Source organism: Necator americanus, chromosome III (genome assembly GCF_031761385.1).
Source record: "Necator americanus strain Aroian chromosome III, whole genome shotgun sequence".
In the NCBI taxonomy this organism is placed as follows: Eukaryota; Metazoa; Nematoda; class Chromadorea; order Rhabditida; family Ancylostomatidae; genus Necator; species Necator americanus.
The window spans coordinates 22,909,497-23,053,675 of record NC_087373.1 but is presented as its reverse complement, the minus strand read 5'-3'; the positions used below and the strand labels follow the sequence as shown (position 1 = coordinate 23,053,675).

The window sequence follows — 144,179 nt, the reverse complement described above, 5'->3', positions numbered from 1 at the left end:
ACTTACCATGATTACGGATATGATGACCATTTTATTTTATTTTTATAGAAGCTACTTCAGCGAATAGGATGGTCACCTTAATGAGTATTATCCAGCATTATCGGCTCTGTCTGGAGAACTTGCATGTAAACCACAACCTTCCTAGTCTTTTCATGTTTTTTGAAAGGGGTTGGCAGACTTTAATAGGGTAGTCTTCACATTGCAGTCTTGCTACAGTGTCTCGAAGACTGGATATTGACGCAGAACTACCATCCTATCCATAGTAGACTGTCTCCCTTAGGATTCACTTATGCAGAAAAAGAAAACTAGGTTCGAAATGTGTTTTCTGATCATTTGTGATATCAAAGGTTGTGGGGGGCATTACACGGCATTTTGTCATCAGTCAGTTTGAACGGCCTGATACCGGCCAACGAGTTTCGCACCGTTTCACCGTTATATAGAAGGGCTATCATTTCAAATTGAAATGCATTCAATGGACATCAGTTTTCTTATATCAGCAAAAGTCGTGGTCAATCTTCTGAACATGTCGTGCCTCTTTCAACGGCCTTATCTTTTCGAACTATAGTAGTTTTCGTTGGAGTAGATTTTTGTTTGAACAGAAGAACTAGAGAAACTTTGAAGTCAAATACGCATTTCTGACTTTGGCGTTGTCAAAGCAAAGCTGAACCGAAATAGATCATACTTCGATTCCTTATTCTGATGAAAGAACGCAAGACAATAAAACTACAACCGCCGAGAAATTTCTATTGCTATTGTAGTAGTTCAGACATGAAAATCTGAAGATAAGAAGGTTGCTATCTCCGCCCCACGACCTCAGTGGTTACCTTTACCACGGCGAACAGACGTCAGTTACTCCTCCATTTGTTTTTTTTTTCGTGTGGAAGAGTCGCCCAGTAGTTTCTTGTCTCGCAAGGGAATAAAAAGATGGATGGAATGGAAAAGTTCCACTTGGTTTACGGGCTAGAGTCACCTTTGTCTTGCGATTGGCAAAGTCTCGGCGGGCATTGACCATGCTCTTTCCTGTGTTTACAGCTTCAGAGATCACTGCTGCTCTGCTCCATTTAAGATGTTCTCTGCAAGTTCGGACGCGAGATCGCACTTGTCTGCGGCTCCTTCAGCTCCATGTTGGCCTACTAATTCAACAGTTGTTGAAGGTAGGCGTCTTGGTAATTTTGAAGTTGTCAGTCCTCGTCGATCGCGAAGAGGTCCCAGCTAATGATAGAACTCTGAGAACTCGCTCTTCAAACTTAGCAGCTTATTCTTCTTTTGTGTGAAGAATAACCTTCTCGGGGGAGATTGCGTTGATGTCGTGGTGCCCTCCACTGAGGAGTTCCCGTGTCCAGCGTAAGGAGAAGGGCTTCAGAAGTAGCGAGTTTCTATGTATAGTTTTTGTCGCCATGATAAACGTCCCATTATATGCCACAAGAGGTCCATAAAGAGACTTAAGAGAAAAAACTGCTTACAGTTGCAACTAAACAAGAGATGACGTCTCTGCTGATCTCTGATTGCTAGAACCGAGCTTTCAACGGCACTTTAACAAAAGAAATAGGTGTAAGGTATTTTGCTTAGTGATGAGTATATAAAAGGAGACTGTCATGATGTATCCCAAAATCTATAGGGCGACATCCCTATAAAATGCTACAGGAATCTTTTGGACAGGCGATGCTAGATACAATGATGGAGTTTTTAATGGTTGCAGCTTGGCATGGACCTTATAATTAAGTCCTCACTCCCTGATGTTCAAAATACCTGCACAATGAATGTTAGCTGGACGAAAATGATGCGGATACTGTATGAATCTTTGTGTCTTTTAGTACTAAAACTTTCTTTTTCATTTTCAGAGCTCTCCAAAGTCTTTTTTTGCTCAAGTGTGCTTGCTCTGATATATAAACGAAAAGTCGAATCAATGAAATCAAGTTAAAGAACGCTTCTGATATTCGACAATGAATCATCGAATTGGACGTCTTCGTGGTGGTTCTAATTTCGCATCGATCGAATTCAGATGTGGTGACGTTTTTTGTGCACAACAGATGAAGAACATTGAGGGGTGCAAAATGAAGACTATGGCAATACGGAGTACATTTCTTGAAAAGAATCATCAGTCATTTTAGTCTTCTTTTTGTTTTTTGGTCAGCTTAATGAGTTTCCCGCTGCATGCTAAACCGTAGAGAAGTTTTTTCCTTCATTTTCTACACGCTGTAATACAATGATTTTCAGTGAGTTTAGTTAACGAGGGAACCTGTGAAAAAACTGGATTCACCCAAAAGATCCGCGAAATGTGAGTGTGAAATTCGCTATGGACAGGAGTGGAAAGCACATATTGTGCACAAACGGCTTCATAGAATAGGATTTTAAAAGTAGGTTTGACCAAAACTGTAGCAAGATAAGGGGTCACATGCTCATCCCGCACTGTGAAAATCACTGAGAATGAGAAAAATGCAGGCTGCGAAGGCACTTGGTCGCTGGATGCGCTCGCGAATGCTTAACGACGAACGCTGCAATGTTGTTTTGGCTCGATTATTTGGCTTGTATATTTGATTCATTCGTTAACAGCGTTAACGTTAACACGGGATTGATCGTTGAACTCTTTTTTTTGAGTCTATTTTCCCAATACGCTGTGACTGGAAGCTTTGCTGTGTGAGGAAAAAAAAAACTACAACTTTAGGAAATAATTTCAGCTGAATAGCAGCCGAATACAAAATTATGCTCTCAAATATCTTGTTCAGTGATATACGCTGCCAAGAAGAAAACGGGATATTTCATAAATGGAGCGATGTGGCAGCAAGAATTTTAGTTGGAAGCACCAACGCTAAGGGTGTGCATACCCAGGACCAGCGGAGAGGCTCTTTTCCAACTCACCAGGGGAAAACAGTTGACAGATTTGAGAATATGTCTTGTTTTTCTGCTGAGGACTGTAATACAATCGGAACGTCTCCATGAACTATTTTCTCATACTCCAAAGTCTTTCCTACTCTTGGGAAACTCTGGAAATTTTGGTCCAGATTCTCTCAATAAACTTACTAGTCTAGCCTTTTGACACCGCATATAGAAATTGAATTGAGTGTCTTAAACGATCTTTGGGAGCTTTTTTTCTGAGGATCAACGTCTTGCCATTGAGCTCTAGCATACTCTGAATACAGTAGAGCTCGGTGGCAAGCTAGTCAGCATTGTCGGCTCTGTTAGGAGTACTTTTCTGCAAGAAAACGAGAAATTTCTCAGTCGCTTATGTCTTTTAAAAAGGGATTGGAAACGTTTACCAAGGTTCCTTACATTGTAGCATTGCTACAGTGCTTCTCGCAGCCTATATATTTGGCGGAGCTACTACTCCAAAAGGCAATCCGTAAGTCCAAATCATTCCTTTTAAATAATCTTTTAGAAGAATAATATGTCGCCTGTATCAGTAAAAATGATGATTGCACACATTTTAGGTGCTTTGGCTCAGCGGTCTCATTTTCTGGACAGAAAATTTCACCATGAACTCTCCGTGAGAAAGACAGCGCAATTTTGCGCAGGAATGATTTTGAGAACACTAAACGTAACAAAACTGATGCATATTTCATTCAAATTCTTCAATCTCTCTGGTTTTTAGCACGCCGCTCTATATGTGTTCAGTGGTCTGTTCAATTCACCTATCACCTTGACGCTTTAGCACCGCAAGCTGCACTCATTCAGATTCATCTCAGCGTAAGGTTATCTGCTAGTGTAAGGTGTCGAAATTTTTTTTTGTAGAGAAGATCTGGGATAGTACGTATGTTAAAGACGCTATGACATAAACAAATCTTGTCGTGGCTGGGGCTTTCCTGAGAGATGATTCGTTATGTTCACTGTAGTTTCGCAACTAGTGGACGGATAATGTAGCCGGTTGACCTCAGAAACGTATCGGTGGTATAAGATTTTTATTTTTGAATTAAAGAGAGCATAACACGAATATTATGTGGTGAAGGAATCCGCGGGAAAATCTAGATGATGGAGTTGTAAACTGTGCGTAGAGAGTTGTTCCGCTCATCCCTCTTTAATTTTCGCAAAAATGGAAGGTCCCGTTTTCCATGACGATTTCAGTCGCAATTGTGTCCACATTTGTGCACGCACCGCATCTGCGTGCGAACGGTCGAAGATTGATGAGGTCTCCTCACCAGCCTATTCAAGTAGAACCAACGAATGAGCTGTTGAAGGAACGTGTATGTGGAGGTGCGTTCTAGCGTACTTCGTAAGAATTGGAGCGGTTTCCACACGGTTTTTTAGAACGATTAGGGGAGATGGCCGGAACCACCATGGATTTTACAATCTACAACCCACTCTTGCTTTTCTTGCTGATTCCCTCACCAAGCAGATTCGTGGTATGCTGCCTTTAACAGGCATGTTTACGGAATAGTACTCTATCATGGAAAATAAAAGTGGGGAGCAGAGTGTAAGGGACAACACTCTCTGTGCCGTGCAGTTGATTTCCAAACATATGTGCTGTGATCAGTAACGTTTCCCCGACAGCGATGATCACGGTTTACTCATTATCGATTGCTTCCTATTAACATAAAACTTCTGTAGATTTTTGCTCAAAATTCGTTCCTGGACTGTCTTGAACAGGAGAGAAGAACTCTTCTAAAAGAACTCTTCTAAAGTTGTATCGCAGTTCGACGCCGAAAGTCGCTTTCACGACACTATGGAAGGAGAGAGAAAGCGGTAAACCGCTGTGGTTACGCAGTGAAGGTGGAACATGTAGATATAGATCAACCCCGTGCACTTTATCCACTTTAAGATGTTATCCACAGCGGAACTAAAGAAATATCGAGGAATATCACTTCTGCGTGTACCGAACGAGGTTTTGCTGACCCTGGGTCGGGTTCTCAAACAACGTGATGGACAAGCCGTCTTTCATCCAGGTCGATCTTTGACTGGTCGTTCAGTGCAATGATCGCAGCGCAGCAGTGGCACTTTAAGTCTAGGCAGAAGAGTCCTTCTGGACTTCAAAGCCCGTTCCTGCTCTCCTCTCCGCGGCCGTCTTTTCAACCCTCAACTCGTTTCGCACTGACGAAATTCCAAGAAAGTTCGCACACTCAGCTAACGACATGAATAGAAGAACTGCTCCTGCGGTTTGAACACCAGCCGAATCTACTCCACCGTTCAAAGTTGGAAGTGGGATCAAACAAGGAGCTGCAGCGGGACCCGTTATCGTCAACTTTGCTGTCGATGACATCATGCAAAAAAACAGTTGAGTAACGTCTCACGCACCCGGTCATCCCCTAATAAATGTACACAGATGTTTCTTTTGTTGTTGTTGTTTTTTTTGACGTTTTTTTTTTGTTGGGACTTTAAGTCTCAGTAAATTAATTCGAAGGAAGCTTACAAAACAGACATCACCTTTGTTGGAGGTGCAAACAAGTACCTCATAAAAGTTGCATCCTCGATGTTTTTAATCGAATTCGTACATAAAATGTACTGCAGAGACCGAAATTGATAATTTTGCGTTTGGATTGAGAATCTAACCATTTTGGTTTTTTCGCAATTGTCCAAAATTTCCATTTTCCGAGAAAAAAAATCGAAGAGCTACGCTAGGACACAGTTCCGCTTCCGTCCTATTCTCCTAAACTTGCCTCCTCTGATAGGCACTTATTCCATCCCCTTAATTCTTTTTTGGCTGAGAAAACTTTCAAGTTCGATGACATTAGTCAGGCGGCTTCGACTTCCAGCTTTCCCATTTCTTGAGGAGGGGATCGCTGACATGTCTATTAGGTAAAGAACTGTAGTGGCTAATAATGGCGATTATACTGTTGATTGATTTCTATTGTATCCTGAACAGAAAAGAAAAGAAAAACATTACGACACTGACAAGACTTTCAATAACAAGAAGACAGCAACACAACAAGACATTATCCAATACAATGAATGACAACCAATTATGAACCTAATACGTATATCCGATTAACGGCTAGGCCCCGTAGCGAAATACTGAGTTGGGAGAAGAATAAAATTTTAACCCTGAATAAAATTTTCTTTTTTTTTTGTAATTTCCTGGAAGTCCAACTAGTGCAGTTCTATGAAAGAATATGGTAAAAAGCTCTCAACGCTCTACATCGAGTAGAATGTAAGTCCACATCCATCAGTGCAAAGCATCCGTGATTTCAGTTGACCAAAGCAAACTGCTAGCTATCGTTTGCTATCAGCTCTTACAAAACCTTGTTGTCCGACAACATCTGCTCTATGCTCTAGGAGAACGTCGTCTCTCAAAAAGCCAGCCAATATTGGCAAACTGTTGAAGAGAGGAACATTATCAATCGATTCTGGCAGCCAAAAACTATCTTGACATGGGTACCACAGAGACAGTGGTGTTCGTACAAAGCGTCAAAGATCAGTGACTGTGAATCTTTTGTTTCTCATTCCAAACATGAAGGACTTTCCCAAGGTAATCGTCAGTGGAGAAGGGAGTTCTCTCCGGTATGTCAGCCACACTCGACACCTCGACACCACAAGAGGCTCCCTTCCGGCGATCCACCTCGAAAAGAGCTTGAAGTGACCTTCACTAGACTTGTTTTATTGTTGGTGGTCACTTCCAGAGAATGTTCCTCTCCGAACCCCTTGTTTGCTGGGTCAACAGTGGATGCAAATATGTGTACTAATTAACTCCAAAACTTGTCAGACATTATTTTTGTCAGAAACGCCCAAAGCTAGGCAATGTCCGCCTCATCCATGAAAACACATATTGCGAAGTTGATCCTCTAGAGGAGTGTCCTATCCGGATGGATGTGCTACCCTACGTGGGATTTGGGGCAACACCCTGCTGCTTCTCATACCTCTAGATTACGAGAATCGAAATGATTGTTGAGAATATGTAGTAGACCTTGATGGAAATTATATCATCAGTGTAGATCTAATTGTGGTAAAAATACCTTTGAAATAAACAAAAAGTCAAGATCTCTTTCTCAACTGCTCTATCATATGACTCGCGCAAGAAAACCAATCGGATTGTATGTGACGCAGATGAGAAAGTGAATTTGAGTGCTTTCATTCAAAATATGTTTATGCTCCACCGATGCATACTGTGCGGGCTCTGTACGTGAAAAGCGAGACTACGACATCATCAGCGAGAGGGAGATACATTGATCATGAGGGTCGACCATGTGTGGCACGATTGGATTTCAAGTTGCATCGTCCCTGTAAAAGCAAACGAGAAAGAGCAAAGTTCCTATATATATATATATATATATATATATAAATATATATAAATATATATATATATATATATATATATATAATGTGCGAATTCTTGTTTCGGAATTCATAAGTACAAGAGTGCTCACATCCTTAAAAGTAAATGTGGACTGAGGAATTATTATAGCATCAATATAAATGAGCTGAAGCTACTGATGTCGGTTCACAAATAGCGAGCCGAACAAGGTGGTATAGGTCCTTTGCAATTTCATCCATCCTTTAGCCCTATATATATCTCATCTTGTCTCACGTTCATTTCAGTAAGCGTTGGCTTCCGTTCTGCATTAGTTTCCGCGGAAAAAACTTACTTTACAAACGTAGAATGTGAGAATGTAATGGCCAACAAGCATGTGCAGCAAATGAAAAAAATTGGTCGATATATGACGTTGTGTGATGACAGCAAGAACAGGTTTCACTAGAATCAGTTTTCGCTTTTGAAAAGCGGTCAGCACATGGAGACAAAGACCTTCGCGGCAGCGGAAACTTTACCTCAGTTTCCATTATGATCTCTTGACCAATACTTTTTTGTTTTTTGCGATCGCATCATTCACGATACTTCTCTGGAGTAGTGATGATCTACTGCAGTATACACCTTGCACTCTTCTCCACTTTCGAATATATGGGAAACGGGTTCTGCACAACTTACAGTTTCTAATTCATTCTACTGTTTGTAGAACTTATGATTAAAAGAAGCCGAAAGATCACAACCGAAGTCATTTTCGAGAACCCTAAAATCGACCTCATTCACTGCTTGTTTGCAGTACTGCTCTCTTCGTTGCTTTGTTTAATTCTTTAAGCACATTCTCTGCTTCACAGCTGGCTTTCGGAGAGAGGACGTTGTTGTTAGCCAAACGGAGATTTTAGAGGAATCTTCCGTAGGCACGTCTTTTTCCAGACAAGTGATTTCATTATTCATTGTAGTGCAGCCGTGAACAGTTTGGGCTATTTTCCTCGCTTTGTCTCATTCCTTTCCAGTGGATGTAGTGAGGAGGCAGTGGAAGAGTTGTGTTGTAACTAGTCGTGCATCGATCGTAGCAGTTGGCTAACGCCGTACATGCAACACGTTCACACCTTCATCAGCCAATGGTGACAGTATCTGTCAAAGGCTTTCTCATCGTTGCAACAAAGGGCAGGCTCGCACGATTTGTCGCGTGGCGGAATCCAACTAGAATACGATGGATTGGATAGATCCACAAGATGTCAGATCGACATTAATAGCGATCTGATGGCACGAGGAGCATAATAATTTCTTTTTCTCTAAGAAGTAGCATGTCGAGGAAAACGGCAAGAATGTCGGGCTTTTGCTTTTTGTAGAACTGGACATTTCTTAACGTTTCTTGATGCGTGGGTATTATTGGTTGGAAACACTATGGAGTCGGTTTGGTACCAACTTAAAACTATCATTGGCACAAATCGTAGTTTCTGTTTGAATCAACTACGTGTGTAAGACGTCCATAAAGTTCTTTTCTAATGTAACTTACAGCAACCCAGTCGATATATTTTTTTAAACAAATGATTAATCATTGCGGGCTGAAAGTTCGACTTCCAATGAGGCTTGGTATAGGAAGATATCGTACTGAGCACTGGAATCAGAGAGTCTAAGGGGAGCAGACTTAGATAAAGATAGAGACAAAGTCATAATAGCACTAGGCTAATCCACTGATGCGCCAACGACCGTTTACAGCAAGTCGTAAGGTCGTTTGAATTTCATCCATCCTTTAGCCCTATATATATCTCATCTTGTCTCACGTTCATTTCAGTAAGCGTTGGCTTCCGTTCTGCATTAGTTTCCGCGGAAAAAACTTACTTTACAAACGTAGAATGTGAGAATGTAATGGCCAACAAGCATGTGCAGCAAATGAAAAAATTGGTCGATATATGACGTTGTGTGATGACAGCAAGAACAGGTTTCACTAGAATCAGTTTTCGCTTTTGAAAAGCGGTCAGCACATGGAGACAAAGACCTTCGCGGCAGCAGAAACTTTACCTCAGTTTCCATTATGATCTCTTGACCAATACTTTTTTGTTTTTTGCGATCGCATCATTCTCGATACTTCTCTGGAGTAGTGATGATCTACTGCAGTATACACCTTGCACTCTTCTCCACTTTCGAATATATGGGAAACGGGTTCTGCACAACTTACAGTTTCTAATTCATTCTACTGTTTGTAGAACTTATGATTAAAAGAAGCCGAAAGATCACAACCGAAGTCATTTTCGAGAACCCTAAAATCGACCTCATTCACTGCTTGTTTGCAGTACTGCTCTCTTCGTTGCTTTGTTTAATTCTTTAAGCACATTCTCTGCTTCACAGCTGGCTTTCGGAGAGAGGACGTTGTTGTTAGCCAAACGGAGATTTTAGAGGAATCTTCCGTAGGCACGTCTTTTTCCAGACAAGTGATTTCATTATTCATTGTAGTGCAGCCGTGAACAGTTTGGGCTTTTGTCCTCGCTTTGTCTCATTCCTTTCCAGTGGATATAGTGAGGAGGCAGTGGAAGAGTTGTGTTGTAACTAGTGGTGCATCGATCGTAGCAGTTGGCTAACGCCGTACATGCAACACGTTCACACCTTCATCAGCCAATGGTGACAGTATCTGTCGAAGGCTTTCTCATCGTTGCAACAAAAGGCAGGCTCGCACGATTTGTCGCGTGGCGGAATCCAACTAGAATACGATGGAATGGATAGATCCACAAGATGTCAGATCGACATTAATAGCGATCTGATGGCACGAGGAGCATAATAATTTCTTTTTCTCTAAGAAGTAGCATGTCGAGGAAAACGGCAAGAATGTCGGGCTTTTGCCTTGTCTAGAACTGGACATTTCTTAACGTTTCTTGATGCGTGGGTATTATTGGTTGGAAACACTATGGAGTCGGTTTGGTACCAACTTAAAACTATCATTGGCACAAATCGTAGTTTCTGTTTGAATCAACTACGTGTGTAAGACGTCCATAAAGTTCTTTTCTAATGTAACTTACAGCAACCCAGTCGATATATTTTTTAAACAAATGATTAATCATTGCGGGCTGAAAGTTCGACTTCCAATGAGGCTTGGTATAGGAAGATATCGTACTGAGCACTGGAATCAGAGAGTCTAAGGGGAGCAGACTTAGATAAAGATAGAGACAAAGTCATAAAGTCACTAGCGCATCAATCCACTTGGATGCGCCAACGCGTTTTACAGCAATTCGTAATCGTTGAGGTTTTGGAACGCGTGTTGGCCTATACAGTGACCCGCGGGGGCCAGCCAATGATCATGTCAGCACTTTTTATCCTCCCAGACAAATCTAGTACCAATTTATCGACCCTACAACGGACCTCTAACTGACTGCGCCACACCCACCTTGATAACGTAGCTGAAATACCAATCAACAATTTGAAACGTCAGTTAGTTCGGCATTGCTTGCCCAACACCGTCTGCACAACACCGAACTTGCCCCACTGGTAGAGCAGGAGATTGAGATCTTTATACCGGTCGAGCTTACATGATTTCTTGAGAGCTGTGGCGACGAGTATGTTGGTGAAACGGCGCAACCGCTGTATGTCCGAATCAAACAGTACGTGAATGGAAAGAATATATTACGGGAATGGGCACCTTTAGGCGTCCATAGAACACAAAAACAGGACGGAGCCAATTTCGAAATCAAGGATCAGATCTAGGCTTACGAATCTAAAACGTTACCTCGAAAATCGCTGGAGGCGATCTGGATCCAAGTCAAAAACCCTAGTATGAATCGGAAGGGTGAATGTGTGTCAATAACGTGGGAACTCCCGAATAACTCAAATTTCTCTTTTTATGTGAATGAGACATTCGAATCATTCGCTCTAATGATCGACCACCCACTAGGATTCTACAATCCAAGGCGAGCATTCAGTGTAGTCGCTTCGTTACTGGTTGCAGAATTAGGGTTAGAGTTTATCCGTTTTGTTGCGGAGAGATTTGGTTGTTCAGATATTGAATTGGATTGCCCATTTCAAGCTCTGAGGATGCGATTTCGTCAAAATGTTAGCCAGTGAAATTATCTAACATTAAACTAAGCACAGCATATTGAAAATTAATGCGACAATTACTGCAAGGTTTTCGGAATCCTTAAAGCATATCACAAGGCTTTTTTCCGTAATGATGCTTTTTGCTGGTAAACATTAGTTGAAGCTGTTTCTGGAAATACTAATGCAAATACGATAAATTTGTTCAAGTTACACAAGAAAATGTGGAAGAGCCGCGGTCTTTCTTATCTTTAGTAGGGAAGGGCATGAAAAAAATGATTGAAAAAGTCTTCTCATCGACTGTAGTGCTATTGTTCTTTATGGACTTCCTCTCAGTGTATTTCTACTTCCTCTTCAATTTTTTTCAAATGAAACAGTGGTTTTACCGTTTAACTAATACTAAAATGGCGCGACGCATGGGAAGAAAGTCCTTTTTAACGTCGTGTTTCGACCGTGCAGAAGGTTGTTAAACGAAGACAGTTCTGCAAAAAAAATTGTTTCCCATGCAGGAATAAATCGTTCAGAATGGGGCCGTCGAAATGCCTTCCGACTGATAAGAACCTTGTTTATGCCGTTGGCGATGCTCGTCGGATCATGATAAGCAGAAGGTCGAATTTTCACTTTTGAGAAGTCCCAGAAAGGTGCTAATGATTGGCAACAAATAATTTCACTAAAGAAGTAAGGCGAAAGTACAACAGAAACAAAACGACGTTGTGTCTGCGCCATTAAGGGCTTGTGAATGGAGCGAAGACGACGATCGCCCTCCTTGCTGTTCTTGAACTTGAGAGAATTCGGGTAGAGCCACACCATAACTACCTACTTTGCACCGATGGTTCAATAATTTTTTGAGGGGCGAAAGACAGACATTTTTGTTTGCAAATTTGGAATTTTGCTACAATAGAAATGGCATCATCAGTTCTCGATAAGATGCTGATTTTGGGCGCACGTATACCTGGGTAGTGGGCTGTCGAGGGAGGAGTATGACTGAGCACTGCTGTTTAATTTGCGTGTCCTCCACTGCTTGTGTGTAGTTCTCAAGTAAGAGGTCGATCACACTCCATCCTTCTTGATTATACAGAAAAACTGTGTGGGAAACACCGTTTTTCTGGACGGAATACATCTGCGAAAGAGGACACACTCACCTCGTCCACGAGCCAGCGGACAATCAGTGGACTGCTAACGCACTTTCACTCGATGGCATAAGCGGTAGCTCCTCTCGCAGACATGGGGCGGGGTTGTAAGGCTCGGTGCATCACGAGAGGGATGATTAGAGGGAATTGAGCGAGATCGCGCTCACACTCAAACTTGAATTCCACCATTAACTCTACTTGTGGATCGATCCCAACACCTTCAGTTTCATGGTATGTTGCCTTTAGGATATGTGTCACCACGTTGTTTTTCTTTTTTTTTTTTTTTTTTTTTTTTTTTTTTTTTTTTTTTTTTTTTTTTTTTTTTTTTTTTTTTTTTTTTTTTTTTTTTTTTTTTTTTTTTTTTTTTTTTTTTTTTCGTGTTTTGAGTTAAATTGATTGTTTTTTTTTTTTTTTTTTCTTTTTTTCCCTACTTTACCTTTTCTTTTGTTTTTGTTTTTTTTTTATTTAAAAGTTTATAAAAATTAATATTTTTTTTTTTTTTTTTTTTTTTTTTTTTGTTTTTTTTGGGTGTTGTTTTTTTGTCCTTTTTTTTTTTGTTTACTTGTTTTTTTTTTTTTTTGTTGTTGTTTATTACTGAGTTTATATTTTTTTTTTTTTATATATATATTATATGTTGTTTTTTGGTTTTATGGGGTAAAAAGTGGTAAAAATTTTTTTTTTTTTTTTAATTTTTTTTTTTTTTTTTTTTTTTTTTTTTTTTTTTTTTAAAAAAAAAAACCCCCCCCCTTTTCTTTTTTTTTTTTTTTTTTTTTTTGTGTATTTTTAAAATTTTTTTTTTTTTTTTTTTTTTTTTTTTTTATTTTTTTTTTTTTTTTTTTTTTTTATATATTTTTTTTTTTTTTAAGAAAGGTTTTTTTTTTTTTCCAAAAAAAAGGGGGTGGCCCAAAAAAGGGGGTATTTTATAATATTGGGTTTTTTTTATATAAAAAAATTTTTTTGGGGGGGGGAGAGGAGAATTTTGGGGGGGGGAAAAAAAAAAAAAGGGGGGGAAAACGACGAAAAAGTTTGATAACACCACTAGTGAAGGCACAGACATGTAGGCCCACCAACGGGAACGATTACGATGTGAAATGCGTTATATGCTCAAAACAGAAATATCGGCAAGGAAGACGTTGAAGCGTTTTTTTATTCTTAAAAAAACCCTTCAATAATAATAGGATGAATGCTTGTCCATACGAATGAGTTCTTGCTTTTTTTCCTTTTTTTTTTTTTTTTCCCTTTTTTTTTTTTTTTTTTAATTAAATTTTTTTTTTTTGTTGTTTTTTTTTTTACTTTTTTTTTTTTTTTTTTGTTTTTCTGGGGGACAAGTGCGTGCAACCAGCCGCGCCACATCCGGTGGAGCAAAACGTAAGACCATTTTCAATGTAGATATGTTTCTGTTTTCACTACCCTGAACGATTATCGAAACACTGACGCAGGGTAGTGTGGCACTTAACGGGATAAACGTAGCATTGTTCCAGTCATCCTTTATTTAGGCCTCTGAAGACGGCGAAAAAGCCGAAACGTCAGGCAAATAAAGGTTCCATCTAAAAACCTCGTAGGCACACTATAGCAAAACACAGACAGAATATGCCGAGGTTTCAAGACAAAAGAACATTCGAACTACTATTTATTAACGAATCCTAAACCTACATTCCCGGCTTCATCGATCAGCGCTTCTGCGTCGCAGCGACCAGCAGAACAGTGACCTTGGTTTGGGCTGTATTTGCGGGAATTTCAAACCAATATTCTATGTTTGTAAATAAGCATGAAAATGAAAAAAAAAGAGAAATGAAATTAAATTACCAAAGTTTCGTCTAAAATTATAATTATCACGAAACCTCCCCAAGTGTCAAACACTGTTGTTGTGTTCAGGTGTACTCGTAAATAACAAATACTGTATTCTGTATAATAACATATTATATAATATGTATAATAATTACTTTGTAGATGTTTAATAGGAGCCGAACCTTATGGAGACGATAACTTCACTGGAGGTGTTAAACAAATTTTTGTGTTTCCTTTCTGAACTGCTCTCCAACGGAGTTCGTTGACAAAGGAGGTCTTCTGACGGTGAAATTAGATGTGAGTAGTGGTGTTTTTCACAAAGACCGGTTTTCACCTCAGTTGTGTATTCACCGTGGCCCTATTGTGTGCGAGTGATTGCATTTTTTGCTGGGTTACATTTCTTTTGTGGTGCATGTAGGACATTTGAAATTGAGGAATAAGACCTTTCATTTAGTATTTGATGGTTTTTAGTTTAAGAAATGTAACCTCGGAGACCGTCTAAACAAAACAGTGTTTCGATCATGGTGGGTGAAACGGCTTATCATTTATCATTTTATTTCTTCGAAGTCTCTTTCGGACTGCTAGCGGTAACCACCTCTCTCTGGAAGATACCGAGAACTTCGTCTCGGCTTTTCCATTCTACAGAATTTTTGGAGGCGCAAAACGCATAGTCAACTTGATCATTAGTTGATTCGCTGTATTTTACTTCTTCACGTTAGCTGATATTTCCCCTACATATTGACACAGCGGCAGCGGCCGTTCTGTCGGGAACATTTCCACTTAAACGCTAGCTCTAATGTCACGTTACGTGTTTCGTGTTTAGCAGCATTCGCCACTCCTACTCTCTGTTGCTCTCTGTACTGTTATCATGTAGTGTAGTTGGGGCATGTAGGGTCGGGTGTTAAGGCGTTCTCACAGGAATTTTTCTGGATCTCTCTATCGGTGATACTGAAATTCCGCGGTTGCTTCAGAGTGAGTCGGAAGGGAAGTAGTGCTGTTTTCACAAATTTGACCTCTTATTAGTGACTCTACAATGCTTCTAGAAAAAGAGAAAGATGTGAAACAAGTTAAAAAAAAGTGGAGCTTTGATCTACTCATCTATTTATGAATGGTCTCACTCTCACCGACATTTTCTTTCAATTTCACTTCGTGATTGGTCGTATATTTATGCGCTGCATTAAAGGCATCACCCCACGAATCTGGAGTGGTACGGATTTCCGGTGGAGTATTCGTATACGGGATGGGAGACTACGGAGAGGGAGGTGATTCCGACCATTTCTTTCTAATTGCCGTAAAAAACGGCCCGGAAGATACGGTTTCATTCGTTTTGGCGCACCATTTTGTACAAGAGGTTCGATTGGAGCGCGCCAGTCTTGTGCGGCGCCGCATCTTCCGGGCCGTTTTTTACGGCAATTAGAAAGAAATGGTCGGAATCACCTCCCTCTCCGTAGTCTCCCATCCCGTATACGAATACTCCACCTGAAATCTGCACCACCTCAGATTCGTGGGGTGATGCCTTTAAGGATAATGAATAATCACACGAGACACATATTTATCAATTTATAACCTGCGATTGTATCTCCTTCATAATGGGTTCCCTGTCTTTTTCTCCATATTTGTCCGAAGAAAGCATAAAACAGATTACAGTTGAGGTTTCCAGCAATCTATTTCCTTGCTGCATTATTCATTTCTGTCCCACATTCTCCATTTAGATTTTCAACTGAGAATAGATTGACTTGAGGTGTCGGAAATGTACTGTCTTACCCAGTCGTATGGTTAGCATTTTTGGTGAACTTTTTCTCAACGAAGACATGCACGCGCACCAAACCCCAGACGGTCCTGACTTGAAGTCGAACGCGTTGGCGCATCCCAAGAGGATTGACTAACGCCAGAAACTGTATTCTCATCCTTTACTAGGTGGCCGTGTTGCATTCTGAGAAGAGTGAGTGAGTGGAACTGATTGAAGTCGGCAAGGAGTTGTTCTTGTTTGAGTGTGTGAATAGAAACTAAGCGGTATATTCGGCATGTGTCTTTTCGAAAGTGTCAGCTGTTTTCGGCCTGACAAGCTTGGATATTGCTGGCGGGAATTCGTTTACATATAAATGCATTTAGTATTAAAGCGTATCACGAAATTAATGGTTTTGGGGTCTCTGCGGGACAGAATAAAGTTTGTGTTCTAGATTACGAGTATGACCGTGGCCACTCTTAGTTTTACTTTATCCTCCAGGAAAACGGCGGCAATGTTTTGTGAAGTGGAAGTGATGTATGTGGTTTGTGTTGCACTGAGTTCCCAGGACCTACACGTGATCCATTGTGGAAAAATAAGACGAAATTTCAAGAATAGAGCTCCAAGTCTCGTTGTGGAAAAGGCAGAGTTTCTTGGAGAGAGCTTGGTATAGAACTTGGCTACATATTTACGGGTTTTAGAGACGCGCCTATGGCTGTAAATACAGAAAAGGTCACTTTTGTGGTTTGTTGCACCGTAGTGCAATATGCCGACCAGCTGTGGAGCTTGTCATAGTCAAAACAGCAACTTAGCCGTTAGAGTGCTTACATCTATCAAATTAATAAGAATCCATGGAATCATCTACTCTCCTGCGAATACAAGTCGATTTTAGGCGACCGTACATTGCTGTCTTTCAGGCCATCGCAATAGTTCTGATTCTTCTTCAAACAAAGCCTTGCATAAGTCAGAAGACAATTTAATGACATAAACATGATGTACATAAACATATTGGTACTTTTAGACCGACATGCTATCTGTTACGCAGTATCCACTTTATCCACGTCAAGAAAGAAATCAATTTTAAGAGCTCTCCGCCACAAAAATATAAGTATGTATGTGTATTTTGTGGGATCACAAATAAGGCAAGAATACAAACACCTCATACAAGTGGACAGCATGAAATGATGCATCGCTTAGATTCGAAAAACTTGAGAGCGAAAAAACTCTAATTGCAGAGGTCCTGTTTCTCTGCTGAGGCATGCACATTGATTCTCAAAATTTATTACCAACTCCTGGTAAGTTTCTATTTCTGATAAGGAAGGACTTCGGTAGTTGAAGCCGTGCATTCCTCTTTCCTGCTCATTTTTAACCTTTGAAATGAAACATACGTTTTACAAAGATTAAGCATTAGAAATGGGAAACCACACCATTTTTATTCTTGATCTTTATGTTCGTTAAAAACAGGCGAATGCCAGTACTGATTCCATGCTTTGGTTAACCGTTGGTTTTGTGACCTCTTTGCTTGCTCCTTGAGAACAACACAAACATGAAACAGTGCTCATCTGATGAGAATGGTTGCCATTTTTCGCCGCTCTTCCGTCCCGACTAAGGTATCAAGAAAGTGATTTTGTGCATAACCTGATGTTTTGTGTGGAGAGGATTAGAAATAATACGGCCACTGTTCAGTGAATTACCAGGGAATGGATTCAAACATCGGATGACACACACGTACATCTTTTGATATTACAATGTTTGAAGTGAGGGGCCGGTCATTAATTAGCTTTTTTCGTTCCGGTTTCTCCGTGCTGATCATTCAATCGGTGCGTCTGCGCAACCGATGGAGGCATCGCACATTTTCGCATTCCCTTTGCCATTTCACCTGGGGTCTACCTCAATGTCGTTGTGTCACCACCTACCTGACTTTCACCTCGTTCGCTTTTGTCACATACATACTTTTGTTTGTTAGTTATTTACTAATCAGCGTGAACTGGTCAATACATTGCAAATAATCGCTCCCTTTCAACGAAACTGTCGAGGACTGCCTTCTTTAGTCAAACGTTGTGCTACTGCTTATTCTTCGCTCTTGCTCCGTTCTGGGATTCGTGGACATATAATTAAACATTATCAGTTTTATCATTTTGCATCTCTTAACTTCAATTTTCTTGATGTTCACAACTTCGCATGCTTCAATGTAGTGAGGCCGCTGTTTTCTAAGTCCCATTTCCAAAGCAACCGTTGGATAGTGGAACTCCTCATAGAAAAAAAGACAGGTAAATCGAAGAGATGTATTCTCTATCTATTTGCTATCTGTTTCAAGTTTTTTCGTAATGAAACCAGATTCGAACGCAAAGAATATGAAGTGGATGCGGTCATTACGCAAACAACTTCATCCAGAACAAATTTGTTAGTAAAGTAAGTTTCTCGGGATGCGGTGGCATAGTTACGATAAAACATTATGTCTCATGTGTCCTCAGCTAGTTAAAAGTTCTTGGAAATTTCAGGAAAATTGCAAACATCTTTGAAACTGTCCTGTGCTAAATGGCAAAACTTCCATCTACATGTTCCACAAGCCACAGAAGTAATCCATTAGTAACTGAGGAAGAAATTAACCAAGTAACCAAGTAATAACTATTCTGCACCTATTCGAATTTCATTCGCAGGCCACCTCTTCTCTTAAAGGACAGAGGATAAAGTCACTGGCGTTAATCAATCCCCTTGGGATGCGCCCCCACGTTCACTTCAATTCAGAATCGTTTGAGGTTTACGAACGTGTATCTGGCCCATACAATGACTTGCGGTGGCTAGCCGATGTGTCAAGTCAGTGTTTTTATCCTCCCAGACAAGTCTGGTACCAATTTGTCAACCCCGGAGGGATGAAAGGCTTGGTGAGCACTACGGCGGATTCGAACCTCCGATCGATTGCGCAGTAAGCGGAACCTCTAACCGCTACACTACACCCACCCACCTCTTCTCTTACAGCAACGGAATTAGTTCTGATGAAATCTGGGATGAGATCATTCCTTGGTCTGGTGCGTGGCTCATCTAATGGCCTGTCTTGAACGCTCTTTCTAGGCTACATGCAAAACTCCGAGAAAAGAGAATTCTGAGAATAGAGCTCTGCAACGAGAGGGAGGAAGTTAGGGTCTCGATGAACGTTCCGCGTACTCTTCCAGAATGCTTGTTCTTCTCACGTAGTGCAAAAGATTTTCGAAATTTTACGCAGCGGTAAGTGGTCAAAGATTATCAGCATAATCTCTCAAAATCTTTAGCCGATTAGTAGCAACGGTAAAACGGTAATTTTGTATTCAGGATTGTAACGCACATCAGTTCTTTTAACTATGTCTGCCCTTTACAATGTGAGTCATATTTGCTGCTCTCTCGATCCATATAAACGCAACTGGTATGTACCTGATACTTTACAACCGTCTTGAAAAGACGACACTTCATCCCGAAAGAAAGGATGGAATTAAATTACGATATAGAATTTTTTGCCGTAGCGAAAACGATTAGTAGCAAGGATAGATAAGTTGTACTCAGAAATTTAACGCACATCAATTCTGTGTCTCGAGTCGCATTTTCTCGCAACACAATTTAATTTTAAAAAAATAAAAAAAACCTGTAAACTGAGTTTAAGCGAAGCAGTAGTTTTGCAGTGTGGTATGTGCTATTGGGTTATGTAGCAATGTAGCATAGCCAGCTACGTGTTATGTTTATCTGGAAATTAACAAAAATTAAATGAGAATAAAAACCAAAAACACCATCTTGTAGAGGAAAACACGCCCTTTCAACATTTTACATAATGTTAAACATTTTTTTCTGTGCGGAAGTTTAAATAAGGAAAACCCAATCACCTATCCAACGTAATACAATTCAACCACCTGCAAATGACAGAGAACGTGCCGTTGCAGCTGGCGGTAGTCGTTCGCTCCAGAGGAATTAGGACCAGAGTATATGTCCGACGCAAATTAGGACACAACACAGACGTCGCTAATTTTCGAGCAGAATTCGGAAACTTTCGAGATTAAAAATCAAAATTTTCGGATCGAATTTCTGTTTTTTTTTCCAATTTTAGTTGGAGCACAGAGATTTGAGCAGTGAAATTCTGCAGCAGCTTTCTGCATGTGCGAAATTTATGTTGCAAATTCACATCCGAGACCCCCGTGATACAAAAAGTTACATCAACATGTGAAGGATTGCAAAACGCTGCATAAACTCATCTAATAGGTTGTGGTTTTTTTGCAGCAATATTTCTTCTTCCTGATGTATTTGAAGAATTCATCAGGTAGAAGAAACATTGCTGCACGAAGGCGAAAGCGATAACGCCGAAACGTTAGCTGTTGTTTAATAAAGACGATCAATAACAATCTTGGCTACAGCTCAAGAAAAGAAATCAAAATTCATTCTTTTAGTCAAAAATCCCTCATCTTTTACGAAGTCGATTTTTCCTTCACATCTCTGTTTTAGTGCAAAAAATTTCATTAATTATTCTACCTATTATTCTCTACGAAAGAAAACGGCTCAAGTGGAAAGTAAGCAAAGTGATACCTAAGGTTCCTAATTCGCATCCCCAGTATCATCCTTAAAGAAAAAACGAAAAAAAGTAAAATTGACCATTCTTTCATTCTGTCAAGTCGATATATGAACACTTCTGATGTCTTGCGTTACTGGGATGCGAAAGTGTAGGTAATTCAGAATTGCACTGGGCAGCAGGGTCTGCTGATCAGCTGTTTTCAGTCGACGCTCGCATTCGCCTTGGAATCAATAAGGTGGTTTGTTCGTTCGTCGGTCAAGATCTGGCCGTGCCGCTTCTTCTCGGCTTCTGTGATCACAGTTATTGTGGCTAAGTTGGACGGAATCTCTTTCTGGACGAGCAGCCTGCAATTTCTGGAAAGAAGAAAAACTGAGGTCTCCATCTTCTAAGGTGACCAATTACGCCTACTCGGACGTGGCAATGGCGATTGTTGAAACACAAAAACATTTCAATGTCCGAATTCAAATAACTCGTGCAACCTCGCTGTTTGCCTTGCAGATGATAGAAGTATTCTTAAGAAAAGTGGATTTTGAAACTTTAAAACCACGATTTTCATTGCTTGATTTTCTTTGCTCACTTGCAAACGGGTTGGAACGACCTGATTTGTGATGTAATTGCGTGGTTGGATGCAGTCGAAGTGACGCAAACAACAATGCGACTGGATAACTTTATTCCTTATAAGTCTAAAGCGAATATGTGGTAGAGGCACTGCGCAAACATTAAAAAACTCCGCGGAATGGTGCGGAAGCATTGGAGGCAGAACTCGCTAACATTTAATCGACTCGCTTGACGATACAAAAGTTTGAAGCGACGGCTAGTTACCAATTTTTCAAGATTCCTAAGAAGCTTTAAACCATTTTCTTCTACCCGAAGACTTCGCTATTCTATTATTTGGAGCATATCGAAAATAAAAGAATGCCCTTTTCTTTTTTGAAGTTTTCCTGGAAAACGTGATATTAGGAAAAATAGATGTAACTTCCTTTCAGACTCTGATATCTAGAAGTAGGTGGTGATTTTGGGAAGCGGAAACGATGTTAACAAATCTGCTGACTGCCAGGAAAAAAAACTCGCTGAAGACTGACTGTTCAGAGAATTTACGAGCGTTTGTGAGACTACGACAAGATTTTTGAGCTTATGTACCACCGGAAATGATGTCGAAATTCCCCCGTGTGAGACAACGCCAACGTGAGTGAGGTAAACATCACCACTAAGTTGTCTACCGACCACTGGGTAAACACTTGAGGCAATCCTGCTATATCCAGCCATACAGCTTTCGTGAAGAATGAGTCAGCATATCCGAGTCATTTTCTCACTACGTCATCTCATCATGCACTTCATCGCAGCTTCACTTTCTCTTTTTCTCCTCCGCACTGCTCCTCCCTCTGTTTTCGTGAGTCATCGTCATTGCTGCTGTTGTATTTAACCACACCGCTCAGCTCCGAATCCATCCAATCGATCGTTCGTTCTCGTCTGCTGCTAAGATGTCGCTCAAGAAATTCGTTATGTCCGGAATCCAGGATGTGCTGGTGAGTCCGTGAACATTAGTTTGGTTTTTAAAGGCTTCGGTTCGACCTTTTTGCGGCAATGTTTTGTCAGCTTGTTGTTTATGGCCATGTGCCTGATTCATATCGCCCGTATTTGCACACGCACTATCCGAGCATCATGTGCGACGACAAATTCTCTCTGTCCTATCACTTCCAAACCTGCAGTTCGTTGGAGGAAGTGTCTTTTCGAGCTCCGTTGTTTTTCACAACCAGAATTATGTGATCACAGTATTAAAATTCGTTAGGCTTTTAAAACAAAAAGTTCTGACAAGTTTCTACCATTTCTACCATTTCTTTGCTTCACTTTCCGTATGTTTCGCATCGACAATCTTTTTGAAGTAATTACTTTTAGAAGATTTGCAATTTTTATTTGTGACCCCTTCAGAAGGCTTCAGTTTCGGAACTTATCTGGTATAGTATAGAGTAGTATAGACGAGGGCTAGGGTTACCACACAAACGTAAAATTTCTATTGATGAATTGTTATGGTAAATTTCTTCTTGTTTGAAAAAGGAGGCATACGATAAAGTGAAAGTAAAAGAAGTAGATAAAGGCTTCGATGTCCTCCTGTAGTGAAAAGGCACTTGAATGCTTCTTCTTGATTTTTTTTGCATCACTGTCAAGATTTTATGGAGTCATTCATTTTTGAAGATAGCTAGGTAGTCCTCTGAAGTTGTTTTATTGAAATGTTTTTATGAGGATTATGGTAAACTTGAAATAGTTCTACTCATTTTGGTATTGCTCTTATTGCTCACATAGATCGACATTGTCGATTTGCACAACTTGATCAAAACAAACCAGCGTAAAGTCAATATTTTTCCAGGAGAACAAACTCGGCCAGGTTACCGGTCGAGGTCAACAACAACAGCAACAACCACAGTACAACTCGCAACAGAACCAAGGAAGCAATATGAATCAGGGTTACCACAACCAAGGTGGATATCCACCTCAATCCGGGCCAGGAAATGCTGGCTATAACCCGTATGGCCAACAAAACAACTACCCTCCTAATGAAGGAGGTTATCCACCACAACAAGGTGGATATCCACCACCCGGAGGGTATCTACCACAAGGAGGATATCCGCCGCAGGGATCGTATCCGGGGATGCCACAGCCCGGTGGTTATCCCCCAAATCAAGGTGCGCCTCCGCCAATCGGCTTTAATCTTGGTTATCAACCGCAGGGGGCAAATACGTCTTTTCAAGGCGCTGGCGGATATCCTCCTCAAGGAGGCGCTGGTTATCCGCCCCAATCAGGATATCCTCAGCAGCAACCTGCATATCCTCCACAGGGACAGTACAACCAAGGAATGAACTATTCTGGACAACAGTATCCACAGCAAGGAGGATTTCATGGAGGTCCTGGTAAGTGCTTGTAATATGGCTGTTAAGTTCGCGAATATTTGCAGGTTGTACTGTATTCAGTGATGGCTTGCTCAGCAAGCATACTTCATTAGTACCTTGACCTAGCTGAGAAGTAATCAATAGAATGGTGTGCCTCTTTTATGCTAAGCGCTGTTTGCACAAGCGCACGTGCTTCTTCCGTAGCTCCTCGCGCTGCTTCATTGATGGCACGCTGCAGTCCATTTGCGAATCCTTCGCTCGTGCTGTGTCTCACCTCATAGATTTCTTTTCTTTCCGAGAGTCGCCGTCTTTTCGAAGGAAACAGAAACGAGTGGTCAGCCTTCTTCTCAGTTCAGCTCAACTTCTCACTTCTGACAAATTTCTGTTATCGTAGTTGGAACAGTGGTTTTACTCTGACAAAACTACAGAAGTGAGACATTTTAAGAGTGGTTCAATCCTCTTTCCCACTTGAAAGCTCTCCTTATCTCATGTTACACCTCTTCTCGGAGTATAATATGCAGCGATTCCTGTGGGAGCCTCCTGTCATTCTCACTGCCTCTATTCACTCTGTCAGTCGAATGAGATTCTGAACATATAGTGGATCAAAGAGATACTGGAAAGATGCACTGATTTTTTTCTGCTAAACGACTTAATTTCAACTGTTATTTTCAAAGCATTTCTTCCTCACACAATTTGTATTTAAAGCGTATATATTCACTTGAAAGACACACGTTTCTGGGTCGAGGTGGTTCCACCCCACACCTCTTTTTTCCGCAAAATTTGCTTTACTTCTGACTGCCGTCTCATCTGCATTCGCGTTGAATCGAAGTGCATAACAAGAATAGAACCGTTTTCTGCGGCGGCACCCATGTTCAAAACATCGCGAACTGACGAGCGCAATGCTTTCGAATCGCGTGCAATCAAAGGCGAGCTTTCTACAACTTCTCACCGTATCTTGGGAAAAATGCCGTGTTTCTACCGGTTTCTTCAAATTATGTCCATTTTCGCTTCCGAGCTAACGTCACGCCTTCTCTCCATTTTCCTGAATCTCTTTAAGAATGGATGGATTCGTTTCGCACGCATGGTTTTTCTTTCCTTCCAAACTCGAAGTAGATGGACACGTTTGCCTCTCTTCACAATCTCATTACTCAAAACACCGCGCGATGCTGCTACCTACCGTTAGTCATCGGCCATTACATCACATTCTTGGACCGGTTGTTCATGGATGAGCACCAAGCGAAGGGCATGCGCACGTAGCTGACGTCGACTGTGACTCACGGTGGACCTCCGGCGAAAGGCGTGGCTTAGTACGCATTTCCTGTTTGATCTGTGATTCACCGCGTTCTCGCGCGATAGGGTCAGCGCTCGTTTTTAGTAAACTTTGTACCGCACATGAAGGAAGCGACTCTACATTTACTCATTGTGTCCGCCTCCCATCAGATAACGACGTACAATAACCAAACCATCTCGCAGTATGCACACTTTTGATTGTGTCTGATATTGTTGTTGTTTGGAAGCGCATTGCTACAAAGTGGTTAGCGGACCTCATCCGAGTGATTTTCGTCTTCCTGGTGCCTCCGCGTAACGTATGTAACTAAGCGCTGTGGTCCTTGTGATGATTGCTGCCTCTCTCTTGCGTGACCTTCGTTCGTGCAAATTCTCATTGTTTGTTCTTTGCGCCAAGGACACATCTTTTGATAGATTTACTATACTGCTACCTGATGTGGTCCTCCTAGAGGAATACATGGAACGGTTTCTGAGAAAGACACTGTTTCCCTCTGTTTTTCTTCGCATTATTAGGATGGCAGTGAAGCGTTGTTCTCTTCAACTGTGTGAAATTGTTTCTTCTTTTTGCCCACGCCCAAGTCAGCAGCTGTTGCAGAAGGCTCTGCTCTTGTTCTCTCATTGGAAAAAGGTCGACCTAGGCTCTGAATGCTGTAATTTTTCAATTAGCAACCGCAACGAGTGAGCCTATGGTTAATTTGTGTTCATGGATTGCTGAAGTGGTCGGAGAAGTGGCTGCCCTTGAACCGAATCAGAAAAAAAACTCAAAGAGGATCGTCCAACACAATTTCTTATATTACTTCTCAGCTGTCCTAAGATGTTTCTCTCGCTGCCTCAGAAACTGCTGCCCTCAAGATTCATCTAGGCAGGCAAGAAAAACTCCGAGAACGCTAGTTTAGAACAATGGTTTTATTACCTCGTTTTGTTCTTACGAGAGCTCGAGATTTTCCATGTGCTTTTCAGTACTTGAACTATAAAGCGTGGGAATAATGCCAGTCTCCTCTAAATATTCTCTCCTCGAGTTCTTAATTTGAGCGCAACTGTTGTATGTTAGGAGTCAAAAATATGCAAATTTTGCAATTTCCCTCCTCTCTCGCTTCGCTAGCCTTTATGGGCCTTTCTCGGATCTTTAGATTATTTTTGTGCTTCGTTATTGGTTGTTCTCCATTCAGAGAAGAATTGAGAATGCCTTGGATCATTCTTCGTCCCGTTTCCCGCTTCTGATTCTATCTTAACTTTCTATAAAACTGAACTTCATTGCCCATTATATTTTTTGTGCATTTTCAAAACCTCGTGGGAGTGGAACTCGGCATTTTCTGAGAGAAGTTCCTTCTTCAGTTTGCTCCGTCTGTGTCTTATTGAATGTTTATTATTGATAGACAATAAGCTGCATATTTCTCGACAAGCTCATTGCATATTTATGTGTATTTTGCAAAATAGCCTGAAATTTCTGAATTGTTCTGTGTGAGAATGTTGAACGATCAAGTCATATCTTACAGAAATGCTTGGAACGCCGTCGATCCGAGCTGCCCCTAATTTCAACGCTAATCAGGATGCAGAGACATTACGAAAAGCCATGAAGGGTCTTGGTTGCAACAACTCTAAGGTTCATTTTCATATTTTCATCCGTGAATTAGTTAGGTTTCGCCTTCTACGTCATTTTATTGCAGGTCGTCAGTGTTTTGTGTGCACGTACCAACTGGCAGAGACAGGAGATAGCAAGGGCCTTTAAAGTGATGTACGGTAAAGATCTAATCAAGGTGAGTTCACGCCTGAGCATCCATTTCGATCACTGAACATCTATAGCAATGGTGTTTATTGCTGTTCGGGCAGAATTAGTGCGCGTAAACATCGACGGCCCTAATCGATGGGGATAATCGTTTCGAATGACTGATTGAATAGTGGAACTAGAGTGGGACGAGCCAAAATACGGGACTGCATGCGGATTCTCGACTTGCGCAACTAAAAAAATGACTTATTTAGATCCTTAGTTGAACATTACTCTGATAAATGCTTGGGTGTACGGGCAGAAAGTATTTGTTTGTTGACGGTTGTTGCCCGACAAAGCGTTTTTTCTGCGTCCTTTTACGTTCTACAACACATCTTTAAGGATAACGACAGCCCTGAAAGTAACAGCGACAAAATGACCAACACTACATCAATTAACCGATGAGAGAAATCTCAAAGAAATTTGGTGTAGTCCGGCTAAATTTGTCTTTTAGGACCTCAAATCCGAACTAACTGGTGATTTCGAGGACCTAATCCTTGCACTCATGGAGCCAACTGCTGTCTACGATGCGAAACAGTTACATAAAGCCATGGAGGTACGTATCCGAATGTCCAGCTTAACCGTTACTCCGTATCGCTGAACACTTTTAGGGTCTGGGCACGAAAGAATCGGTTCTTATAGAAATTATGACATCGCGGACAAATCAGCAAATTGCCGAAATTCGCCAAGTTTATAAACAGCTATACAGAAGAGATCTTGAAGCTGATTTAATCGGTGACACGAGCGGCTGCTTCCAGGTACGCGGTTTTCAAATTTCACTACGAAAATTCGTAAATGGTAGACATTTACGAATGTGAAATGGGAGGGTTAGTTTGATCAATTAGTTGCCAGTTCCTTTCTGGGCTTTCATTGAAATGGTGTTTCTAGCGTCTTCTCGTCTCCCTTTGTGCTGGCGGCAGAGACGAGTCCAACTATACCGATCACCTCAGAGCGAATCAGGTTATCACGTATTCCATTTTCTCTGAATCGTGCCAGGAAAATACCGAAAATGCTTGGTGTAGTAATGAATTACGAACGAGTTGTTCATATTTAGGATGCTCGTAAATTGTACAGCGCTGGCGAACGTCGACTTGGAACAGATGAGAGCTGCTTCAATCAAATTCTTGCTAGTCAGAACTTCAACCAGCTTCGTTTGGTATTCGATGAGTATGAGAAGGTGATACACTAAGCGCTTAAAGCTTTGTTTGATAAAAAGATAAAAGCACTTTGGTAGGTGACGAAGCACTCAATCGAAAAAGCGATTGAATCCGAGTTCTCCGGTGACATCCGAGATGGACTCCTCGCCGTTGTAGCTGTGGTTCGTAACCGACCAGCATACTTCGCCAAGCTTTTGCACGAGAGCATGAAGGTATGAGCAGTGTTTGCTGCTGACATATGAAAGACCTATTCTCACAAGCAGCTACAACTGTAGTTCCACGCAGTTACGGTACATACTTTGCGTTCAATCAAGATCACATGAGTGAATAAGAATATGAGTTCAGAGAGTGTGAAAATAATTAATTTTCTGCCTTGTAGTAGTGTTTAACAAAACAACACTGTCACAACCTGGAGGCAAATGTTTGTTCAGGGATTCGGCACCAGAGACAACGACCTCATCCGACTGGTCGTCAGCCGATGCGAATACGATATGGTTGACATTAGAGGACAGTTCCAGGTAAGCTTGGTTCAAATCTTTCGAACAACAACAGCTGAACTTCTCCACTTCTTTCTGATTTTCCACTTTTCCTGAGATTCCGATGCTTGAACTCATATTTTCATGCTTTGTGGAACTTTAGTCTTTCGGTAAATTCGCGCTATACAACGAAATATTAGAGACCGCCTTTAGAGTCAGTAGTATATGCAAAGTTATTTAAAATTGAAGCCTAGGAGCACAGACCTTTGAGGCCTCTTTATGACTGATTTTCGACTTGTGGGTCTCAGACTGTCCAAATGTTCCATAGAAAAGAGACCTACTTTACTGTTGCCCTCAGATCAGGATCCTAATTCGTTAAATTATTGGACGCTTCAAAAATACTAACGCTCGCACTCACCCTGCATGTGGAGTCTAAAAATATTGTTTTTCAAGGGAAACTGGAGAGAAATTAGGTGAATTTGGTAAAGGAGGTCCTATTTACAGGCCATGTACAAAACGTCCCTGGAAAACATGATCAAAGGCGATTGCTCCGGAGCCTACAAGGATGGTCTGATTGCTCTCGTCAACGGCAACTGAGTCGATAGTTTCAACCACTTCGGTTGCACTGTATATCATTTGTATATGCATTTTGTCATAATGAGAGGTATTTGAAGTCTGAGTCTCTTTCTAAGGTTAACACTGCAACTAACAGTACTTATTTGTTACTTGGTGTTGTACGGATTCGTTAATATTGTTTTAATATGTTACTAAGCTGGTAATTCTTTGTTATTCAAGAATTCATGTAATATTTGGACGCAAATCACTTCATTTCAGTTTGTGTACCCCTGAATTAAAGTTTTATTCGCTTCTTCCGCTTAGTGTCATCTTTGACAACATGAACAATAGTAATCTCTAAAATGGGGCGGATGTGGCACAGTCGGTTAGAGCTTTGCTGTGATCGCACGGTCGACATTGGTTCGAAACCGTCCTAGTGCCAACCAAGCATTTCATTCCTTCTGGTTTGGTACCAGACTTGTCCTGGGAGGATAGAAACGCTGGCATGATCATTGGCTGACCCTCACAAGTCAGTGTTCAGGAAAAACGCATTCCAAAACTCCAACGATTTTGAAGTGCAGTAAAACGCGTTGGCGCATCCCAAGTGGGTTGATACGCCAGTGACTTTGTTCCTTCATCCTTCTAATCTCTAAAATTTAATCTGTACCTAACCGGATAGATTGTGGACGCAATTTCAACTTCGCGCCTTAACACCTTGTGACCCAATAGGGGACACGCTTTGTTGGCACCAAGTGGAAAGGGGGAGTACAGTAGGACACACAATGGGTGCCCTTTAATATAAAGATACAACTTTCCAACACATGAAATAGTTTTCCGATATTTTCTAGAAAGTTCGTTAGAACAGTGCTCGTTAGTGTTACAACAAAGACACAAAAAGAAAATGGATTTATAATAACGAAATCAATCACGCTTTTTAAAAAAGCAAGTAAGCGAGCTGGGCAAAAAAAGAGAGGAACATGCATTGTGGCCGATTTGCTAATGATTCGAAATAACTTTCTTGAGAACAAAAACGCTTGGATGGGCTTATTGTGAAGAACATCGTATTGCATTTTGAAATTGAAAAAAAATACATGGGAAGTTCTCTCGACTGCTTAAAGGCACGAATCTGAGGTGGTACGGATTTCAGGTGGAGTATTTGTACACGGGATCGTAGATTATGGAGAGGGGGCGATCCCGTCCATTTCTTCATAATTGCCGTAAAAAAACAACCTGGAAGATACGACTTCGAGCGTTCCGGCTATTTTCTACAATGAGTGCGATTGGAGCGCGCCAGCCTTGTGCACGCGTAGCATCTTTCGGGCCGTTTTTTACGGCAATTAGGAAGAAATAGAAGGAATCACCCCCCCCCCCCCCCTCTCCCCTCTCCATAATCTACTATGCCATATATGAATACTCCACCTGAAATCCGTACCACCTCAGATTCGTGGGGTGATGCCTTTAAGAATTTCTTTGAAAAAAACCGTTGAAGAAAAGTTTGTTTACAAACTGAAGTGTTTGCTCTGAGGTATATTAAGAACATTCTTAATTTTTTTGGAATCTTTTCTTGAGTAACTCTAGAAAATTGAAAATGCTATGTTTTGCATTAGCGTGGACGAACTGCAGACACACATACGTCCGAGTTAATGGAAGATATCTTCAGCGTTTTTGAAATGTCTGGTAGGGATCAAAACCTTAACACAACTTCCTGTTCAGCATGCTGTTTTAGAGCCGCTTTTGTAAATTTCCGTGAAAAAACTAGGAATGGTAATGAGCAAATATCAGGATGAGCACGAGATTCCTGGATTTCTCGATTCGTCTCATCTATTTACACGAGTACAGCCCATATCTCTGCCAGAGATATCTTGAAGCCGATCAACACTAGAACAAACAGCGTACAGACGAAATCACTCGAAAAACCTGCAAACCTAGTACACACTCAGTATTATTTGCTTCTGCTGCAGCAGTAATGTTCTCCAGGATTCTAAAAAAATCTTCAGGAATTTGCAAAGTGAGCTGTAGCTAGCTTCGCAGTTGACTGCATGTAGCATGTAGCTTAGTTAAACATCGTGTGGTATCACCGACGAGAAGTTGTACATTAAGGGTCCCACAACGGCTACTTTTCTTACACCAGCAACCACAGCAGTTATCCGTCGATAGTGTTCATTGGCAATTAGACGGACGGACAAGGATCCCTCTGCACAAAGCGAGTTTGAAAAACGACCTCCATGAAGAGAGTCGAAAGCGGCTTCGAAGTCAATAGAACTGCCCTACGAAGGCCTCGTATGCACTTCTGTCAATCTCCTGACAATGAACAACTGGTCAATTATAGATGGAGCAGATGAAGAACTAAAGTCCGCTTCTTCTTCGTTCCTTCGTTTTTCGCGACTTCTGTGTTTGATAAACTGATCTAGATCTATCCACTTCAAAACCGTAGTCAGCAGAAATTTTCCTCGGAAATGAAATACCTCGATAGCTCTTAGGGTCCGTGATAGCGTCTTGTTGAGGGGCTTCCGTCAATCTATGATGAAGGGATGAATTCCGTCATCTCACGAATCCCAGAGAGAAGAGACGATTTCACAATGGCGGCCCTAACTACATCGGTCTTGATAAACTGCACTCTTCATTAGCTGAGCACAAAAGCAGACCTTCCAACTTCTTAGGTGGTCCCTCGCTGACTGCGGCATGCGTCGGTCGTTGGACGTGCCTTACTAGGACGATGAAATGTTCCTTCGGTATTCTCAGGGTTGCCTCATCGACACAGCCTCTATTAGTAGTACGAAGAACTGGCAGATACCTCTTTTTTTCGCTATTTTTTGCCGTTATACTGCCTTAGTAGATAGGCAGGTTTTATAGGTTTTATACGTGTTCCTGTTCTCATATGCTTTTTTAAGTTCTTCACTTCTTCGAACCTATTCGTTGTTGCGATCACGTTGCAGCTAACTCCCTTGAGTTGAGTTTTCTGTTTTCAGCACCTCAGAATAAGTTCGAGTAGTTGAATGTTTTGTTTGCAGCACATTTATTGGTCTATACAGGTATCCTTTCGCGGCTACCAAACTGTAAAAGGAAGCTTAGCACGAGGAGACGCTCTAAGAACATCAGGTGAACCTATCGTGGGAATAAGAAGTGATGAAGGTAACAAGACACTTCTCAATGAAAATTCGTCTTTGCAAACACTAGCGGCCAAATTCAACGATCATTTTTCTGTACTGATAAGAGAAAAGAACACACCTGTACCTGTGGGTTCCTGCGCACGCCGAAATAATATATCTTCAGAATTAGTTCTTGATGCCTGTCCTACTGAACACTTTAGTCCTGTGACCGAAGCGCAGTTCCAAGGTGAGCCGCGGTTACATGAGACAAAGGTGTGCACTTTTCGACGGTTACACTACATGATTTCCTCGAAGTCCCCAGCTTTTAGAGATTCTTGTGTTCTTGATGAGCTTATCATCTTCGAATAAAAACACAAATACAGCTCGATAGTCTTGTCCGCCAAATACTCAAAAAAGGGGCTGTCATCAGTGGGATAAATAGATTTACATGAATTGCATCGGTCGAATTACCACGATCAGGAGCAGAGATCCATTCAAAACTACTATCGACAAGATTTGCTGATGATACTCCAGTTTAATCCGTACTGCTCCAAGGGAATTCCACGAAACATCCATAGCAGGAAAACTCGCCTCAATATTTTTTCTGCTGCGTTCACAGGGATTGACAAAACGATGAACGGATAATGAGTCTGGCTTATTAATCCGCTCTGGATTCAACAATGCATTCGACTTCAATTCCCAATTGAGGTTCATGTGCGCGCATTTGGTTTACGTAACAACTTGCGCGGGACAGCCGATATATCAAGTGTGTCCATAAGCTACCAGTTCATCGACCCCGGAAGAGTGAATAGGCTTTTTTGTCCGGTGCGACAACGAACTGATAACATGAGAACTAGATTAGCTAGGTGGGATCCTGAAGTTTTGACCATAATTGTAACTAAACCTTCATGCCAAATTTCTTACACCTTTTTCAGTAGCAGAGGGATGTCATGGAGTTGATGTTGATCTTATGCTTAAATGGATTGGTAACGAAGATGTGCACTACTCTTTTCAACTTGGAGACTTCTAGCGAATGCTTGGTCTTGTTGTTTACGAAAACTTTAGGGGATGGAGAGATCTTCCAGAAATGAAAAATTCGTTGCTAGAGCTATGTCGAAGTGGACTAAAGCTGACGATCCAAAAAATTCGTCATTGAAGTTAAGCAAACAAAACAAGGTTGCAAGGTACGTATAGTAGGGTCGGAACGGCATGAAGCACGGCGCAGTTACGTCAGCGCCTGCCGAAGCGGTGCGGTGGTAGGATCGAATTAAGATTCTTGCTAGTACGATTCTTCACTGCATTTCGCGATGGCCCCACCTCGATTCCAACTCTTTTCTTCACCGCATCCCAAGCGGATTGATGTTATATTGAAGTACAACAAATTGTGATTGCTCCACAACAGCTCCATCCATTTCTTTGAAGGTATAGTCTATAGCAATGAACGGTAGCAGCACCGGTCCTCACTCGATCTTAACCGCTGCGCTCCAGCGCACCGCTTCAAGCGCAATCGCTTACGCAACTGCACCATGCTTCGGCTTCGATTTTCAACTTTACTATAGTTTACTATGGGTGATGTTCCCTAAAGAGAAGAGAATTCCTTTTGTGTTATCAGCTGTTTAGTGCTAGAGCTTGCTGTAGTTGCTGCAGAGGGTTTAAAAGTATTGGTTGAGGAAATCAGAAACCAGTAAATTTCGACTATCGTTGATTTTTGCGTAGAATCTTTTAAAAGCGTCAGAGTGCAAAGGGTATTCTTGAATGATGTGAAAAATTCATCCTTAGAAAGAAATGTGTAAAGAGTGATGAATAATTTGCTGGGAAAGTATTTGATGTAAGTATCAACGGAAGAGTAGACGCCTTTCGGACATTCGAGTACGCAAGGCAGCAGTATGGTCGATCGACGAAACGAAAATGGAAGATATTTTACAATGAAGAAAGATACGAATAAAATGTCAACGGTGCCGTGGGGATAAGATGCTCCTGTCCTTATCCATATTGACTAGAAGAAATTCTACACTAGGAGGCGGAATTCCTCATATCTTTCTAAGAACGGCCATCTCAGGTTTAGCAACTCCATTTGAGATCAGCTTAATTCCTGGTTCTTCCTTGATAGAAATCATCTGGAGATTGGGACCTATGCGTCCTGTTCATAGAAAAAGCCTAAGCCTTTTCAATGAGTGCAGACCTGCTTGCCTCAATGTATCAACGAGTCAAAAGAAAACCAAAATAATGTAGGTGTGTACGAGTAGTGAATTATCTAAGGTGGAATCATACACGGGACTTACCCCTGCTCGTTGTATTCTTTTTTTTTTGTCTTTTCACTACGTACTAATTGTTTTTGTACTTCTCCTTGACACTTTTTTGGGTTCTAACGTAATAAATAAATAAATAAATAAAAGAGTAAGAGAGCTAGGATTAAGAGAGAGAGAGAGAGAGAAAGAAAGAAAGAAATTTAGGAAAGACATTAAGCAAGGGATAGAGCAAAATGTGTGGAGAAGAAAAATATGTAAAGAGCTTACCTATTTTCTTCTCGAAAGAAGATGTTGAAATCTTACCACTGGTTTCCACACAAAAAATCGAGCATGACCTCTCTGCTATCAAAAACTCCAGAACTCCAGAATGGCACAGAGAAGTTGAATGAGGAGGGTACATTACGGTGGACCACAGAAAATCAGTAGACTCAACCTCAGTGAATCAATCAATCTCACCACTGCCGCAGATTCCTTCCGCAAGTGGCATTCGAGATTGGTTAAATCGATTTTTCTCTTCTCTTCAGTCAGAGTATGGTCAGTTGTAGCGGAAAATCGACGCTCTCGCACCTAAAAAGGGTGGTGTTTCCCAAGGTACCTTTCTCGGGCGTTTCCTCTTCTTCATATCAGAGAATTATCTTTACTATATCATTACTACTATCTTCAACTCCTCATTCACGAGCGTTTTGAAGCGACAAACACAAAGATCAGTGCAACCAACGACACCTCGAAACCTCAAGCGATAGATAACACGTCGAGTTGATCCATGACCTGGAGTATTGAAAGTCCATGAGTTGGCCATCGAAAGGACGTTTACAGTTCTGGGAAGAATTAGAGCGTCCCAAGTCAGACGAAGCCGAAAGCGTTAGGTTGACCTTGCCTTTCCTATGTAAGAGGTCGGAATTGGCCTCGCAAGTTACTGCATACGCCAGACACGTGTTCGTAAGTATTAGACGATTGTGAAGTGATGTTGAAAACGTTATACACTAGTGTAGACATTGTCATAAGTAGTAATATCATGCGCGATTCATCAAAACACACGGTCTCAGAAAAACCTGCAGCAATAACTTCTGCATTTCTGCGGTCATATCGCCGTTATCGTGACAAATTTTAGATGTAAATCCAATTTCACATCGAAAGATTTTAAGGATACCAAAATTCCTCTGGAAGTATCCACAGCTTATGTGAGGACATTGTTTGAATACTCGTTAGTGTTCGTTTACTGTTCGCGAATTTGGCCAATGTTGAAAATATTCAGGAATCGTTCACCTATAGATGTTTCGCAGCATGCTTCGACTTTCTGTTACACTTCTTGTCTCAATGTACCAGGTGTTTTTCGTTAAAATATTCGAGAAAAAAAAACTTTCGTTCTACTTTATATCCATCTACAGGCCCGACCATTTGGGATCCGTTCTGCTATGGCTGACACGTTCTCGTACGAAATTTTCAGAGTTCGTGACATACGGGGGTTTAGGTACGATGTTGTTCGGACGCAGTACGTCGTCTACTTCCCAACTGCATCTGGGTGATCACCTTCGTGTGAAGCAGTTGATATGTAGCTCATAGAAACCGTCATCCTCTTCTTGCAAATTCTCCCTCCTTAAGTTGCGTATTTCTTGCTATCCTTGTACTTTACGTTCCTCATTTCATTCGCTCATTCTCCATATCTCTATCTTCTCTCTCTATCTTCACATTATGATACATTCGACGTAATTTCGCAATTTATGCTTACTGTCTTCACCTTGCTTACATAACACTGCTACTGGTGTCCCTTTTCCCCTCTCAGCTTCCGAATATTTAGAATGGCTACTGGCTAAGTGGGGGAGCCTTAACTGCTGTTTCCACATTTTCCCATTCCCCTGGAAACGCCCAAGACGTGATGCTTCTCCTTGTATTTTGATTGCTCCTAATCATACACTCTTGATATCAAATAAACTCTATTCAATTCTTAGCAGTTTGTTTAACGTTGCTTATGGAGGTACATCAAATCAAATCAAAAGATCAGTCCACACCCCCTTAGAACAACCTAATAGTGAATATGGACAATTTCACGAGACCCTATGGGTGAAGCATTCGTGAAGGAGTCACTTGTGCGAAGCTCGATGTTTATTCGAAGCTCTTTTAAGTATTCAAAAACAGCTTCTGTGATCTTAGTACTACCTGCGCTGAATCCATACTTTTTAACCTCGAGGCGCGAAATTGGCCGGCAGTGTTCGTTCAAAATAACCCACCATCGTCCAGCAGCATAGATGTGGTCGGATCCCGGTAGCTCCCGTCACCTCTTCTATCTGAATGGAGCTAGGAATGATTCCAGCTCGATCGCAACCGCTTGCTTCACTGCGTCGCTTCGGGCGCAGCAGCAACAGTCCCATACTTCAAGTCTTTTCGACCTAGCTACAGTTCTCTTTCTCATCCATACCTCGCATGTTACCAATATCCTGATCACGTCTTTCATTTTCAACCAATGCCTCCCAGGTGTATGAGCGAATCCTCAAATAACGTGTTGGCGTTTTTTTTTTAACAGCGATGATTTAGTGCCGGCCACGAGAACACTTTCCTATTTAGACATACGCACAGAAATCCTTCTTGGAAGAAAATAGCTACCTAGTAGAGCTTCTTGAGCACCATCCGAGGAATTTTAACCTCGCCGGAAGTAAGAATTGCAGTCATTCCAAAATTCCATATTCAATCTAGAAGAATTATTGTCGGCCTACCAGCGGGGTTTATGCGATTCAAGGACGCTATCCAGGGCTTCTAGCGAGGATTGGAGGGGATTAGTTCTGGATTCCTTATCAACCCAGTGCTTCATCCAGGAAACATTGTCCCGCAGCCGTGCTATGTTTACAGTGCAAAAATTTCGCACCAAAAGCGTAACACTCGAATCCTAGTATCAGGGTATGTAGGCCGAAACAATCTATTCAAGAGAGCACTTCAAGTTTCCCTACCCTGCATCTCTCCCACGTTGGGAAAACTTTGAGTTTGAAACTTTTGAGTGGATCAAAATGTGCACCTTAGTAAGGAAGACTTCTGGTGGCACATAACAGCAATAGCGTAAGTGCCATAGGCGTGTGCTGCAACAATTAATAATTTCATAAATCTTTATTAAATACTCTTCGGTACATAAACAACGTCAACCTTGGCGCAGTGAAGAAAGGAAGTAATGGAGTGAGATCATCAAGGTGAAACTTGGAGAGTAAAATGTCATGAATGAGTGCTGAATCGTTCCCAAACTGATATATGAAAGAATGATTGGCACGGGATTATTTCTTCTGCAAAAAACTACTTCAGCAGCATTTTTAAGCAGACCATAAAGCACACCTCACCTTGGCGGACGAGTCAGCCTTTTTAACTGCCGTGCTCGTCTTCCGGACATTCGGAGCTGTCTTGCTGACGTCACTTGTCTTTTTCGCAAGCGGCTTGGTGGGAGCCGCTGCTGTAGACTTTTTCGAAGCTGGTTTCGCAGCCGCTGGTGCTACTGACGAGGTCTGCGACATCTGTAAAGCAGCGTCTGTGTTTGGAAGAGAACGCTCACTACAAAAGTGGTTTGAATGAACTTGTCGCGCCGGCATGCTCTTCTTCGCTGCGCCAGCTTGGGCATCCGAAAAGGCGACTCCTTTTCGCATCGGCTCCGTTGGCTGGGATGGGCCGAGAGAAGTGAGAGGTGAAGACTAAAAGGCAGTGAGTCGTTACCAATTGAAATGTAAACAGTGAGTTTACTGCCGAACTGACAGAAACTTGAAGAACTTCGAGAGGAACAAAAATATGGATAGTTTTAGTTGTTTTTCTTGCGTGATTTTCATAAGATAGCTAACAAATGTGATTATTTTTATAACTCACTACTATATCAACATCCCATTCCTAAAAAGAGGAAGGAAACTAATGATGCCATTCTTCTTAACAGCCCAAAATTTTGATTTTTTTTTTGCTCAGGATGTGATAAAAACCAAGCAGGGTAGGCTTTGATTGACTGAAAAATTTAACGTCGCATAGCACATGTTTTTTTGCGGGATTCCCAGAACAGAAAGAGAACTACTTGAGTCAGATGGAGTCCAAAGAGGGCTTAAGACTCCGACTTGGTTTCTTCTATGAAGAAGCTCCATGATTTATTGGAAGGAGAAACATGCGACAGCTGGAAACCCTCGAACACTTCTACAGAAGAGCGCATATGTTTCTACCGCCAGCCTTTTTTATTCCACTATGATCTCGCTTCGTTGTTTTATCAAACGTTTCAGAATGATGAGGGAAGTATGCGCAAGGGGAACACCAAGATTTTTGCCAGTCCTTGAATCTTGGCATGTTGAATACGTAGCTTTTTTACTGATTTGCTTTAGCACGTTAACTGTTAATAATATCAATACCAATCTTGGCCACAGCTCAAGCAAATCAATAAAAAACCAAGGTTTTTGTTGAGATGGTGTTTATCAACTGTTATTCAAGAAAAGCAATTTCGACTTCTTGTCTGTTGAAAAGTAGTTCTATTCAATCACCTGGTACTTCCGATAGACTCCGCGTAAATCTTATTACGAACGAAAAATCCTCGAAATTTTAGGTCATTCTAGGAGTAAGAGTCGATAACATCACATTTCTAAGCACAACCGAACTCAGCTTTCCCGGGAATCCCGCTAAAATCTGCTGAACATCGACTACTTTGTTCTTCATATTTGGAAGACGGAGGGACATAATCATGATATCCCCATGATAGTCTTGTCAGAAATCGATATTCGTAAAGAATGAAATCGATGTCACCAGTAATATCACCATCAAAATGTGGGGTGTGGTATGAGGCAAAAAAAAGGCATCGCCCGCGAATCCGAGGTGGTACGGATTACAGATGGAGTATTCGTCTACGATATCGTAGATTGTGGAGAAGGATGATCCCCTCCATCTCTTCCTAATTGCTGTAAAAAACGGCCCGGTAGATACGGCTTCGAGCGTTCCGGCGCGCTATTTTCCACAGCGAGTTAGATTGGAGCGCGCCAGCCCTGTGCACGCGCCGCATCTTCCGGGCCGTTTTTTTACGGCAATTAGGAAGAAATGGGCGGAATCACCCCTCTCTTCATAACCTACTATCCCGTATACGAATACTCCACATTAAATCCGTACCACCTCAGATTCGTGGGGTGATGCCTTTAAGAAATCCTTGCCACTATTTTTAGGATGATTCTTCTTTTTTCACCAACAGAAGATGGTAACGGTCATCACCCGCTTTTGTTTCTAGAAAAGAGTTCTACCTGCAAGAAATTAGAAGGCACGAGACCACGCAGACCATTCAGTTCTCCCATGTAAAAACCGTCGTCATCCATTTCTCCGAAGACCGTGATTATATCGCCTTGCCGGAAGGACAGTTCAACCTAAGATATTGTTGTGAAGCAGTTGCTTGAGTAAGAAAGTAGGGAAATAGTCCTGAGCCGGGAACAAACGCCAGCAAAATAGAACGCAGTTGTACCTGTTCAGCATCTACGTTTGGACTCAACTGTCGAGAATCGTAGTCGAATTTAGCCACCATTTTCCTTGTCGGCACGCCATTTACACTTCAATTACACGTTTTTTTTTGCTATGAAGCAAGAATGATAAGTAACATTCTGTTTCGAAATTATTGAATTACTTCGAAATTATTGAATTACTGGAAAATTGGCCTGTGCTAGCTATAGAAAAGCAATGTTTCTAATCCAAAAATTTGATTAAACAATGTAAAACCTCACCCCGTATCAGGCAACACGCCAGGCTGCATTCCTGCATGTAACGCAGACGTAGCTTGTTGGGAAGAAGTTGGCTGCATCGCTGACGCAACCATCTGCATTTGGCCTAGCTGATGGGCTAATTGAGCCATTTGAGGAGGTCCTTGAGGCACTGACTGTTGCTGCAGCTGAGCTGCAACCTGACTCGTTCCAGATGGTCCCGGCACGCCGGAGTCGTAACGTGACGCGTAAGGATCGTAATGACGGTCTTCCCGGTAGCCTTCTTCTCGCCTCTCCCTTCGGTAGCCATCCCTATCCTCTCGTGGGTAATCGTGCCGGCGTTCGTATTCTCTTCGTTCCTCCCGCCTTTCTGCTTCTCGTCGTTCTTCCCGGTCACGTCGATCCTCTCTTCGGTCGTCTCTGCGCTCGTAGTCTCGCTCTCGCTCCCTTTCTCGCTCGCGATCGTAACTTCGATCGCGGTACTTCTCGCCACGGTACTCTTCTTCATCTCTGTAGTCGCGGTGGTAATCGTCGCGGATGGCGCGCGAGTCGCGCATATCACGCATATCTCGGGGCTCGCGCAAATCTCGGGGTTCGCGCATTTCCCGATGATCCCGCATATCTCGTGGCTCTCGATACCGATCGTCGTAGTCTCTTCGATACTCGTAGTCTCGCCCGTTACTTCTGCGGTACCTGTCCACTCTAGTGGCAGACATCTCCCGTCGCTCCATTTCTCGCCGGTCAAGTGAGGCAAAGTGAGAAGAGGTGGGCGGTCTGTCGTGCGTTCTTCTGTCACCAGCGTGGTCATAACTTCTCGACTTCAATGAACCCCATCGCATTCTTCGTAGGGACGGTTCGGCTGCAACTGCCTCCGACCGCGTTCTCCTCGGTAGCAAGTCGTCCTTTGCGATTTCAATGACCATATTCGACGGAACCAAACCAACTCGGTTGCCTATTTGTCCATGATAGAAGCCGTCTGCGTCCACCTCGCCATATACCTGAAAACAATCCTGGCCATCTAGGAGTATCAGTATATCCATATTCTGAAAATATGGACACAGTTGATCCGTAGCACGTGAACTAAGAATAGAACTGCTTGCAAAACTCATGCTCATTTCCACTACACTACGAAATTTCCTAATTTGTTCTGAGACAAACTTCAAACTGTTTGGAGATTTGCAAATGGGAATTCTCAGGTACTATTTGATGAAGTTCTGCGCTTAGGTCGAGAAACGAAAGTACGATCAAGCTTTAAGAAGACACTCACACTAATATTTGATTTGATTTGCTCCTTTTGTTTAAAAAGCTACCAGTTGCTTGAGTTAAGTGTGATGTACTTTGTCGAACGCATTGGGTCAGACACATGCTATACGTCAACGGGCTCCAGTGCTACCTACAGTCGATCGATAGGGCGGTGATGACGATACTAACAAAGACGGATTTTGCTACCAGTACGATTCTAAAGTGCTCCTAATCGTGCACAAAAAACGGAAATATCAGAAAAAGAAGAAAAGTCGTCATTGCGCCCCTCTAATTGTCGTCTCATCGATCTCTGAAGGGTCAGTACCCGGTATCCGCCTCCGCTAACAACTTAAGACGATTGGTCGACACCAAAGTTCTCCTAATTTCCATCAAGACACTACGATTCGAACCTTGATTAGTTGGTGCTTCCTAAAAGAAAGCTCATCCGCTTCTGCGTTGGCATTGGGTGACATGTGGTGTGAATAATCGAACAGGGCGACGAACCTAGGAAAGTAGAGTCAGGAACGGATTTCCTAGCTCAAACGGCTCTCGCCACTTACCAGCGACAATCGTCTTCCAGTGTGGGCGGTCGCAAGTCGGGCTCACTTCTCGTGCCAAATCCACTTTCGCTTTTCACTCTTGCTAATCGTGGCGGAACCAGCCTATATAGCATGAACGTATAACTTTCATGTGGAAACTTTCAAGCAGAGATCTTCTAATTTTGAGGACAATTCGGGATTTTAGAGGTTTGAAAATTTTCGATATCCTCTCAGCATCACCTGAATCTTGAATTTCGAAAAAAACACTTGTGAGAAGAAACTTTGGGAATCCCGGACATCAACTTGACCACCGTCGATTCGTATCTATTTTCTTCAGTCTGTTTCTGTTGAATTTCGCCGGTCAACACGTCTAGTACTACCTGCGGGTAGTAGCTTGTTTTGTTTTTGCACGTGCTTATGATTACTGGATCCATCGACTGCTCCAGATTCGTAGCTGCAGCGACTCAGCCTTTATTGGTAGATTGTTTCTTTCTTGGAAATAGATTTCGTCGCTGTTTTCATCGTGCTAAAACTTGTACCATATTTTGCAGATGATTACAGCATCCGAGCACTGAATTTCCATTCTTTTATTGCACAGGAAAGAGGATACGGAGTTGTACTTTGAAAAATTATAAATTCTGAAAATTCTAGAGTGCATCAAAATTTTGAATGATAGATTTACCAGGTAATCCTGACTGTGGAATTTATCTATCTGTCACCATCAAAAATCATATAAGTGTGAGGACGAATCAGAAAAAATTCAGAGTCCAGTAAATAAAAAACTTGGACATCTTTGACTACAAAGTATTTCTCGTTCTGATCAGTGTTGTACTGGCGAGGATATGCCAAACTTCACGAAAATGTGGATTCTGAAAAAGAAAAACCTCTCTTAAAATCACAGCACGAATTGGATGTGAATTTCCTACGTGGCACTTCCTCAAGTAACTTCATGGATGTGCGCCGAGCAAAGAGATCTTGTAAAAAGAGAAACCACGCAAATAATTTTCACATCTGCTTGCCAAGAGCCTTTTTAAGTGGTTATTTGCTTAGTGTGCCGGGAAATATGGACTGTTGTCGTTACACTAGTTTTCGGATGACTTTTTTCATGCCCATAGTTCTGGACCATCCTGCAGACTTAAAAGCAGTGTATCACAACTTAGACGTGGTGCGGAAATTGCTCTTAACTCCTGTGCCATCGATAGCGGATCCAGCGACCTAAATCGCTGGTCCTTCGGCAAGCACCTCTGTTAGCTCAGTACAGTCGTAGATGTGATGTAGATGTGTACGACGGTTATCCGTTGGTAACCCTTCCCCCTCTTCCCCGTTCTCTATTTAACATGAGTTTACAATGAAATCTCCTTCAGCAGACACATGACGAAAAACACACTGCTACAACTCACCTGTGCCTCGCAGGAGGTCGATCGTCGGCGCTTCCGGCTCGAGCGCCCTGTCGTGCATATGCTTCCACTCTCATTCTAGCGTCTGTAGGTCCTGCCCACTCAGAATGCCCTCCCCATTCCGACTGACGGTGTCGCAGCAGATAACTGATACGTTGAGATAAACAAGCGCTTTGGTTTATGAAGAAAACAACACTTTGTTTATTTGAATATTCTGGCATTAAAAAAAATTGGCAGCAAGGGGACGACTGACCTGTTCTCCATATCAGGAACGGATGGCCGCGGTTCGTCTGTGGTTGTTCCATCTCCGCGGATCAATCGAGGGTGAAACGTGTAGTATTGCTTCATTTGTGACGTCTTCCACTGAAATGAGCAGATTTAACGATAATCCTGTAAGATCATAAGCAGACATGGCAGAAGTTTGTTTTTCTTGGCTCAAGATGACAAAACTGTGCGATCTCTACAATAAAGAGATTTCCGTTTCGTTTGCTTTTCAAAAAGAAGAATGACAACGAAGAAAGAGGATCAAATAAAGGTTTTGCCCCAATTTTGTAAAGAGGAACTGATTAGAATGGAAAGTAAGCTTTCCACGCACATATACATGAGGGAAACAAAATCGAAAAATTGGCGTGGCTCACTTCGGCTCACTCTTTTGCCTGAAACGCCAGCGACTCACCTTTGGAAGTGGTCCTGGCGTCGTCGACAGCACTCCAGCTATAGAACTGGTCCCTAGTGCGGTAGAAATCGGCAACGTCCCGCCAGAAGCGTTCATGCCACTGGGCATCGCCCCAGCCCCCACTGCACCCATTGGCAGGGTTGCAGAGGGTAACTGCGCGGCCCCTGGTATCGTGCCGCCCATGGCTTTACTGCCAAGAGTTGCTGCTGCTGTAGGTATACGGTCGGCGCCGACTAAACTATTGTATCCCTGAATGGCTGAGGCAGTATACGAAGAAAGTGGATTAGCTTGAAAGGGCATTGAAGTGAGCATTGGTGGGGCAGTGTAAGGTGCAGTCTGTGGCCCAGGAAGAGATGTAGCGTAATGACCGGTGGGGTAGGACTGCGCCATATCCAATAGAGGAGCGGTCTGAAGTAGGCCGTCAGAAATCGCTCCAAAAGACGGACCACGAGGAACGCGAGCCACGTTTGAGTCGCACGACACTGCACCCTCTCGCGTTCGAGTCCGAACTGTGATGAAAATTGGAGGATCGTCGGAGAGGTCTGCCAATCGCAACAGAACGTGGTCGGCTGCAATAGTGAGGATTACGTTGGATAGCAAAGCGTTTTGCACGCAGCACTTATAGAGACTGTAAATTGTGAACTGATTGCAGAATCTAAGAACAAGGTAAGGATATGGGATGTAGAAATGGATAAAAGAGATGTGAAAGACTGAAAATTCTTTTCACCAAGTATAGGGAATAACAAAAGCTTAGAAACATGAAGGATCAAGGATGGATTTTCCGATGTGTCTGCAAAATCTCTGTTTTCAAGGCACCGCAGCTTTTCAAGTCAAATTTTTTTTTACTAAACGGCTCTCATTTTACTACTCATTTACCTTGCCCAACTGCATTCTCGAAGATTCCGGTGCAAAGTTTTTTTTTTGTAATTTTCAAGCTAATTGAACGATTCCAGGAGGAAGCATACCTGTAGCTGAAGGCACCTGGGCGATATTCTTGCCGTCGGCGTATATTAGGTACGAATGGACTGCGGCTCGAGAAGGTGGTTTTGGCTGATTAGTGACAGCAGTCCACGAAACGAGAAGAGTACCCGCTTGAGGTCCGTTTTCTGCCTGAACGTTCGTAGGCGGGTCGGGAAGACCAACTGAAAGCGTTGCAGTCAATTCGAATAGCACTAGTGGTCATAGAGCCAGGAGATCTTCCATTTTGATACGTTTGAAAGGACATGCTTGTTGGAAAATATGGCAAGCTACTCACTTTATTTGAGTTGCTGATCACGCAGAAGCTATACCCTGAAACTTTGAGTCTGCAAAGAAAAAGCTGCACCCCGTACAAAGAGAATCTGCATGACGTTTTAAAAGATTCATTTTTGAAAGAAAGACCAACACAGAGCAGAAAGAAGAAGTTCTCAGAGATGAAACAGCCCACCCCTTAACATCTCGAAAAATCTCGAAGTGCCGGCTAAGAAGCTGGTTATTTCTGGGTCTGTGGTAGAATATGACAGGTGCGGATACAAAATATTGTGTGACGAAAATATCGCCGTTTTGGCTAGGTAGCACCCTTAGTCCAGGCTTACTTGCTGGTTTACCAGTTACTGGCTTACGATATGAAAACGATCTTCATCAAAATGGTGATGAGAATTAATTTTATACGTATTAGTACGCCCAAAGAGTGAAGCTGTACCTAGTAGGGCGCCAAAAACATTAGTTCAGTGATTAAGCAGAGACGATCGCGTGGAATTTCAGAAATTCGAGAAAAAAAGTGTTTGAACGGAAATGCGTGGTTGAGACCTCTGTGGACTAACAATGGTTTCGCCTTTTGCGGTTGCTAGGTTTCAAGCAGTTAAAAGAAATTCATCAATATTTCCAATGGTTTGCCCCCTCAGAAACGCATCAGGACGAACAAGTCGAGGCCGTAGGGCGAGGATCCACAGGCAACGCAAGATGGATCGAACATCTTTAACTGAACAAACAATTAATACTTGTCGTATTAATACAAGCGGATTGGTTAACGCCAGACACTCTACTCTTTGTCCTTTATGAACACTGATTCTGAGGATTAAAACAGTCGTTGACGAAATTAGTGTCTGGAAATCGGAGTACTCTTTTGGCTTTGCCTGTAACAATAGTTTTAAAAAAAGTTTAAGAGAAGCATTGAGGCGTAAAGATTTAATGAGCGGAGACAAAGTCTTTGCGGTACAATAATATTTGTGGAGCAATGGAATCGCGTCGTTACGTCAGTTGTTATGCAGAAAAGGTAGATTGGAAGTGTTGTCATTAAAAGTTAGTGGACAATGGCGTAATTCAAAAGAGTTCAGGTTTTCCATAGTTTTTGAATAACTGCTCTGATGTCGCTGTAGCTGTGCATTGGGTGAGCACCTCATGGAGAGCCGTAGAGAACGCTCCCTTGATATCTGCATATTATATCTGCGGGCTCGTTAGCCCTCAAAGTATCCGTTCTTAATGAGTTTGTTTTCTGTCCGCTTAGTTTTGCGTTCGCTGTTCAGGAAGGGATTCAGTGAATTGCTCAAAGCTGACTGCAATTTCCAATAACAAAGATATGCTGCTGCTATGAGAAACCCTTTGTGGACCCAGAACCCCCACTATCCATCCCCACTAATCGATGCCGCTCACGACATACGGTAATTACGGTAACTCGACAGGAAGTAATGAACTCAAATTCGTGGTTTTGAACTAGTCTGCAAAAGCATAGTTGGAGTCGAGCCATGGATGTAGCTTATTCAGGTGGAGTTTGATCTGCTGACTGCAACATAATCACGGTAAAGTCATTGTCCCACAAGAAATGGAAGAAAAGCGAATGCCGCAATTCTTCTTTCTCTTTTTTTTTCTCCTCATAAGTCGCTTCATTTTTGAAATCGTGAGTTGCTAGTCTAATTCATCGCAGACCTAAAAAAAGAACATCAGAAATCATTTGCTTCCTAATCTGCCGGCGGTTACTCGACCTGGACCACAGATACATGATTTCCTACAAAATCCTAAGGATACGTGGTACCTGACGCAAAGAAAGTCTTGGAAAGGTGACGAAATTATAACGAAAATTTTATTCAGTGGTTTGTATTGCTTTGAGTTCTATGTACTTTAGAACTTAATGGAATTATTATACTATTTTTCAAGTAAACATATAGAGGTGCATTCCCAGTTGAAAAGGAACTGCTCAATAATTTTCCCCGAAGACTATTTTTTGTTAAGAACATTTTAGGTTATAAGCTCCTCATTTCAAAAAAAAAACTTTTTCTTGAGATTAAATTTGCAACATTTCTGTTTCATTATTCATTTCAACCTTTGAGCAACCGTCAACTCATCCGCAATGAACGGTGCTCAATATCTACGAATGGATGCTTGTTTAGAACTCTGCCTTCTTTTTAAAATAAGGGTCGATGTTGGCGAAGCGTGAAAATACGTGACTTCCAGGCAGTCAACTCGGAGGAAATTTCCGGAGATTCCACAAATAATTTCCGGAGTGTAGTAGGCGGTTTTTCTAGCAACAAAATTATCCACCAGCTGATGTCTATGTAAATTCGCAGCTTTGGAAATAAAGCGCAATAGAAGAATGGTTGCTGCACCTATAACTGGCAGTGGACAAGATCCATATGAGGACCGAACTAAGGACTAACCAGGCGTACTACCGAGCATTTTTTCTCAAATTAATAAGATGAGTTAGCAAAAATCGAAAATATATTAACAAAAATCATCTATGGGAAACAATAGAGAGCTACTAAACGCTAAGATCGTTTGCGAAGGTGTTTCTAAGATGGTCTGTATGTCAGAGGCGGAAACGTGGACTAGTTCCAGGTATTCATTTCAAAGCAGGTGAAAAAAACAGCCGATATCTATAGCAGCTAAGCTAGAAGTCCCCCTAGAAGGTGAAAAATGGTATCAGACAAAAGCGCAGCGATGAAATTAATTTATGCGAATCAAAAATAGAGGAGAACGTAAAATTGCAGCTAAATTAACAAATTCAGTCTCTCAAAAAGCTGTGGCAGGTGTAGAGAAGCGCTTGGAGTGGCACTGATTCGCAAAGAGTTTGATTTGAGGAAAGTGGAACAAATAGATCATTGCAATCCAGTCAAAAGTAATCAGTACACGATGGTGCACAGGGAAAATCGGAGAGGTCGCCTCGATGATGAGAAAGTAAAAGCAGCTTATAAATATGATGCCTCTGCCTTGAGTGCGAAGACAGACCAAATCCTTGTGAGGCTCGGCCGCGACTAAGCGGTCGATGGTTCGAAGTCGGCATAGAGCAAACCAACCCTTTTATCCCTCCGAGGTGGACAGAATGGTACAAAACTTGTTTTGGAGGATGGATACACCGACTTGATACATCGGTTGGTCTCCACGAGTCAGTACAAGGCTGTGGATGCGTTCATAAAACTCTAACAATTACGAATTGAAGCCGAACGCGAAGGCGCATCACCAAGAAATTGATATATACCACATACTGTTTTCTTCGTTCATTAGTTATTTATTAACCAGTACGTTCGAACGAACTCTAATTGTGAAAACAAAACAAATCAATTCTGTTCCTAGTGCTCACGCACGGAAAAATTCTCTTTTTGAAACTTTGCGCTAAGTCTTGCTTCAACAGCACGAGCAGGTAGAAGCAACTGCAAGAAGATCATTTGGAACAGTGACTGGATCACAACACACTCGCCGTAAATGGCTGAGTTCAAATTACGCGCTAACTTAGGAACGGGAAACAGTAATTACGATCCTCGACTATGTATTTGAAAAGTTCCGAGATGAATGCAAGCGAATTTATAACGATATGAATGGATCTATCATCGGGACTAATGGGTGACAAGACGACAGGAGTGACAAAGAGTGTTGTCTTATTACTTCACGTAGTTTCATCAATAGAATCAGAAACTATCTCAGCCGGTCCTTTTGAGGACCAGATCTGTAGCGCTAGTTCAACCACAGTAACTAAGGTAAAAAAAAGGTAAAGAGGTTGACATAACGGACTTGGATAATTATCGTCTTATAAATTACTACGTTTACCGTTTATAATACACCTTTGACATGATTCAGCTTACTGTCGTGAACTACTCACTGGAACAGTTTAGAGAACACAAGAAAGGCATTGCCAATCAGCGCAGAACACTTAGCAAACGATGGTTGAATTAAACGAATGTCGAGGTGTGACTAATAGACGACACTAATACTGACGATACTAGTGAATCCAAAAGTCCGCGAAGATTCAAAGGGGTTCTCTGGAAAATATAGGAAACGTTGAACAGAAAGCAGTCTATTGAGGTGCCGAAAAATGAAGACAGAGGCAAAGTCGGCTTTCTGGAAGTTGATTGACTAGAAATGGTTTCAGAGCGCCGTGGACTGAATAAAAAAGACAAAGGTAGTTGAGAGGCCCTAATCCCGTTTGCATCCTAGTGGGATTTTGAATTTTACAGTAAAATAATCACACATTAGCTTCGATTGGTTGGATCATAGAAACCCAGAAGCTATGCTTTCCACGCTACTGCGATTGACGAGCAGCACATCCTCCCGATGGCGTCGGTAAACAGATTTGTTGAGGGATTCCACAAAAATCATTAACGTGCTAAAACGAACACGCCGCCCAGCCGAGGTGGAAGCGAAGAAAAATTTGCGGGTATGCAGAGCGGAAATTTCCTCGGCTTCTGAACCATCAAGCGATATGACACCTCCAATAAATCAGAACGGCAGAGAAGGCAGAAGCAAGAGTTTTGCTGTGGTGGAGAGGAGAGCATCGGAACAGTTATCAACTTTGGAGACCTCAAGATGCTCATCATAGTTCAAACATTACTTACATGCCTCCTTCACGCTGTTACTCATTCTCTTCGAAATTCTACTTAAGAGGTTCCAAAAAGTCCTGTTCTATCTATCTTTCAGAATATCTGAAACAGCGAGATCACATTAAAGTCACATGCTGCTTTGATACTTCTCAGAATGTCATTTCAACTTCTTTAAATCTATTTGCCTGCCACGATGCAAAATGAGAAGGAACCTCGGATTCGCTTTTTTTCTGCTCGAAAGGAATAAAAGGCAAAGAGTTTGGCGTCGGTCAGTTCGTTGCGTTGCGCCAATGTCTTCGAGTTCAATTCGCAATCGTTACTGGTTTACGAACGCGTATGCAGCCTACACAATGGCTTCCGGAGCACAGCCGAAGTATCAAGTTGGCGTTTTTCTTCTCCCAAACAAGTATGGCACCAATTTGTTGAGGTCGAAAGGGTAGATGAAAGGGTTGGTTGGCCTACGGCCGTCTCGAACCACTAACCGAACAGCTGCTGCGGACCCTCTTGCGGGAGAGTTGCATCCGGAAAAACTAACACGTAACAATGATACGAAGCCAATGGGGAGTTTTTAAAAACCCTCCGGAATCTATTGCGGATTTTTTTTCTACTCTCAAGGTCCTATCAATAACCCCTGATAGAAGTCCATTGGTCCACTGAATATTCTACAGACAAATTCAAAAACTTACACTTTGTGAAAAACGTATCGACGGCTGCAAGACCTAAACCAGATTAATTTTCCGTGAAATCCTTAAGTTCTGTTTTTTGAAAATTAGATCTGCATCTTCTACTGTGGGAAAACGTGATAGCCTGATATATTCGTTTGAAATCTACTCAGCTTCCCCAGCAAATCTTAATTGCTAATCGCAAAAAAAAAGCTCCCTCTTTCAATAAAAAGAAACTATGGATGTCTGCAAGATTTGTCCCGGGTTTTGTCCACTTGAAAGCCATGATGTGCTTAGATTATCCTGCACTCAAATACTTCGCTCTTTTTACAGAAAATATTTTTTTCTTTAATTATTCTGTAGGCGAAGAAAAGAATAATTTTGAATCACAAACACATCAAAAAGTTCTTTTACCGTAGAATGTAAACAGAATCTAAGAGGCAATTCAATGTGAAAAAAACCAGCGAGCGTTGGTTGTTCTAACAAAAACATTAGTCTGGAAAACATGACTGATGCTCAGAAAGAGGCTGGGAGGAAAAATCGAAAGGAAATTCCACCCCTGGCAGAATCCGAACAGTTCACACGGGGGCGCTAGTGAAAGATTTTGTCTTTTTTCCCCTATGAGACATAAATTTGTTATGTCTTTTGTTATGTCTTTTTTATGGGACATAAAAATGGAACTACGATTCATTTTACTATATCTCATATATCCCGATCACATGGTACAGCAACTCGGTGAATTTTTAAGCTGGCCGTGAAAAGTGCACGCATAAATTGTACCAGAATACTACCAAAAACATATTAATCACTGATGTAATCAATGTTTGCTTAATCTGAACATATAGGCGGATCGTCGAGAGGATGCCGTCTGCTTAATGACCAGATTTTCTGGGTGATAAAAGAACAACTAAATTTTGACAAAGAACAAAGAGGATCGAACATCAGTGGAAAAGATTTGGGACGGGACAGAAATGAGAGTAGGAAGGCTCGAGCAACCTGAGATTTGGAACGTTGGCGCTAATGAAAGCGAAATGGAGGCTTTTCTTTGAATCAACAGTGCCTTCGAACGCAAGATTTGAAAAGTGAAATCTGTGGATCACAACTCAGAGGCAAGTTGGGGCAGGAGACGCCTGTTATTTCGCTACAGTAAAAGGAATGAGAAACGTATCCGCAATTCACTCTTCGATTTCTCATGGTATGAAAATAGTTTGAAGATGGCATTACGCTGATGGCCAAGATAAAGATCAGAATCCACTTACACAACTTACTGAACAGCGAGGCATTGAGACAATTTTGTGGGTCTTGAACCTAATGACTTAGAAAAGTGTGTTTTTTCCTAACCTTTCCAATGAGCTATGTAGTAAGACGCGGCTCTTGTGGAATATCCTCGTGAGTTCTCTCAGATCATAGCGAAGCAAAGAGGAGGCGTGCGAGGACGGATGCGAAATGAAAGGAGCGAGTGAGGAGCTGAGGCGGGCGGCGCCGCGCCGTCCTTGTCTACTAATGCGTGAAACATAAATGAGACTAGGCCGGGATAAGAAGGACTAGCGGATGTTATGTGCGCGTCCGTCGCAAGTCGTCTACGAGATGGAATCGAGCCTCAGTAATACACACTACATGCTGAAACAATTGCGAGAGAAATCGAGAAGGAACTCACTTTTTGGGAGGGTCTTGAAATCCAAGCAGCGCTCGACGGGACGTTGTTCCAACACAGCCTTCGGATGCTTCGTGCGAACTGATACTCGGTAAATCGTGGACGGCTGGAGACCTTGCAGTTGAACCTGCAGAGAGAACAAATGCACTGCACTTATACTCAAACAGCCTGCAACGGCAGCGCAGCCATCTATAAGAGGCGAGACCTCCGCTGGAACATGTATCTTCTTACTAGACAGAGCGCCTGTCCGGTAAAGCCTTACTGCTGAAAGTGATTTGTGCACGGGGACTGGTGAAAACCTGGAAGATATGATGTGCTGTTTTGATTGAAAGAGAACAAACCTCTTTTTGAGTGAGTGGAGGAGTAAACTACGAAATTCCAGACTCAGATAATTGAAGGTTTTAATTTAAGCACCCTTGCGTAGGAGGTAATGGGGAGACTCAGATAATTGAAGCTTCCAATACATTCTTACGTAGAATGTGAAGGAAGATCGACTTAATTCTATTTTATTTCAGTGAAGTTAGCTCACTTATGACGAAAAGGTCAGAAGAACAACAGGATAAACGCGTTCTGCGCTATCATCAACTCGGTAATCCGTTTACTTTTCAATTTAATTGAACTGATGATTCAAAAATGGGGAAGACTGGCGATATCGCAGAGCATGTGTAATTAATTTTCCAGAGTTGAGTACGACAATTAAAGGCAGCATACCACCAACATGACGTGGTGAGGGAATCCGTAGGAAAGGCTAGAGATGATCTCTCGCTGGTCGTCTTAAAAAAACCGCGTGGGAACTTCTCTAAATTCTACGAGGTACGTTAGAACGCACCTCTATGTACACGCTCAGGTCCACCCATCAGCCTATTGATTGTTTTTACTTAAATATGGTGATGAGAAGACATCGTTGATCTTTGAGTGATCGCACCTGGATGCGCGTGCACAAAAGGCTGGGCGTTGCAACTGAAATCGTCGGGAAAAACGGCGTCTTCCCCTCCATTTTTTATTTTTTTACGACGACCGCAATCCACAACCCTAACTCTAGATTTTTCTGTAGATTCCTTCACTACGTCAGATTCGTGGTATGCCGCCTTTAAGTTCCGTAGTGGACAACGGAAATATTAAGAATTTGGAGGAACAGAGAAAATCCAACCACAGTTCAACTTCTTACGCAGAAAGCCACTTGCGCAGTTCAAAGTTGCTCATGTTTATAGATTGATATTGAAATGTTGCCCAAAAGAGAAGTCACAGAGCATTTTGAAGCTCACCTTTGCCTCTATAGACTGGTGCTGGCGAATTATTCTAATCTTTTTGTCGTGATTTTAATCCAGGCACAGAAGTACTGTCGAAACCAGAAACTTGCGTGATTCCACTTTTTCAACTGAGGTTCGACGCTCAAACACACCACCCAAAACGTTGTACAAGGGAACTCAGTGTTCTTGAGTGCACATATGAATAGACGTACCATAAAATTTAGTTGTGGTGATATTAGTCTCGGCGGTGTAGAGGGTTATAGGTATCAACTACCGAAGGGAATAATCATATCTGACCCGCAAAGAATCAAACGGGAACTTCCCGAAGAAGCCAGCGCCACTCAACAACTCAAACTTAGCCTGGCATTGCAAGCGCACTTCTGGGGTGAAGAAGGAGGGCAGTTGAGCGCAGCGTGTGCTGAACGAAGAACAAAAAATCGGATGCAGGCCACAAAAACTCACTTTTCTGTGCAACCATCATATGAATTGTAGAAGAACAGCGAAAGACAATGGGAACTATGGCGACCTTATTTCATACGTGTGGAAGAAAGACCACTCAAGCATGTCGCACAAGAAACGAAAGAAAAGTGAACGGAACGCCTCAACCTCACCCGTACACTTACGGCTTCTCACCAACCGACTACCCTTTTCTTCGAATACCTTGGTAAACTTTTTGTTTTGCAAAAAAAAAAAACATCGTCGAATACGATGATGGCAGATCTCGGAGCTTCGTCCAATCGAAATGAATAAACTTGTTTGGACTGACGAAATAGTACTAGACCTAGTGGCTCTTATTTCGACTAATAAGGTTTTTGCACGGGTAGACCTATTGCATTTCGAAAATTGCAGTTAAATTGGCCTTTATTTTTGCACTAAACCAATTACACGTTCATTTCAAAAATTTCGTTTAGAAGGGATGAATTGGGCAGCAAAATATTCGAGGGTGACCTTGATTATAATTCAGTACAGCCTTTATGACGAAAAAAGGATCCATGTTGTTTTTCTGCAGATAGGATCGTTCACTGCGAAAAGCCGAAAACGTTATCGAAACTCACAACGATCAACAAATCTAGATCAGCCCTGTATTGTGCGAATTAAGGACACTACGTCTACAGCACTAGCCTGAAAGCAACTAGAAGAGCCCTGCTACGCGTTGTAAAAAAGTGAAAATGCTGAAGAGAGCAATCCTTGAGGATAAGGCGGATTGCGGGCGGCCCGCGAACGATTAAATGCGCTTGAAACGACAATTAGCTCAGTCCTCGTGAAGTTCACCTCAGAATGGGTTAGAGCAAGGTCCGTCACTTGCATGTTGTTGGAGACAAGCAACGACCACTACGGGTGGGACCGTTAGAGAACACAGATTGAAAATAGGGACGAGAAACAGTTATGGTTGCACCCGTGCTCCACTCCCCTCACCTAATCTTAGACGCGTTGCGGAATGTCGTCGTCCTGCTGCTTGGCTTTTTCTGGATTACCAGAAAGAGCCAAACACCCAGGACCTGAGAGCGACCACACTTATATTCGTTAACCGTCCCCATCTTTTCGTCTGCAGATCCCAACGACAAAGTCAGCTTCGTGTTATGTTTCCTCTAAGTGGACATATTACATATATTGAGCATGGATTCCTGAAATTGTCCTGGGAGAAAGGAGCTGTCTACCTTCAAATCTTGTGCCTTCATTATAACTACTTATGGTTAGAAATAGCTTCATACGTTGAAACGCTTGAAATCGTTGATGTGCCACAAGAGCAGGTTGAGCTGGTGACCACTGCGGCAGTGCACTAAGTGGATACTGTATCACGTTGGTTTGAATTAATATCATTCCCCAGTTAGTGCTGGCCTTGGGAACAGAACAGAGAAGCACCCCTTTTCAATCTCTTTTCTTGGATTCTTGGTCTCTGCTGGCTTCTGTTTTTCCCTGTGATATTTGGTCGCTCCTGCATGAAATCCATCCATTTTTATCTACCTAGATCTTTAAACGGTGCGTTCTCGCAATCGCTGCCCAAGATGTTTGCAACGTGCGCAGGTCGGATTGGAAATATCCACGTCCTCGACTAGTATCCAGCTGAGCCCTGGGGCAGTCCATACCTGCGCTGAGAGTCCACCTCGTTCGGGGTCTGCTTCAAGGCTTCAAGAGAATATGCAGCTGTTTTGATCTCTTCCAGCCTTCTTTGCGTAACGTATGTATCGCTGTTTCTTCCCGCAATATGTGCAGTTCGTCTATGCTTGCATTCCGCTGACTCACAAAGACGATGGATTATCCTCGAATTGATGGGGACAGTACGCATTTCTCAGCGTGTGACGGACACGGTGCAACGAAATCACAACTCTTTTTTGGAAATAACAACTCTTTTGAGGATTTCTTCAGTGATCTACCGTGATTCTACCCCTACCATAATTCTCTTCTTGTTGTCCATGTCGCGATCTACGTTTCCCTTCGTAAACCACGAACACTAATTATGATGAGCATTGCGATTTCAGGGATTTATTTTCAAAGTTGTTATTGCGCGCCAATGAGAAAGAAGAACCAGAAGGCGATTGTTCACGAGAAGATAGGCTAATAATTCCTGATAGAGATGCATGCAGCTTGATTTCAGACAAAATGATTTCATACAAAACCAGTTGCGTTCATACAAAGCCGCTTTGTGGAAATGTGACCCACAGTACCTTGATGCAGAGACGTTAGTTCTTCCCCAAAAAGCGAAGAAAAAGGGATTTTTGTGATTTCCTTCACTTTTTTCTATTATTTATTTATTTCTATTTTCTACTTAATTTGCTGTTTTTTCTATTTGATTTTTCTATTTTATTTTAGATATGGCCCATATCCTATTCGCGAAGACAAGAGTTAACCACACATTTTAGTCCGAATTCCAAAAAGATTCCAGAAAACACTTATTTTCCAAATTAGCAGCGGGTGCAACAAATTATTGGGCCTGACTCCCAAATAACTGCGCTTGACCATGCACGAAACAAGCAAACTTCCAGGGAAGGGAAGTGACAGTTACATGTTCGTAGTGCAGATGTGATCGTGAACGTATTGATACCTCGCTTTTCTTCGATAATCTAAGATTTTCTGAACTTGGTAGAAGTGTTACTTTTCAGCTGAATTAAAAGAACTACGTTCGTAGCTGCAGGAAATTCAGTACGGAATTTTTCTCAGAGAGCGATTTACTGTGGGGAACTTTCCGCTTTGTAGAATTGTTGTTCGAAAAACACTCGTCTTTCTAAAGATCAAATGCACAACACTGCTCTTTTCCATCACTTACTCCAGTCCTTGAGAAGTTGTCAGCGATCTACGGTTAACGTTCCAGTCATGCAACTTGGAACTTCCTCAGAGCTGAATGAAACATCAGAAGTAGCACTGCGTCAGTACATGGTAAATTTCCACCTGTTGAAGTAGCAAAAGAAATTCGACCGCTTTCGTGCAAAAGAAATTTGACCGCTGTAAATTTTCTATAAGAAACATTTACAAGCAATGTTGTGCATTTGATCTTGTTCTAGAAGATTTCCATTTTCTTGTAGAACATTTACCAATTTGAACCTGACAGTTAGGTCTGGGGTAGGAAATATTTAGTTAACTGAATACTATCAAATTCATCCAGAATTTGGAAATTTCTCCTCTAGACTTCCGCCACCCATAGCGCAGGGAGTTATGGAGGGTCCGGAAGGGTTGATCGTGCACCTCACGTCAGAGTTATATGATCTTCCCGTATTATGTCACCGTATGAACACCATTATATTCGAAAGTAGAGAACATTGAAGCATTCACAGAATGGCAGAGCACGAACATTAAGATGAACTTCTTCTTAAAGTTTACGAGGAAAGGATTTCAAAAAAAAAAGTGAATTTAAAACGGAGGATGAGTAAAACCTATTTCGAATTAACACTTTTACAAGAGAACATTAGTAGGAAATGGAATGAAAGAGGAGCTCTTGCGAGTAAATGCTCGAAAATTTAAATTCAAATTAATTGGTGATGTTAATTTAAATTAATTAGTGATGTTAATTTTGGGAATCGCTGGATAACCAAACACGCAATTCTCGGATAGCTGTTTTGTGACTTCGTAGCTGCGGAGTCAACCTATCAGGTGTGTAGAGAAGTGAAACCCTGACAGCAACAGGGCAGTGCACTGGGAAGCCGCCAATTGTTCCAGTCAATGGGCTAAGTTAGGCCTGGAAAGGCTGAGTTGATGTTGAAAGCAGCAATTGACCGGCTTGAATGCTGTCTACGCTGCTCTCTTTCTTCCATTCGATTCTTCCTTCCAGCCTTTCTCCATGTTCCCGAGGTACACATGTAGCAGGGTCTCCCTTCTTTGGCACTCTTCGCGTTGCATTCCTCCGCCTTCGCTGTGGAGTTTCTTCGTAAACGGTGTCTTCCTTCTGTGTCCTACTCTTTCGTCTGCTTTGCCTAATATCTTGAGTGACGTCTCTGCTTCGCTGGCACTCATCAGAAGTCGAACTGCGTCCCTCATTGAGAGAAATCTCCTACAAACTGGATATCAGTCCCTCTCCATTATCCTTCCGGACGCAGCCGAGAACTGCTTTTGCTGTTATGGAATCGCCTCGCCGTACTCCTCCTCCAGTAGATATGATGAAGACGTAAAGCAAAAGCGGTTGCATACTGCGGCATCGATGGTAGCAGTCAGCTCACACCTCCATTCACCGACCCGCCACTCAGTCCACGTCAGCCGTAGGAGTTGTTTCTAAACAGATGCTTTCTCATGTTTATAGGCTGAGACAAAACGAGAGACAGGCAGACTTCCCGGCAGAGCCAACGGTCACACACGGTCTGTATGTGATTCCTGCAGCTGAAATCCTGTAGGAATACAGCTTGGTCCGTGGATTGGAATCCAATCAGTTGACTTGACATTAGAAAGGTTCTTTTAGACGAGGTGTTGAAAGGAACAGTGTCATATCATATCGAAACAATATCATTTCGTATTTTTTGGGGATTGTTCTAGAGACTGTTTTCTGGATAAATAGAAAAGTCTCTTCAAGCAATATAGAATCCCTTTGTTGGAAGAAAGGATCAAGATGGTATCAGGCATGTGACCCCTAGAATTACATGCAGTGAGAGGAAACCATGCGGACGAAATTCTGCCAATATGAAATTACGCGAGAGGGTGTGCCAGGTCTCACGCCCTTGATGAACTTTTTTCTTGTGCGACAAAAGGAGAACCCGGGCCATGTTCGAATCCGAGAGAAAAGAAAGGAAAAGTTCTGCGAGAATCCTCCTCGCATCCATCTGATGGCGAAGGTAGGTACGAAATCCCTGTTCTCAGTGATGATTCTTTTTTTTAAATAAATAATTCCTTCGAGAGAACTTTGGCTCGCTCTTTGCACGCTAGGATCTTCGAAAGTGCAGTGTTGCATTTATCGACCAACAGGGCAAATGGCGAATTTTCCTAACCATTTGACTGCCGTAACAATGCCTTTCAGCTCTAGCTCCCCACATGCGTAATCTCGTCCACCACATGTTTTTGCATGAGTTTTTTTTCTTTTTTTGCCGTGAGTGGCAGCGAATTGAAATTCGCACCGTCTTTCAGTTATCACACAAAAAAAAAAGATTAGAAGGCAAAACAGTGTAACTCCGCGTGGTCAAGAAACCTTTGCAGATATTGATTGGAGCAAAAATCCATACATATATAACAGGAAAAAACAAGGCCATAAATATATATATTTATTTATTTATTCATATTTAAATGTAAATAACGGCAATGAAAGCAAGTACCTATTGTGTTTATCACTGCTTCTGTAAGAACGGTATCAGAATAGTTCAAGAGCTCAACAGTGTGACATACTTCACGTCCGCACTTTCTGAGAACCTTTTTTTATACTACAGATATGCGGATGGTTCAAATTGTTGTTTAACATGGTTTCCTACGGTGGATAAGGACATCACAAAGCTTTTTTAGGCTTCATTCGCTTCGATACGTCCAATTATCTCTTCATCTCTCTTTTTATTGACATTTGTTTGGATTCTCGCCAGTTCGTAGGCTCCATCAACTATTTATTAGATAACTACTAAGAAATTGGCTTAAATGAAAATTGCCATGCAACTAACAGAGCAATGAAGATTGTGTGTACGAGATACTCATGGATGCAGCGGAATCTCGTAGTTCAAAACAAAAGGGGACAGTTCTCTTAATCTGATCCTGCTGAGGAATACTTAGCATTAAGAAAGACACTCATTCATATTAGCTCGGAACGTGTTGACTGTCGAATCGAAAATTGCTGTTTAAGGATGCGCATAAGTTCTCAGTGCTTCAGGACGAAATTTGCGCAAGTTATATCTTGGCATTGAATGCGATGTTGGAACTGAACTGTACTCCTCAAAAAGTGAACTGGTCCTGTGCTGACGTTTTAATTTAGTAAAGGATGCAAAGGCGCGAAGTGTTGTATATCGGATATCAATAAAGCGAAGGAAGGACAGACAACAGCGCCGAGGAGACATGGGGATCCAGGGAGGCGGAAAATTAGTCAACGCTACGGCGAGCTCGCAGAATAGTGTGCAAAAACTCACCTGGAAGACGGTCGGGGGACAGACGCCCACTTTGACGGCATTCAACGAGACGACGTGGTCAGCGTTGCTGTTTGACGGGTACCATCGGACACAGGCGGACAACGGGGTGACGGCCCACACACGGAGGTGCTGTGGGGCAACCGCCGCTTCTGCAAACAAACAATTTCTGCAGAGTGATCCGCTTCACCGTGCACCTTTTGCTTTTTCGTCCATGCACTCTGGAAGTACATGAAAGATTTGAATGGCAGCAAGCAAACACCGCAGGAAAAAGGCGAAACAAGAAGGATACTGCAGCAACGAGGTACTGCAGTCAAAGTTCACAGGGTATCGCTCTCACGGCCTGGGCTTGGGTCTGATTTCGAAATCATTCAAATTTTCCCAACTACCTGTTCCTTTTGCCCACAAACTTTCATGCGTTCGACACTCCATTCGATGATGAAACGTGCAGGGAAAGAAGAAGTTGCATCATGAATGAAATTACATTACATTACCGAAACAAATTTCTGTCAAGAACTCTCGAATCGGCCTCTTCACACATGTTTTGATTTGATCTATAGAAAGGATCTCAAGATTAGGATTTTCTGAAAATCTTTTGAGTAAATTTACGCCTTTTTTGAACAGAAGATGTAGGCTTTAGTTACGGATACATTATCACGCCCTCTTCGACCTAAATACGTTGTTCTTGCATCGCTTCTTTCAAAAGCAGTAAGCTGATTTCCACACGTCCCCTTCCTTGGTGTAACAAGGCTTTTCTTCCGGACAACGGAACATCAGATGCGCTGCGGAGGCAGTGTGGCCGATAGGTAAGTCCCTTGCCCTGACAAAAAAGGAATCAATAGAGAGCACGAATACTGCAGCATGCTTTCGTAGATAGATTGCCCCTTGCCGTATATCTCCCTCCACGAACCCCTAAATGAGAGGGGAAGCGCATAAAAAGCAGAGGAATGCAAGGGTGAGCGGCGCCAGCGCGTTGTTACAAGAACCGACTCCTCAAGCGAAAAGAGGCACCCTACAGCGAGTTTTTGAATTCTATTCACGTTCTTCTGGTTTACTGTGTAGCCTCCTTCGTACACGCTCGTATGTGACTCGGGTGTACGCTGCCTGAGTGGATGCATGAATAAGTCGAGTGGGAGCACATCGAGTCGGGCCTATTAGGGAAATTAGACACGAGCGAAGTAGATACGAAGAGACATGGACAGCAAAAAAAGCCCCTGGCCGGGCGGAAGCATCGTGCCCAGCCCTGCGGCACTCAAGCTTGATCAGCCCCGAAAACCGAGATTATCGTAGCACACGGACTCTGAACTCACCATTGCCGAGCGTTATAGTGCAGGCTGCGTCTGGGCTATGACCTTGGTCCGACAGCGCTCGTACGGAGAGATTCACCGAGCCGTCCAAGGCGACATCTTCAACCAGCGCTCGACACTGCAGAGAACAACAATAAATGCTTTGAATGCAGATCCGTGATAAGTACAGATGAAATTTGAGATATACACAGAACACATAGACGCTTTTTAATTTTCGGTAAAGTTACCCTTTATTCAGCATGTTATGAAGGGAAGGAATCAAACAAAGGAACAAAGTGGCAACAGAAATGTCCCAACACTTTTACAAAGAACTGGCGGAAGAACTGATGGTCGATAAAACAACAGGTGAAAGAAATCGGTGAAAAGTTGCGGATTCTGCCTTTGCAATCGCTTCTGTATATTACTAGTAACACAATGAATGTTTAGAATCTACACTAATCAGTCATTGATAAAACTCTGGTAAATTAAAATAAAGTGAATAAAATAGAGCAAGAAAGCTGGAATAAAGTCTCATCCGAAGATAATTCACATTTGAGACAATCGTCTTACAAGAGCTGGAGATTTAGATAATTTTTGTGCTATCTACAACACAATTATTTCCTTTAATTTGACGAGAAAATCCGTCAATGCTTGCTGAAGAATGCTTTCCGATACTTCCAAAATCATCGCACGATATCAATGACCAAACAAAAAATGTTTTTCTTCTGTTTTGTTTGTTTGTTTTTTTTCCTGGGAAAATTCCGTTGAAGAAATTGTGGTAGGTTTTGATCAGAATAATCTTCGTGAACCGTTGAGTAAGTAGGTCGTGGAGAAGTTGTTGAGGGCAGCCATAAAACGAAGGAAAAATCGTATTCTTTGGGATGAAAAATAGAGAGGTGAATGTGGAAGATACGAAAAAATAGGAAAAGCAAAATAACGAATGAACTGCAGGAACCGAACAAACCTTGTAAGAGCCAGGAACAACTGCTCGAACTTGTCCGTCCACACAAACATGGTACTGCGATACGGCGACGAACGATTCTTCAGGCGGCGACCAGGCAACCACCACCGATCGCGACATCTTCTTCTCCACAACCAAATCTCGAGGACATGGCACTAAAAAACCGTCATTCTTTAGCATTTTTGCTCTACATATTTTTGAATAAAACATTTTCTTTTTTCCCCATGTATGACACATGCTAAGTTGGTTTTTTGCCCATACATGCGCACGAATTCTTGCAAACGATTCTGCCTCTTTTTATTCGAATAGTTGCATTGGGCATCAGTGGTTACCCATTTATGTCCTTTTTTCTCCCTCTATAGATTTATCTTTACTTCCGTTAACTATATTTTGTGCTTCTCCTCTAACAAGATTTTCAAGCTACGCCTAGACTTTATTGAGTTTACATTTCGATCATTTTACTCTGTTAGAGATCCTAAAAAATAGCTCCAGAAAAAGACCATGTCAAAAGTACTTTTGTGCGTCTCAGGTCTGAAATCCTTTAACTTTAAATCTTCAAAATAGCAAAGCTCTCGTCTTTCATTCCGAAAAATTAGGTTAGAAAAGGTTTCACATAAATGTCTCCTCTTTTTTATGTGAGATGAAAGTTTTTAGTTCTGGGACTAAATTATGTTAAAGATCGCACCATTCGGAAAAGCAAAATTTGCAATCACAGGAGTGATCGCGTAGCAACGTTGGGTCTAAACCACGTAACTATCGGAAGGGTTCGTATTTTTGGAAAATTCTATCTTCTTCTACCTCTTCATATCAATCGATTAGAAGAAAATACATATTCATACGAAAAATCATAAACAAAATCTCCAAGAATCTGTCCTTTGCGTTGAGACGCGCGAACGGCTTTTATACTGCAGTTCCTCTGATATTGTATAGCAAGACGGCGAATTTCTGAGCTCCCACCTTGTGAGGAGCTGTGGATGCTGAAGTTAATATGAGGGATGGATTTTTCATAGCTTTGAATATTTCCTAGAATTTCAAAGGTGCGATAGTAGGCGAGAAGCTTTTGCAGCCTCATTCACGAATCTGTAGCTAGAAACTGCACAGAAATTAATTTTTCTTGCAATAAGGGGATTATGATAATCATGAGACTATGACGCTCTTCAATTCTTTTACCTCACTCACTCGGAGTCTGTCCTCCACAGATGAGGAGCCAAACCTCAAACGAGTTCCCTTCAAACATTCGTGGGTCCAAATCAAGTTAATGATTTAGTGTGTGTCATGTTTGTGTGAGGTATTGAGTGGGTTAGCTTATACCCTCGAGGCCACGGCATCGATCGGGCCGCAAGGAGTAGGCGGGCACGGCGTTTGGTGCATGACGCCGGCAATGATACAGGTTGACGGTGGTGTTGGTAAACACGAACAGAATTAATAAACGGAGAGGGGTTCAGCAGTCGGAGGATGGATTCTTCGCCCGAAATAAGTGCTAGGATAATACGGATAAACATATCAGATGCTAAGAGGTGTCAGAATAACCGTTTGAAATGGAAAGCGCTTAATTTCTCATCTTAGAAAAAATTCGCTCTTAGGCATCTCCCAAAACGCCGTGCAACCTTATACGCAGCAAAGGATCTCTCACACATCAACACCTATGGATGATACAATAAGCTTATTTAATTTACGCTGAAGTGAGTGAATGAAGAGGAAAATGTTGCAAATTAAAACAAAACAAACATCAACAATCTGCGGGTGAAATCGAGGCAGCTTGTGAGTAAACTTCGTTGGGATTTATTTCTCTCGGAGAAATTCTTCCATATTTGAGCAGATTTCTCATAGATTTATTCACAGTTTACGCCTCAACTGTACTTAACGGGAATTAGAATATCCAGAGAGAAGTTACAAATCATACTTTTAGAATTGATGCTCATGCTCGAAAAAAAAGACGAGGAAAATAACGAGACTTTACATACACGAAGCGACAGCAAGTAAACAGCAAATGAATAAGAAGCATGCACGAACCTCTTGGAGTGTCATTCTGCTTAATCTCTTGCACGGTGACCTTAGAAACGTCTGCTGGTGGATAGGGACAGACTGAGTCGGGCAACTGGCTGTGGTCAGGTTCGGAAAAGTCGTGCGTGATGGAAGAGTGATGTTGAGGGACATGAAGGGGAAATGATGGTGAGGGAGCTCTGGCATTGCAAAGAAGTACCGAATCCGGCACTCGCTCCACGTAATTCGAGGGTACCAGACCAGTGCGACCATCCAAAGTCTCTGCACGGTAGAAGCCGTCCGAATCCATTTCGCCCTTGACCAGCAGCACATCACCAGGTGCCAGCGCCAGTTCAAGCTGAGGATTCTCGTTTGGAGAATCACGAAGAGGTAGGTACTGGAATAAAGCGCGGAACACTCTTGCATGCGGTTTGTTGCGTAGTGTGAGGAGTAGAGAGTCTGCTGACGGCGGGCCTGCTCCGGCCACCAACGGGCCTAGACCCGCAATAGGTGGAGCCGGACTAGCTGACAGGGACATGGGTTCGTGAGGGCCCTAGACGGGCACCATCCGTGGGCCCTCTCAGTCTCGCTCTGGGTCCGCTCCCACTCTCCCTCAAGCCATGCACTCATCGCAATCGATTTCGTCTGCCACCCACCCACCCCGCCAACCTCTACATTTTCCACTTCTAATAAAAATCAATACTCCGCTCACACGCTACGATACGCCCGTATATTTCTTCGAGATGAGCGGAGGTGTTCTGCATACGGGTGATCCTGCTGCGTCTATGAGCAGGACTTGGTCGTGGGCTGCAGTGCGGTGCGTTAACTGCACTTGTACCCAGCAAATCCCCACAGAAATTCGCACTGCCGCTCTAACCTCGGTTTGAACAGCATAAACGAGGTGAGAACTAGTGATGTGTCATTGGACCGACGAGTAAACGTCGCTCATAAGGATCGCACCAGTTGGCAGCCTTTGAACAACTCGTTCGAGGACCCACAGTTGGCTTTCGAACTGGTACCAGGAAGCGGCAGAAACAGGAGAAACGGCCATAGAAGTATGCAATTGATAACTGAGCCTTGAAATGAGCTCCGCTAAGAAGGGTAAGCTTGCACGTTGACTAAAGAACTCAGGAGTAGGACCTCTACTTCCCCTGCCTAAACCCCTTGTCCCTACCTTCTGCTTTTAATCGAGTTTTATACTTCAACCGGACAAGTTTTGTGTGTTAAACGGCAACTCCTATGAGCATCCTTCTGGGACCTGTTCAGGGCGAATGTGAGAAGGATTCTCTAATAACGGAGGATACCACGAATACTTTGAGCAGAAAGTAGCGAACTGCTCTGGTGCCATTAGGAGATCTTTGATAAAAAGGCGGTAAATAACAAAGGTAGAAGAGTGGCAGTGTGATTAGTGATTTATTGAAGAAAGCTCTCCTCACTCTGAGGTCGACTGAATCGTGGATCTGTCATGTAAGCGAATTATCATTTCTCTCTGTCGAAAACCAACTCAAGAAGCGTTGACATTCGAAACTACCGTGACAGCATCAATGGTGATGAATGCAGGAAATGGCCGGTAATATTACATTCGTTGAAGAGTAATAAGAGCAAGGTGAGCGCACGGAGAGCATGGAATGCAAACATCAAATCTTGCAAAGCTTGTAGCATGAGGATGCTAAAAAACGTTGCTGCTTTTGCTAGTCTTCAAAAAAAAATTCTTCTCTCAACGACAAAAAATAACAATAAAAAACAATTAAACAACAAATAAAACAATGAAAATACATACAACTGCACAACAGGATGCTCCTCTACATACTCGGATTCTCTACTCCCATTCACAACAGCTTCCTCGCTCGTTCCTCGAAATATTAGTTGATCTGAAGCATGAGATTCATTCAGCCCATTTTGTTGACCAAGTTTTTCTCTGGAGAAAATGCAGATGCAGACGAACATCAGATGTAGCAGGATCTGGAAAATATGCCAATGAGGTACAGAAAAACGAGTTTTTTCACCCACGTATACGTCGTAAGTGTTCTTTTTTTCAACTTGGTACTCTGATCTCCAGAATATTTTATTTATAATTTAGTTCAGAAACATTTTAAAAAGATCTTCCGATAGGAAAATCTCAGAGCTGTAAAGTGGAACTTGGGAAATTAACACGGGAAACTTCTCATAAAAAAACAACTGTTCAGAGTTTTTTTTTGTTGAATAAAATCAACTAAAAATAAGCCATTGTATCAACTCAACGCTGCGATTCTGTTACTCTTTCAAAAATGGACTCGAATACATGGACGAGGAATTCACGAATAAAGGTTAAGAAGATGAAAAGGTTAAGAAGAGGGGGATTTGAGAGTTTGATTATTTTATCTTTTCGATAATCACTAGAAATTATAATCTCCATAATTTCTCGGATGTGTAATTCGCTTTCTGTCTTGATGCTTGCTATAATTCTGCTATTTCTGTCTTCACAGATTTTGCCGAATTTGTAGTGAGCACTGAGAGCAGAAGTTATGCAAATTCTGGTAGACAGACATACTGTGGTTAGTTGCAGAGAACAACATCCGTCCAGGAGCTGTGCCTTCTACATCTTACAGCATTAAAAATTGAACGGAACTGAACAACTGCAGCAATTTCACTCTCTTGATTTTTAGAAAAATTATACACCATCTCTACATCAGAACATCTCGAGTACTCAAAAAATATTGCGCCCACCTGCTGCACAATTTCTTCGAAACATGCTCTTTTTTGGGGTTCTGGGATATGGTTGTGCAAGGATTTAAGGCGGCGGAAACTACCTTCCTTGCCAACAAATTACCATCGCTGATAACGACTCACTGAGTAGAATTTTGTAAAGGGCGAATAATGACGCATTTTTCATGTAAATTTCACTAAATTGTCTACTCTCCTCCGCTTTACTTTTCATTTCGACACACTTCTGTCTAGTTCTCTTGAAGTTGTGATTACTAGAGCCTTAAGAGCGACTGTTAGGTCTAGAATATCTGATACAAATGTGAGAAAATCCTATTTCGATCCGCTTGGGAGATGTGCTAGCAGATGTTTTCTTATGTAGCTACAGTGTATACGACAAAGTAGTCAAATAGTCTTGGTGACCTGCATGTTTGCTCGTTCATTGTCTCTCCACTGAACAGCCGAAATCAATGACAAAATTCCCCTGTAGCTGGATAAATTTTTGTTGGGACGAACCAGTGTGAATAACTGTGCAATATAACACTTTTAGGGTGGCGCAGTCTGTAAGAGGTTCCGCTGCGACTGCACGATTGGTCGGTGGTTCAGAATCGCCCTATAGATAAAACTTATGCAAAGCCCCAACCAAGACCTTCTTAAGCCTCAAACGATTCTGAACTAAGGTGAACGCGGCGGTGCATCCGAATCGGATTGATCAACACCAGGCACTTTGTCTTTTTCCAATTCATACCACTTTTATGAATGATCGAGCAGGAGCTGCAACATCTCAAGAAGGAACGCTACTAAAGAATGGAACAAACGCGTGCACCTACTTCAAGCACAGCACTCAGAGAACTTTTTCAATGTTTGGCTTTTCCTACCAATACATAGGAGCCGGAGGGTCGTTTGCTGAAAGCAGAGGTCAGTGAAAACGCGAAAGGTCTGCCGGAGATCAATCGGAAGGATTTCCAGAAGAAGATTTAAGTGTAGCTTTAGCCCGCAACCTCATCACTAATTCACTGATTCTACTTAATGACGTCGTCGACCGATTTCGAACATTTTTTCGTTGGGTACTTGGTTTAAATTCAAGGTTCGGGCACTCCTGACGCCCCTGTCTCCTGAGTTTGTATGAGATTCTTCCCGTTTTCACTATGTTACTTGCAAACTATGCCCTGTGCCCTGCCTAAGAGCAAACAACAGGACTGACGTTGGGGAATTCTGCGAGCACGGTCTTCAAAGGAGAACCCCAGTTCTTCTTCCGTTTTCTTCGCCTTGTTTTTTTAACTATTAACTTTATTCGGTGAGCAAACCGTTTCTGGGTAATAAGTGAAAATGTGTACGGTGCCTCAGAAATCTCGATAAATCTCCTGTGGCTAGACGGTGGCACGGTTGTGAAAAAAGTACCGTGAAATCATTGTTTTGCTTTGTTGGAGCAATTTGATGAAGCAGTAAGTTTTTGTCCCGGCCACGCAGTCCACAGCAGCACATTAATCTTCCAAAATGCATCAAAACCGCGGTGACTGAGGTTTTTGCAGAGTCGCCGTTGAGACCTGTCGCTAACCGACTGCGCTTGCCACGGAAAGCTTCCGCTTATAAAGCATGGCTCTGCAGGAAGAAGATGGAGCACACTGCTGTGTGAGGCCGTGTCTTTTCATCCGCCTCAGAGTCAGCTTGTGGACGGATTTTTCAATCCATTTCACCTGGACACATGAATGGCGAGTGGAACTGTAGTTCGTTTGTCTAAGTGAAGTAGACTAAAAAGTCCATTCTCAGGCTGATTTTGAGCCGAATAAAGAGACACGGCCGCACACAGTAGAATGCTCCATCTTCTTTATGATGAATTCACGCATTGTATGTGGCTCCTGATCCCAGATATGGAGGCAGTAACGTTACCGAATCGCAGGAGGTTGAGCTTTTGAGGGGAAAGGCGTTATTATGAAAGTTTTGAAGTGCTTGGGCTAAAACTGTGACGGCGATTATCCGAAGGGTGTTGCGGAGTAGTTAGTAGGTTCGGCTGTGACTGTCCGATCGAAGGTTCGAAACAATACTGGTGTCCACCAGGCCTTTCATCCCTCCGAGGTCGATAAATTGGTACGATCAATTTGTCCGGAAGAATAGAAAGTTAGTTTGACACATTGTCTCGCCAACACAAGTCATTGCATTGATTGTCAGGCCACTCACGTGATCAGAATCCTCAAACGATTCTGATTTCAAGGGGAACATGTGAGGTAAAGACAACGCAACACCCATCTTGGATTTTAACTTCTATCCACTTTCATCACAAGAGCTTGGGAAATTCACATTGCCGATCTATCTGTGGGACCCAAGGTTTTACGAGGAGAGTCGAGTCTGGTCCTTCCCACCTCAGTCCGGAATTCAATTTCTGGATTTCATTTCCGATTTTCACGTTACTGAGCTACTGGGAGAGGACGAGCCGATGCCTTTGGCGTAGTGATTTGAGGAGCAGCCATCTTCTTTCTACGGCAGCGAAAAATAAGAAAAAAGGTAATCAAAGTTAAGATTTTTTGTGGGAAGACAATTTGGGGTCTTTATTCATTCTTTTCGGATAAATTTTTCAAAACGTTCAGGTTGTTGAGTCCACTCTCACAGATGTTTTGGAAGCAAGGAGCTTGTATGGGAGAAAAGTTGAGCGGAAGGAGCAAATGATGTACAGCGAGGGTTAATTACAGCGTGACAACCCATATCCACAATGTTCAACAAATTTACTGTTTTCGAAAGGAGACCTCAGAAGTCCTGAAGATTTCGAACTTTAATATTTTGTGAATTGTTGTACGATTTGTAACTAGTAAGCACTTGTTTGCGCTGCTGCTTCGAAAAAAAAAGATGTGGTGGGAGAGGTGGGGGTTCCACTCGGCTTGTGCTCGCCGCCCTCTCGGTATTCTTGCAAAATTTTCGAAAGCTCCAGTAGGGTAAAGGCGGTGCCCTTCACTTCCGGAACTTGATGAGGGTTGGTTATTATTTAAACAAATGTATTGGAGCAAAACAAGTTCCAAAGAGGTAACCGAGAAGAGTCTCTGTGGATGCGTTTTTCACTGACAATTTAAAATCTAAAGAAATAAATGGAATAAAATAAAAATAATGATTAAAAAAATAAATGGAACTGTCAAATCCCTACTGATTTATCAGTTTTCGCCCTTCGAGGATCGCACCCAGGGTGGATACAAAAGTGAGCACCGTGACGAACACTCCAGCAGAGAACTTCCAATAAAGTTGGGACGGTGAGCACTTGGAACAACGGACGGAGGGAAGGGGTTGATGTTGACGAGCAAAGTTGAAAAGAAGAAAAACTAAAGGATAATCCGTAATGTGAAAGCACTTGAAACTCATAGCGGTCCTGCTGAGCTCTACCAAACTCTGCACATACAGATATGCGAGACTGCAAACATTTGTGCGGAGAAATAGTATAGAAATCACTCACAAAAACTAAGAAAAAAACTGACAAACTCCAAGAAAATATCAAAATAATTTCAGTACAAGTCACTGCAACAGCCACTTCGGCAGGCACACCGAGGATTTTAAAATCCGGAGAAGACTCTCTGAATTAGTGTTACTTAGTGTTAACTCCTCTAAAGGCCTTGTAAACTTACTAAATTCAAATATATAAAGTGCTAGAACTGATTCACAGAAACCATTCATGTTAACAAGACCACCAAAATCCCACTCACACATCCGCAATTCTTACTCTAACTATTTTGGCGTGCTATAAAATGGTGAAACAAATTGGGTTCAGAAAAAATTCGTAGGCGTTTTTTTCGGATTTGAAAATGCACATAAAACAATAAAGTATTGGCAAAGTGCCCTACCTTACGAGGCTGTTGTGTCCCTATTTTTCAGTTTTATTGGTTCGGGTGCACTTACCAACATTTATGAAATGCACAGAGCAGAGGGGGATCAAAAATGTTAAGCTTGTCCATTCAAACATTGACTTTAACTATCCAAAAACAAAAGATCGATTGAATTCAAAAAGTTAGAAATGTTGAATAATTGTGTAGAGCAGGCAATTTTCTGTCAAATAGTGTATAACAATTGAAGAAGAAATACTTTCACTTCCATCTGTATTCTACCTTTGGAAAAAAAAACTGAAAGCCATCCGCTAACCCAACATTCTTTGCATGCCGTTTTCTTAGTGTCACGATGAATTTTCGACATTCATTTTATATCTCCTCTCATTCTACGCGGAAAGAATATTGCGGGAGCTTGTCGATAGAGCCGAAACCCTATCGGCGCAGCACTATCTCCCCAGCATCTACATCCCCATCCCCACTTTTGCACTGCACCAAAATAAGCCTGGATCAGTGAACGAATCTCTGCAGTTTCGAGCAGAAAATAGAAAATGGCGTGCACAAAAAAGCACTAAACTAAAGAAAGTGTAGTTCTTGTGATAAAATGGCGACGGAGAAGGCGTCCGACCGTGGAATCTGCTCAGCTCCAAGAAGAGCTCATTGAAGTGCGACTGTAGCAGAAATCGTACGTTCGGCATGACCTGAGATGACTCAGTAGCAGTTCGATATACTCTGGCACCTGCATCCTTAAGATAGATGCTGTTCTCCGCGTGAAACGATATAGCCATGACGCAGTCGATAATCTCACGAACCATTGATGCATTTTCTTTCTAAACTTTGCTGAAATGCCACTCGCAGATTTGATACTTCTACGTGTACTGTCTCAGAATAGAAACTACTGCTTCTGCGCTTTGTTCTCCTTGTTTGTTTCTCTCTCGCGGTGAGGTTTCCCCTTCACCTCATCTGAATTGCCGCGATGGTTCCGCACACTCCAATGTCAACTAAATTTTCTATATCTGGGTCGATAAATATAAATATATATATATATATATTGACTTCCCCAAGTCATTGTGCAAAATATCCCGCGCATGCTGCCATTAACCTCAGACGATTCGGATTTGAAATCGACACGTTGGAACTTCCCAGAAGGATCATCAGTGCCGAACAGTTCTTCTGGTTTTACTTCTGTTATCTACTAAACAATTAGATTAAGCTGTGAGATGGTAGGTAATGTTGTGGTGGTCGCCAGGAGAGAACACTTGCCTTCTATAGGGTGTTAAAAAATTGCGGAAAATTTGAATTAAATAGGAAACAGTTTTTTTTCAATTTTTATTCTTCTTATTGAAGCATAAAGAACATAGCATAAAGAGGGTTATGGAATACCACATCGGGCAAATGACCTCCACGGCTTTGCTGGCACATACGCACTCTTTCGTCGATCACCGAAACGAGAGAGAGCACACGACCAGGAAATCTCTCATGCAGTAATTGACCCGTTTCACGGGCTGTATGACATGTGGCACCATCTTGTTGAAACCGCATGTCCTCCACATCAATTTCTTCCAATTTAGGCATTAAGAATTCGGTTGTCATGTCGCGATATCGAGCACCAGCAACTGAGTAAGTGACCGATTGATACAATCATTTTACTTATGAAACACTTATGGCCCAAAATGCGCAACAAACATTAACACTTTGATGCTATTCCTTACATAAGTGTATGTACTTTATATTTCGTTAACAAAATACAATTGGGAACAACAGTGTTTTCTATTTAATTCTTATCTTGCGTAAATTTTGGGACACCCTACATATTATTGTTACGATGTGTCCAACCGCTTATTCGGGTCTTGGGAGAGGATGCCAATGTTTCTTCTCGTTTTAAAGATATCACCCCATCTGGGGTGGTGCAAATTTTAGGTGGAGTATTCTTATAAGGGATAGTGGATTATGGAGAGGGGGTGATTCCGTCCATTTCTTCCTAATTGCCGAAAAAAAAACGGCAAGAAAGATGCGGCGCCGCGGAAGGCTGGCGCGCTCCAGTCGAACTCCTCCTAGAAAATGGTGCGCCAGAACGCCTGAAGCCGTATTTTCCGGGCCGTGTTTTTACAGCAATTAGGAAGAAATGGACGGAATCACTCTCCTCCCCATAATCTACTATGCCGTGTACGAATACTCCACTTGAAATCCGTACCACCTCAGATTCGTGGAGTGATGCCTTTAAATATGCGTTCGACTGGCTTTTAAGCATGTCTGGGTACCGTGTACAATTGATATGCGTATGAAATGTTTTACCACGTTTTGTTTCATTCGGAGTTGTTTATTCGCTCCCGTCTTATCTACTACCGTAATGATATTCTTAAACAGTTTTATTGACATGGATGAAAGAAGAATTATTGAATGAAAGAATCAATTAGTTGTATTTTTATGTTCACGGTTATCGGGGCGGTTGATTCGGACTCTTGTAACTCTGTAAGAACCGCACGCCTTATTTAGATTGTTCAAAACGTTTTTCGATACTGTTATCCCAACGCTTTTCAACCATGGCAACGTCTTCCTTTGATGTTTCTTGTGGGAATTGCTCCCTCTCTCTTCTTTGCGTGAAATGCAACGTATCACAAAGCTGACGTAGTTGGGAAATGTAGAATGTGGGCTATGGATTGAGCCCCGCTCAATACCCCTTAAGTGTTGAGAAACGGTGTTTGTTCCTGTATGGATACATGTCGCCTCCACGAGCGTGCGGTCGAGAATGAATAAGGCCTCCTCACAGACCAGAGAGTGTTGAAGAGTGACGCGTCCTGACGTTCCTCGTAGGAGCAAAAGCGGTTCTCAAGCCGAGCTTTAGGATGATAAGTTGGAATTGAGCAGGGTCACACTCGTGTGGCCTCGCGCAATCTACACCACAAATTCTATATTTTCCCACAAGTTTTCCAAGTACGCCAGTTTCGTGATACGCTGCCATTAAAGTCGTCAAAAAAAATGCGTGTAGAGCTCGCATTGAAAATGCAGACATTTTAAGCGTAACTCTGCGAGACACGTCGTCTAGTGGTTTTTCTTCTAAAAGTGGGAGCTTCTCTCATTTGTCAGTTTGTCTTTGCTTAAACTCCTTCGAAGACGGGTTATGCTCAGGATCAAGCGTGTAGTTGGGGAAAAAATCCTCCTGATAACGACTCCTCCATAGAAGACTCTCCAGAAAACGACCCCTTCTTTCTCATTCTTTAAGTATATCCGCTCATGTAGCAATGAAAAATTAACTATAATAAACAGAATTGAAGAAACAAATTGAGAGCTCAACAAACAAATCGAGTAATATAATATGCCAAATATTAATAAAAGTGCTATAATAGATATTAACATAAAGTGCCGCACCTAAAATAAAAAATACATTATAAAGTATAGACGCCTCTGAGAGTTCATTGCAAGGAACTGAACCATTATTTCTAAAAAAATGGAGAAAATGAAAAAAAAACAGGTGGAAACGGCAGAGAACACGTTTAAAAACCATTTTAACACTATTTCCGACTATTTAAAAACAATTTGACTCATGGACAACGGGAACGAATGGTAAAGACTTCGATCCCCGCCGAAATCTTGATTTTTTCAAAACCGAAAAAAATCACTGAGACGAATATTTCATCGGCACTTTTTCTGGAATTGTGTTTAGAGCACAGTTCTTCGCAAGCAGGTGTCATTCAGAGGTCATTTTAAAGTAACTAGTTTTTTTAAGTTTAAGTTAGTTTTTTTAATTTCAAGTTACTCTAAAAGTAGTTTTAGAGTAACTTGAAATTAGTATGAATAACGAACTACAGAAGAGATAAAGGAAGACAAAGGTGGCTGTTTTTTTCTAAAGGAAGATTTGCGCTATAGAAAAGTTAAAATGCCTTTTTCAGGGACACTCTGATTAGTAGAGAAAAAATTTATAGAAGTTTAGCATTTTTCTCAACTTTTTCTCAACTGGTTTTTCACAAAACGAAACCTAGATGAAAATGAACTTCGATAGCAAAAAACTTCCTCTGTAAGACATTTTAAACCAAATTCATCTTTATAAACTACGAGCTGGGTTATTGGACTTTGTTTGAAGTAATACAGATTTTGACGTGCTGCCGACAATCTGAGATTTCGCATTTGTTCCCGTTGTGAGATTATGGTAGCGCTGTTGAAAACTCGGCGCTATGTTTTGAGAGAGCATCCAGGAAAACCATTCGCTGCAAATTTTGGGCTCTGTAGGTGTTCTGGTTCTCTCAGAATTTAGGATTTTTCTCAACTATTTTTAAAAAGACTAGGGAAGCTAGAAGTAGCAACTTTGCAGAAACATGTAAAAAATCTCTCTCTACACACTGCAGCCACCATTATTGCATAAAATTCACTTTGTGCGTCGATATTCAGAAACTCGTGGAGCCTACTTTGTACTAACTTCATCCCTAATTGCTCCTGTAGATGTCTTTTTTTCGCTCAGTAACAGCATCGAAACTGCATTTCCGAGTGATAATAATACATTCATCACTGTCGGGTGAGAAATATGCTCTTTTAACTCTTGTGCTCTAAGATCAAAAATCCCGCTTTTGTCAGGGACTGATCCCTGACAGTCGCAATAAAAACGGCGATACATCACGTTGCTTCATTCAAAGTCTTAAGATTGAAGGCGTCATCCCGCTCCAGCCGACGATGTACCGAGACTTACTCTTTGAATCCTTCTCTCATACTCTATATTTTTCATTTTCTTGGTGTAATTTAAAAAAAAACAATTCACTTAAAAGCAAAGCCGCAAGGCTTCGTTCAGAAAGCATTGTGTAATTTGCACTCCTGTTCTTGCCTTCGTATTCATGATCCCTCACAGTTATCTCAATCCGGATGTCTTTCGTTTATTCATTATTTTCCCAAACTAATCCCGAACAAAAAGTTGTGAAATTATAGCAGCAAAATCTTAAAAAAATACTTCGCGCTATCTATTTCCTCTATTTTGCATCCCTTAATACGAGTTCATTTGAAATCGACAGTACCCTCGCTTTTTTCTCCTTGCTCTCTTCATTTCTTTTTCCTCTGCTGACAAGCCTTACGACCCCCTCCTTCTCCGTCACCGCTCTTACGACCCCTGTTGAGAAGTTCTCAACCCACGCTTGACCCTGTTTATACAGAAGACGAAGATACAGTGGCAAGAGGTACCTACAGCGTTCCAAATGAGCTGTAACCTACTCAGCCTCTTACTCATTCACAGCCACTACAATGATTCCAGATTTGTCTGGAAGGATGAGGACACTGACGTGATAGATCGACAAACCTCCTCAAGCCAATGCATAGGCGCCACACGCGTTCATAAACCGCTGCGATTCTCAATCGAAGTCGAATGAACCGACGTAACCCATAAATCCCAAGCAGTTTATTGTTTTAACGAAAGTGAATAGGGAAGGATGAACGCTATATTCTTCCTGGGAAATGGAGGAAGGCAAAAATGCAGTGAAAACGATAACCTGCGTAGTTTTCTGGGAACTGTTCAATAACTCCAGTCACGCGACATCTTCGGTCACTGGCTGGCAGTTCTTCCAAGTCCACTTGATATGAGAATAATTGTTTGAAATGAATTTAAACTTGCTGCAAACTTCCGCCATCTACTGTCCTTATAAAGCGGTTCAATTTGAGAATTCTCGCACCGGTATTTTTTCATATGCGTCCGACATAGGCAAAAGGTGGATACACCAGTCTTAAGCTCTTACAGGAAGCCCTGTAGCATAGATGGTTGGAGAATAATTTCGTAGAGTTTCATACTATATTTCATTTCATAATAATTTGCTTGCACTTTACTAAAGTGTTTTCACTATTTGGAAGAACTCCTTTTATATTCGGGACAAAACGACATGAAGCACGGACAGTTGCACAAGCGGCTGCGCTCGAAGCGGTGTGGTGGAGACAGCGGCTGGAATCGTGGTGGGACCACGGCGAACTGCAGAGATGGGTGGCGGTAGCGAGGATTCTTTCACGACTCCTACCGCTCGCTCCACCGCCCAGCTTCGAGCGCAGCCACCTGCGCAACTGTCCGTGTCCTTCATGTCTTTTTGACCCAACTATACTTTACAAAACCGTGATAATTGTTTTGGAATAATTCAATCTTTTGTTATTATTCAACCTTAGAAATGGAATGTCCAGGAGCCAAAAACCAGTGCTTTCGACACTTAGTTTTCTTTTCATCTAGGTCGAAAGGCTGCCGCTGCAGCTGGACAGTGCAGAGTTTCTAGTTTACCGTGCTTTTTTTTTCTGAGTAGCAAACCTTAGTAAACAAATGACCCTCCCCGTAGAAATCAGAAGATGTCCTCAACCAGAAGGGCGAGGTCAAAGTCGCCGTTTTTGAATTTCGCAAACCATTTCTGTGCTGTAGATACGCCTATGCTGCCTTCTCCGTGCATGTCGCAAATGTCCACAGCGGCAGCTTTTCGACCTCGCATTGAAATCGCAAGAAAGTAAGCATCGAAAATGCTTGTTTTTTCCTTAAAGGCATCACCCCACGAATCCAGGGTGGTGCGGGTTTCAGGTGGGTTATGCTCATACTTGGTTGTAGATTATGGAGAGGAGGGTGATTCCGTCCATTTCTTCCTAATTGCCGTAAAAAATGACTCGGAAGATGCGGTGCGTGCACAAGGCAGGCGCGCTCCAATCGAACTCGTGGAAAATAGCGTGCCGGAACGATCGAAGCCTCTTCCGGGCCGTTTTTACAGCAATTAGGAAGAAATGGACGGAATCACCCACCTCTCCATAATCAACGATCCCGTGTACGAATACTCCACCTGAAATTCGTACCACCTCAAATTCAAGGGGTGATGCCTTTAATGGACATGTCATTTCTAAGGGTGGACGTAATAAGTTGGGGACGGTCGACGCATCAAATAGGTGTTTAGATTTTCCCATACAAATCTTGTATCAGTTTATCGGCTCCAGAGGGATGGATAGTTGTTCAACGGCGCAGAAACACCGCAAATACTGCGAGGATCTTTCACCGACGCATCGCACCGCTAGTGCACGAGATTAGGGGACAATAGCGAGGTCATTAGGTGGGGTACTCAGTGTGAGATGAGGATAGTTTGTGAAGGAGTTCGAACAAAGCGAATGAACCGCTCACTGTGTACTGATTGCTAACCACAAATTTTCTGTTTTTTTCCCTGGAATGGAAGAAGTATAAAAGCAACTTAGAATAATGTAGTAACGCTTGATGGCAAGAACTGTAACCACCTTGGGCTCATCTACTTATTGATTCAAGATTGTTATCGATCCTTATTCTGGCCAACGTTTCGGCAATGTCGCCTTCTTCAGGCCTTCGGAAATCAAAAACGTGTGAGATGACCGCTCAAACGCCTCGTCAGCCCACAAGATATGACTTAGGAAACAGATTACTCAAAAACAACGTCAGGGAAGCAGACCATACCCAGACAGCGAAGCTCAGAAAGTAGTAGACGATTCAACTCTACAGTTCCATGAATTAGAGGGGGTCGAACTTGGGACTTAATCTAAACAGCATCTGTGAGTTCCTATTTTGTAATCTTCTGAGCTCTTGTCGACATTATTTTCTCAGAATTTGTCCTATAATGCACGCAGAAGTGCACCTTCATCACGCTCATCCCGAAATTTCTCCCCAGTCGCTTTGAGAAGTCTTTCAGAGACTATCTTTAAGTGCAAGAATGCTACGGATGTAAAGTCTATGCAAAACGGGGATCGTGGATTTTTGATCGAACTGTGTTCTAGAATCAAAGGTTGATATTTCGTCAGTGTTTACGTAGCTAAAACTGCACACAACAACCTACAGAACACCGATTCCCTAGGCAGATTACCATCCGGGAAATGTCGTTAGCTCTTCACCATTATCAGCAACGGGAGGGGTTTAAGACTACAGTCTTTGGGCTTTTTAAGTAGATTCGTTCCCTTATAAACAATATCTGCGCAATGATACACGCCGTCCGGCCGCTGTTTTTTAAATATACACAGTCAAAAAGCATCACGATTCTACGCTGCAGTGATAACCTGTCAGTCAGCTGGTCAAGACCACGTCGATTCGTGCACTTTCCTTCGAACTGTGAAGACTGCATAGCCACGGCGGACGGCGGAGGGAGGCTTCAAGTCCCGCGCAACGAGCTCACCTCACTCCTTTGATTTGTCGCGCGGTAACGAGTGGTAAATGGCATTCGATACTTTGCGGGATCGTAAAATGAAGCGAAGAAGTCGCACGGGGCCCAACGCGTGCCAAAACTCCTAGCCCGACGTCTTGCGGCAAAGAACTCACACCTGTAGCTCTCCTTATCCTTTTTCTTACGCGGAGGTGCGACAAAACTGTAGAAACTGTAGCTACTTGAACTACTACAATAAAAGCAGTGTTAGTGTGAGTGTTATGTGGAATACAACAGCCACGTGTACGTCTGTATGTCACAGCACAAACCAAGCGGAACTCACAAAAACAGTTGTGGTCAGGTCGGAACGATGGAGCACAGCGCCGTTACGTAAGCTGCATTCGAAAATTTGCGGCGAAGCCAGCCGCTTAGGTCGAGATGGGGCCATCGCGACTGAACCTACCAGAACGCTCCATCATAACCACTGCGCTCCTCCGCACCGTATCGAGCGCATCTGCTTTCGCAATTAAATCGAGTTGCAGGTCCTTTTGATCAGACTTTTGACATGGTCATCATTTTTGCAATCATCCAAAGTTATCCCGAGCTCTCTTTTAAAATAAAGTTTGACAATAGGATTATTCTGCTTTGAATTGGGACAATTCTTTAGCGCTATCCTGTGGATAAGCGTAAATTTCCTTCTTTAGATTTTCTACTAAGGTAACTCTATTAATAGTGATTGTTCGTTGATATAAGTACAGCTTTCGAATTTCTGCGTTTCTTGTAGACGTCGACTTGAGAGAGAGGAATTTCACGAACGGATTTATCATCTGGTTGAAATGAACGATGCACTGAGAAAACTCACATTTTTTCCTCCGAAACTATAACACTATGCACGAAAATTGCCAAACTGACATTCAGGATGTCGCACCGTCGGTCGCCGTCGCTCGCTCTTATCTCGTCACAGAATGGAAATTTGGGAATAATTTATCAGAGTGACTATTTTTATTGAAACAATTTATTTGTTTGAAAAATATAATTAGATTCCTCTCCTTGATATCTACCTAAAAACCGGCACATCGTTGAGAAAGGAGCAACCGTTCGTCAAAAGGGAGTAATTGCAACCTAGCAAAGTCTAACTTTGTAGATGAAGGAGTATTCAAGGACTTAAACCTTCATATCATCAAAACGACAGAAAATTGCTGAAAGTAACCTCATGAGAATGCTGACTTATTGTTTCTTCATCATTTGTACCATTTTGATTAATGTGTAAAATTGTGGTTTGCCTTTAATTTGAACTTTTTGCAAGGACAATCAAAACAGCCAATAAAACGATTATGTCAGAATTTTGTGAAGTTTTTTGTTGTGTGTGGAGGCGAATTTCGTTCGCACAGCAGATCAGCGCGAACTTAGGCAATCCTTTTTCCGTCCATTTTTGGGATTTTTTCTGTACTTTGCAAACCCGTTATTCGCCGCAGGAGAGTTCAAAGTGAGTGGGCCTAGGCAGAACTTCCTATACGGATCAGCTGTTCGATCTATAAATCTGCTTTTCCTCTGGATGTCATTGCCCTCTAATGGCATCGTCTGTTCATAATCTTCTTCAGCAAGATGGGATTTTTCGCTAAATTTGATTTCTCATAGGGACGATCGGTTGCCGGAGAACTCATCCTAGAATCGAATGTTTCCCTTTGTTTCTCTTAGTTTCTCAAGGCCTTGGATATACAACAAACAGAAATCCAGTCGTGACGCGATTGCGCATAGTTTTTTTCATTGCAGAGAGAACAGTTTTCATCAATCTCGAAATCGCGAAACATCCCGTCAAGGGTACAGTTCGTTCTAGCAAAGGTCAGATGTTTTAAAAGGGACTATGTTTTTTGTTTGTTTGTTTGTTGTTCTGTTTTTGTTTGTTTTACACAAAGAATGTCTACTGTTCCTAATGTACTAACCTACTATATTTAATCTAAACAGTAGAAACCATACAGGTGGCTGGTCAACCATGAACAGCTAAAGATGTACTCCAAACGGAAAATTTGCCTTGTGCATTTCACTGAATATACTCTCTTTAAAATCAATTTCAAATTCTTACTTTCAATTTTTTGGACTCTTCAAGCCAAAAGAGTCACAGGAAGGCGACCGCTGATATATTTGCTTCGAAATGCAACAATAAGAACGGTCGTGCGTACAACGAAGAAAATTCCCTCCACTGCTGGCACGCATCTCAGAAGTTCCAAAACAGACACAAACGGAGCGACTAGCTCTGTTGGACTCTCCGAAAACTTCGCAGATGTTGAATCTCCCCTTTCCTCCCTTTCGCTGAATTCCGAAAAAATTTCACTATTAATCGAGGATGCGCCAATTCGATAACCACGCGCTCAGTTGACGATTTAGGCGAGGCCCGTGTTCGTGGATGTTGTAATGGATCGCGCTGGGTCAAGAGGTCCCCATTTGTCCCTATTCTCTGTGGGGAAAAAACGCAACGTGCCACACGTCCGTTTCCGCACATCGCTCGGTTCGACCTTGTTTGAAAATGACCATCTGTTTACTTATGTGGATGTTTTTGCATGAAATGCAGTTTTGTGACCGTTTTACGCTGTTACGATGGTTTAAAGTTTCCTGGAGGACACCTTCGCTGGCTCCACGCTTGCCTCGCTGATTCCGTCGTTTGCTGGTCGTAACAAAAAATAAGTAGAATTTTTAGTTAATAATCTAGTGAAACTTGATTTGCTAGTACGCTATTTGCAACTCGAACCATTCAAGAAATAATAAAACTTAAAAAAAAAATCAAATTTGACTTTTAGGGATATGACTGCACACCAATTCTAGAAGACGAAGAAGAGAACGATTCAGACGGGAGACGTGTTGCTCTCGACGTTGTACAAGCTTCAGATGTTTGAAGCACATGCAAAAAGAACTCGCTGGACATAAATCAAAATAATTTCGAATCGCGAAACAAATGAGAGACTAATGTTTTGTTTAAGCCGCTTCCTGCATAAGTGCATTTCACATCGTAAGACAAATTTATGACCGTATGCAATCAGCTACAGCGACTTCGCTTGCACTTCCTTCGCCTGTGCACTTTAGAAATAAGCACGGCTCAAAATTCCACTTTAGAGGCATTACTTCTACCACGTTGCACTGAGATTTTTGAAATCAACTTTTAAAAAAATTTATCAGGTGTACAACACCGCTACTAAATTGTGTCCCAAAATCCGTCGCCGACGGATTAATCCGTCGCAAACCGTCGGAATTCTTGGAAGGGGTCAAAATTTAATTTTGAAAGTACCATTCGGAAGTAAATGAGCTGCTGATTTCAAATATACTTCGAGAATTTACTTTTGACAAATGTGTGGCCTGAAAACGGGCAAAGTTTCCTCAAGCCCCGTTAATTACTTTCACACCTCCGCAATCCTGCCATTGGCATATCTCGCATATCTCATATCTCTTTGTGAGAAGAACTGGGTATTTGATGTACTGAAAAAATTCATAGAGGCTGCAAAAATTTCTGTTTTGTGAAAACAGACGAAAATTTCCTCCAATTTGGTCACTCGATAACCATGACCAACTGTCATCCAACGCTGGCGCCTAATTCATTTCTCGAAAAAGAAAGGAGAGTTCTAAGCTAGTACTAAATCGCGAGACTTAAGCGTTAATTCTAAGCCGTTGACAGCTGCTCAAAAATTGGACCAAATAACGAAATAGAGTAATGTTGTAAGTTTGACAGTGGAAAAACCAGACATTTTCAAAGCTAGAAGCTTACAATATAAACTATTGTCAAGTGCAAGTTTTTTGCTGAAAACTTCCCGAGGAGATTTTTCACAGCTTGGAAAGTATGGCTTTTTTTTAATCTTCGATGGAACACTTTCGTGAATTTCTTAAGAGAATGGAAGTTTCGAACCAACATATGATGTGGGGTATCAAAATGCTCTAAATAACCTCCTGATTACGGATGTAATAAACATTTTGTCCAATTTTGAGAAATAAGCGGAAATCCTATGAACACCCCTTCCTTCCATGGTGATGTATCCGCGGGATATGCTAATGGCAGGATTGCGGAGGTGTGAAAGTAATTAACGGGGCTTGAGGAAACTTTGCCCGTTTTCAGGCCACACATTTGTCAAAAGTAAATTCTCGAAGTACATTTGAAATCAGCAGCTCATTTACTTCCGAATGGTACTTTCAAAATTTAATTTTGACCCCTTCCAAGAATTCCGACGGTTTGCGACGGATTTTGGGACACAATTTAGTAGCGGTGTTGTATGTGTGTCGTACTTCACCGACTTTCAATAAATACGTAGTAAAACAGATTGCACTAAGCAGGGAATATTACCGAATAAGTCGCAAATTCAGAGACTTTTGATATGAGGTGTGCAGAAATGCTCACCTCATGTCAAAAGCATCTAGCACATTTGGGTGCCACCATGAATGACTGAAACGATAACCATTAGTTTGATTAAAGGCGATATAGATGATCTCTCTTACGGTATAAAATTGAGTTAGAGCTGCAAATTTATTAACTAAATCTTATTTATTAATTATCTCCGATTTATATAAATCATTATCAACTTTATTTATTTATTTTATTAATTTGATGTATGATATTAAATTAAACTCACGAATTCATAATTACCCAGCATCGTGATTAATAAGAAAAGTAGTCTCGGCGCTATGTAGGAAGCAATTGCGACCTCTTTTCTTTCCGGTTCTGATTTCGGGGTTATTTTGCTCCCTACGCTATTTTCCGCTGAAGACTTCAGATCTAGGCTCATAAACCACTTAGCAATGGAGGCAAAAACTCTCAAAAATTCGGAAAAAACGAGGATGGGCAATAATGTAATAGGGAGTCGAAATTTCGCTCGTGGGTCCCCTTACGATGCTATGAGATCATCGGACCTCGTACGTCTGTGCACCCGAACAGTGTGCGAACGGTGCAATTACCTCACCGTTGCGACTCCGCCCACTCACCTGGCAGTTGTATGTTTCACGGGCGATCGCGTAGCCAACGTCAGAAATACAGTCATTCCACTTGGTTCTGCGATGCAGTGAACGAGTGTTCGAAGAATTTTACATGGAACATGCAATTTACTCTGCTGTTCCTACTGCTTCGATTCGCAGCCACTTGGGCTAGCTGTGCTCCGGATGAGTTCGCCTGTAGTACAGGCGGACAGTGCATTCCTCGTATCAAATGGCAGGACGACGTTGAGGATTGCTGGGATGGCAGCGACGAACGTGAGTTCTTCCTTCTTTTCATTGTTCTACGCGCTATTGCAGTACGATTCTTGTTGATCCGCTTGTCTCTGTCAGTCAATCCTTTTCTTGTGGTCCCTCCTCTGAGTTCGGTGATTTGTAGTGTGCGTGTGCAGTCAACTCATTCTTCTCTACTGTACTGTGCCGTCTCTAGTTCGCTCCTTGAAGGTCGCCTACCCGCAATTACCCCTTTCTGGCACACATGCATGCCTCCCAACGAGAGAAGACGGCCAACCCGAACCGTCGACCTCGAGAGGAGGACCGAGCAATGAGCTCTGTAGAATTTCCTGACTTATGACCGACCGGACCTCATCTCACTGGGACACCACTTCTTCAGCTGTCGGCGTTCTCTGCAAAAGCATTGCAGTTTTCAACACAGGACTAATTCCCAGACAAAAAAACGAAAAGAAAACCACGAAATCGTGGCATTTTCAGTTTTGATTTCTTCGCAAAAATTCAAGGGAACAGTAAGAGTAGTGTATAGTCTCGATCACAGTAATCAAAGCTATAAAACACGTTCCCGGCTGTATTGAGCAGATTGGAACATTGGCCTAATTATTGTGTACAAACACAGTGATCGAGAATACAACACTGTTGATTTCAAGAAGGAAAACAAACGTAACGTACGTGACTCAAAGTCGGTTAATTTAACAACAGTGTTAGTGTGAATTCGTGACGAAACGGTGGTGTTACGACAGGATCGTTTCAGAATAAGCCTAAATTAGGTAGTATTTCTGGCATTCTCTCTTTTTTGTCAAGAACCATTCAGGGACTCGTTGTCTATCCTGCGGGTGTGGTCTAAGCGAGATAAGCGTTTGTCTCGTATGAGCTATCGTGACAATTTTAATGGGAAAGGAAAGGGAGGGTGAAGAAAAAAATGCAGAAGAAAATTCAAGTAGAATCGACTGTGATCCAAGAAATGTAAGTAAGTGAGCAAAAAGTTCCAAATGGCATACAAAAATCGATTTTTGGGAGCACTAGTCCAAGAAATCAATCCTTTATTTAAAATCTCTTCAAAAAAGTCCTATCTTAGTTCATTTAACTAAATTTTTTATATCCCGAACTAACATCTTCATAACTACATATATGAAATATGTGCACACATCCTCCATTCTTCCATCCTCCTTACCTTTTTTTGAACTTTTTTTCCGAACATTTGCAACTTCTGGTAACTCCTGTTTCAATGTGCGTTAGCATTTTTTCTCCAGAATTTAGCAGATTTCAAGATCCAGGAGATCTGGACAGAGTTGGACGGGAAATGTGGCTTTAACAGTAGGAACGCGATTGGTTTAATGGTTTTTATTGGGTGAGAAGGGTGTGTGTCGATTTCTTGTATTTTCAAATAGATGAATGAGGAGGCGAGTAACTGCACGTACATACTTTCGCTTTTTTCACCAGTCATTTCACCGACTTCTCACATCTGTCGTTCACCGCACAAAATCACCGTAGCTTCAAGAAGTGCGTCATTTGCTCGAAATACCTACTATTCACACGAAATCCACATCCACGACGTAACCGTCGAGACCCTGACCTCTTCAGTTTTTTCCCATTCTATCACATAAATCATTTGCGGATGTTTGTGCCAATCTCTTCAGATCAAAGACGAGATTTTTAAACAGTCTAAAAAGCGGAAATCAGAGGGATGTTTGAGGCTAACGGAATTTTTCCCATAAACCGTTTTTTTTTGCACATAGCTAACTAACAGCTATACTCTATTGAAAGGGTACCCAATGCACTATTTACTCGCTCAAAGAGGACATTATTTTCAAACTCTTTTTGTTGGCAACGAATCCATCTCTGGTCATAACTACTGGCCCTGTTAGCCCATCCGCATCGAAACTAGAAAATGCCGTCCCGTAGCCGAGTCCTGAGGCGGTCGTCTTGCCATGTCGTACATTTGGAATCAGTCCTGCTCTAGAGAAGATTTGCGATCAATTTATGCTCACCCTACGATGTGGTGCCAGCGAACGAATGAATATTTGTAGGGACAATGTGAACCAGTTTCGTTGCCATTGTCTGATCAAAGCCAAAACTTATGTTGTTGCTGTTTCTTTTTGATCTCGTAACCAATCTGCTCAGATAAATTGTAGCCCAACACGGTAATTAAAGGCTTAAACTGTAAGCACGCAACGATTTCATCGCTACAATTATGCAACGAGACCGGTCTCGTAAAAATGTAACCAGGGGACAGCAGCGTTTTCTGTACTGGTTTGACAGAGTTTTGGTTCCCGCCACGATCTATCGCTTAAGTAACGGTTTGTGGTAAGGTCAGTAACTCAGTACTTGTTGTATTTGTTCACATTATGGAATGATATAAGAAAGTGGGGAGTAAATTATCACAGGGAGTACGTGATGAGGAACTTCTGAATCAATTAGGTCACTAATTGAGGAATGAGGAAAAGACTTGGGAATCAAGCGAACATTTGGAAATAAAAGACAGTTTGTAGAGTTCCGAAATGATATGAAGTAGAGAAGTACAAGTAGAATATTGGAATATTTCTGAAGATTTGCTGATTCGCACCCTGTTCTCCTTACCTTCGTGTGATGAGATCAGCAACAGCTGATCCTTAATGTGATTTGTGATTGATTCATTTCGGCTAGTTCGCTTTCTTCTCAAGGTGCAGTCTAATTGCGGTAGAGAGGTTCTGTCCACGCATTAAGGCATGTTGTCCGTGCAAGGGCACCGTGTTTATCACCAATATAGCGATTTCAAACTGGGGCTTGTTTTTGAGCCGGCTTTGTTTATAAATGTCGAGGAAAACAAATGGCGGAGGTATGTAGAAAAACTAAAGTCGGATCTCAGATTTGAGTATCGCTGAGGTGCGTGTCTCCGTGTGCTCGATTATTCGCTGTGAATTTTCTGCACTTTCTCATACGTAGCTCTCGATGCTCAAAAATTTCCCCGAACTGTTTTTCCTCCTCGTCCTCATCGTTACGTTTTCTAAAAGCGTTGGCTTTTTTCTCTAGCTACTACTCTATCAACATTCTTAGCGCTCAGTGAACTAGAAGGGACAAATTGTTGGAATAGCGTCGACTGAACATGTTGCTGTGCTATGAATACCCACTTGAGTTAGCAAAAGTGACTGGATTATAGTGCCGTATCCACCTTGGCGGTGGCTAAAATTGCTTCGCGCCTCTGCGTGCCGGTTCTAGAGCGATTCTGATGCAAACGTGCATGATTCATACGTCTAACCTTTGAATCCTTAATGTGGGATATTTATAAACATTGGCGCAGCTGAAGTACTCTTAAATTGCTTACACTATGCTCTCGGATTACGATCCCGAAGCAGTGAACTCATCGAAGACGATTAAGCTGAGGTGATTGATGAGTATGTAGATGTGTCAACTTTGGAAATCTTTGACTGACATTATTTCCTGCGAGTTTTTCATGAAAAGATGCACTAATGTGCTGCACAAATTTGGAAATAATAACAGATTGAAATCTCTTTTTCGTAATGTACCCCGATGTTTTTTGCCAGTCCAGGATACAGCACCACACTGATGATGCAGTGACTCACTGTGCTCTTTCGATGATTTCGTGGATACCGAATACACAACCATTCATATCTACGACAAAAATCCTACACCTGAGGCATATGAACATATCTATTGACAAGCAAAAAGCGACAAATATGTACACCCACCTTCCACTCCGCCCTGAGCCAGTTTTAACTTCTGGAAAGGCTTTTTCATTAGCATTAGGTGTATGCGTCACATAATCAGCTCTAGGATTTCTCAAATCTGGCACGCACCACTTCCAAATACCAGTTAGATTACCAGAACCAATCTGTTATCTTCTGTTGGTCAGCACGACATGGAGAGTTCGAAAGCATCTTGAAGGTCGTCCATGCTCCCTGAAATCGCTGAAGCAGCGATGTCAAGGTCTAGCGGGTTTTTATCGGCCACCATGGGAAACTGTCTGGTTACGAAAAGCTGCTGAGACTGCCACCGAATGGCTAACAGCTTCCCGGCGTTTTCTTCACTCTACTCGAGGATTTTCCGTGGATTCGCCTCAGCGCTCCTGGTACAATTACACAGTATATCAGCGGAAGCCAATGTGTTCGTGCACGCGTTTTTGCTTCGTCGAAGGTGAGCCTAATCGGCGCGCGTAATTTCGTTCACATCTTCTGCGTATCGCACATCTAAACGCTGTTTCCCTTCTCATTGCTTAGCCGGGGCGAGCTAACTGCTTCGGATACGGTAGCCGCCAGAGGTGAAGGTTTGACGCGACTATTTGAAGGGGATGTAGAACGAACTGTGGGCTGCTGCGGTGAATGTCTGGAATTCCATAGGCTTAAAAAGATCTAGAGAGCACTACTGTCTTCTTTGTACTAATACCTCCGCTTCACAGAACAAAAAAAAATCCATTCAGAGTTAAAGTTCGTCCTTCCTCAAGTATTGGGGTAATGACTGCAACTTTAATGAAGAATGTCAACAATTTTGGCTCTTGCTTCACATTTATAACTATTAAACATCCGTTCATTTCTTTGCTGGATCGGAGAATGAAGTGAAGAATCCAAACTGGACTAGAACACGGCTCCATACTGGTCCTGTAGAGCACAGTTGAGAAACTATGAGCACTACATTCAACAAATACTTCGCAAACTTTCTTTCCACTTCTTACCACAAGGTTGACCATTCTGACTAATAGATGGCGCTCGACCTTCTTACGTCCTCTTTTTTGCACTCGAAAGAGCCTCTGTTTCGTCCGACTCCCCACTGCTTCAGTGGTTTTTTAAACGACATCTCTCCTGCCCTTTCCGTCGCTTAGATGCGCCTCAACGCAACAAGAGAGTGAGCGAATTTGTAATTTTCTCTTTTTCCTATGTACTGAAACCCAGTTCACGTATGCAACACGGTTACGCGAGTGTAAAAATGACATTGTATTGCGCATACTGTCTCATCACAGAGGAACTGGATTTTGGGATTATGACAGAACCAGTTGGGCTGGCAGTAGCCGTCGATATGACCGCATTCGCGGATGTCGAGAGATAGCGGCAGAGGGATGAGTGATCACTGGAGCAGATAACGGGCCAAATCACTTGTCCCCCCTTCGACTCCCACCGAAACAAGTTCCGTGTCCTCGGCAGTGGGGCCGACGACAGGTCGCTGGGAGGTGACCCTTGCGCTGAGAATGCTCCCTTCAACTTCGATCTCTGAATTCTCCAAGCCCTTCATGCGTGCTGAACAGTGATGCATGAGCCGAATGTGGTGTAAATGAGCAATGGGATGCAGCTGGATTTGTCCGCATAGGTTTTGACCGCCGACCAGCCAGTAGTAATTCCACCCCCTTCAACAATATGTTTGGTTCCAGAGCCTTCGCAATTTATCAGATTTTTTGGATGGATTTTTTTGCATTAAAGGGAGATTCCGAGAAAATTTCGAGATTCAATTCCTTCTAATAGTACAGCGGTTGTTCGAGAGTATTACTGCGAAACCCGAAACAGTCCACACATTTGTATGCAGAAATTAAGTGGGTCGTGAGCATCCAGACCTATCCGTTTACACGACGAAGCACCGTTAACACCCGTGGGATTGATGCAATGAGGACAACTGAATCTCTCACTGGATGTAGATAGTTTACTTCTTCTTTCATTTCATTGCTCGCACATGAAGTTAAGAGTTGTTTCGCCGGAAAAAATGATTAGTCCAGTGTCCTATCCGCCAGTTAGCTGTGTTTGAGGAGTACGTGTCATATTTTCGCTACGATACGTGCAAATTGCGTGAGCTAATACTGGTAATTAGAAACTTTACTAGCTAATAAGAGCCAACATCAAATTTCCTCCCAAAAGCGGTCTGGGAAGAAAAATCAAGACAGTTACATATTAAAGGGTATTATTATCTATTTCCGGTGGAGTATTCGTATACGGGGTTGTAGATTATGGGGAGGAGGGTGATTCCGCTCATTTCTTCCTAATTGCCGAAGAAAACGGCCCGGAGGATACGGCTTCGAGCGTTCCGGGCATTATTTTCTACAATGAGTTCAATTGGAGCGCGCCAGCCCTGTGCAGCGCCGCATCTTCCGGGCCGTTTTTACGGCAATTAGGAAGAAATTGACGGAATCACCCCCCTCTCCGTAGTCTCCCATTACGTATACGAATACTCCACCTGAAATCTGCACCACCTCAGATTCGTGGGGTGATGCCTTTAAGTAAGTGTTGTATTAGTATTCATTGAAAGCATTGAAAAATTCAGAAGAAAACGATAGATAGAGGCCAAACTTGAAAGGGTGTATCGTTTTGCCCCAACCTAGACGATACGGTTAGTTGGATACGAGACAAAATCGTAAAGAAATTCCTTCCAAAAAAAAAAGATGCTAAAAATCTTGCGTGTATACAAGAATGTAATTGCTTTGCCAAAACATTCCAGGACTAAGTTTATCTGTACGCTTTGGCTGTGGGTTCCGCTCCACGTCAGAATGGTGATACACTGCCTCTAAGGGCAATGTATCACGGAACTAACGATGTTGTTATCGTTGTAGGCAAATATACAGTTCAGGGTACGGCGTGGCCTCGCTCAATTTCTCGAAATCTCATAAAAACGACGTGGGGAACAGTTGTTCCAGTGAGGTGCGTAAGAACACGCCGCCCCCGCCCCCGCCCCTATTCCCCCAAGCGGCCAGTTCATTGTTTACATGGATAGGTTGTTGAGGAGACCTCATTGATTTTGAGCCGCTTGCTCGTGGATGCGGCTCATGCACAAATGTGATCTGTTTTCACGCACCTCGTAAAAACAAATACCGTTTCCCACGCCGCTTTCAGGACGATTCGGGAGCCTTGAGCGGGTCGTAATCTACACCTCGAACTCTGTAATAGCCCACAGAGACCTCAAAATCGTCAGTTTCATGACACACTTAAATTAAATGATTTTTGCTTGCTTTAATTAAGATTCCTGTTGGTGTGTTCACTATGTTAGCGTAGAAATCGTTGTGTGAAGAAATTGCTGTTTGTGCAGTGCGGTTCACATCAGCAAAATGTTCGCACGCGAATCTGACCTCGAGCGAAGGACGCCTAATTACGAAGCCTAGCTCATCAAGTTGGCGCTGGACTGACTACAGTATCGCTCTGAAAACCTCTAAGGAGTTCAACCAATAGAACAATGGAGAATTTCTAACAACAAACGGATGCGAAACCCACATAGGACAGGAACTGCTTTTCTATTACTATAGCAACTCTCATTACACTTCAACCTGCTACCGCGGCAGGAATCCACAGAAATTCTATGTGGCACGCAGCACTTATAAAAATCAGTTGATTGGTTCGGCACACCGTGTGTCACAGCAGAAATCCAGCTTCGTGAAACGCTTTGTGCGCTCATATGCACCTTCTCAGCCGCGAACAGCTCCCGTGTTCGTGAAGAACCTGCCGCTTCGTTTTTTTTTCTGCGAGGTAGCTCCTCTTGAGATTTTAAGGCCTCCTTCAGAGAAGAAATGCTAGTCTAAATATAATGGGTCACTTTTTTTCGTGGGTCCCGCTGCAAAGATTTTTATTCCTAGCATTCCAGAAGCTCGATCCTGCGGTCAAGGATTCGGCTTAGTGTTTGGGCAAGTTACACAACGCGCTTTAGAGCATATATTTCTTATTTCGATGCAGTTCTCAACTGTTTCTCTACGATAGTTGCAGAAAAGCCGCTTTTTCCGCTGACACATCTAGAACTAAGAGGTCGATGAGAGTTCGGCATTTATGGCGCTGAAGGTGCCGAATTCCTTGCTTCTTTTCCTTCTCCTAACAACATAAATTCTGTTCGTGGTAGTCATCTATTCCAAGATGATACCATCCCTTTTTCTTCCTTCTCTTCTCTCTCCCTCTTTCTGTCACCAATTCTCTGGATCGCTCCGAGGTTCATTACTGGAATACTTAGATTTATATACTGTCGTTAAAAATCAGGCACAACAGTCCGTTCCGTTCTGAACTTGTTAACTCTGATTTATTGACTCGACTGTGACCCTGGTTTGAATTTTCCAATGGTTGCGATGTGATTTTTACTACCCGTAAAGGAAGAGGCGAACAGAAGAACACAGGTGTACTGTCGGGTCAAAACGAAACGAAATTGTGAGTCGCGCCCTGATTGGTGCGTTCTGCTGCTCCGCTCTCCAGTGGGTCCTGCAGAGAACGCAGCCACCAGCGCAACTGAGACACAAGTGTCGTTTTGACTCTTCCGTAGAGGTTGGTTGAGGACAATATTTGGGGATATTTGTGAGGTTTAGTTCATCCCGCCACTCAGTAAAATTCGTGACGTACATAGTTTGCAACACACAGCGAAAGCTACGTCCTACACCTTTTCTTACCTGATGAGAGTGCGATGTCAAAATTATCCTAAGCACTATTTTGAGGAGCGTATTATTTAGCGTAAATTTCGTGGGAAAGGCATGCACTGCTCTTAGAGTTAGAACAACAACAGCGAGGACACTGTTCACACAGCGTTGTGCCCAAACTATTATAGAAGGAAGATAGAAAGAGAATGATAATCGTATGATAATCAAAAACAATATAAAATAAATAATAATTCTTCTTTATTCTTTACTGAACGCAGCTAAGTTTCTTTAAGTAATGGAAGAATTAGCAATAGAAAGAATTATAATCAGAGGTGTAAGAAAACCGGTTCTTTTCGGATACGAATCTTTCACAAATGTGGAATTAATTAATAATTACGGAAAAAAAATAAATTATTACATAATTATTGTATTAGATCCACATTGCGGTAACCAATTCAGATGAACTGTTGCTGCCTTCCTCTGCACTCCTTATTGGGTCAACTAAGTGTCTGCGTGTACTCCATTGTTGTCCATGAAAGAGGTTGTTCGGATTGACAACGCTACCCACTAAAGTGCTCACCGTTGACATCTGCATAGGTGCAAAACGATTGTAGAGGAGCTGATGACTATTACCATAGTGCTTTCTGTTTTTCGCCACAAATCTCTTGTTCCGTCTTCAGAGCAGACAAAAAAAAAGACACCAATCAATGTGGTACGGTGAATGACTGCATCGGTGGTCACTTCGGGTGTTGAAATACTACACTGATTTGGGTAGAAATTTCACCGATACAAGAAAAGTGGGCTCGTTCAGACACTGATGCAACACACAGACCGCTGAGAAATTTTCCGCAGATTTCTAGTCGCCATTCGAGGTGATGGAGCTGTGTGGAGCCTACTTCGACATACGGGCGCGAGAGATGTTTCTGTCGGTGTTCTTATTCTCAGAGACATCTCTAAGATATCTGAGGACGAAGAAGTATATGTGAAATCAAAAACCAATTTATCGACCACTGGGGAAAAAGAATTTTATTTCTCGGATTTTTTATTAGCTTTGCGCGGTAGTGACTGCGCAGACGTAATGGTGCCAGTGAGGTTGAGAACCTCTTAACGAATTGTTTTAATGACAGCATTTCGAGGATTTTTTCACCTCCGGTTCTTTTCAGTTCTACGTTCGCCGCTAGTATCACAGCGGAACTCCATTCACTAGTGTGGACGATTTAACATCGAAAAGATCGAAAAAATAACATAAAATAAATAATAGTTCTGTATTCCTTGTTGAACCCAACTAAGTACCTGTGTACTTGTTGCCCATAAAAGAAGTTGTATGACGTGAAAAATAAACAAAACACTCCAATTATCAAATGTACATGCATAAGTGGAAAGTGGCTACAAAGGAAAATCCCTATTACTGCGCTTTCTCTTCTCGTAATTCATTGCAATTGCTTTGTTCAGGCCTCACTGACATACTAAATGATACAGTAAACAAGTGTATCATCGTTCGGATAAGTTTTACAGCTTTGTTCTCACACCAAATAGAGTAGTACTTTATTTATTTATTTATTTATTCACATACACCAATGGTGCGCCAGAAAAGAAAAAAAAACAAACTTTTCTTGAGTCAGGACGTTGCAAAAAAAATCAGAACCCAATTCTTTGTCCATGGATCCTGGCGCAGTCGTTTTCGGGCGGGTAACAAGTCGAGGGATTCTCAATAGGAACAAAGCGGCAACATTCCGAGGACCCAGCAGTAGCGCTTCTGTAACTCAGCACTGTACCGGGAAAGATGGGAAGCAAGGTGACGGTTATTCTGACGCAGGGAATTGCTATCGTGAGAATTTGTTAAAGTAGAAACAGACCTCCCAGGAAGCCTCTATTTGATTTCTGCTCTTCCTTTAAACTACGCTTTCCTGTACAGAAACACCAACTGACACCTTACTCCATCGTTGCAGTCAGAACATTTATAGGATAATTATCATAGGATCATCCGTTATAATCGGCAGTTTTTGTGCATATGTATGTGTGCGAAAACCAGCCAGAATTCCCTAATAACGGAATCGTTTTCCGCGAGTCGAACTGTTTTCTCTGAAAGTTTGCGAATCTATAATTCCATCGATATCCCATCTTTTTCGCTTTATTTTTTGCCAAATCCTGTCGAGTACAACCGCCAGACCTTTCAGTATGAACAGAAAATGAACGATGAGTTATCATTACCAAAAAAACAGTGCCCGATTCATCGTTTTTCGCCCATCGATTTCTTTTCTCTTGGAGTCTTTGGTAGCATAATAGCCCTAACAAATGAAAAACCAAAAGCCAGCATTGGTGTTGGCTGAATTCACTGCGAAGTTTAACTATGCGATAGTGTTCATTAGTGAATTTTCCAACTCTGAAGTCTTTATCGAACTTTCAATGCACAAATCATTGCCTGGAAAATATCATAGTGTTCGATTTGCTCACGTTCATTCACCATTCACAGTAGGAAAAAATGCTTGTTTTTGTAGGTGCAGAAATTGCGAGGTACAGTTCTGACTAGGAATCATGAATACATAGCTTGTCTTCTGTCACAAAAAGCTACTCCTTAAATAAAACCCATTTCTACGACCAAGTCAAGTTTTGGAAAAAAAAACGAGATTAATACACATAAATATGATCCCATAAATCAACTTGGAGTGGGCAGTTTATCAAAACCAGGTACGTCTGCTGAATAAGCGGATGCCTTTGTTTACTTTCTATGTGATTATAAATTGTCACAAAAAATAAGTACAACCTTCATCTGTCATCCTTCTTCTATCACTGGGTCTCAGTCACCTACCTTAGACCTAAAGTGGGGAATTCTGTATCCCAAACTCATTGGCCAATGTTTCCTACTGACAAACACCCGTACAGTTGAAGAACGAGCAACACTAGAACGAAGTGGCGAATTTCGCTCGAGATGGAATGATCAGAAAGTTGTCTGAAAGCGAACATTGTGTAGATGGTAGAATTTTGTCTTGTAGCTCTCCTCACGTTACTGCGGACGGACAACTTGAACAAACAGCACAAGAAGAAAATTTCTTTCAAATTTCGAAAAACAAAAAAATAGAAACAGAAAAGAAGGAATATTTAGAAATTTGTTACGTTTGGGAGATAAAGTTTTTGATGATGATTCGATTTGACGATCTTGTCGAAACTTCTACTGCTTCCGGGTAAAACAAACCTTTCCGAATCAGTGAATGCTTATCCAAAAGGAAGTCAGACTATTGGAGTCAAGCCGCATCGGTCTCGTGTTTCCTATTTTCGAGCCCTTCAAATCTCAGTATTGAAGTAGTATATTGATGAGAGAAAGCAGATCCATCCACCACTATCTTACTATGGAACGCGTTTTTTTCGACATTCTCTGGATAAATGCCGAGGTTCTCTCTTAAACCAACGATGAACGACTTGGACCATTTATGTCGTCCTTTCACCCGCACCGAAAATTCCCTGGAAAATTTTTCAAAAATAAAATCTAGAGAAAGCTGGGCGGAATTCGAGAAGGCAAGGCTATATTTCACATATTACAGTGTGTCTTCCATGGCAGCTCGACTGCGGGTTTGGAAGCCCACGATGTGTCTCGAGGAAGAAATTGAACGATAAAAAAATAGACTGTTATTCTGGAATTGATGAAGGTAAAACCTGTGAAGTGGGTAATTATCGGGTTGTTTCACCCTCATATTTTTATTTGCAGGCTGTCCCTCACATTTTTTCGTGTGTAAAGACAAAAGCACTTGTATCGAGCCGGAGCTTTTCCAGGACGGTAAACGTCAGTGTGCTGACGGAAGTGACGAACGTGAGTTTGGTAGCAGGATTTGTTGAATTAGAGATACGGATGTGGCATGTCTTTACGACTTTGCTAAATGTGCATTTTTGGTTTCTTTTACGTTAACCATTACCCCTGTAGCCAGACTTTCGCCCTGATTTAGAACTGCCACGAGCGCTGAGCTTCTGAGTATATTCGTACTATTATAATCAAAATGTACGGCTCATCCCAAGAATAACACCAAAATAGCACGTTTTTTGCTCTCGACCCAATTTTTGCCAAAAATGAACACCACCAAAAATTTCTTCGCCATGTAACACTTCAAGCTCTTAGTTGCTTGTGATTTCCTCTCACGCGTATTTTTTCGAACATTAATCGCTTCGAAACTGCTCTTGACAGCGCACCACATCTTTTCTGAGTACAAATTTTTGAATTAAACCAGATGATGAAAAATTCGCTTAGGACTTAAAACCTCATTCTGATGAAATTAGAAGAATTCTGATGCCAAAACTGTTTATTCTTCTCCGGGCGGACGGATATCAACATCTTCCAATCAGCCCTGTTTCTGCTAAAATTCGATTTGGTCGAGATGGTTTCAGTATTGCTTTCATTCCTGACGCGTAGCGAGTTCCGCAATGGTTTCTGTTCATTCGTGATTCAATAGGTACCACCTTTTTTTAGCAGCATCTCGAAAAAAAGAAACTTTTGACAGTGGGGTATGCAGTTTTTGCACTGCACTTTTTTAAATAACGCAAGAGTTGCGAAGTCTCTTGCTGTCTTTCACGTATCCACCTATTTTTACATGGAAAGAGCTGCAGCGGTTCCGACAATCAATCGTTGACTTGGAATAGAATCCTTCGAATTGCTTGGGACGTCTCCCTCCCACCGCCACCTCTTCGATGACTTTGGCCGACACGCTTGCCTGCTGTTTGCGGAGATCAAGCAGGTGAAGCGGTGCTGCCCGAATGATGAGAACCGAGTCAGACGTCCTCGGTTTTCTGCCACACACATCACCGATGATGCATCATGCTTGCCATTTAATTCCTTCTCTTCAGCTCTGCAGTCACCTCGTTCAACCCACATCCAGATGCGCTTAATTGAAACCTTTCGACATATTCGTTCGTGAATATCGTCTTTGTCATACATTCAACTGTAAACAGAACATTTCTCAGCTTTAGTCAGAATCTCCCAGCGTCCGTTCCTCTTCACTTTTGATCTTATGTAAATGACATCGTCAGTGAAACGATGTTGGTGGATATTTTGTTGGATTTTGAAAGTTTGTATCGTCTTGTCGAGTCGTTCCCTTTACGTCCGAATATTCCTTGACCGCTTCCATTTCAGCTTAATCAAAAACCTTTTTTTGGGAAGAAATGTAGCGCTGTTTTTTTTTCTTATGATACCTCAGTGGTTTTTAAAACACTACGTCTGTGACAAATCGTACTGAATCTCTCCTGCTTGGCTACATATTCGTATTCACGCTGAATTTTTCTCTAAGGACAAATTGTGTAATACCTTGCAGATGATAGGCAGTAAGCAAATCGAACAACAGTTGCAGATGTCTCTTCTTATGCAACACATTGCCTTATTCCTCTTCCACTGCTTGAAAATCCTGCATTCTGATGACTGTCGTATGGAAAACGTTGCCAAGCTGTCGACGGGAAGCAATGGTGGATGCTCGAACTTAGTTCAGTCGAGAGCGCCTCTCGTGCAATCCTGATGCAGCTTGCAGGTTCTCGGTCTGATGAAGGTTACGGAACCTGTATGGTCACTCGCTTTCCTCAGAGTGGAAAAGACTGATGCTTGGTCGTTTGAGGCAGCTCAAAAACCGACTCCTTCGCTTTCCCTCCAGTCTTTTGATTGCTGGCCCTGGTCTAGCTAACTGCAGTCTCCTAGTCATTTACTTAATTCCTCTCGGTGACTTAAATCACGCCTTTTAAAGGATGAGGTGAAAGAACGGCGGAGCTGAAGTCAATGAAAGGCATTTGAACTCGTCCGTCAGCTGCTGGGAAATTCCCTAGAGGGATCTCTTTAAGCATTCGAGAAAGTGTCTAATTATTTTGAAATCTATAAAACAGATCTTCAAGAGACCTCATATCATATTATAAAGTATCACATTGTTCATGATTCCGTTTCCTCACTTTCCTAACGGCTTAAACTCCGTGATAATTAATTTTAGGATTTTAAATGTTTTCAATGTTGGCTAAATTTCTCTCATGTATATCCTTCCACTCAGAGAAAGATCAGCAACAAAAGCCAGTCTCCTGATAGCCAAATTCCCAATACGTGTCCACTTATGTGTAGGACCGAAATGTAGAAGCAAGTCCGTCGTTTCCATAAAATCCTGCAAGAATAAGTGCTCCTGGGTCCTTAAATTTCACCCTCTCTGTTGCTGTGCGAACAATTTCGTCCACTATTATTGTTTCGTTGTTGTCTCAAGAATTTCCCTCACAGTATGTTAGTTCACATTATTTTTCACGTCTGTACATAGTAAACCAGCCGAGAACGGCTCGTTTATGAAATTAGTTCCGAACATAATAATTGTACTTCCTAACAGTTCCCTTTAGCGTGTCCCCCCGGACATTTCCCCTGCTCGGACTCTTCGAAGTGCATCCCACTATCCAAATTCCAGGATGGAAAGGAACACTGTGCTGACGGAAGTGACGAAGGTAAATTATCGTTCTCGTTGTGAATGATTGTTTTCATTAGGTTCAGAATTTGTTAGTTACGTTCGAGCTTATTTTGTCTGACTTCCCACGGATTGTTACTGTCCCCCTAATGAAAAATCCGCAGAAAATGGTTCAAATTCGAGTTTTCAGTGGAAAAAAACATCTTACGAACAATGAACAAACTACACGGAACTCTGAGACGGAAATGAAATATCCCCAAATTACATAAGAGGTGTACTAAAGGTTATGCGGCTGAGCAACCTCCGACTAAGAGGCAAGTATGGAAGTCTGAATGAAAAGAGAGTTCGCAGTGTGGATTACGAATATGAGCGTGCCACCGTCCAATCTCCCCTCATCGCTCTAAAAACGCGTGGGAAGCGGCGTTCGTTCCTTTGGGGAAGTTGGAAGTGAAACCATGAGTGCTGAGGGGACCGCGGCGCGTGCAAGTGGAAGCGTTCTAACGTACCTCGTACGAACAAACACCGTTCCCCTGCCGCTTTTCAGGCGGATTTGAGCGGGGCCACGCTAATATTCGCACGCCCTAAACTCTATGTTTTCACTCACGTTTCCACACTACTTCAATTTTGTTTTACGCTCAACTATCTCCAAGTCAGTTGTGTACTGAATTTATGTTTTCTTGTTTCGCCAACGAGGTTTTGGCGAAACTTTATTTATAGTCTGACACTTTAACGCTCTCGCCTCTATCAAAGACCTTGAAATGGCTCGAGGTTTCTGATGCTATGCAAGCCCCATCAAACTTTTCCACTCTTTTCCCACCCAAACCCCGATATATTTCCAAGTACACTACGCAGCTTCCCTACGGGGCCGTAGACTGTGGGGAAGAGGGTGATTCCGTCCAGTCCTTCCTAATTGCCGTAAAAAGCGGCCCGGAAGATGCGGCGCGTGCACAAAGCAGGAGCGCTCCAATACAAGTCTTCGTTGACAACAGCGTCCCGGAACGCTCGAAGCCTCATCTTCCGGGCCGTTTTTACGGCGATAAGGAAGAAATGAGTGGGACCCACCGGTTTCTGCAATCTACGCTCCCGTATAGTCTTTGACCATCGGAAATTCATCGTTAGATTCAGATGCCTTTAACTCATTTATCATTCTATACTATGAAAGCCCTGTTCTGTCTTTGTGTCTGTGTGTTTGTGTGAATGCGTCTGTAACAAAATTCCAGAAAGCAGTGAGACAGGTCCCATGACGTCGAGTTGGTTCGTCGACGATAATAACCGTTATAATGGGGTAGAACGGGTCCCGTGAGGTAGAATTTGTGTGCCAGCAGCAGAAAGCGGCAGGCAAAGTGGTTTAGACGGGTCCCTCGGCGGTCTCCAACGAATGATGACAGTGTTTGATTGCAGGCGAGATCCCAAAATGACGCGAAGAGATCGGGTGCAACCAAAAGTGTCTTTGCATTCCCCTCGCGTCGTTTGCCGCACTGAACTCTCTTTTGCCGCCATATTGCCGCTTGACATTCCTTTATAACACTACATGCCATCTGACTTGCTTGACTCAGTCAGCTGGCTGGTATTTTGCCTGACGCGAAATACGAAATGAAGCGAATTTCTCGAGATATTTCTTGATACGAATGTGTGATACTCATTTTTTAATTGACAAAGGTGTCCAGAAGTTAAATGGTGCACAACAAATGCGAATCATTATCATGTCTCTTATTTCTCCTTCTGTCTCTGTGCGATGCTTTTGCCCGCATCTTCGCTGAGGTGCGTCGTCCTTGAGCTCCTCGCAACCTTCTCGATCTCCAGCTCGCGTAGAATCAATCGCCATTACGCTTCATAATTTAGAAAAACTAGGAAAGCGCCTTCATTTGAACAATAACACAATCACAATATTACACCAATATTATCTAAGCTCTAATACCAATATTATTATCTCTTGAGGTCGTGTGTGATACGAGAAGAACAGAATAAATTACGTTAGAGGAAGTTTTTTCGAACAGTTTTTCTTCCGAACCTCCACCACGTGTTGGTGCATGCGAAGTGCACTAGGCACAAGGATCCAGTGGACTGACTCGGGCGAATTCTCTCGCTCCAACCACCTCGACGAGGCAGACAGCTTTGTAGTCTCAATTGAGCCGCCCGAGCTCCACTTAATTCGAACATAAGTGACGGCGCAGCCTTCTGTCCGCTGAGTCAAATAGCTTCGTAAGAGGTTTACTACATTTGTTACTGGTTTACTGTTTCGCTGCACTTGTGTGCAATTTCAGTACACGATCACGAATGAGTGATTAGGGAAACATCTGTAAAAAAAAATCTGACAAAGTGTCTCTTATTTAAAACTTTTCTCAGTAGTGTTCGTCAAAATCCTAGTACCTGTTGTTCTACTGTGACGTAGGATTTGGGAGAAAGGGAAGGATCTCTGAGCTTCCAGGACCAGGAGAATGACGTGCCAACACACCACACTTTGTGCTATGAAGGGCCAACCTTGCTGTATAAAACTTAGGCGAAATTCTAAAAACTCTGTTCCTGCTTGTTTCTGTTTTATGAAACACCTATGGGTGCTTTAAAAAAAACTGATAATCTACGACTAAGCACAGCTATTTTCAATTCCTCAACATCTGAATAGAATGCCACAGTTCATTAAGCACTAAGTGTTACAGAAATTTAAAAATCTTAAGAAGGGAAACGTACAAAAAAAGGAAGCTACAGCGGCTTATGGAAAACAGCGACGGTAAACCAGTTAAACATTCTATTCTAAATGCCTGGTGTGCTTTAAAAAGGTGTATTTGACTGGAAATGATTCTGGTGCAGAGTGCACGACTTCCCAAGTGGAATGCGGTTGCGGAAGGACTCGCTGTGTGTCCCGCGAACAAGTTGGAGATGACATCTGGGACTGCGAGGACGGTAGCGACGAGCTCTTCAACGTAACTCACAGTAAGCAGTTGAACGCTGCCGCCACTGTCCTATGATCTGTAGCTGTCCTTTCAGACGAGACTTGCCCTGACGGAACCAAAAGAAGACAAGGAGCGAACTCCGTGCTTATCGGAGAACTCCAACTCTGTACCGACTCGCGTTTGTGCCACAGCCATCTTGGCGAAATTTGTATCGTAAGTTTGGCTGTTTTTGCATCATTTCAGCACTTGTAGGAGGTTTCGACTTTTTGCAGGTGGTAGGAGGTTCGTGGCGATGCGTCTGCCAGCGAGGAAGCGTCCGACTCCCTGGCGCATCGAGGTGCATTCCAACGTCGGAAGTGGAGGCGTATATGAAGAATCCACTTTTGAATTGCTCAGAGAGAAGAAAAGAGCTACACTTGCGGTTTAACGGCTCACAAGGTTCAAAAAAGAGCTGAGTTTGAGCTTTCCCCCACTTCAAATTTTTTTCTTTAGGATTTCTCGCCAAGCTGGCGAAACCTCTATCGCCGCGAGTGGACATCCGTCGTGCACCCATAACTCGAAAACTGCAAAAAGCAGCTGTGAGTTGAACGCTCCACTCAGTATACCTAATGGCAGCTCGACACGAAAACATTTTCCACTTAATTGTGTAAAAATTCTGTCCAGTAGCTATACTTTAAAGTGCCTCAAAAACAGTATCCCTAGGTGTTTTCAATGTCGTGCCTCTGCTGACCCCAGCGAAAAAAAAAATGAGGTGAAGTGCTTTGCATCGGTACCGACGATTCTCGGTACTTTCGAGAAAGATGAGCAACAATGGACGGCATAAATATTCTAGTGAAGTAGCGATGAAATTGTTCAGTTTATTTGGAACGGACTTAGTGACCGTTCCGCGGTCTAAATAAGCGACTAATAAAAACAACATCAACAATGTCGCACCCATGAATCGGAGAAGCCGGAACAACCAAAAAATGCCAAAAGTGTTTCAGTGCACTCGTGTTGCCAGTAAGCGTTAATTTTTCATAAATTCGCATCAGTAACTAACTTTGTATGACTTTGTACTTTGACTTTGAACTTTGTATGTAGCGGTGTGATTGCGAACCACGCAATTTTTGCCGAGTGACCTATCTTTTGGTCTAAAGATATTCAGTAACCATATCATCTTTCTTTCTTTTTTTCTGAGCTTTGAAAGTTTCAGAGTCCTATTCGTCGCTGCCCACATGGCAAACAAAAAAATAAACAGTGAAAGGGTAGCTTCAAGCTTCGAAAAATTTTTTCGAAAACCTCAAAGATTAGAACACATCATATTCCAGAATTTAGTCTCTTTTCTGATTATATTTACATTTAAAGTTTTTGCAACTTTGAATGTTGAAGTTTCTTGAATTTCTGCAGAAAATTTCCGACTTAATATGAAAAATTCGTCTAAGACATCCGTCATAACATGAACAATTATCAGCTGGTCCTTAGATCCTTAGCAATCGTAGTTCTCACACTTCTACTATAAAAGCTAGAATCACATCATTTATTGATGATGATGTTTGTTGCCTTTGAAGAAGTCGAACCTCATACGGTGTTTTCGAGGAACAACCTAAATGGATGGGTGTGGAGAGAAGAGGTTAGGAAAGAAAAAGAAGAAGCCGGATCTAGCACTTCACTGTTGTTACGCCCGGAAATTCGGCACCAAGAAGTATCAGAGGGATAGCATCCCTGGTTGGCGTTGGGTATAGACGCCGTGGTGACCTCCTATCAGTGCTCCACCCCAACCGCAAGGAAACCATGCGGTTGAAAACTGACGATTTCTTCATAGCTGATCCTACTATATAACTCCTGCACCTTTTATCCTCTTTTCAAGGAAATTGAGAAAGTAGTCAACATGTGCGCAAAGACAAAGAGTTGGGTTTTCAGAAAAAAAAAAGAACCGGCACTTTTGATGCTGCCTCATGGAACCGGGATTTTTGCGTTGTTTCGCACTCTAAGACGAAAATTGTTAATTGTAGAAATTGTAGAAAGAAAAGAAATTTGTGGAATAACTGAAGTGATTCTCTTCTCGATTAGAAAGACTGAGAGATAAATACTTGCACCGCTGCTCTTAACTTGCTCTTCTCAGACGTACTCCACCGCCCAAGTGACGGCGCCAACGGATACTCAAACTGTCGTCGCTCGTCGAACTTCTAGTCCCTCAGGAGGTGAGCCACAGATTTCTAAAGAGATGGAATGCTGCGACATTGCATGGAACCTTATCGTATCAAGGTACCGTCAAAGAAGCTTCTCGGCTGCTTTTTTCAGCAAATGGCGCTCTTTGCGGAAGAAATGATTCCGGATTTTGCGACTGTCCTCCGACCAGCACTCCCATCAACGGCGTATGCGTTCGTAAGTATTCCAGCACCACCTTCGTTTCTTACACAACATAATTGTTTTTTCTGATGATGAAAGCGATCGCTAACATCTTGACAAATGACTCCTTTCAGCGCTGGTGAACGAGTGTGCGAACGCGACATTGAACGACTGCGACCCAGCAGCCACTTGCATGGATAACCCGTTGTCGTACGAGTGCTTGTGTCGAGAAAGCTACCTAGATGTGTCTTCAGACCCAATTAAAAGGCCCGGACGCAGGTGTATGAAATGTCAGTGATCTCTGAGCTCCATCCCGTTTCAGAGAACTTGGAAGAACCACACGCTTAGTGTGGGCGCCCCTGTAGAGCAATCTCTTTCTACCACTCTTTCTTTTTTGCTTTCGTTCAAAAACAATTCACTATCCAATCAGTGACATCAATGACAGTTGGGCACTTCCGAAATGAGATACATAGTGAACGATTTCGGTCAGTGGCGATTTTCCCCACATTACAATCTACAGGAACAAATAGAAGTTAATTCCAGTTATACAAGGAGTTAAGTGCGATTTTCTTCCGGAATTACTCTTCATTTAGACGTGGAAAAACCCTTGCTCGGCTTTAGGACTGGAAGATAAATTGCTAGGAAGTGAGGAATTATGCTTGCAACTATTGGGTTATCACCAAATTAACAACATAATCCTAAGCTTCCTACGTGCAGCGGAGGGGAGATTCTTGCTTGCTTCGCGTACAAAACTATGGATTCTTCTCCGTCTACAATTCCTATCTCGAGAATTATCCGTATGAAGCGTATTAGAAGTGAACTGGTATCCAACATTTGATAGTGAGCAAACGAACAAAGTGTGGACAAAACGTCTGGCGTTAATCAGTCAACTTGGGATGCGCCGACGCGTTCACTTCAATTCAGATGAATATGAATTGAACCGCTTGTGTCTAGCCTATACTATGAATTGTGGGGGCTATATGAAGTATCGAATAAGTGTTTTCATCCTCACACACAAGCTGATACCAATTATTTGACCCCAGAAGGATAAAATGCATGATTTCCAGTAGTGCGGTTTTGAACCTTCGATCGATCGTGCTGCAGACACAGCGGAATCTCTCACCGACTGCGCTACATCCGCTCTACGCCGATGAATACAAATACAAATGTACATCCTAAGCGCTTCACTAAATGCTGACGCAGCTGACGCTTATATTTACGTTTACCATCCTAACAGTAAAAGAAGAAGAACAACACACCGCCGTGGGCCCTGGGAAACTTGAAATTGGCACCCGTTGCTCAGGACCCGCGGAGCTTCGTCTCGGGACCGGCGGCGCAAATCGCTTGCGCAAGAAATGACTACGTTATGTTTCAGAACCTCGTTTAGACTCTTGGTCAGCCCCCGCGAAGAAGTTCGACCACCCCTGGAAGCCTCTTTCCTCGCTGCCTTTCCTTTTAACAGAAACTCAAGTTGCATGAGGAACCGGAGGCAACGTAGAGTCCGATAAAAGCAACCCAATTTGTGGAGCAGTATGAAATAATGGTTTTGAAGCGATTTTCGAACGGTCGCAGTCGACTGCGACAATCCCTTCAACACACGTGAGTATCGAAGCTCAAAGACGGCATTGAGCGAGAACCCCACTGTAAACGCGCATGTCCGCTATGAGACCACGGAAGTGCAACAACGCAGGGATAGCGAATTTTTGACTAAACTGTGAACATACGACGTACACGGTAACTGCGGTTTTGAAGGGGTTCCCTAACGCTATGAAAGAAGGAGAGATCCAATTTGCTTCCACAATTTCCTTCCGTATCCACAAACTGGACCAATTGGTGCACGATTTCCTTCATCACACTGGAAATTTTCTCATGAGGAAGCGAGAGTAAAAAGACGAGAACAGAAAACAGACCGTGTCTATATTTATATATGTATGTAGTCAATCTCGAAGCGCGCAGCCGAGAAGAACACGGATACAGACTCCCACCTGGAAAAGCTACAAGATGAAGGTCCCATCTCTGTCTGCTACGTTATACTCCACGAGCTAGTTGAGATAGTTATTATATTAAGCATTAGGGGAGGGCGTTAAGTGCTTAGAAGTTCCTTCAGCGTCTACGATGATGGTTCAAAATAGCTCACGACTAACTATGCTTTTCATCCCTTCTGTATCCACAAACTGGTACTTGATTTGTTTGCAGAATTAAAACTTCAAGACTTGATGGATCTGTTCACTTCTCATTTTCTCCGACTTCCCATTTTAGCACACCTTAGCTTTCGATCCAATCTTTCCCCCCACATCTGACAGGCGATAAGCTTGGCATCTTTCAAGTTTTGTCGTTCTTGAGTCCTACGACCACTTGGAAAACTCAACAAATTAGTACTGGAGGTTCCTGGGCTCAAAGTCCATTTGACAGTTTCTGTGCGATGGATTAATATTTTCACTTATTTTCCTTCCCACATGCAGCACATTTACCGATCAGGTGCAGCAGAGATTCTGATCGAATCGACAATGACACCGATTTGTTTGTCCTTCTCCTCAAGTCCGTTTTCCTCTACGTCGACTTTTCATCGCATTGGGTGTCTTAACCAATTGTCTCAACTTTTTTAGCGATCGATTCCGGAAACGGTTCCAGAGGAGATGAAGGGAGAAGTCTTGGACGAAAAGAACGGCCAAATACAAATTTCTAATTCGTTTAGATTTTCCTTCTGTGAACTAGTTGGGAACTCATATATGACTCACTTTGTGTTCCCTGTTTTCGAAAATTTCAGAAAATTTCTAGCGATGGTCACCGTTATTGCCAACTTCTAGCGCAAGAAACAAAAAAAAACTTTTTTGTCAATTTCAGTGGTGAATGAATGCTCGGATGCTCGTTTAAACGATTGTTCTCCACATGCGAAGTGTATCGATAAGACAGTTGGCTACACGTGTCGGTGTGTGCCTGGATTCGCGGACACTTCTCCAGGTGGTATACGCAGGCCGGGAAGAAAATGTACACCATGTAAGTTCTCAAGAAGTTTTCAAAAAGATACTGAACCTGCTGAGGCAGTCGGGTCAACACTCGAGTGGGTCTGTTAGAAGGTTCAAGTTGAAGAGGTTTGGCGAGGTTCAGTTGCTAGCGCTGCCGAGATTTCTTCTAAAGAAGTTATCATCCTCATGAGTTCTGAACCAACATAAGGTCACCGTAGGTTATTGGGCGTTTTCGCGTTTTGAATCAGTTGTTGATGCTATTGCAACTGCTCCATCGAAGGAGCGAGGCAAGGCTACAATCCGGTAAAATGATGCTCTCCAAATTTCATGCATCGACATTATGCAGCAAAAAAAAAATAAAAAAGATAGACAGAAGTAGTGGTAATTTAATAATAGTAATAAAAAAGAATTCGTTTGAAAAAAACTTTGTTTCCGTTGACATATGGCAATTAGGCTTTGCCTGTTGAAAGCATAGCGTTTTGTGATCAATGCCTTCTGCCTTCAGGCGGTGAAAACATCGTGAGGAGTCGAGTTGACTGCATTGCAAACAAACACGTGCAAGTTTTCAGGGTTCAGTGGTGCTGGAATCACATCAAGCAGCGGATATCTGCCAGTTGTTATGAGGGCATTAATCTTCCTACAGCTCTTACTATACTCATCCCAGAATCATCATATTTACAGAACCCGTACAGATGCTGATGATTTGAGTTATTCCCAACTTAACTTAACAACTTATTAAAACTACACATACGCAGACTGAAGCTACTAAAAGCGTACGGTAACGGCTTGCACATTTTTGTGCTCTGAGATCACCGAAATGCTTGAACGCCTTCGAAGACGTGTCCTGAGCGTAAGAATGAAAAACAAAGGAACACCGAAGGCGTCATCTTAAGGTTAAATCTACATGTCGTCAGATTAGCCATTGTCGATTATTTTTTCGTAATTTTCATGTCTTCCTCATTGGGATAGGTGCGTACTTTGGCTTACTTGTAAGGAAGTGGTTAATTTCGTTGCTGTAAATCTTTTTCTTTTTCTCAAACTTTCAACAATTATTTAGTGTCATTCTAGGGAACTGTATAAAAAGGGAATAAGCTAACTGCAATATTATGTGTGAGAAAAACCTTTACTTCATAATATCGAAGGGGAAAATGACCCCTTCTAGATAAAATAGGTCATCAATGTGTTAGCTGAGCAGAAAGTTTTGGTTCTTTGACATCACCTATCAAGAGCTTGGCTATTTCTTCGTGAACTGCAGCCGTCCCCAATTGTTTTATGAATAGCTGGTGTCTGGCGGGAGAAGAGGAATATTTTTGGTATAAAAAGTCTTCTTTTAAAAGAAAAGCTGATAGGTAGAGGTGAAAACACGTCCAGTTTCTCATTCCGCATTCAGATTGTTTTTTCAAAGATTTATTTCGTTCATCGCAATCCCCTGACAGGCGCTCATGAGCTTTTGACAGACGATGTCTTCATTTCATCTGTTCATCCGCCAAAATTATCACCTATGACACAACCATGGTAATACCTTAGCTCGGTTTGACTCATAGATCCAGACTGACTCATTTGTACATTCTAACCACAATTAAAAAAAGAAGAGAACTGATAGATTATGAAGGAGAAAAAAAGCTGATTCGAATTAGAAGAGATGGAATTGCAATCTTTCCTTCAAAGAAAAATACGTAGTCGCAGAGGAACAGAGAGCTAAATGTAGGAGAGCAGAAAACGGAAAATGGATTTTAACATAAACTTAAGCTTGAACTAAAGTTAAACTTGCCCTAAGTTTGTGCCCGCAGCGAAGCGGATCTAGCAAATGTTACCCCGAAGATATGAATCGTCAGTACACGTTGGAGGTCAGAAGATGTAACTACAAACTCCGAGGCGTGGTCAAATCCTTAAAGGCACCATATCACGACTCCAAAGTGGTGAGGAAATCAGAGGAAGGCTGCAGATTGAGTTTTAGATTTCGGGATCCAGGGTGGTTCCTCTCTCCAGTCATAAGAAACGGCGTTGGAACAGCTTTAGTCCCTACGGGATAAGTAAGAATCCTCAAATGTGCTTGTTTCGGTCCCCTATTCATTGGTTTCGCTTGAACAGGCTGGTGAGAAGATATCGCTGACCATCGGTCGCTAGCACTTGGATGCGGCGCTGACGCAAAACTGGCGCGTTGCAACTGAAACCGTCTTAAGAAACGTCGTCTCCCGCGACAATTAGGGACAGATAAGCGGAACACCCCGGATCCCACTATCTACAACCCCATCACTAGCTTTTCCCCCAGATTTCCTCACCACGTCATACTCGGAAAGTGTTCTATTGAAGGTTACGGTATCCTAATCCGTTAGGAATCGTTTTCCTCCAGATCTCTTTTCGCTCTCATGTGCAAGGAACAAAAAATTAAATAAAGGATAATGAATGGTCGGTCATATCTTCAAGATTTCTAGAGATATGACCTCAAAACTGTACAATTCTTCATTTGTCCACAGATCTCAGTAGTATGTCAGGCTTAAGATAGTAGTCAGAGAGGAAATCGATGTTGCATTCTTCCGTTTTCACAAGTATGTAGAGTACACGACGTACATATTTTGGAAACGCCACACCATCACTGCTCCACCTGCAAATCCAGGAGTCAGAAGCATTCAGAGAATCTAAGATATCAGTTTGCCCAACGAGGTGACTCTTCACAGCCGTAGGATCGAAGAACTGAAACGGGCCAGAGAGCACAAATGGTGACTGGCCTAATGAAACAAATCCTCACACTCGAGCAATAAAATTCTTCCTACGAGATGACTTTTTGTCCATGGTATGAGCGTAAAACTGATGCCTCTGATTTGTAGATTGGTGGACGATGTATCAGCAAAATATCTATCCGATCAACTAATTCCGAACTCTACCTACCACTGGGGGAAACTTACATAGAAATCTCCCCGGACGTTGCCCTTAACGAGCGTTAAACCCGCTGGAATGACGCACCTACTTCTCGAACACATTTTTCTTAAGCACTTCAAATGTTTTTCTCAGTCTTGTAGTTCTTGTGAGGATGCGTTGTCTTCCGGTTTGGACAACACTTCACGGCAATCCCAACTTCACAGAGAAAAGAGCACTAGAAGGTCATGGCCAAATGGTGTCAGCTGTTTTTAATTTATACCATATGATCCAGTTAGGGACGGAAAAACGAAAAAGCGGTTTTTTCCGAGCAGTGACTGTGATCTCCATGACCGAAGCAATCGCATTCCAACATTTTAGCAAGAAAAACAGACAGAGAACATCTTTGCGTTACTAACTACACGAATTGGCTTTCTTCCACATCTGTTCCACTTTTCGATTTCGTTTCTATATAAAGAGAAGGATAACAGTGCCAGGAAACAGTGAGATGATGTGGTTTAGGTCGCACTTTAGGCGTAAGTCTCAAATGGACGCAAGGAACGACGTCTCTTTTTTTTGTTTGTGTTCACAGAGAGAATGTTAGGCTAAACATGTCGTCTTTGTCTTTCTGAAACTCACTGGAAAAAATCAGGATTGCTGCACTCGGTTGCAAGACAGCCTGACGTATTTCAGTTCAAACAACTGCCCAACCGGCACTTAAATTAAGCATGCCTGGTGTAGCCTTCTTACCACTAATGGGGAAGAGCGTCGAATTGTCGGAAAGATAAACAAACAATAATCGAAAAACAACTTAGATGCCCAATGTGTAGACATCTTAGCAACAGAATTCCCCAAATGAGTTTCGATATCGAATGGGTTGAAACAGACGGAAATGAGACAGTGCCCATTAGTGACTGATCAAAAAAGAGAGAAGGCAGTGCTCAGGTAAAAGAAACGTTCCCAGCATGATTTTATCCTTGTGCTCGAATAAACGAAGACCACAAAGAGAATGGAGTTGGTAAGCGCCCTGTTCCATCGAATGCAACTCTTTGCCTCAGCCAAAGGTGCTTGTAAACTAAGTAGGAGCTCATAAGACTGCTGAAATGAAAGCTTTGGAGCCATCGGCTGTAGCATCGACGTCTTATTCTTTTCATGAGAAATACCTACCTTATCATTCCTTCTCTTCCTCCAGTTCAGGAACCAACTTCTTAAAGTTGCGCTTATTTTCATCCATTTATATTCGCGGAATCACTTATACTAAGTAATTATTCGAGTTAAACGCTAGCCAAAAATCGATGGGATCGTTATTTTGTTCAAAAGGATTACCAGGTCCGAAATCAGTATTTGCGACCGTCAAATTTATATTGATCCTAAAGGGAGAAGGAATTTGAATCAATAGATCGATGAAATCGACGTTATCGTACGAAGCGACCATTCCTAATCAGCGTATGTGGCTACAAATGAGTTCTCACTGCGTCTAAAACAAAACAAGACAAAGCAAATAAATCAGCAGGCAGTCGAACAAAATTACAAAGTATTACTATGCTTTTTCCAACGACACCAACAGACAACGTTCTATTGAGCCTAAAAAAATTGCATAAAATCGAACATATCAATATTTTGTGAGGAATAGGATCATATTCGTGATTTACAGAAAAAACTACGTATTTGAAGCTCCACTGTTTCCCTTTGTGATAAAAGGGCAAACAAGAGGTTCGAGAAGGAACATTCTCTGGAAGTGACTACCAAAAACAGAGCAAGATGTTTCAGTTAAAGCAAAGTATTATTTTAGCAAGATATTAGAAAAAGACAAAAAAGCATTGATAAACCACAACCGTTGATTAGCATACCAACCAACGATAATAACCATTGTTTTGGTGCAGGCGGGTGCCGGCAGTCCGTCATACCCATTTTCTGGTGACATTATCATCCCAGAGTTTGAAAATGAAGAAAAAACCAGGGAGTTGTCATTTGAGCAGTTTACGCTGATGCATTGTCATTTTTTAGAGAGCTAAGAACTAAGGTATAGTGTGGGTGGCGGAACTTCAATTAGTCAATGGATAAAGCATACTTTTGAGCGGAATCTTGCATTGAAATCTTAAAAAACCAACGAGTCAGTAGACAGTTCACTACCGAACGTTTGAAGAGCTGCACCAGTCTGAGTGCGCACCTCTCAATCCCAATTGCTGATCTGCGATCGAAACCCACTTTTCTCAACGGCTAGGCAACATTTCTACTACTGGCGTGCGAATTTTGCCAAGTCTTTTCTTCGCCACTCGTTTCCCGGTTGACTATCACCATCTTTCTACAGGTAGACGGGAAGCAGTGCTTCCCCTTCATCGAATATTTATCACGATCCATTTTCCTGTCCTTTTTTCTATGCTTCAAATGTTGGGGGAATAAAAACCTAGCAGGTAAAGGGATTTATTGATATTCACTAGGTTTTTTAGTCACGCTTCTTCAAAAGAACACTATACCTGTTCAAATTACATTAAATTAGTCCACAATATCTGCCTCCAGGTTTGTGTCCTTGATTTGAAGCCCACAGCTAAAGTTGCACATTATTCGAAGTCATGGAATTCCTGAAATAAATTTCTGCTGCTGTAGAGATTGAACAAAATGAACTTTCTAGTAAAAAATAATGGTTATGAAACGAATAATAGCGTTGAATAGTTTGAGACCACCAGGAACCGTGAGAATCAAGTGGGAACAACTGACTGCAACATTTTGAGCGTGCTGTGGTCTGCTTAGGGCAGTGCTCTGACTATGACGAATTCGCAGCGAGATAGTTGTTTCAATTTCAGTGGTGGACGAATGCGAGACGAAGCAGCACGACTGCGACGCGAAAGCGATGTGTCGCGACGAGGCCGTAGGATTCTCGTGTCATTGCCCGTTCGGCTTCGCTGACATCTCTCCCAATTCAACCAAGCCGGGTCGTGTCTGCATACAATGTGAGTTTTGATGGAATCCTCGAAAAATGAGACTACATACATCTTCGCTCAATTTAATCGCAAGTGTACGTAAGTGATGTAGGGGGCAATGCTAGGGTTACCCTATCAAACTCCAACGAACTGACCGAAAAGACTGCCCGACATGCAGCTTTGTTGCCAAACCCATCCGTCCGCCCAGTTCGTACCATCGAAACGGCACGAATCTGAGTTCGTCCTCTCTGTCAGCTGTGTATTTTGCGATGACCTTGCAACGAAAACAGACTCACCCTGGGCAGCGCGGCCGTACGAGCTAATCCTCAGGATCGAACAAAACAGTGGAGGAACAAACACATTGAAAATTGTAGTGACAGGTAGCCGCGGCGTTCCGTATTCCTTGGAGAACATCCGGAATCGAGTTTTTTAAGACATCTCAGCGCAATTGATAGTTACGAGCCTGTCGGGACTGATGTATTGCTCCGGATTCGAACAAGATGCGATTGTGATCGCGCAGCAAAACCTTGTCCTCTTTACCGAAAGATTCCAGATGTCTTTCTGGCTTGATATCTTTTTATATTTGATCCACATGAAGGAATTTTATTTGCGATGTTGAGAATGGTTCCGTTTTGGCTTTTTTCGGACTATGAACAATTTCCGAAGGAATTTGCTACTAGGACGTGAAGGTTGCCGGACAACGCCCTCTTTACTTCACAGAGTGCAAAATTTCCTACTGCGATGGGATTACCTTTTCTTCTCACATAAATCTTAGGTTTTCCATCCGCCCACCCTAATTCTGCAATTACAGGCTTTTTTGTAGTGCTGACAAAGTCTTTTTTGATGATGAGATACTAGCCGGACGTCTTCTTTTTCAACATTTTCTCTTGGCAAGATGATCAGCGAGAAACTTAACGGAAGTGGGCGGTTTTCAAACAAAATTCAATCTTCATCTACAGAGCTGGAAAATCTATTTTGACGTGCCTATTTTTTGGTTTTCCTCCCCTCTTCATTTGATAGATAAACCTCTAATTCATTTGTTAGTATAAAAAAAAGAATATTCCATCAGAAAATTGTCTGTCGACCACATTGCTGCGCTTTTCCGGAACTAGCCGCTGGCCGTCATCCAATTAGTTCGAGACCTTTCGCCTCCTGTTCCGCCCGACGTTATCGGTTTGATCTTTGTCGGCGCAGGCGGGTTATAAAAATAAAAGTCTGTCCCAAATTCGTAATTAAGCAAATGGAAAATCTCCATTAAAGCAAATCAGATCCAAGTCTTTTTTTCTGACCTTTCGTTGTTTTTTCTTTGTGCGAAAGATTGATTCCTTTACCGTAAACTTACTCGACCTAGTTAGCGGAATGTGGCGCTCATCTTGGTCTCTCAGCAAATTGGGTGATAATCTAATTCTGCGAATGGGGGACATTTAGCTAAATAGGTTGAAATTAATCTTTTAAGTAAACATCGAATGCGATGGCTGCAATTCTTCGACTTCTCACTGCGTACCGACTGCCGGTGGCAACGTTGTGTGTGCTTGTCTGCCAGGATTTGAAGATCTGGATCCAATAAATCCAGGACAAAACTGCTCGAAACTTTTACGTAAGTCACTTTTTGTTGCAGTTTTCATAGGATTATTGAAAATTTAATAAATGTTGGGGGAGTGTAAATTCGATTGAAACTATAGCTGCAGAAGTTCACTCGTTATAAGCTACTGTAGCACATATAGTTTTAACCGTGGTTAAACAGTCGGTACAGTACACGTCGAGGTTAATGACTCAGATAGAGACAAAGGCGCTTTTATTTAATAAAGGGAAAACGCAGAGGTTCTGGAATTCATTCGTGTCCAGCTTCTGGAGCTCCCTCGCCAGTGGTTAGGCTACTGATAACCGAGAAGCCCGCGAACATGACTCATGGGGGACTGCGAAGCGCATGGGATAGCCGTTGTAGGGGGTGAACATCCTTCCCCCTACGGGCCACGCCCCGCTCTCCCCATTCCGTCGCGAGTTCAACTGCTGGATCTCACATGATCCGTCTCTATCTAGGCGCTGCCTTCTTGGGGACGGTCATTTCACTCGGTGAGTCCCATGTTGTCTCTTTGCAGATTCTTCGTTGACATCGTGCCGTTCGTGTGCGAACGCAGTTGGTATGTCGCCGTTGCTTCACTGTCCACTCGCTTATTTCTGTGCACGCTACGCATTTGGCTCAAATACCTCTGCTTTGCACACTTTTCACCTCTTTCGCCTAATTTTCGGCTGTTCCGAATTTTTGTTGCTCATGGCAACTCTCCTAATGGTACAAGTCGAAATACTCCTCAGAAACTGGTCCAATTTGCATAATGAGTGTGATAATGGAGACGGGAAATGTTGTTTAGACGTATGGTTCATCCATGAATACTGGATGTTTTGGGTGGGCCTGTCATTCTTTTGTTTCACCACCCGTCCTTTATTGGCTCCTCACCCTAAAAATGGCTTTTTTGGGCAGAGGTTTTTTCTTCTTCAAGGCACTGCTCCGCATGTGAAAGCTTCCGCTTCTTCTCAGCATCCAATCCTCGCTAGAGAAACGTTACTGAACGTAAGAAAACAACATTGCAGGAATGTTCATTTGATGTGAACGTCTCTTTTTTGTCATAAACAACTTCCAGCCACAGATGTAAAGTGCATTCGCCGTAACTTTTTCTTGCAAGAAAGTGGGAACTAATAACTTGAGAGAATGGCAACGAAATTGGCGGTAACAAAAAAGAATAGGATCAAATACCAATTATTTCATGACAAATCACTTTCTCTGGAGGGGATTCGCTGCGATTTTGTTAGAGAAAAAAGTGCTTATTTTCAGCAATCATTTGAATTCCAGGGTCGAATCCGTGTCAAGACTATTCGCTACACGACTGTGACCCGGTAGCGGAGTGCTATTCAGAAACACCTGGGTACTTTCAATGTCGTTGTCCAAAAGGATTTATCGACGTGTCTCCGGACACAAGAACTCCTGGACGAAAATGTGCTAGAGGTCTGCTTATTTACCTTTCTTCCTCTTCGTTGATTTTTTTGTTCTCTCTCGCTCTAATTCTTCTTGCTCACTTATCTTTTGAAATCCTTTGATTTAGTTGAAAAAAAAAACGCTAGAAACATGGAATTTCTACGTATCGCGTTTTTCTCTTCCAACTCCCCAAACCTTCACTTCCACTGTCGAGCTCCAGCCTTTGTAGTCTAATTTCTGTTTGCGTTTTTACTAATGATCAACGATTTCCATGAAGTTCCGCGCGCAAATGAACTGATATCGGGTCAAGGCGAATTTGCTGCCCTCGATTCAATTCTCAGATTTTAAAGGTGGAAAGATTCCACTCAAGAATTCTAATAAGTAGATACAATATGAATCGGACGAAACTTTTCTTTCTTTTATGTTAACCATTTAGCCAAAAACAATTCAAGAGGTGGCCAAATTTTAAGCGTGGTTTTTGGTCTGCACTGCTAATGCTGTAAATTCACTAGTCACCAGTTTTCCAAAAAATATTTCCATTTTGTTTTCTGGAATCTGATTGAGGATCACGGACAGCTTAGAGGCCTCATTCTTGATTCCTCACTGATGACTGTCGACCTAACGCCTTTTTCGACTTTCCTCGCATAGATAGAATACGGATAGGACTTCACGTGTAGAACATAATGTAACTGACCTGGCTACTTGAAAAAATGCCATGAAATCGGCGTTTTGTAGAGAAATGTCCTCGAAATTCGCATCGATTCCCTAATGCTACCGCCAAATGTGACATTATACGTGCGTATCTCGCGGGAACCGGTCATTTCACTCTTTCGAGGTGAGCGGTCCAAGCAGTGAGGGACATGATGCGAGGTCGTACCAAGGTAGTTTGACGTGATGCGACCGCTGAGCACAAAAGTATAGCGTTCGCGTTTTCAAACAGTGGACGCTCTGCGCGTAGATTCGCTGGATTTTTTCGCGGGACGATGTATCTCCCTTTTTGCGCGGATTTTCTTCAGAAGAGACTGTCGCTTTATCGTGGGACTTTGCTAATTCCTAGCAATTCCTACGGTTCATGTCAAGCCGTCACGAAGTCGTGAGCATAGTAAACAGTGGCTTCATATTCATTTTCATTCCTTCATTTTTTCGTTTATATTTCGATTCGGCAAGAATTTTTATAATAGCCTTTCTTCATTAAACGGCTCAGGATGAGTTCATGTAAAAATCATCCGAGTGCTGATTTTCAAGTCGTACATTCAGTTATTCCAAAGTTAACTGAGTCTCAGGAACTTGCGGTGAAATGAATATAAGGAGGATCTCGTGCCAAATACTTTACGAAAATAGATCTCGCGAAGAAAAACATGATTTGCAAAATGCTAAATTGTTTTCTGAAATAAAAAAGCTGATGGAACGTGATTCTCTTCGGGCGTTTTTGAATATCTTTAGAAAAAACCATTTTGAAGTGACAAAGCTTGACGAGCTTCTTAGTAAGGTAAACAAAAACCTTCAAAAAAACAAATAGGAGTACAAGTCATTGAAATCAGAAACAGTACAATGCCGACGAAATTGAGGTGATTTTTGAGGGAAAAAACAGACCCTAGAGCAGGTCCTGCTATGCAGCTTTTGGTCGAACCGCCGAATTTTCGGACCTAAGCAGACTCCATCATCAATTCATCAGTGATTTTTTTCTCGCGGTTAATATCACCTCATACTACCATAGGAGTGAGAGATGGCGGTGCAGTGCTCCGAATCTTTTTTCTCTCAAGATCTTCTCGAATATTGCAATCGCCGAAACTTGGAGATCGCAAGAAAGAAGTTGTTCGCAACGATTTCACTCTCATCTGTAGGTTTTTTCGACGGACCTCTGCGGGATTCTGTTTAGTCTGCATTCCTCTCTCTTCTGTACGTGACCTCAGCCTTCACATTTCACCTTGAAATGCGCGAAGAGCAAATATACACGCAACATGCATTTTTGTCCTTAGACCAATCAGCGAAGTCCAGAGGGCTACCCCTTGGGCAGTGTACTGTAACGGAACTGTTCAAATATGCTATACAATCCGATGATTAACGTCGGTAACCCCAACTGATTATACATCAAGGAGTTTATACACCAATAAACAGAGTGCATGAACACACATGATGGACGAGCTGTTTCAGTTGTGGACGAGTGTTCGCTTGGAACGCACACCTGCGATCCGAATGCTGATTGCGTGGACACCCCTGAGGGCTACACTTGTCGTTGCAAGGCGGGTTGGCAGGATGCCAGCAGAGATCTACGCAACCCTGGACGGATTTGCAAGAAAGGTAAGCTGAATTATATTCTTTTTCACACCGCCGCAACCAATCCTTCTTTTTCTGGGTATTCGCCTGTGAGCGGGTCCGGATCTCCACGATTCCTCCGGATATGTTGGGTATTGCTAGAATTTACGAGCGCGAATAGTAATCCTGTTCCGTTCTCTTTTTTTCTTTGCTGCGCTATTTTCGACCACATTTCCCTTTTCAGATCTCTTCTTTTCTTCGTGGGAAGGAATACAAATCGTTTGAGATCAAAATGTTTTTTAATAGTTCATTTCATGTACTCCATTCTTCTCTCATTTTCTTGAAAAAAAAACAAGGATTCCTCTCGTTCGGCAAAATGCGATTTTTGCCGCCTCAATGATCATTTCATCGTGACTTCTCTTTTACGTGTCTCGCACTGGTTTTTTGAAGATTCTCTGAAATTCGTTTTATGAAAAAACAAGAAAATTGAGGACGGAATTGAAAAAAAACATGGAATGGAAGTTGATGAAATGAAGGTGTGACAATTTTTTCTTGGACTCTTTTGGAAACAATTCATTACCCACAAACGGAAAGAGTGCTGAGGTTAATTCATTTTGTTTGCTCTAGAGATGACCATACATACTTTTTACGTAACATAGTAGTCGTTCTCTCAAATCCGCTTTCCATGAGATTCGAAATAAATCGCCGAAAATGGGCGGCTACAATTACATCTGCAAGATTCAGGTCACTTCTAGGAAACTGTGTTTTTCAAGGTACATATGAAAACAAACAGGATTTTTATAACCGTGAAAATCGCAGGCACTCTTTAGAGTTTTATCTTCAGAAGGAGACTTTTCTTGTCATTGAACATCATCAATGAACTATTAAAAACTTAGACCACAGCAATCCGAGCCCTGATTGATTCTGGAGCTGATCCCTGTCGTTGCACTCCTTTTCGTAGCTTTATTCCTCTTGAGTGTTACGGTATACCCACTGTGCACTTCTCACATTTTCGCATTCTGAGTGAGTGTTCAGAAAATTCTTTCGCGCTGCTAATAGCGCCTGCGCAAGACGGGTTCGGCTTGTACTAAGCCGTATAAGGTGTTTTGAAGAGGGGAAATGATGCGTGATCCGTAACTGCTACCACTGAAATCCCTTGACGTGCGCACGCGAGTTCTCGGAACGTCGTGAGGTATAGCTGTGGACCGGTTCTGAGTGACGCGCATCTTCTGCGACGAATTTGCGTTTTCTCAGTGCTTTTTGCGCAGTCATGGTGTGGTTTCCATTCCTCCCTCAGCTCATATTAAGCTACCTCATATCGGAGGGTGATAGAGCACGGAAGACAGCTCTATGAACTGCAGCATGTACTTTGTACCTATATTTCATGAAGAAAAAAGTAGAAAAAAGAAAATGAGATACAAAAAGCAGATCCAAACTATTTCCATCCAGCGGTATACCAGCATTGATGAGTTACATATGCAAATTTTCCCGCTCTAGAGCTGAAAACCTCGTGAAGCACTGAACGAAGAACAGTGCTTAGTTTATTCCGTTTCGAAGAGTTCTACGAATTCACTGCCTCCTGCTAAAGCAGTTCTTGCAACTCTTGGTAATATAAGAGTATGGTTAATGGGTCGACGGTACTCAGTGAAATCAATTATGACCATTTGCTCTGCAAATCTCGATGTTAGCGATTCGAAGTGGGTCTATAGGCGATGACACGAGTGTCTGTATGACACGAGTGAATAGATTATCTTATCTGAAATAATCCTCCAGGTCAGAAATTGTGGTGCGAGCTGACCACTGATTTTTAGAAGCAGTTTTCCTCCAACTGTTTCATCCTCTGCGGCGTTAAAATGCGCTATTAGTAAACCGTAGTGATAAGGATGCCCTCAGATAAAATCCGGACGCAATATCCGAAGAGCCTTCGAGTGGTCATTTTGCGATTCTTGATCAGTCAGAAGCTAAGAAGCATCAAAACTCCGATCATTTCCAAACATTCTCTAACCGTTCATGGTCTTTTTTTTTGCCTACAGAAGAAATATCTTGCAGCACAAGCCAAGCACATTTCAGCAAATGTGTGCGCGAACATGGACTGCGCTCCGGAAGCGGAATGCCGCGAAACCCCGATTGGACCAACATGCCAGTGCGTCAGCGGTTTTGTCGACATTTCACGACAGCACGGAAGATCTGCTGGCAGAATTTGCAGACCAGTCGTGAATGAATGCGCTGAAGGTTGGTTGGTGCACGGTTCCTTTCTACGATAAGCTTTGGTCAATTCTGAACATTCGCTCCACAGGGAAGCACGACTGCTCGAGTCATGCGTCCTGCATTGACACTGCAGACGGATTCACTTGTAGATGCCACGATAACTACAGGGATGAGAGTCCTTCTCAGGCCACGCAACCCGGCAGAGTCTGCGTCCGAGGTTATTCTCACCTCCTCTCCTACACAGTTGTACTGACATTTCGAATACAATACCGTTTTGGGTTTTGCAGCTTTTGTACCAGACCCACCAGAATGTGAAGTAAGCGATCCGATGAGCTGTGATCAAAGGAAATCGGAGGTGCCTAGGCGGTTTGCTGTTCGCCATCACTAAATTCAATAAAATGTCCGAATTTTCCAGGTTTGTGTGTTCGTGAATGGGACCTACAAGTGCCGCTGCGCTTCCGGATACTCTCGCTTGCCTGACGGGCGATGTTTGGCTATCAACGAATGCGAGCATAAGCGACTTAACAGTTGTGGAGAAAACGCAGAGTGCATTGATTTGGTAAGCTGCGTCCCCTTACCTCATCTTCATCTTATTTTCTTGTTCTCTAAAATGTGCGAAATTATGAGCCCTCTTTCATCATTTACTAGAATTCGATTTCTCACTATCAATTACAGAAAATGCCAGGACTGAATTTCACATTTTTTGGAACATTTCACCATCAGAGCGGGCAAAAATAGCGCTAAGGTAGCTGAAAATAGCTCCAGTGGATCAAAATGAGTCGTATGGATCTGCGCAGTGACATATATCCTCAAAGCTGTCAGACTTCTTTCGTCCTAACACGCACTCTTGATCCGTTCCGCTCCGTCTCGTTCGCCGCTCCCACGGTTGCTTGAGTTTTCACCAGAATTTTCTCGCAGGAGAGTCCGCATTTGATCTCACTGGATTCACTGAACGTGAAATTTGAGGTCTTCCAAGTTTGAAACTATAGATCAGCACATAAGGAGACGGCCGTTGTGTTTTATTGAAGTACTGATTATGCTGGAAAATCAGTGCTCCGCGCATGTATCGCGTGCCAAAAAGCGAACGATGTAAGAGTTCCAGCGCAAAACTCCGACATTTTGAGGATTTTTGAGAATTCCCCAGCAACTCGACAACTAAAACATAGAGTGTTCCTACATTTCCAATAATTTGAATATTCGAATAGTGTGGACTTGACTTGACTTGTTGTTCGAATGTTTGAACCTAACGAATACGATTATTTCTTCCCCCGTAAAAACATTGAAAACTTTGGGAAGTACTCGAACTTGGAGAAACATTAATCTGCACCAGAAGTCGCTTACTTTTAAGATGGAAGTACGATCAACTCTTAAGATCTTAGGAAGCGACCGCAACCCTGAGGCATTTTGAAGGAAAAAATGTTCTTCATTAAAAAGCATCGAAACAATCACCTCACATGTCGGTTGTAGGTCGCACTTTTTTAATACTAACGCGACTGTAAATTATCTTAACACTGTTAGTGAAGCACGACTTCTTCGACTTTGGATCGTCGCAGATATATGTAGATACCCCAGATACGAATCCATTCCAGTCCTTTTCTAACATGTTCTTTCGATACTCTTACTTTTTCAACGATCTTTTTCCCGTATTCCACCCATTTTCTAACATTTCTGTGAATTTCTGTGCAGATATGCTGCGTATGTGCTATATGACCTATGTATGCACACATAATACAATTTATACATTGTATATGTATACATAGATTCCGTACCGTCTGCACGGCCACTGCTTTGAAATCGCTAGCCATACCATCAATCACTCTGGGGTCAATGAAATCCTACAGTACTTATCTGCGGGAATAGGAACAATGACCTGGCACATCGGTAGGCCTACGCAATTCAGAATTCATCTGATAGGCAGGCGTTCATAAATACCCAGGATTCTGAATTAAAGTTGAACTCGTTGGTGCAGCCCTAAAATCAACGTCAGGCACTCTTCATCTTTTCTTCGCGTTTTTGTGTTGGTTTCGATGCTAAGGTATTATTTCCAGGCCGAAGGTTACACCTGTCAATGCCGTTCCGGATATGCTGACATCTCAGGGCCTGGACAAACAGGTCGTCTGTGCAAGGCTCGAGTGAACGAATGTTCGAACAAGTACTGATTTCTGATGTTAAAATCATATCAGGTCCGAGTATTTTCATCCACTTTCAGAGAAAAGTACCGCATCGATTGCGACGAGAATGCGATTTGTGTGGACACCGATGAGTCGTTCACTTGTCAATGTCGGCCCGGTTTTGCCGATATTTCTGCTGCCTTCAATCGACTACCTGGTAACCCTTCGTAGTGATTTCTAAGTTTACGTAAACGGCGCTACCAGTATCCTGAAAATCTGGTGTAAATTTATTTAATTACAATTTTATTCGGGAATTGGGTAACTTTTTTGTTTTTTTTATCTAATCTCTTTGAAGTCTGAACAGGAACATTCCACGGCATGCATCCGTACTTTGGAAGACTTGAACATTGCAGGTCGTCGTTGCATCGAAGCTATTAACGAATGCTCCGCCAGATCGCTCAACGACTGCTCTGAGTTCGCCCTTTGCGAGGATGCTAAGGTTAGATTTTTGTTCTGTTCATCCCCTCCTAACAGTTTACCCGGTTCCAGGAAGGCTATGTATGCTCGTGTCGTTCCGGTTACGTGGACGCATCTCCGAACGCAACACACTATCCGGGAAGGGTCTGCCGTAAACCTGTCGAGAAGATCACTTTGACTGACTTCACCAGCTCTTTCTCACACGACTCATGTGATCCAAAGGTGGTTCCTTGTCAGTGGCTGACAAACCCCTTTCGAAGTGTTTGTATTGCGCGTGTTGCAGAGATCTTCGTGCGGAGCAAATGAAGTGTGCACTGATCGAGGTCAACGAGGACATTTCGCCTGCCAGTGTGCGGAAAACGCGTTCCGCTACGAAGATGGTACCTGTCGATGTGAGTGAGCACTTTAGAACGACACTTTCGTGTCGGAGAGGATCGGGGATAATTCCCTGCCAATGCCCAGGTTGACGTTGAGTTGTTGACTTGATGTTCGGGAACAGTTGGGTGTGGTGGGTGCTGTGTGATTCATGGTAATTGGTGTGAGTGGGTGAAGGGCGACGCCTGACCTGTTTCGCTGATTGTTCCAGCAGCGACGAACGGAACTTTGCTCGATTCGCTTTATCGATATGCTCCCGAAAAAACTGTGTCGAGAATTCGTTACCCGACCTGCTAATGGTTCTTTCGTTACAGAGATCACAGCTTAAGAGCACGTTTAGACTTCAATTTTGAGAAGCCTGCAGTACCCTCGTATTCAAACCGATGTATCAAGTCACTGATCTCCTGACTTGACCATCGTCTGGCCCTCGCAAATCATTCTATAGCCCAACATGCGTTCTAAAACATCAACGATAACGAGAGTAGCAATACTAAAACGCGTTGATGCATCCCAAGTGGATTGATACGCCAGTGACATTTTCTTTCTAAAGTATACTTGATAAAGTTTGATGAAAAATTGGTTTAAATAGCAGTTGTCATAAAATTATGATCTCTATTTTCTACTGATCATTTTTACTATTCTACTTTTATTTTTGATCTTACTATTTCTAATGTAAGAAGCTCTGACATCGCTTTATCGCAAGATCATAGCATAGATAAGTTTCTTATAGACTTTGCAAGTTTTTGATTCAATCCCCAAAACAACAAATGTTCTTTCTCTTGAATTTTTTTAATGCAGGTATGCTTTTTTTTATAGTCTTTTTTAAGTTTGTAAAGGAACTTTCGCATTCAGCAGCTGTCGCCCGCCTAAAAATAGTGTTGATAACTCGAAACAAGCAGTAGCTCTGAAAAAGGATTGACTTGCGGCTGCTTCACCGCTCCTAGACTAAAAAAAACAAATATGTTAGTTTTATTGAAAGTTCAGCCCGTATTTGTAGATCCTTCTCCCGGATTTCTAGAGAAGGATGAAATTTAGAGAAAGATCAGAGCAAAGAACAAGCTGAATTCTATCGGAATGTGATTACTAATGTTCCAAGTAGAAAACTCGTACGTGTCTCTAAGAAGAGAGGGACGAAACAACGAGAAAAATCGACAGTGATCGAGATTCCCACTATCATTGAAGGATGTGACATGCGGCTTCCTTTCCGAATTTAAGTTCCTCATGCTACTGACAGAGAAAATGTATGGGATGGCTCCCAGTTCCTTTTTTGGAGAATCTTATCATGACTAAGAGCGCAAATGGAACTGGTTCCCTTCTTCCATCTTGCTTTGGTTTCTATTGGTTTTTGCCTCGACAGATTAGAGTGCAAACATAACGGCACTTTATTGCACAAGTGGGTGTGGAACCTCGTTATCTGTTGTGGGATCTGAATCCTGACCATAGAATCCTGTGTGGATAAGCCGTCTCATTATGCGTTTATAGTGTTCTCTGCTTGCTCAAAGACCACCGAATGCGACAAGAATGCGGTTTGTCTCAACACTTTCGATTCGTACAGCTGTCAGTGTCGTCCCGGCTTCATCGATATGTCCCCGGATCCAGAGCAAAAGCCAGGGAGACGTTGCAAAGAGCGTGAGTTACGGCGTCTGCTTGCGTTACGCACGATAGTCGCCACCGTACTTTACAGTTGTCAACGAATGCGCTACGACAAACAACGAATGCTCGCCTTTCGCGAAGTGTGTCGACCTGACTGAAGGCTACGCATGTCAATGTCTGGAGGGCTATGTGGATGTTTCTTCCAAGCACAAATTTCCCCCCGGTCGAGTTTGCACTCAATGTGAGCCTTTTTTCCTTGAACGATTATTGTACCTAACTTAATATGTTGAAATATTAGTGAGAAAGTCACAAAACAGTTAGGACTAAATTGTGAGGTTTTTGATGAAAACAAGTAAACTTTATGCTTTTCAGCAACGTTAGCCAAATATTTCCATCAAGGTAGTGCTTTCGTTCCCATTAACTCATGTTTTCCCACTAAAGGTCCGAGACGTTGAGGATGAACTTAATTCAGTGAAGTTCTGAAGAGCTGTGAGCATTTCAGCTTGCACATATGCATATGCATATGTTATGTTCGATATATATGTACATATACGATACATATGTTCGATTGTCTCCTCAATGTTCTCAGTTCTTCCCCTCAAATTCTAACTTTAATCCAAAAGAAAATGGAGACGCGTAGCGGACCTCTCCTGTAACTTGCTGTTTCTGGAGAACTGCAGAAGCCTCGCATGTGCGTGATTTGTTAGGAATTTAACAAATCAAAGAACTGGGAAGTAGCTCTAAGTTATCTTTTCTGAAGAAAACTGACATCTTTTCAACCCTAACAATCCTCACGTGGAACACATTCCCATTTTGCTCTTGCTTTTACTCCTAGGATGTTGTGAAAGCGTCGTCAATTTCCTTAAACATCCCTGGAAATATGGAAAATGATGGGAATATTTGGTTAACGTCAACAAAAATCTCTCGTTTTCTTTTCTTCCAAGAAACCTTCCTTTCTGAAATTTGCAGCGAACAACGAGTGTGCATTCAAACACCTTAACACTTGCGACGACAATGCAGACTGCATCGACTCTCCTGACGGTTACACTTGCCAAGTTTGTCGCACATTTTGTTCATATCATTGAACAATTCGAACCACAAGAATTCCAGTGCTACGCGGGATTTGTGGACGTATCTTCGAATGCAAATCTTCCTCCGGGTCGTGTATGTACTGTCCAAACCACATGCCCAAAACAGAAAACCGACCTCGTTTTCCTAATTGACGGGTCCGGCTCGATCGGCTCATATGTCTTTAAGAATGAGGTAATTGCTGGGATCGTCTCTTCTTTGACACCATTTCATTGTTAAGTTCTAGGTGCTGAGGTTCGTGCGTGAGTTTGTGGAGTTGTTCGAAATAGGACTGGATCGCACCAGAGTAGCCCTCATACAATACTCGGATCAGATTCGACACGAGTTCGACTTAGACCAGTACACTGATAAGGTCAGAAGGTTCCCGAGTTTATTTGAACACGTTCCAAGAGGTGACGTTCAAGGCTTCCGTTCTGCGTGCGATCACTGAAACGCAGTATCTTACTGGCCTGACCCGCACTGGTGCTGCGATCCAACACATGGTCCAACAAGGCTTCAGCGAAAGACGAGGAGCCCGTCCGCAAAGCAGTGACATTTCGAGGTACGACAGGATACCGTCTTGTCATCCAACTTTTCTCTCGTACACCTATCCCTTCCCAATTGCAGAGTTGCGATAATTCTCACAGACGGTCGTTCGCAAGACAACGTTTCTGGTCCAGCCGAAGCAGCGCGCAAACTCAGCATCAACACTTTCTCCATCGGTGTCACCGACCATGTACTCGCCAGCGAACTCGAAGCAATTGCTGGATCTCCGACAAGATGGTTTTATGTGGATAAGTTCAAGGTAGGAACTTTAAGGAAAAATAGGTGGATTTCGTTAGCACTCTCTCAAAAACTAGCCCTTAACTTTCTTTCTTTGCGATAGGCCGGGATCTCTGTTTTTTTTTTTGTTGACTTTGAGGGAAACTTCACAAATACTTCCTGTTTCTATAAAATTCAAAACGTTATTTTGGAATTGGTTCTAGTGTTCAAATAAGTTTTTCCAGAGATTGCACGTAGATAAGGTGACCGTTGTAGAAAAGGTTTCGGATTTTTGAACGAATTATTTGAATACTGGTCTCTTCTCAGGATCTGGACACTCGACTACGCTCCATGATCCAAAAGGCTGCATGCCCTTCTCCAGCGAAGATGGAATCTCCTCCTCAAGGAACATGTAATCCGAAAACTCAGACAGGATGTGATCGCTCACTGAACGAATACTGCGCTGAGGAAAATGGAAGGTCGGACTGATTCTCTTTTTTGTGGAGGCTCGGATACTGTATGTGTTGACCTTTGTAGAGGCCTAATTATGTATTCAGGACACGTTGTGTCTGTCCTGCTGGTTTCCATCGGCATCCTACAACCAGAGTGTGTGGAGGATCGTTATGCAATCCACAACTGATCACATCGTGCATATATCCGGAGGAATGTCTGGTTACACCATATAACAACTACCGATGCGCATGTCCGGACGGCTACTCTAGGGACCACAGGACTGGTTTTTGTGGTAAGTGGATGCGAAGAATGGCGGTAAACAAAGCAACGTAACTGTCGGAAGAACAATAATGGAGATTCAACCGAAACAAGTGCCCAACAGGCGAAGATGTACAAAAACAAGTCTGAAAATCCTACAGCTTCGATGTTAACTCATGTGGCTCATGCACCCTCGTTATCTTCGCTTTTTTCAACACCGTAATCTTATTCGTTTCAGTTTCGGTGAAGGAGATACACATTTTCCCTCAACACGACGCCGACTGTCATAATGGTGGCCAAAAATGTGGCCAGAATGAGTACTGCACAAGTGACAGGACGGGTCATTGGTACTGCGAATGTATGAGTGGATTCGAGCGCAGCTCTTCCACCGGACAATGCAGTTATCCAGGTACAAAGTGTGATTCTACTCGTTATCCCAGAGCGCATAAAGTTTCTCTCTGCAGGCGCTTGCCTTCCCAACAAGCCTTACTCCTGTGATGTTCGTAAACGGGAGAAATGTCTTCCTCATGGAGCCTTCTACACATGTCAGTGCGACAAGAATGAGAGACGACATCCAGTCACAGGAATCTGCTGTAAGTTTTTAGCTCAACTTCCCCCTTGATACATGCAAATCCATAGTTCTGCCCAACTTCAGTGAAGAATGAATGCCTCACCGGCGAGCACGACTGCGACCGCTCTGCACGCTGCATTGACACGGACGACAGTTACTTGTGCGCTTGTCCTTCTGGATTCATCGACAAATCGCCTGACCCTGTTGCGAGGCCTGGAAGGCTTTGTATTGCCGAACAAAATGAATGTCTTGATGGAACCCACAGGTACCAGCAGTAAAGTAATAATACAATAATGCTGCGGTAATGGTCAGAAGATGACCATCATTTCGTTGCCATCTACTAATGAGAATTGTAAAAATGATAACGAGGCGAATGTAGCGCAGTCGGTGAGATGCTTCCCGTAGCCACACGGTCGATGGGTCTAAACCGCCCTACAGCAAACCAAGCTTTTCATTCCCGAGGTGGAGAATTGGTACTAGACTTCCCTGGGGATAGATGTCCGTATATAAACACTGACTTCCTCATCGGTTGGGCCACTGGGTTGGGCAAGTCATTGTATATCTCAACACGCGATCCAAAACCTAAACCGAAGAAAGACGATTAAAGGCATCACCCCGCGAATCTGAGGTGGTACGGATTTCGGGTGGAGTATTCGTATACGGGATAGTAGATTATGGAGAGGGGGCGATTCTGTCAATTTCTTCCTAATTGCCGTAAAAAATGGCCCGGAAGATACGGCTTCGGGCGTTCTGGCGCACTATTTTCTACAAAGAGTTCGATTGGAGCGCGCCAGCCCTGTGCGGCGCCGCATCTTCCGGGCCGTTTTTTACGGCAATTGGGAAGAAATGGACGCAATCACCCCGCTCTCCATAATCTACCATCCTGTATACGAATACTCCACCTGAAATCCGTACTACCTCAGATTCGTAGGGTGATGCCTTTAAGGATTGCTGTAGAACGCGTTTTCGCATCCCAAGTAGATTGATACGCCAGAGACTTTGTTCTTTTTTATCCTTAAAAATGTTAACTCACAAGTACCTAAAAATCTTTAGTGCGAATTTTCAGCTGCTGGACTGTACGGCACAATTTCAGGTGTTCTCCGAATGCACTCTGCACGGACACACAATCCGGTTATGTTTGCCGATGTAAACCTGGCTTCGTGGACTACTCTCCTAATGCACAAAGGTAACATCCAATTTGTGTGCGGAGACGGTAACGTATAGCAACACTGTTTACAGTTTTCCTGGTCTTGTTTGTAAAGAGCTAGTAAACGAATGCTCGTCGCCAAGCTTAAACACTTGCGATCGCAATGCCATCTGCATAGATACGGTAGAAGCGTACACGTGCATGTGCCGAGCCGGATACATCGATATGGATGAGTTCAGGAACCCAGGGCGCCATTGTCAAAAACGTATGCTTTGTTCTGAGTGACTTCTTTAAATGTGAGAATTTTACCGTTTTTCAGTGAAAACAAATGACAGATGTTCGGCTGGCAAGAATGACTGCGATCGCAACGCTCGATGTTCCCAAATAGGTACTGTTGGTGTGAAAGATTTGAAACTCTCCGAATCCTTCTCTTCCAGGCGATGATGATTACAGCTGCACTTGTCCACCCGGCTTCAAAGACAAATCGCCTTCAAAATCCCGCCCAGGAAGAGTGTGCATCCCAGTGATTCCTGAGTGCGACAATCCTACACTCAACGACTGTGATTCCCCCGATAGAGCCATTTGCACTGATACGGATGATGGATACATGTGCAGGTTCGAGCAATCTTGCTCCTTTTTTGACGCATGGATCAGTTGTAATTACAAAATACTCCTGAAAAAAGCCACAAACGAAAAAGTTCGGCTAATCACATTTGCATCGATAAACATCTCTAAAGTGATTGCTTTCGAGATTGATGCTTGATTCTCATTTACGCTGTATCCACAAAACTTTGGATGAGAATTTCTTGTTAGAGCGAATGAAGCACAAAGAGCCTAAAGCATAAAAGTAGTAAAATGAAATTAACAAAGTAAAAATGCTAGAAGGTAAGTAGCTTTTTCTATTCGCATGTGTTTTCTTAAAAGCAGATGTGGCCTGAACAGGCAGGATAAGTAGCTTGATTTCATAAAGATCTCGTAAAAAAAGATAAGAGTTGTTCTTTTATCTTCCCAGTGCTGAGAGACATATCCTTCCTCAACATGGATTCTTGCGCTGTAGGTCCAACAAGGGCGTTTCTCACCGACCACTCCAGCGAAAGGTGAAGGACAGGGATGCGAGAGAGAGGCAAGCTCTCTCTCGCATCCCTATCCGTCCATTTCTTCCTAATTGCCGTAAAAAACGGCCCGGAAGATACGGCTTCGGGCGTTCCGGCGCGCTATTTTCTACGAGGAGTTCGATTGGAGTGCGAGTGTATTATGAGTGTATCTGCAAACATTTATTAACGATAACGAGTGCCGCGCCTTTAACAGCAGACGCCAAGTACCCCAGCCGTAAGTGAGGCTGGCTAATAATAGCTAGTCTCTATCGTGACTTCTTTAGTAATATGAATGGAACAACGAAGATTTCAGAGGGGCTGTTGCGGCTTTTTCTTACTATGGCATACCCTTGGAGAGAGCTTGACGAAGCTGAAAGCTTCTCAAGATCAGCGCAGTCTACGAGATCGCTGTCTTACCAGTTATAGATGAAGAACTCTCTCGTTTCTTTTTTCGGCACGATTCATTTCTCCGAATTTCGTTCGATTCAGATGCCGTCAAGGTTTCCTCGACATCTCTCCAAATATCGCTACAAAACCAGGAAGACTTTGCAAACCACGTACGTTTAAGCACAGGCTACTCTGCCATCGTGGAGATTCAATGTTGCAGTGCAAAATGAATGTGCACTGGGAACAGACGATTGCGCTCGCGATGGTGGTATCTGCGAGGACACGCCGGACTCCTTCCTTTGCCGATGCGCTATGAACTACCTTGACGTTTCATTTGATAGACAAAACAGACCTGGTAGAAAATGCAAAAGATGTGAGTTTGTGGCTTTCCAAAAGTAGATGAACTAAAACACGACATCAGCGATGAATCTGTGTTTCAGTGGTGGACGAGTGCGCAACTGGACAAAACGACTGCTCTCGAGAAGCGATCTGCACGGACACTGAGGATAGTTACGTTTGTGCCTGTCCGGCTACACATATAGATCTTTCCGCAGACCCAGTGAATCGACCTGGAAGAAAATGCCTATTAAGTGAGTTCGTCCTAAGCGGTTCTAATTGTTTTGATCTCATAGCTTTTCTCAAGGAATCAACGAGTGCACAAGCGGACGCCACGACTGCTCGCCGAACGCCGACTGCATGGACACTCCGGAATCGTACAAGTGCCGATGCCGCGACGACTTTGTTGACGAATCACCGGACATTGCGCGGCGCCCTGGCAGAATCTGCCGGCCCGCACTAGTAGACGAATGTCGGCTTGGCAAGCACGACTGTCACAGTGACGCCTTCTGCCAGGTTCAACTTTACTACGAACATCTTTCAGCAAAACTCATCCCACTAGTGCATTCTACTAGAAAATTACTAACACAAGCTACAGCGCTAAAAACTTCTAATCTTCCCAGCAGAAAAAAGTACACTAATGTAAACTAATGTAGAATGAGGCCCATAACAATAGTTGCAGGGATGACCGCCATGAACGCTCGATTAGGGCAATACAGAAAGCCAAGGGTATCTAAATTACAGCAATGTGGTACTGATCCGTTGCGCTACTTTTCTGTCCATTGATCCGCCAAAAATGTTACGGAGATGTGACTTTGGCAGAAAAACTACCAAAAACTTTATGTTGTTAGTAAATTTCCAAGAGAGTCTTTCCCTTTCTCACTGCTCATTTGAAATTGCGGCGTGCAATAATCCAAGAAGCTTTCCCATAATTCAAAAAGGATCTCTGGGCTTTCACGGGGATAGACGTTCTCAGTTTCGGTAGATGTGGAAAAAGCCCATTCTTCCTCTCCAATTTTTTAAAACTGCCAGGAAAAATGTTTTCAATGATTTTAGGGTCTGTCACATGTGCCTGCTTCAAATCTCAGTCGTTAGGGATGCCTTGAGAAACTTTGAAATTTTCGCGGGAGAAACTTAAAGGACCAAGCAAAATTGTCTTGTCTGCAAAACGTAGTTGTCCCTGTTTGAAAATTTTCACGTTTGCTTCCAGGATCTTCCCCAAAGCTACACGTGCAGATGTAAACCGGAGTTCCTCGACCAGTCTCCCCACCGGGCTACTCATCCCGGCCGCCTCTGTGTGCCTCGTCCAACACCGCCACCTCCTGAGTGCCGAATAGATGGGCCTAACCAGTGCAAAGCTCACTTGAACGAGGTTTGTCGTCTGGTAAATGGCGAACAGAAGTGCGCCTGTCCGATCAACTACCAACGAGACTCAAGCGGTTCATGCTCAGGTGGGTGTCAGCGTCAGCCGGAAATTAACTAGTTCCTCCATGGCTACTCTCGCTGCAATTTCCAGTTATCAATGAGTGCGACTTCCCGCAACTTGTCGACTGCCACCCATCCGCTGAATGCATCGACCAGTTGGTCGGATACACATGCCGCTGCAGGTCTGGATTCAAGGACATTGGAGATAAACCGGGCAGGATGTGCAAACCACGTGAGTCGCAGTACTGAGGAGAGCAGCACGTTCTGTAAGCCTGTTTGATTCAGTTGTAAACGAGTGTCAATTCCCTCATCTGAACGACTGCCACCAGCACGCGCAGTGCATCGACCAGGAAGAGGGCTACGAATGCAGGTGTGTACTGTTTAGAGATGAAGTCTGCGTTGAAGGACAGCTTCCTGCTGAACAATTCCCTCTGAAGGAAATGCATTAAAGCTGCGTTCGGGGAAGTTTTCGATGTTCGCTTCTTCGTAGTAGCAGATCGGCTTCGGGACATCTGCAAATCTCGCGAAACAATCACACATCCTAGGAAAAGAGATCAAATTTGGATTTAAATTTGATAAGAGATCATCAGCTGAGGATCACCCAGAAAGTGGTCGTTATTGCTTCCTTGCTTTTTTCCTGCTTAGCAGGTTTTTTGAGGTCTAAGCAACCAAATAGGGTTGGTTGATTCAGTAATTACGTTAATGAGTATGAGTACCAAACTTGTGTAGCTTGCTACTTCGTAACTTTACGGGGATTTCCACAATAGGGGAACGGTCGCTTCCATAACAACCCAAGAACAGCAAGTCATTCGTTGAATCCTTCGTTGAACTTCGATGTAGGCTTCGCCACATGGTAATCACAGTGAAATCACAGAGTCTTTATGCTAAAAGCAGCCATTTTTGTCGTTACGCAAAAGAAAGGCCGACTCCCGTTGGCTCCGCCCTACATACGGTGATTTTCGAAAATTTTGCGCAGTCAACCTAAAACGAATAGGAAACACTACGAATTGCGATTGATTTTTACTGCCTGTTAGCCTTCCTGACATAGACTTGGGAAGCCATTACGATAAATTTTGATTGAAAATGAGAATTGCTCAATTATGTGAGGTACTTATGCTAACCGACTGAATTACTAAATAACGAACTGTGTTTAGTGGCTCCGACCTCAGGGAAACCTGCGTAGGTTGCTACTAGGCACAGTTTTTGGGGTACCACTCCGCCCCAGCTCGTTTTTCCCCAACAAATCAACTTCCTTTCACTGATGTCATTCTCGAAACGAAATTTCACGGTTGATTTTATTACTCTCACGAGTGTAGTGAGTTACTTCGTCGGTTAATTTAACCATTAATCCAGTTCACGAGGTGTCATTTCGTGAATATCATGCATCACGTATGTACACTACCCACAATAAATCTTCGCCAGAAAACGAAGAAAAGTGAGTCCGCGTTTTTTTCTCCTTCCTGGTGATGAATTACCGTGGCCACTGCACTTACATAGAATTGAATGAACTGATGCACCGGGCGTCTGCGATTTCTCTAATTCGTTGATTTGTAGAGGGTATGTCGCATTTTCACTGTCATACTGGCAAAGTAAGGCTCCAACAGCGCCTAACAGCTGAAAAAAAAACCGAATGTCGAACACGTCTTCGAAGTTTGACTTGGAGAGGAAAATTAATCTCAGGAAACATTTCATTTGCATCTAGGGCAAAATTGAAAGTAGGACTTGATATAGTCTTTAAAACAAGGTTATATCTCGGAAGTTCTCAAGTCATTATTCTGCTAAATATTTTCAAATAAGATCTAATAAGGCAGATCATAACAAGGTGCACGTTCTTCCTCTTATGATGACTGAATGTTTGGGGGAGGATGAAAGACAGTGTCCTCTAAGAAGCAGTGGATTTGTGTTAATATCTTCGAATACATTGAACACAGTAAGCTGCTAACGACAAAATAGTTCTCATCTTCGCATTAAAGTCCAATATTTTGCGTGTTGCACAACAAATATAAGTCAATGCGCTTTAGATGTAACCAGGGTTTCATGGACCGATCCCACGGACGACCGGGCAGGATCTGCAAACAGCTGGTTGACGAATGTGCCGTTCCGGGCATGAATAGCTGCGATAAAAATGCAAGGTTGGTTGGAACCTCCATGAGTAAAAATCCAATGACTAATTTGAACAAGCAGGAGAGATATATCTGGCAAGCGAACTAGCCTAATCTAGTGCAGTTCCCTTGTCGGATATCCCTCCCGGCTATCTGCACTCTCCCACGTTCGGATCTTCTTACAAACTTGTCAGGAGTTGCTCTCTTAGTCTACGTAAAGGAACAATATCAGGTTTGAAATGGTTCGGAATGGCCGCACATTACCGTTTAAGATGGTACCTCCTTTCAAGTTCTGAGGAAAGGCAGACCTTCACATGTTGTGTTGTTCGGCTGTGAGAGTTTTGAACTTCCTATGAAGTAAACCGTCAACTGAAACAATGACAGTGTTTGAATAAATGCGGTTTCACTACGCCTACGCCAAAACTCGAATCAGATTCCGAAGGAAATAAAGTTTTGCAAAGCAACAGCTGCGTTTGCAGAATCCCTTATTGTGCCAAGTTAACTGAATTTACATTTAACCTCTCATCCGTCTCATTCCCAAAACTTTGCCCTCGTGTTGCTTTTTCCTGCTTTGAAAGTTTTAAGGGTAGATTCGAAAAGAAGGAATTTCCGCTCGACGAAGAGGTCATTTAACCGTCGACAACTGAAGCAGTGTGAACCACTGGAAGAACATAGTTAGACAAGTAAATTAAAAATATTTTTCTTCTACAGGTGACTGGAGCCTGTGCAATATACATACCACGAAATATTTGCTGCAAATTCTATCACACCTTTAAATACCGTTTACTTTTTAACAGCCACCAAAGAAAAATTCCACTGCTTTTTTTTCAACAGATGCATTGACGAGGAAGAAGGGTATCGCTGTGAGTGTCGCGAAGGATTCTTGGACGTGTCGCCGTCGCCACAACTGAAAGGAAGGAGTTGTCGCAGACGTAAGGGAAACCGCAGCTCATTCACTTCCTTTCTTAACGTCCCATTTCAGTTGTGAATGAATGTCGTGACCCAAAGTTGAACGATTGCGATCGCAATGCGAAGTGTCGCGACACGATGGATTCATACGAATGCGAATGTCCTTCTAATTCCAAAGATATCTCGCCAAGTTCAGCTTTTCCTGGCCGCGTTTGCTTAATGTGTAAGCTGCAATCGTCAGAATATCTACCGAACCAGAACGTAGTTGGATAGTTTCAGTTGAGAACGAATGCGCAACCGGCAAGCACGACTGCGACCCTTCGGCAGTTTGTCACGACAACGAGCAATCGTTCTCCTGCGAATGTCCTGACGGTTTTATTGACCGATCTCCCAATAAGCTGCATCGTCCTGGAAGAGTTTGCGTAAAACTGGTGAGTTCTTGCTCAGAAGGTGTTGTATAGTATTTCTGTGAAATTAATTCTTGACATTAATTCAGGTGGACGAATGCGCTATTGGCCACCACACATGTAGCGCTCAGGCAGACTGCCGTGACCTGGAGGAGGGGTACACATGCGAGTGCCGTGAGGGTTACGTGGATAGGTCGCCGAATTTAGCCAGCCAGCCAGGAAGGGTTTGCAGCGCGCCAGGTTACATCACTCATTGCTACTAACTACTAACTTGCTTGATCTAAGGTCTTTCTGTTCCAGAAGTATGTCCTTCAAATCACGACTGCAGCTCTGCGGCGGTCTGCGAACCATTAGGGGGCAATAAATACCAGTGTTCCTGCATCCAAGGTTATGTCGATCAGTCTCCTGATGGACAGAGAGGACGTATTTGTGTGAGAAGTGGGTCATTTCTGCGCTTTTGTATTCCTCATATTGAGGACCTGACCAATATTTCGAGAAAAAAACTTCTTTTTTCACTTTTTCCATGTCATTCCTTCAGATAACGCATGCCGAGATCCAAAACTGAACACCTGCTCAAGAAACGCAATTTGCTACGACGAGGCTAAAGGATACCGTTGCGAATGTGCTCGTGGTTTCATCGACCGATCTCCAGATTCAACGAAAAGAGGGAGAGTCTGTGAACCACCACCACCACCAACTCCTCCACCTCGTAGGCTTAGTCTCTCGTGTTTATTTCAGATGGTCCAGGACTCATTAGTTCCTACAAAACTTTCGTTCTAACGCGTATTCGAATCATTGAAAAACCTTAAGATTGCAAAAACCTCAGTTATAAATGTTTTCCAGGCCATCCCTGCCAAGACCCGAACCTCAACGACTGCCATCCGGCCGGTTCTTGCAGGGCCACCGGTGCACAGTCCTACACCTGTGAATGTCTCCAAGGATATGCGGACAAATCCCCAAATCCTGCGAAGCCCGGAAGGATCTGTGTCTTAACAGAGCCCATTTGCCTAGACAGAAGGTAGACTTAGGAAAGTTCAAAAATTAAGCTATGTGTGCAAGGGAGAATATTTTAGACTGATTTGTGAAAATAGGTAAAATTAAACAAATTCTTCCTTTCTGTTCTGCAAAAGCTTTCTCCGTACTCGTCATACTTCAGAGTAGACGAAATAAATAAGGAAAATTTCAAAAAGAAAAACACTTGCATGAAATCCTCAACTGATTCGATTTCAACGAGAAACTCAATTTTGCAGCCAAAACGACTGCCATTCAGCAGCAATATGTAGCGAAGTGTCCGGTCCTGAGAAATACACCTGCCAATGTCGTGACGGTTACATCGACCAATCTCCAAATCGTAACAATAGACCTGGTCGGATCTGCGTAGAAATGGTGGGTTCTCGGTTTGTGAGTATTAAAAAAATTTACACAGAAAAAATCGCCGTATAACCAGTGAAGAAATCTCACTCGAACATTGTCGAATTTCGTTTGCTGCAGGTAAACGAATGCCTGGATCGGTCCTTGAACGATTGCCATTCGTTAGCCATCTGCGAGGACAAGCGAGAAGGCTACACATGCCGCTGTCCAATCAACACTCTGGATAAGTCACCGGATCCTAACCGCCCCGGTCGATTGTGTCAGTCTTCAGAAATTCAACCGTTAATCCCGCACGGATGAAAATGACGCCATCTTTCTTTTAGGTGTGAAACAAGTCAACGAGTGCCGCAACCCTTCTCTGAACATGTGCTCAAGATTCGCTGAGTGCATCGACAAGGAGAATGGATACGAGTGCAGATGTAAATCGGGGTACTATGACAATGATCCCAGTCATCCCGGAACTCAGTGCACGTACAGTAAGTTTCCGAACGCAGAAACAGTCTAGATTATTCGCGTTTTACCTCGTTTTTTCCCAGTAATTAACGAGTGCGACTCTCCGAACCTAAACGACTGTGACCGCAATGCAATTTGCATTGATCGCGAGGGTGGCTACGACTGCAAGTGTAAACCTCCGTATCGCGATGAAAGTCCTTCTGGTAAGTCCAACCTCGGAAAACCTCTTCCTTGTCATGGCTTGTGTTATTCAGGTCATCCTGGACGCATGTGTCGCCTCAACGAATGCTTGGACCGTAATCTGAACAACTGCGACAAGAACGCAGAGTGTCAAGACATGGACGATGGTTACATCTGCAGTTGCAGAGAAGGATACTATGATCAGTCGCCCAATCCACAGGAACCTGGACGAGTTTGTCTAGAATTCCAGGCAAGTGTCTGACGCTGTAGCATATAATTTTCGTGAAAATGTTTCTCGTTCGTTCTCTACTGTGTGACTAACGAAGGATCGTTCGTTTGATACAGGTCGATCACAAGATCGAGCATATAACCATCACACCTGTCCAATCACATCCACTAAATGAAGGTTTGCCCTGTGGTCGACAGTTCTGCAAAATCACAGCAGGAGAGGTGTGCATCAGCGGCTCCTACTGCGGATGTCGACCAGGGGAGAGCAGATCTGTAGCCACTGGAAGGTGCGTGCGAGTCAAAATTCCCAGTGTTTTCGGGATTTGAATGATTAGAATCTCATTCAGATGCGAAGTGGTCGAGCAGACGCCCCTACAAATCCGCGTGGTAAGCAGGGATTCCCGTCCACTTCTTTATTCAAGCGAGTATGGATCAACTAAGAGCCCTCCTTATGTTGAAATTGTCGACTTGTTCCAGGTACAATCTAGACTTCTGCACTCTCCTCTTGATATTTGAGTTTTGATATATGAGGCCTTCAAAATTTAAGAAAGACATGGCTCGGACTTTTGGTGGAACAATCTATGCTCCACGTTACGTCAACACAAAAGTCGACTACATCACCCACCCGAAAACAGTGAACAGGTGCTTGTCGTTGGTCGTTCCCGAACGTTTTTACCGCATTTTACTTAGAAATCAGTTCTGAAACTGCTTCGTTGCTACTCTGTGCTTTTCAGCTCATGGCCTGATGGACTGCTCTTCAAGTACGATGTGCAGACGACTCCATCGAAACAACAGCCGATAGACAAGTGCGAAGTCTGGAGGCAGATGATGGCGTCACTTCAGCGAACAAATGGAGTTATTGGTCAGTCAAAACACTTACTTAAGGAAGTTCAATCGGAGACAGTGTCCTTAGTAAGCCTACCAAAACACAGGAGGAGGATCACTGCGTATTGCTGACGATAGCGAATTGCTCAATCCTTGTCGCGTTGAGGAGCCTGTTGGCGAGTGCGGAGGACACGATTGTAAGACTGAGCTGGGCGAGGTGATCACTAATTGTATTTTGGTTTTGATCCTTCTTCTGTACCTTGAACAATCTCCAGATCTGCATTGCTGGGTCAGTGTGCGGATGTCCAGTCGGGATGCGACGTGCTGCCTCTACAGACATCTGCCGAGCAGTCGAATCGTGGAACTTCCCGTTGTGGGTTATACGAAAGGAGTACAAGAATCTCGTTTACAACGACTCTTTTGCTAACCCCATGGATTCAACATACAAAGTGAGTATCACTGCTATTTACGACCAAACTCGACTCTTAAGGATGAACTTGACAAGCTATATTTGACAGCAAGTGAGGGGGAGTGCACTGCGTAAGGAGAAGCTTGAAGACTTTTGATTTGTTTTTTCCAGTCCTATGTTCAAGATTATGAGAAAGGAATAGGTGGTTGCTATCCTCACACTACAATTCGGGACGCCTTTGTTGCTGCAGATGTGAATGAGATCATCAATCCCAAGGTACTTTTCTCTTCGCTGCTGAATGGATGTTTAACTCACGTTCAATTTCCCTTCAGATAATGAATGCCAGTTGGGAAAGCGGGCTTCTTTTCAACACTACAGTTCACTTCAGAAAAGGTGTGTATTCCATCAATATTTTCTCTTCATCCATTATTAGCGGCGTTTCTAGGAGCAGTGAGAATTCCTTCTGATGTTTACTACGAGCTAATTCGTTACATAATCGAAAAAAATGGCTATGAGGTCGGAGACAGCGGCCTCTATCTGAACGAGTACCAGCCGAACCCGTACAAAGCTTGCTTCAAAGTAAGAAGTCTTGTGCAATTCAGTCATTTTTGATCTGTTTCCATAACTGAGGGATTCATTCGCTGCAGAACGACTGCCATCCCAAAGGCATTTGCATCGATACGTCCAACCGTTCTTATCGATGTGAATGTGGGGCTGGTTTCCGCGAGATGGATCCTTCCGATCCAGGAAAAAAATGTGTACCTACATATGGATTTAACGAGTGCGAAAGAAAGGTTTGTACGAATAATTATGAAACACTTCTTCGTAGAATGGGTTTCTATTAAGGAAGACAATGAGTGCTCAGAGAACGCGCGGTGCATTGACCTTGAGCATTTGTACAAGTGCGAGTGCTTGCCCTCCTACTCAGACGCTTCGCCGCCAGGAGCTGTGCCGGGTAGGAAATACCGAACCTGGCGATTCTTTGGCCACTATCTTCGTCCTTTAAGGATCGGTTTGTGTGCTCGACTACTGCAGCGATGTCAACTTCTGTCCTACGAACACAACCTGCAAAAACATGGAACAACAGGCTGAATGTCGGTGTGATCCTGGGTTCACAGACATCAGGTAATTTAGCCTTCTACTCTCTCACGCCATTAAAACATGCATTTGAGCGAGAGCTGAGATCCTACACATTACAACGTCTTTTTCGCAAAGACGCCTTTTTCAGAAAAAGCGAACGTCGCAACGCGCTTGGCCTTGGAGATGACACGTTCTGCATGCATGTAAGAGATGTGAACGAGTGCGCACTTGGTCTTACAAATTGCTCAGGTTCTCTTTTTCTTGGCGGCTAACACAGCTTACATTCGCATTCTGCATTCTAGGAGTGGCTGACTGCATCGACAGGCCGATTGGATACACTTGCAAATGCCCTGATGGCTACATCGATGGTAACCCTGACGAACCAGGACGTGTGTGCGGTGCCCTGTTGTGTGACCTCTGCAACTCCCACGGCGACTGCGTGCACAATGCTCGAACAAATAACATCACATGTGTCTGTACCGAAGGATGGTCTGGCGAGTACTGTCAGGTACGTGCCGTTCTCCGAATGAATAAAGCAGCCACAAGTTCTATTTCAGGTGGCCCCTTCGAACGCCTCGCTCGTGCTACTCATCCTGCTCGCTCTTCTCTTCCTTCTGCTCACTCTCTGTTGTCTCCTCTATTTCTGTACAAAATGTCACTGCTTCAAGGGTCGAGGAATGGCCGGTGGAGCACCTTTTGTCTACAGGTGATTAGCTGTCTTCTTTGTATACTCGGGTGAAAACGACATGAATCACGAGTGTGGTTGCGGTGCATTTGCGTACGCGCTCGAAACGGCGCGGTGGAGACAGTTGGAACCGGGGTGGGACCGTCACAAACTGCAGCAAGGGTCTCACCAAGCTCCACAAAACAGCCTCGAGAGAAGTCGCGTACGTAATTGCGTACGTGCTTCATGTCGTTTTGATCCTACTGTATCAAGTGCCAGCAACGAATAGGTCCACGTCTCCAACAGGAACGAAAAATTTTCAGAAGAGGAGGAGCATGGCCGTGGTCCACACTTGAGGGGTCCTCCTCATCAGAGAGTGGGGCAGAATTCTCAGCCCTTAGTGCAGCTGGACACGAGTACTACCCCGACATTGGGATACCACGAGCCAAACTGAAGGTGAAGCTGTTCTTACCTCTTTTTTTACTCCTTTCAAGAAGAAAATATCAAACCTGCGGGAACACGTTACACAACGAGAAAACGGCCATATACAAATTTCGCGAAAGCGCTAAAAAAAAACTTGACTTCATTCTTCTAGGCTGGTGCAGCTGCTATGGATAGCGCCAAGAGCATGGACGTCGCACGCCTAGACCAATACCTCTCTGAAGGTGTCAAAATTTCCCATATATGTCCAGATTCAGTTCTTTTGTATTAGTTCAAGTGCAGTCAAGCTTTATGCCGTTGAAGATAATTCGCACCAATGTTTCTTGGAATCCCGGAATTCTATGCTTTCTAGAGAGCTCTTACATGAAAGTCGTTAAAGCAGTACTTTTAGGTGCAGTTCGCATCCCTCGTGCTCATCTCGTTGGAGGCGCCGGACGCCTTAATGATTCTGACGATAGCATGTCGAGTGCCTCATCTGAATATACTATAAAAGAGGAGATCGAACGAAAGGTGTGAGCAATTTTTCGTTGCTTGTGCCTTCCATCTGGTTCAAGTCCTGCACCAGTTACAAATGGCATCTAGAATTTTCACCTCTAACCACTTGTTCTCTGGCTGCGTACGTACCTACAGAGCATGAGGGCCCCCTTTTATAAGCACAATCAGTTGGTTGGTGTTGGATCAATAATTTGCAGTGGACTCATGAGTCCAGATAGAACTTAGTTCTGCTGCACCAATTCTCTTTTTATCTTCACTATCAGAAAAACGAAATGTTCGCACGTAACCACACTTGTGCATCTGCAGTGATAAACAGCTTCTTAAAAAATCTTCCAAACCGCGTGAGCCAGGCTACATTCCTAGCAAAGGTGATTATTTAAAGGTGATCACTGACGTCACAACGAAAGAAATCAAAACTACGACCACAACTGACCATGCCGGAAACGTAGTCACAACTAGAGCCGAGTCGTACGTCTATCCCACCGAACACACCGTGTCCCATGGCGAGAGCGCGGTAAGTTTTCAACGATCACGTCAGCCGCGTTACCGGATAAAACTATTCCAGGCAGCACATTCCTCCTTGATGGGAGCGTCGTCATATGCCGTCCGGAATTCCGACTATTCGAATAGCGCTGCTTTCAATGAGGTAGATCTGTCAATAAACGCTACGAAAAAATGACCAACATAGATTCGTATTTTCAGAGAAATTTCCATCACGTGGGAGGTGAGGAGCGCGAACGTGGAGAAAGTGTTGCAGAGTTTTCTATAGGACGAGTGAAATCGAAGGATTATGCTGCACGGGACCGCGAAGTTGTTGAGTACTCTTCGGTAAATATCGCTGATATTTCATCTAAGTTTTTTTTTTTTAAATCTATTTCACTAGTTCTTCTTCTCTTCATTAAAGGCATCGCCCCACGAATCTGGAGTGGTGCGGGTTACAAGCGGGTGACGCCTATACGGAGTCGTAGATTGTGGGGAGGGAGGTGATTACATTCATCTCTCCCTGCATCGGAGTAAACGGACGACCCCGGAACTTTTTCGTACCACGTTCGAGTTGGTTTTCGACGAATCGCAGGAGGGGCGGGGCTCAACGGTTGCTCATTGCAACAGAAGCCATCGTAAGAAATAGTTCCGGGATCGTCCATTTACACTGATACATGGAGATGAACGGAATCACCTTTTCTCCACAATCTACGACCCCGTATAGGCATTATCCACCTGAAACCCCTACCACCCCAGATTCGGGGGTGAGGCCTTTAAACATGTACCATCGATTTGGCTGTTCGCAACATTCGAAATGAGCAGCGTTGTGAATTGGACGCGGATTCGTTCCGTATAGGCTTTTCTGGTCTAGTCATCAGAGCTATAAAAAGACAAGAATCCAAGTAACTCCTCGCACAATTACTTAATCTGAAGAGAGGTCTGCATAGAAGTGAGAAAGTTCGACTTTCCTTGAATCTTGGCATACAAATTGCAACTTGTCGATATATCTCTAAAGATTGTTAACAAACTCTTTTACGGCTAAGGTTTCGGCGTCGTCGCCTTCGTCAGAGCCTGGAAAGTCAGATCATTCGTGATATATCCTCTCAAATGCCTCATCCAGAACAAGTCATCATTCCCTAGGATCTACATGCTACATCCAAAATCGAAACCAAGAGTCCAAATCGTAGTGCTTACCCAGGTAGCCGCGTTGCCGTGATATTAGCGGGCCTCCGCGTGATAAAATCGCTCCGCTAATACTAATTAGGATACGACCCGCATATGACCCCGTAGATCAAAACCCGCAAAGCTTTTGATACGGAGCCAGTTCGTTGGTCACGGCTATGCATTCTTCCTTTCTATTCATTTTTGGGCTTTTAGCGTTTATCCAAAATGCCTCCAAAGTTCTGCGAGCCACAATTTCGGGTTTGGACGTTCGTGGCAGCTATGCAGAAAGGAACATTTCCATGACATTTTCTGCGATGGGTTCCGAGAGGGGTTGCTTCGTTTGAATGTTTCTAAATTGGACTATCGACAAGTCTGCCTATTCATGGAAGTTTTTGGAAGGTTATGCGACTTCTACTGACATGAAAACCTCTTGCTGTTGCGTCTTTTATCTTCTATATCCCATGAGCTTCATGTAGGCTGCACATTAATCGTTGTCCTATCCTCCATTATCATCAATTAGCCGTTCTTCATTTGTGCCGAGAAGGTCTTCAATTTCCCATCAGACTGTCCTGCTTCCCATTAGTAATTGTGCGAAGATAAATGCATTGCATAGCGGAATAAGCTAGATGAAGTCGTATTCTACCGTAAAATTTGCCTATAATCCAAGTTGCAGGCGTAGGTGCATGGTCATGACTAAAAAACAAGGTGCAAAGTGTAATGAAAAGATGAACAACATTAGGAAAAAAGGAAGTAAAGGCAAGTGCACGAAGTAAAAGAGAGTGCGCATATCTGAGAAAAGAGAGAAAAGAAAGTGAATTTTTTACCCTGGTAAATTGAAGTTTGTAGTCAGATGCAGCGATCGGATGAGATCCTGAGGGAGAGGAGGAAGGGAACGTTCTTTAGAACAGCGAAAATCTGATTGCATAGTAGTGAACTGACTATAGCAAATTCGGAAACTCCATCTTTAAAAGGTAGAACTGCTAGTGGAATACGATTGGTGGGTAAGCGATTAAGTAGAACTAAAAAATACCCATACCCAAAGGTTGAAATCAGCAGTGCAGAATTGCAACAACGAAAACTACCTTCGAAGACTTTTGTTTCTTTTTTGCGCCCTAGTATACACAGTGCTATTAAATTAACTGTTGCAGGAGCATGACATCGGTCAATCCGACTTAGAAGAGCACGAAATAGGAGATGTTCGCACACGTGTTACTCACTCCCACCACTACGAACCTATAAAGGACGGCGAGTGTGAACGACTACGCACAGAGGTAATTTTCTCCTCTACACGCAAATCAACCCAGATTCTGACTGTCCTTGCAGGTCGTGACGACTCAATCGTCAACGTCTACGAGCAAACACTGAGTACTCTGTGTCGGTCCTATGTGACTAACTAGTGCCGGGTTATGTGTATCTGCATTTATTCTTGTCTAAAACACCCATACGGTTGCCATCGACGTACATTCTGTTATTGTTGTCGAGGATACGCCCTCGTTACTTGCTCACAATAATGCCAATACCCGCTGCCTTAACCCCTTTACTATGCCCTTCTCATTGTGATACTGTTGTACATTGCGTGAGACAGATTCGG

The 144,179-nt window shown here is 42.7% G+C and overlaps 8 protein-coding genes across 9 annotated transcripts in view; 5 read left to right on the top strand and 3 right to left on the bottom strand.

The window, feature by feature from the left end:
* RB195_010578 (uncharacterized protein) overlaps window positions 1–3,589 on the top strand; it is a gene marked incomplete at both ends in the record, with an annotated part of 4,790 nt that extends 1,201 nt beyond the window's left edge. Inside the window, 2 exons of the mRNA XM_064191653.1 lie at window positions 3,278–3,340; window positions 3,429–3,589. Coding sequence (XP_064049236.1) covers window positions 3,278–3,340; window positions 3,429–3,589 — 224 coding nt within the window. The remainder of the gene's footprint in view (window positions 1–3,277; window positions 3,341–3,428) is intronic.
* A 1,347-nt stretch (window positions 3,590–4,936) lies between these two features.
* RB195_010577 (uncharacterized protein) lies at window positions 4,937–5,194 on the bottom strand (the record flags this gene model as incomplete). Its single annotated transcript, XM_064191652.1, has 1 exon — window positions 4,937–5,194. The coding sequence occupies one exon, from the start codon at window positions 5,192–5,194 to the stop codon at window positions 4,937–4,939; it is 258 nt and encodes an 85-aa protein (XP_064049235.1).
* An 11,899-nt stretch (window positions 5,195–17,093) lies between these two features.
* Window positions 17,094–18,373, top strand: RB195_010576 (uncharacterized protein; the record flags this gene model as incomplete). The annotated part of the gene is made up of 4 exons (XM_064191651.1): window positions 17,094–17,130; window positions 18,051–18,105; window positions 18,173–18,247; window positions 18,337–18,373. 4 exons carry the CDS (start codon window positions 17,094–17,096, stop codon window positions 18,371–18,373), a joined length of 204 nt encoding a protein of 67 aa, XP_064049234.1.
* On the top strand, window positions 18,374–28,533 carry RB195_010575 (uncharacterized protein; the record flags this gene model as incomplete). Its single annotated transcript, XM_064191650.1, has 12 exons — window positions 21,848–21,892; window positions 22,732–23,047; window positions 23,114–23,272; window positions 26,035–26,141; window positions 26,206–26,295; window positions 26,758–26,859; window positions 26,915–27,061; window positions 27,192–27,263; window positions 27,358–27,480; window positions 27,538–27,672; window positions 27,892–27,978; window positions 28,441–28,533. 12 exons carry the CDS (start codon window positions 21,848–21,850, stop codon window positions 28,531–28,533), a joined length of 1,476 nt encoding a protein of 491 aa, XP_064049233.1.
* Window positions 28,534–37,086: 8,553 nt separating this feature from the next.
* RB195_010574 (uncharacterized protein) lies at window positions 37,087–63,996 on the bottom strand (the record flags this gene model as incomplete). The annotated part of the gene is made up of 17 exons (XM_064191649.1): window positions 37,087–37,095; window positions 37,150–37,320; window positions 37,381–37,494; window positions 39,058–39,177; window positions 39,273–39,357; window positions 39,529–40,502; window positions 41,157–41,250; window positions 41,307–41,408; window positions 42,686–42,829; window positions 42,936–43,045; window positions 43,359–43,927; window positions 44,324–44,500; window positions 51,464–51,587; window positions 59,232–59,380; window positions 60,539–60,653; window positions 61,479–61,630; window positions 63,489–63,996. 17 exons carry the CDS (start codon window positions 63,994–63,996, stop codon window positions 37,087–37,089), a joined length of 3,717 nt encoding a protein of 1,238 aa, XP_064049232.1.
* A 7,282-nt stretch (window positions 63,997–71,278) lies between these two features.
* Window positions 71,279–71,533, bottom strand: RB195_010573 (uncharacterized protein; the record flags this gene model as incomplete). The annotated part of the gene is made up of 1 exon (XM_064191648.1): window positions 71,279–71,533. One exon carries the CDS (start codon window positions 71,531–71,533, stop codon window positions 71,279–71,281), a length of 255 nt encoding a protein of 84 aa, XP_064049231.1.
* Window positions 71,534–83,096: 11,563 nt separating this feature from the next.
* On the top strand, window positions 83,097–83,540 carry RB195_010572 (uncharacterized protein; the record flags this gene model as incomplete). Its single annotated transcript, XM_013435133.2, has 1 exon — window positions 83,097–83,540. The coding sequence occupies one exon, from the start codon at window positions 83,097–83,099 to the stop codon at window positions 83,538–83,540; it is 444 nt and encodes a 147-aa protein (XP_013290587.2).
* Window positions 83,541–93,181: 9,641 nt separating this feature from the next.
* On the top strand, window positions 93,182–143,953 carry RB195_010571 (uncharacterized protein; the record flags this gene model as incomplete). 2 transcript variants are annotated; one of them, XM_064191646.1, is made up of 82 exons in its annotated part: window positions 93,182–93,317; window positions 95,062–95,166; window positions 95,226–95,327; window positions 97,862–97,963; window positions 100,732–100,854; window positions 100,909–101,027; window positions 101,087–101,252; window positions 101,307–101,392; window positions 102,916–102,994; window positions 103,059–103,178; window positions 105,987–106,139; window positions 111,769–111,915; window positions 113,342–113,482; window positions 114,734–114,886; window positions 117,011–117,157; window positions 119,183–119,344; window positions 119,409–119,537; window positions 119,608–119,675; window positions 119,736–119,879; window positions 121,369–121,472; window positions 121,530–121,648; window positions 121,845–121,930; window positions 121,981–122,130; window positions 122,192–122,300; window positions 123,766–123,912; window positions 123,968–124,117; window positions 124,846–124,931; window positions 124,987–125,139; window positions 125,192–125,317; window positions 125,370–125,506; window positions 125,572–125,749; window positions 126,034–126,185; window positions 126,264–126,451; window positions 126,656–126,826; window positions 126,882–127,010; window positions 127,073–127,253; window positions 128,082–128,174; window positions 128,228–128,400; window positions 128,455–128,523; window positions 128,573–128,750; window positions 129,719–129,786; window positions 129,837–129,989; window positions 130,057–130,206; window positions 130,260–130,468; window positions 131,163–131,403; window positions 131,469–131,609; window positions 131,663–131,747; window positions 134,314–134,411; window positions 134,462–134,611; window positions 134,668–134,819; window positions 134,885–135,035; window positions 135,096–135,233; window positions 135,334–135,504; window positions 135,639–135,813; window positions 136,046–136,181; window positions 136,287–136,425; window positions 136,490–136,642; window positions 136,703–136,822; window positions 136,874–137,049; window positions 137,145–137,314; window positions 137,375–137,504; window positions 137,575–137,669; window positions 137,762–137,889; window positions 137,960–138,069; window positions 138,128–138,301; window positions 138,433–138,537; window positions 138,594–138,654; window positions 138,707–138,840; window positions 138,909–139,055; window positions 139,108–139,216; window positions 139,269–139,386; window positions 139,490–139,590; window positions 139,644–139,849; window positions 139,899–140,047; window positions 140,329–140,461; window positions 140,601–140,670; window positions 140,838–140,956; window positions 141,324–141,455; window positions 141,507–141,587; window positions 141,644–141,769; window positions 143,737–143,859; window positions 143,912–143,953. In XM_064191646.1, 82 exons carry the CDS (start codon window positions 93,182–93,184, stop codon window positions 143,951–143,953), a joined length of 10,830 nt encoding a protein of 3,609 aa, XP_064049229.1. The 2 variants fall into 2 exon arrangements, with proteins under 2 accessions (XP_064049229.1, XP_064049230.1); XM_064191647.1 differs by lacking the exons at window positions 93,182–93,317; window positions 95,062–95,166; window positions 95,226–95,327; window positions 97,862–97,963 and adding exons at window positions 100,636–100,651; window positions 103,277–103,432; window positions 133,399–133,509 and having other exon boundaries at window positions 103,095–103,178.
* Between the last annotated feature and the right edge of the window lie 226 nt (window positions 143,954–144,179).